Source organism: Chiloscyllium plagiosum, unplaced genomic scaffold (assembly GCF_037043375.1).
Source record: "Chiloscyllium plagiosum isolate Xiang-an unplaced genomic scaffold, Cpla_swu_hap1 HiC_scaffold_9, whole genome shotgun sequence".
In the NCBI taxonomy this organism is placed as follows: Eukaryota; Metazoa; Chordata; class Chondrichthyes; order Orectolobiformes; family Hemiscylliidae; genus Chiloscyllium; species Chiloscyllium plagiosum.
In genome coordinates, this window is record NW_028270147.1 from 81,255,039 (window position 1) to 81,376,934 (window position 121,896).

Genomic DNA, 121,896 nt, shown 5'->3' on the forward strand with positions numbered 1-121,896 from the left:
GAAACTTAACAAAGCTCAATTGTTGCAGCCAAGTTCAAACAAGAGTTAAGGCTAGATAGAACATGATAATCAAATCTTGAGTTTAGCATCCAACTTTATCTACAATATTTTCCACATAACATTAAAAAAAGGTCATTTCTCATCTTTGACTCAGTTAGTACAACACTTACCACTGAGTCTGAAGGGATGCACTCCAAGGATTCAATATAAAGTAGTCTGGAATTATCAATACTTTAATAATTAAAAGTACACAGGTAAAGGCCATGTTCATTAATGTACCTGAAGTATTTTTATGGGCTTTCCAGAACATTAGAGAGATGGACCCGAGGAGATGAAGTTTATTCCCCAAAACCAAATATTAATCTAAATGTTGTGAGTTTCTATTCCCACTGTGTCCCATAAAGGGGTGAGGTTTGTCACATTTTTATGTATGTGAATTCATTTAATTGATTTAATCAAAATAGTATAAAGATAAACTAATCTGGGTTAATTTATTCATAATGTTTAACTTACCTAAATTGATTACTTTCAAATAGTACAACAAGTGCATAGTTGCCTTTGAGACTGTCACTTTTTAATGTCGTATCTGCCGCAGAGCTGTGCCATTATATGTTTGAGCAGGTTATTTAAAAGTACTTCAACAAAGAGAGGCAGATGCCCTTTTCTTGAGAGGGTGTGTGTGGGGATATTATCTCCCATTGAGTTCAATGTAGACCGAAGCACCGTGATCCTCTGCAGTTTAACCAGTGAGGGCCTGTCAAGGTATGCCTCTTCAGCTACTTTCAGACACGTCTCAAGCAAACTTTGCTGCTCACCCATCTGCTGCTTCTTACCGGCTGAATAGGAAATAACGACATCCCTCACATAGGCTTTAGCTGTTTCCCAGAGAATGAATGGCCAAAACTGAATTAATATCTAAAAAAGCCCTGAACTCAATAGAAAAGAATTCGATAAACTTGCTATCCTTGAGGATGAAGGGGTCCAGTCACCAGTGCCTCGAGCCTACCACAGTATCATTACTCTTAACCATTAAATACACTGGGGCATGATCAGAAATAGTGATATTGCCAATTGTACATGACGCCACCAAACCCAGATGTGCTATGGGGGTCTGAAAAAGATTAATCCTGGTATAGCATTTATGTGTGTTCGAAAACAATGTGAAGTCCTTACCAGTAGGGTAAAGGTGCCTCCAAACATCTACCAAGCCCAATTCAGCACATAAATCCCCTTAATTTTGACGAAGATATCGGAGGGCCTTTGGGCAATCTGTCCACAGTAGGGACTATTAGACAATTGAAATCCCCTCCTATGATAATATGCTAAGATGCAAGGTTAACCAGTCTAGAAAGTGCTGTCAAGAACCTAAGGGGGTGCGCCGGGGGTTAGTAAACATTTAAGATCCCGTATTCTTCCCCAAATATCAAAGCTTTAAGGATTACAAATCTTGCGTGTGTCTTTAATACACTCTAACAACTTAAATGGGAAATTCTTTCTAACTAAAATGGCCACCCCTCTACTCCTCGTATTGAAAGATGAAAAATAAACCCGGTCATACCCATTCTGTTGCAGTTTCAAATGCTCTGCATCAACCAGACGTGTTTCTTTTAATAAGGCAACATCCACCCTCTCCCTTTTAAGACTGGCAAGTTCCTTCTTCTGCTTGATCGGTGAATGACTCCCCTTAATATTCCAGGTGCATGACTTAAACACATCCTTAGCCATAACTTTCTATAGCACCATTTAGACTCCAGAGAGGAAGAACACAAACTATAGATCACTGAGCTTTAACGCAAAAGAATCCATAAAATCCAAAAACTACACAGACTAAAATAACTACAGCCAACAAATTTACAAAACTTAAAAAAGCTATAAACATCAAAAACAGAAAAACAAAAAATCACTAAAGGCACTGATTAGAGGAATTTACCCCCTATTCAAAGGGGGTAGCTACACATCCCACAACCCTAACTAACCATCTCAACCACCCTCTCAACTCCTGCCAGCTAGGTTCGTGCCACGTACACCGACCACCTGGTAGAGAAAAAAAAACCCACCAAGGGCAAGATTAGTACTGTATACAAGTAAGCTAAAAATAAATATGTCACCCATCCCTTAACATAACTTAGAGATAAAAGATAAATACTGGACATCATTTAACCAACTTATTACTAGAAAGGAGACTCCACCAAGTCCTTTAAAAGAAGAACAAACCCGAACAGTTCTGTCCTCTACGCCTATTCGGCCAGTCAACTTAAGTCAATGTGTTCACAAAGTTCTTCACTTTCTCTGGCAAGTCGAACAAATGTATGGATCCATTATGATTGATCCAAAGCACTGCTGGATATCTTAGAGAATACTGGATCTCAAGCTCTCTCAATCTCCTCTTGACTCCATTGTGGAGCTTCCTTTTCTGGACCACTGCCACTGAGAAGTCTTGAAAGAACATGACCCTGCAGCTGCCACATACTAACACCCTTGAATCCCTCCCCCGGGGTCTAGAGGCTTCCATGACACTCTGCTTGTCTTTATGATGATAGAACCTTACCATGACAGGGTGTGGGCATTGCTCCACACCTGGCTTTCATTCCATGATCTGGTCGACTCTCTCAACTCTTAGCCATCCCTTCTCAGCCTCAAAATTAAGGAACTCCGGAAGCACTTCTTGAAGAACTCCACTGGCTGTTCACCTTCTGTGCCCTCTGGTATGCCAACAACGTGTAAGTTCTTTCTTCTGCCCCTGTTTTTGAGATCATCTACCAGATCCAACAGACCATGGACCTGTGTTTCCAGGGCTTCAATCTGTTTCTTGGAGGAATCAGTCTCTGCTTCTACCCCTGCAGCCCGGTGCTTGGGTTCATTGGTCCTTTTTCCCAGGTCTTGCAACATAGCAGATATAGAAGCCAGCTTCTCTTTGATTTTTTCCTCAAACTGCATCCCCAGGACCCCACGAAATTTGGCCAAATCCTCAACCAGGGTCTGGTGAATAAACAAGCCTGCTGCTTCAGTGAGATGGGCATTGGCCCTGGGCCCAGATGAGCTTCGTTCTTTTTTTTGGCATTCTCCAGCTGCAAGAACAAAGGTTAAGTTGTTTTTTCTCGGGTTTCTAGCTCCTTTACTGTGTTTTTAATCACAGTAAAGTGAATGGGACGTGTTCAACCTCTGTTGGGTTGGTGTTGTGGCATGGAGCCCAGCAAATGTGATGCTAATAGGACCCCACCATCTTGGATTCCCAGATAGACATATTTTTAATCGGTTAAGGAGTTACAGATTATGGGGAAAAGGTAGGAAAAAGGAATTGACGATTATCAGATCAGCTCTGATCTCATGGGGTGAATGGCCTACATCTACTCTTAGGTAGTATGGTCGTCAGGAGCTGTCATTTTGTTAATTTGTTTTAATTTGGCCTATTAGTTTCAAAAGAGTATAAAGAGATTATTGTCCCTTTACAGCTTAGTTCTTATGTTAATTTGATGTTTATCAGCATTTCAAAAGAGCATAAATAGAGGATATGCTCTTCTATTCATACCTGAGATAGACATACTTTTAATCGGTAAGGGAATGGAGGGTCAGAGGAAAAGGCAGGAATGCAAATATAAGGACAATCAGATCAACCATGGTCTCAATGAATGGCAGAGCAGATTCATGGGATGAATAGTCTACTTCCTTTCCTATGTCTATGGCCAATTGTTACATTGATGTGATTTGGCTTAATTTGACTGATGGATTTCTAATAGAGTGAATGTGGAGAAGATGTTTCCACTAGTAGGGGAGACTGGGACCCGAGGACACAACTTCAAAATGAAGGGATGGCCTTTTAATGGAGATGAGAAGGAATTTCTTCAGCTAGAGGGTCTTGAATCTGTGGAAGTCTCTGCCGCAGAAGGCTATGGAGGCCATGTCATTAAATGTATTTTAGACAGAGATAGACAGGTTCTTGACTAGTAAGGGGTTCAAGAGTTATAGGGAGAAGGCAGGAGAATGTGGTTGAGAAACATATCAGCCATGATCGAATGGTGGAGCAGACTCAATGGGCCGAATGGTCTAATTCAACTTCAAGATCTTATAATCTAGATAGAAACTGAGGTTTTCTGTGGGCAATGGCCAATGTGAAAGCTGGGGGTGCATCATTGCCACCCAAATTGATAATTTATTTTATAGAAGTTTCCTTTTAATAGTTTGATTTTTAGAGCGTTCTATGGTGACTGAACTGTTCTACAAGGAGTCATAGAACATAGAACATAGAAGAATACAGCGCAGTACAGGCCCTTGGGCCCTCGATGTTGCGCCGATCCAAGCCCACCTAAACTACACTAACCCACTATCCTCCATATACCTATCCAATGCCCTCTTAAATGCCCATAAAGAGGGAGAGTCCACCACTGTTACTGGCAGGGCATTCCATGAACTAACGACTCGCTGAGTGAAGAACCTACCCCTAACATCAGTCCTATATCTACCCCCCCTTAATTTAAAGCTATGCCCCCTTGTAATACCCGACTCAATACGCGGGAAAAGGTTCATACTGTCGACCCTATCTAACCCCCTAATCATCTTGTACACCTCAATCAAGTCACCCCTAAACCTTCTTTTCTCTAGTGAAAACAGCCCCAAGTGCCTCAGTCTTTCCTCATACGATTTTCCTTTCATACCAGGCAACATCCTGGTAAACCTCCTCTGCACCCGTTCCAATGCCTCCACATCCTTCCTATAGTATGGCGACCAAAACTGCACACAATATTCCAGATGCGGCCGTACCAGAGTCTTATACAACTGCATCATGACCTCAGGACTCCGGAACTCAATTCCTCTACCAATAAAAGCCAGTACGCCATATGCCTTCCTCACCGCACTATTTACCTGGGTGGCAACTTTCAGAGATCTGTGTACATGGACACCAAGATCCCTCTGCTCATCCACACTACCAAGTATCCGACCATTAGCCCAGTACCCCATCTTTTTGTTATTCTTCCCAAAGTGAATCACCTCGCACTTAGCTACATTGAATTCCATCTGCCACCTTTCTGCCCAGCTCTGCAGCTTCTCTATATCCTGCTGTAACCTGCCACATGCTTCCTCACTGTCAACAACTCCTCCGACTTTCGTGTCATCCGCAAACTTGCTCACCCAACCTTCTAACCCCTCTTCCAGGTCATTTATAAAAATGACAAACAGCAATGGTCCCAAAACAGATCCTTGCGGAACACCGCTAGTGACGGCACTCCATGAAGAAACTTTGCCATCAACTACTACCCTCTGTCTTCTTCCATCCAGCCAATTCCTAATCCAAACCTCCAACTCACCCTCAATGCCATATCTCCGTATTTTCTGCAGTAGCCTACCATGGGGAACCTTATCGAACGCCTTACTAAAATCCATATATACCACATCTACCGCTTTCCCCTCATCAACCTCCTTCGTCACCTTTTCAAAGAATTCAATAAGGTTTGTGAGGCACGACTTGCCCTTCACAAAACCATGCTGACTATCCTTGATCACATTATTCCTATCTAGATGTGCATAAATCCTATCCCTTACAATTCTCTCTAAGACTTTGCCCACAACAGAAGTGAGACTCACCGGCCTATAGTTACTAGGGCTATCCCTACTCCCCTTTTTGAACAAGGGAACCACATTTGCTATCCTCCAGTCTTCTGGGACTACTCCTGTAGACAAAGAGGACATAAAAATCAAGGCCAATGGCTCTGCAATCTCCTCCCTTGCTTCCCAGAGAATCCTAGGATAAATGCCATCAGGCCCAGGGGACTTATCTATTTTCACCTTTTCCAGGATTTCCAACACCTCTTCTCTACATACCTCAAAGCCATCCATTCTACTTATTTGTGCCTCAGTATTCTCATCGACAACAATGCCCTGTTCCTGAGTGAATACTGAAGAAAAGTATTCATTCAGTGTCTCCCCAATCTCTTCCGCCTCCACACGCAACTTCCCCCTACTATCCTTGACTGGACCTATTCCTACCCTAGTCATTCTTTTATTCCTAACATACCTATAGAAAGCCTTAGGGTTTTCCCTAATCCTATCTACTAAGGACCTTTCGTGTCCCCTCCTTGCTGCTTTTAGCTCTCTCTTCAGGTCCTTCCTGGCTACCCTATAACTCTCAATCGCCCCAATTGAACCTTCACGTCTCATCTTGAGATAGGCCGCCCTCTTCCATTTAACAAGGGATTCCAATTCCTTATTAAACCACGGCTCCCTCGCACGACCCTTTCCTACCTGCCTGACAGGTACATAATTATCAAGGACACTCAATAGTTGCCCCTTGAACAAGTTCCACATATCATTTACACTCTTGCCTTGGAGTCTACTTTTCCAAGCCACACATCCTAAGTCATGCCTCACCGCATCATAATTTCCCTTACCCCAGCTATAATTCTTGCCCTGTAGTACACACTTATCCCTCTCCATCACGAGTGTAAAAATCACCGAATTATGGTCACTATCCCCAAAGTGCTCACCTACCTCTAATTCTAACACCTGGCCTGGTTCGTTACCCAGAACCAAATCCAGTATGGCCTCACCTCTTGTTGGCCTGTCTACATATTGTGTCAGGAAACTCTCCTGCACACATTGAACAAACACTGACCCATCTAACGAACTTGAGCTATAGCTTTCCCAATCAATATCAGGAAAGTTAAAGTCCCCCATAACAACCACCCTATTACTGTCACTCATCTCCTGAATCACCTTCCCAATCCTTTCTTCAATGATTCTAGGACTATTAGGAGGCCTGTAAAAGACTCCTAACAGGGTGACCTCACCTTTCCTATTCCTAACCTCAGCCCAAACTACCTCAGATGGCAAGTCCTCATCCATCGTCCTTTCCACCGCTGTAATACTATCTTTGACAAGCAATGCCACACCTCCCCCTCTTTTACCCCCACCTCTAAACCTACTAAAACATTTAAATCCCGGAACCTGCAACAGCCAATCCTGTCCCTGTTCTAGCCATGTCTCCGTAATAGCCACAACATCGAAGTCCCAGGTACCAACCCACGCTGCAAGTTCACCTACCTTATTTCGTATACTTCTTGCATTGAAGAGTCCTTCCCTTATCTATCAAGAATGTGACATGGAGGGTTTTCCATGCGGCAGTCCTATTCAGGTGGTTTGTGAACTTCACTTGTTTTTTTTCTGTAGTCTGCACTCTATGCTTGCAAGAGGCTAGAGTCCCTTTTTCATTATCAGAGGGTGTCACTCTTAAAATTTAGTTTGTATTTCTCCCCCAGGCTGCTGACCTTTGAGCAATTGGAGTGGGGAAGGGCAAGCAAAGCTGAGGACCTCCTTGCAAGTCTGCTCCAGTGCTTGGCTAAGATGGCCATAATAGCCCTGTAGTGGCCCATTATACCCAAGTGACTTCCTTTCTTCTGTGGTTATGTTCACATCTGGGTGTCCTCGGCAAAGGAGCATACAATGTCCTCTGGTACACTGCAGACATTGCACAAATGGTGGGCACTGCAGAGGTTGGATGTATAATCAAACCCCAAATGTTCAGGTGGCTGGTTTGAAAAGCAGAGTGACACCAACAGTATGGATTCAATTCCTGCATCAGCTGAGCTTATCATGAAGTTTTCTTCTTCTCAACCAACCCTTTCACCTGAGGTGTGGTGACCCTCAGATTAAACCACCACCAGTCATCACACATTTCATTTTTGATTCCTCAAGTTCTTGCTTGCACTTCTGCCCTTTATGGTAACTTGTGCAAAAGAGCTCAGACAGACTGGAAGACCTCCTCATTGGTCTGATCCTAGGACTGGCCAAAATGTCCATTAACTGGTCTAAGAAGCAAGTTGTGGATGGCATCATTGCACCCGATTGGCTCTTACATGGTTACATCCATTCCCAGGTGAACCTGGAGAGGGAGCATGTGGTGTTCATTTGACGCCTCCTGCAACTAGGGGTTATGAAAGGACTGAAGTAAATTCTCACCCCTGGAAATGCTTCTTTATATTAAAAAAAACAAGTTTTTAAATTTACATTTTGTAAGTTTCTTTTGAAGATTAGATTTTTGTCCTCATGTCCCTTGAAGAGACCATCTCTTGTCTAGTTAATTTGAGCAGCTGATTTTCAGGAGAGTGGAAATAGACTAAGGTGTTGTATGTTAGAATGCTCCCAATTTCTATCCAGAACTGCCTTGGACAGCATTGTATACCAAAGTCAAATGTGACAAGATTAGCATAGTTTATGATTATGATGGCTGGAGTGGAAGCAGCTGGCAACCCCTTGATCGCCCTCCCCAGAGACCTCAGTAGGTTGCCTCTTTTCAGCGCAAAATCCTTTTCCATCCTTGACACCTGTGCTACAGCTGTTCTTGCCTAGCAACTTGGCTCCTTTTGGCGCCCTGTTGGATTTTATTCTACTAAGCTTGACCCTGTTGCTCAGGATATGCCTTCCTGCACCCAGATTCTCCCTGCCATCCATACTATGATAGTGGCTGCCTCTAATATAACTTTACATCAAAATATAGAAGTCTGTACCTCCCATTCTGCAGTGTCCTTACTTACCTCTAAACATAATCAGCACCTCACTATGGCACATCTCAGTTGCTATGAGATTTCATTACTTCTGAATCCGTTTCTCTCCTTTAAATACTGCTCCAACATTAACCCCGCCACATTCCTGCAGGAGGAACTTCTTGAATTGCCTGATCCGCCCCATGATTGGGTTCTCAGAAATGACCTTATTACTAAACTAAAAGTCACACAACACCAGATTATAGTCCAACAGATTTATTTGGAAGCACAAACTTTCAGAGCGCTGCTCCTTCATCAGGTGATTGTGGGGAATAAGATTGTAAGACACAGAATTTATAGCAAAAGTTTACAGTGTGATGTAACTGAAATTATATATTGAAAAAGACCCGGATCGTTTGTTAAGTCTCTCATGTTGACCATGTTGGTTTCAGTTCTTTCGTATGTAAATCGCAAAACCTTTTTAAAAGTTACATTCTCAAGTGTACTTTAACAATTGATGTCATATCGGCCCAGATAAGGTATTGAAGGTTTTAACTCCCTGTGAGGCTGTCTGTGCCACAATAATCAGACTGATGCTAATCTAAAAAACAGATTTACAGAATCTTACATGGATTCATACAGTTTTTGAGCAAAGTAAAATGTAATTCTGCAATTATAAATTCATCCCACAAGCTTACATGTGTATGTGTCCGTGTGTGTATGGTGGGGGGCTTATGAGTGTCTGTGAGAGGGTGTTTGAGTGTAAAGAGGTTTAAGTCTATGAGTGTGTGTGTGTGTGTGTGTGTGTGTGTGTGTGTGTGTGTGTGTGTGTGTGTGTGTGTGTGTGTGTGTGTGTGTGTGTGTGTGTGTGTGTGTGTGTGTGTGATGCAATGGGGTCACCTGTAGTGCAACAGAACCCAAGATCCTGGTACCGAACTTGGCTATCAGCCTCTGCTCGGCCACATTTCGTTGTTGCCTGTACTGAAGTCCGCCTTGGAGGATGGTCACCTGAAGGTCCGAGGTTGAATGTCCTGGACTGCTCAAGTGTTCTTCAACTGGGAGGGAACACACCTGTCTGTTGATCTGAGGTGTCCATTCATCCATTGCTGTAGCCTCTGTATGGTCTCGCCAAAGTACCATGCCTCAGGGCATCCTTGCCTGCAGCGTATGAGATAGACTATCAATGGTTCATCTTGTATCTCTCCAGAGGGCAAACGCATGTCAGGATATGCGATTGTCACTTTGTCACATACATTAGAAGCTTATTCTGTCGACCCACCCTGTTCCACCCAGCAAGCTGCTCACCCATGCCTGCATACTTGCTGAAGGAATTCAGCTAATATCTATACTGATTCCTGCTACTCTTTTGGATGTGCCCATGATTTTGGTCAGCGCGGCTTCCTTACCTCATCAATGCTGCCTATGTTGCTAATCTCCTCAGTGCTATTCAACTTCCCTCTCAATTGGCAATTATCAAATATTCTGTTTACTCCTCTGATGCTTCCAATGTCACTAAAGGCAACAACGACTCTATGATAGAATCATAGTGTCATAGAGATGTACAGCACGGAAACAAACTCTTCGGTCCAACATGTCCATGCCCACCATAGAGTCGTACAGATGTATAGCACGGAAACAGACCCTTTGGTCCAACTCATTCATGCCAACCAGATATCCCAACCTAATCTATCCCCACCTGCTAGCACCTGGCCCATATCCCTCCAAACCCTTCCTATTCAAATACCCATCCAGATGCCTTTTAAAATGTTGCAATTGTACTAGCCTCCACCACTTCCTCTGGCAGCTCCTTCCATACACGTACCACCCATCTCTACTCTTTCATCCTTTGTGGGCTGCTTTTCACCTGGAATGGCAAAGAGGCGGTATAATGGGAAATGAAAGCTGTTACTGTTGGTGCAGGTGGGCAGGTGTCCTGGGTAAGTGAATAGCAGCACAGAGGGCATACATGGTTAGTGGTGTCAGGGGAATTAGTGAATGAGAGAACATGTGCAAGCAGTAGTGAGATTGGGAGACTATGAAAAGATTGCCTCTTAGATTTCTTTTATATTTTCCCCTCTCATCCTAAACCTAGGCCCTCTAGTTCTGAACTCACCCACCCCAGACTTTGTCTATTGATCCCATCCATGCCCTCATGATTTTATAAACCTTTATAAGGTCACTCCTCAGCCTCCGATGCCCCAGGAAAAACAGCCCCAGCCTATTCAACCTCTCCCTATAGCTCAAATCCTCCAACCCTGGCAACATCCTTGTAAATCTTTTCTGAACTCTTTCATGTTTCACAACATCTTTCCGAAAGGAAGGAGACCAGAATTGCATGCAATATTCTAACAATGGCCTAATCAATGTCCTGTACAGCTGCAACATGACCTCCCAACTCCTTTACTCAATACTCTGACCAATAAGGAAAGCATACCAAATGCCTTCTTCACTATCCTATTTCCCTGTGATTCTATTTTCTAGGAGCTATGAACCTGCACTGCAAGGTTTCTTTGTTCAGCAACACTCCCTAGAACCTTACCATTAAGTGTATAAGTCCTGCTAAGATTTGCTTTCCAAAAAATGCAGTACCTCACATTTATCTAAATTAACCTCCATCGACCACTCATCAGCCCGTTGGCCCGTCTGATCAAGATTCCATTGTAATCTGAGGTGACCTTCTTTGCAGTCCACTACACCTCCAATTTTGGTGTCATCAGCAAACTTACTAACTATACCTCTTATGCTCACATCCAAATCATTTATATAAATGATGAAAAATAGTGGACCTAGCATTGATCCTTGTGGCACTCCACTGGTCACAGGTCTCCAGTCTGAAAAAACAATCTTCCACCACCCTCTGTCTTCTACTTTTGAGCCAGTTCTGTATCCAAATGGCTAGTTCTCCCTGTATTACATGAGATCTAGCCTTGCTAACCAGTCTCCCATGGGGAACCTTGTCGAATGCCTCACTGAAGTCCATATTGGTCACATCTACCACTCTATTCTTATCAATCCTCTTTGTTACTTTTTCAAAAAACTCAATCAAGTTTGTGAGACATGATTTCTCATGCACAAAGCCATGTTGGCTATCCCTCCCTGTGCCTGATACCAGCCTGACCATATTTTAACAGTCTGACTAAGCTCAACTGCAACAATAACCTAGCATGGCTTGGTCACTCTACCCAGAGAGCAATAGTCTGCCCTAGGCATCATTTCAAAGTCATTTGCAGCATGAAAACAGACCCTTCAGTCTAACTCCCATATCCCTCTAAATTCTTCCTATTCAAATACCATTCAGTTGCCTTTTAAATGTGGTAACTTTACCCACCTCTACCACCTTCTCTGGCAACTCATTCCATACAAGCACCAATCTCTGCGTGAAAAAGATGCCCCGAAGGTCTCTTTTATATCTTTCCCCTTTCACCCTAAACCTATGCTGTCTAGTTCTGGACTCTCCGATCCCAGAGAAAAGACTTTGCCTATTTACTCTATCCATGGCCCTCATAATTTTGTAAACCTCTATAAAGTCACCCCTCAGCCTCTGACGTTCCAGGGAAAACAGTCCCAGTCTGTTCAGCCTCTCCTATAGCTCAAATCCTCCAACCCTGGCAACATCCTTGTAAATCTTTTCTGAACCCTTTCAAGTTTCACAACATCTTTCCGATAGAAAGGAGACCAGAATTGCATGCAATATTCCAACAATGGCCTACCCAATGTCCAGTACAGCCACAATTTGACGTCCCAACTCCTGTACTCAATACTCTGACTAATAAAGGAAAGCATACCAAACGCCTTCTTCACTATTCTATCTACCTGTGACTCTACTTCCAAGGAGCTATGAACCTGCACTCCAAGATATCTTTGTTCAGCAACACTCCCTAGGACCTTACCATGAAGTGTATAAGTCTTGCTAAGATTTGCTTTCCCAAAATGCAGCACCTCGCATTCATCTGAGTTCAACTCCATCTGCCACTTCTCAGCCCATTGGCCAATCTGGTCCAGATCCTGTTTAATTTGAGGCAACCTTCTTCGCTGTCCACTACACTTCCAATTTTGGTATCATCTGCAAACTTCATTGAGGCCACAATATAAAATAGCCATCACTGTGAATGTTATAGTCTTCACAATATAGAACCAGTTTAATTTGATCCTGCACCATGTCAGCCTCTGCCAAACCTCTTCATCTAATCCCATCTATTTATCAGTAACATCATTACAATAGATATCCCAACCCAATCTTGTCCCACCTGCCAGCACCCAGCCCATATCCCTCCAAACCCTTCCTATTCATATACACATCCAGATGCCTTTCAAACGTTGCAATAGTACTAGCCTCCACCACTTCCTCTGGCAGCTTATTCCATACATGTACCACCCTCTGCGTGAAAACGTTGTCCCTTAGGTCTCTTTTATATCTTTTGCCTCTCATCTAAACCTATGCCCTCTAGTTCTGGACTCACCTACCCCCAGGGAAGAGACTTTGACATGATTTTATAAACCTCTATAAGGTCACCCCTCCTACTCTGACACTCCAGGGAAAACAGCTCCAGCCTATTCAATTTCTCCCTACAGTTCAAATCATCCAACCCTGGCAACATCCTTGTAAATGTTTTCTGAACCCTTTCAAATTTCACAACATCTTTCCGATAGGAAGGGGACCAGAACTGCAAATAATATTCCAAAAGTGGCCTAATCAGTGTTCTCATTTGTGATGGAAAAACCCATTCGGTAGAAGAAGTGCGTCGCTATATGAAATGCACTAACAAACCTAAAGGATTCAACACCAACGTTGTTCGGTTGTTAGAATGGTGCATTGAAAGACTTTGCGGTACCCACGAAATGGGGTAAGTGAAACAAAAACTGTGTAAAAATATTATCAAAGACACTGTTCGTACTCCTACTCCCCATCCGTTAATACACTTGGACAACCAAACGTTCGAAAGCACCCACTGTTTACAAGATTCAGTACTGGCTCTGAGTGAACTCGTCATTCACTCACAGAAGTGCACCCTTGGATCTCCTTTTAGCCTTCATTTCCATGCGAAAACAAAGCCGACCCATATTTACCCAATGACTGGTACGGACGTTGTGCCCTAGTATACACCTTACCATTTTTTACCCTCCACCATGAAGTACCTGAAGTAGATGATGAATAGAATGCCCACCAACATGTGAATCAGTACGGAACATAAAGTAGAGGAAAAACAAAAGCAGCTTCTTCCATCAACAAACCTGGTGGTGCAGATTGCTGGGAGATCTTATTCCTTACTGGGATGTTGAGATGGCCCTGGTTCAGACAAGTGACCTCATAGAGTCATAGAGATGTACAGCATGGAAACAGACCCTCCGGTCCAACCCGTCCATGCCGACCAGATATCCCAGCCCAATCTAGTCGCACCTGCCAGCACCTGGCCCATATCCCTCCAAACCCTCCCTATTCAGAAACACATCCAAATGCCTCTTAAATGTTGCAATTGTATCAGCCTCACCACATCCTCTGGCAGCTCATTCCATACACATACCACCCTCTGCGTGAAAAGGTTGCCCCTTAGGTCTCTTTTATATCTTTCCCCTCTCACCCTAAACCTATGCCCTCTAGTTCTGGACTCCCCGATCCCAGGGAAAAGACTTTGTCTATTTATCCTATCCATGCCCCTCATAATTTTGTAAACCTCTATAAGGTCACCCCTCAGCCTCAGACGCTCCAGGGAAAACAACCCCAGCCTGTTCAGCCTCTCCATGTAGCTCAGATTCTCCAACCAAGTTTCACAACTTGTGTATGACATCGAAAAACTTACCAACTCACTGCCCACCCTCTGAAGCTGGTGAACAAAGAGTTATAGGAGACCTGGATGATGACGCTTCAAAATCGGCTCGTGATGGATTTCCTCCTTGTGGAAGAAGGAGGCACTTGTTCAGTCATTGGCCTGGAATGTTGCACCTACATCGATGATTTCTCAAAGGATATTTCAGACGACACAGATGTTGTCAACAAGAAGCAGGGAAGATACCTGCCCCACTGTCATCCGATTCATGTGGATGGAGTATTACTTGCTGGCTGTAGTCACTATACAGATGGATCATGTCGGATGTACTGATAGTCCTTGGTCTCATCCTAGGAATATACATTGTCATCTACTTATACATTAAATAGACCGTACATTGCTTTTCACCTAAGACAAAGAGGAATCTGGTTAATCAACCTTTATCTACTCCTGTACCTCCATGCCCGAACTCCCATGCTGAAATCCAGTATCTTTCAGACTCTGCTCCTCTAGATGATGACTCACCAGAGGAGGCACTTGACTTATTAAGAATACAAATCGACTAAATGGACTTAGCTATGTAGTTGTCAATGAAATGACAAAAGGAGGGAATGAGAAAGTTTATCCCCTTAAGTGTTGTCCTTAAACATTTAGACTAAAATGTAATTTTGAATTAAAGAACACATTTCCTGCATACTAGAAAATGGTATGCAGGGAAGATAAGATAATTAAGAACATTTGCCTTAACATCAGCGAATCTGTATAAACAAGACACTGAGTGATAACATCATGGCTGTGCCTTTGTGAAATTAATTAAAAAAATGTTTAATTCTGACCTCGGAACAAAACTCCTTATCAAATTAACTTCTCTCCTGAATTATTGTCCTTCACTATTATCTGTCTAGTTCAGAACACGTAGTGCTTTCGTTAATTTTTGTGTTTGTGACAGTAAAGCCTTTGTAAACCTGTGTATAAAAATAGTCTGTTTTTGATAGTACGACGGAGTAGCTGGCCAGGGCTCTTGAAAGACGAGCAATTTCTACTCGCCTGGATTAATAGAATCCAGTTAGCTTGACTTATTGGTATCAGTGTTATGTTGTAACAGGGATGCTATTAGTAAATGAAGGGGATGATTAAAATTAAACTAAACTGTCTTTAAGAGTTTTTTTAATTCCAGACCACCAAAGAGTACGATCTCCGGGATGAACCATGAGAGAGGCTTACAGGTTGAGTTCTCTGGGCTGTCTCAAATTTGTACTTTAACATTTGCCAAGGCCGCTTATGCTTTTCGTGCCTTTTGTCTGATTTTTAAAGTTTCTTCATGAAATGAGGGCATCACTGGCTAGACCCAACATTTATTGCCCATTCCTAATTGCCCAAAGGGCAATTAAGAGTCAGCCACATTGCTGTGGGTATCATGTGTCATATGTCAGATCAGGTAAGAATGACAGATTTCTTTCCCTAAAGGGCATTAGTGAATAAGATGGATTTTTCTGGCAACTGACAATGGATTCATCATCATCACTCGACTCTTAATTTCATATTTTTATTGAATTCAAATTCCACCATTTGCTGTAATGGGATTTGAACCCAGGTTCCCAGAACGTTACGTGGTTCTCTGGATTAACAATCCAGTGATAATACTCGTCTTCCCTCGTCCCATATGTATATAGCATGAGCTTCCTATAGCTTATTCCACTATTTGAAGAGATTGATTCTTCAATTTTGGTTGTGCTTTCAGCCCCATCCTCCTGATCTTTATTTGCCTGGTAGAAGAGGTGGGCAGATTGAAGGACCTTTTCAATAACCTATTGCTTGGTCTGGCCAAACTGGTCATCAACAGGTCCAGGCAATGGGAGGTTGATATATCATTTATCACTGATAATGTGTATTATCTGCCCAGGAAACATTTCTTTAATTTGGTTTTCTCAGATTAGAGTCCTCCTTTAAGGGTCTAATTGATTTTGATTATACTTGGTATATCAATAGACACTGACTGCTGAGGTACTGGGGATGAGAGACAAAAAAAACTGCAGGTGCTGGAATCCAAACCAGACAGGCAAGAGGCTTGATGCTTTTTGTTTTGCCAGAAACAAAATTATCAATCCCACTACATCAGACAATATGTAAAATAGCATCAATGGCACAGACGACACAAGAAAATTTGCAATTCAGATTTTAAATTAGCTGAACCAGCCCTGCACCCAATTCCGATCATGATAGATTTTCTATTAAACTATACTGGCCAGCCAAGCTGAAAACAATGGAAGAAAATATGTTGCTTTGCGTCACTGCAATAAATCCAAGAAAGTTTGCAATTCAGTGGAGCAATACTATTATAAACATTAGTCAAATATGATTACTTTACTCCCTGAAATTTCCTTTTTTACTGTCAAAGTAAGAAGAAAAAACTTTAGTAGTCAGGTCTTTGAATTGAGATTAAAGACCCTGATAGATATTGTGTTTGCTTAGATTCCTGCAATCCATATGTAGTAATCATATAGAACAATGATCAATTAGTACAATAACTCTGAAATACATGCAAAAAGCTCATGTGGAATTGTTATGCGAAAATAATTGCAATTCTGGTTCCATAACTTTGAATTTGCAGTATCAAATTGAATTTTATGGTTAGGAATTACATTGTAGGACTACAATCTGAGTTCATGAATTTTGAATTATTAATATGCTTCCTAACCCACTTCCACTACCTAGCTGCTGAGATAGTAACAAAAATCAATTAAGTTATATTTAATCTCTATACAATGAATTCTTTACATTAAATATGCTAAAAGTTTGTATTTAATGTAACTCTGTCATTTTAGACTAATTACGGCCAAGGAATTCGTGTGGCAGTAAGGAGCCCTAGCAAAACAAAAACATCTTCAAGATTCAAAACAAGATTGAAGAACAGCTTCTTCCCTGCTGTTATTAGACTTCTGAATGGACTTCTCAAAGTTTAAATTTAATGTTGATTTTGCTTTTTGTGCATCTTCTCTGCAGCCATTAACATAGTATTCCTTGCTCTGTTCTATTACCCTAATGCACTTTGTGTGGTATGATCTACCCGCACTGCATGCAAAACAAAACTTTTCACTGTACCTCAGTACATGTGATAATAATAAATCAAATCAAACTGGATTCAATGGGAATCAGGGGAAAGCTCTCCACTGATTGAAGTCACACCTTGCAGAAAGGAAGATGGTGTTAGTTGTTAGAAGTCAGACATTTCAGCTCCAGGACATCTCTGCAGGAATTTCTCAGGGTGATGTTTTCTAATCAACCTGTTTGGAGATGTCATATATACCTCTGGAGTTGGTAGGAATTGAACTCAGGCATCCTGACCGAGATGTAGGGACATAACCACAGCACCACAAGAATCCTGTTACGCAGGGTAGTTACCTTGGCACAACCATCTTCAGCTGCTTCAACAAGCTGATGATCATTGATGTTTGAACAATGTTCGGTACCATTCATGACTCCTCAGATATTAAAGCAGTCAGGCTGACAAGTGGCAAGTAACATTCATGCCACACAAATGCCAGGCGATAACTATCCACAATAACAAACAATCTACCCATCGTTCTTTGACTTTCAATGAAATTATCATCAATAAATCCCCTACTATCAATATCCCTGGGGCAGCGTACACTTGAATTTTCTTACTGGCTGCACAGGCCTCCGAGACCCGTGCACTCCAATGATTTCCAGAACTGGAAGCCAATGTCGCAACTGGTGTGTTGATGTTGGAATATTAGAGCAGCTGCAGATACAGCCACGCAGCTTGGAAAATGCAGCTCTAAAAATACTCATGAAACTTAATACCATCCAGGTCAAAGCAGCTTGCTTGATTGGCACCACATCCACAAAACATCCGCTCCTTCCACCCCCGACGGTCAGTAGCAGCAGTGTGTACTATCTATAAGATGCACTGCAGAAATTCATTAAAGATTCTTACACAGCACCTTCCAAATTCATTATCACTGTCATTTACAAGGACAAAGGAATAGATACATAGGAACACCACTGCATGCAAATTCCCCTCCAGCATCCTGACGAGGAATATATTGCCGCTCCTTCACTGTCACTGGGTCAAAATCCTAAAATTCTCTCTGTAATGGCATTGTGAGTCTACCCACAGCACATGGACTGCAGAGGTATCAAGAAGGCAGCTTGCCACCACCTTCTCAGGGGCAGCTAGAGATGGACAATAAATGATGGCCCAGTTAGTGACACCCATGCCCCACAAGTGGAAAAATGTGGTGTTCCTACCTCATGCAGTGTCCCTATTTCTGAGCCAGGAGGCGCAGATTTAAGTTCCACTTGATTCAAATGTGTGTCATGAAATCTCTGAAGCGGTTGATTTTTTAAAAACTAGTTGAGTCTTAACAATAACAATACTGCCATCAAGTGGTGAGTTTTGTATTTTGATTTCACATCAATATGTAAATTTAATTGCACAATATTAAGACACATCTTTAATTACCTTTCCTGCAATTAATGGAATCGAAAAGAAATTACAGCTCATTACTCCAACTAAAATGATTTGATATTTTTGCTACACCTTACAAAAGAAGCTTCAAAAATTGCATAGTGTGAAAAAATATTCAAGACTATTTAGAGAGCACTCTTTCAAAAAATGTATGACTTTCTTAGTGTACAAAAGTTTTTGTTATACATAGGATAAAAAGGATATGTTATCCTCAGTATGAGGAGGATTGCAGTTGGGATCCAGTAAACTTGAGCATGGAAGCCATATGGGTTGGAGAAGTGGCAGTAGTTACTCTTCTTATTACATGAATTGTTATTTTTGTGCTGTGCATTTCTTCTTTAGTGTATTATAGTCATGCATTGTTGATTAAAATATTGATTCTTAAATAAGTGACATAATGATATTAGCAGATATGTTTGCTGCCTCACAAACTCCCAACCATACAGGCTTTCATAACACTCTGAAAACATAGAGAATCTGTCAAGGCAGCAACTGCAATAATAGCATCAGTGATAACAACACCTGCTGTTGCAGACTCATATTATCATTACTAGTGCTAGGACCACTATCACTGGTGTGATGGCAAGTGTTACTGCTGCCAATACCAAATACTATAGTTGACAGGTCTTGTATTGCTCCAGTGTTCTGTCAGGGTAGAATGTCCATGGCACAATTTCTGATATTTCTAATGACTCTTCTCATTAATATTTTGTGTTAACTAGGTATCACAATTTTTGACCTCTTTCTAAAACCCAAATGACTCTTTTTTTACATACTGCAAATTCACTGGATGATGCAGAGATTTAAATTGTTCAGTTCAAAATTCAAATTAATCAATTTGGTCTTGTTCACAAACTTCTCATTTTTCTCATGTTTCTTGGGTCATTGTATTCCCCCAACAATGGATATCATTGGACTGAATGTACTGCTTGCTGATTATACAAAGTCATTTAAACCTTAAATTATCATTCAGAAACAATATTAGCAAATGTTGAGTTTGAAGACAGTGATGATACTGGATGAATTAAAATTACATGAACATTATATTGAATGTATGGTGTTAAACTGTTGGCAAGTTTATTCAGAAAAGCTTTGTTTTGGAATTTGGGAGTCATTTATTACTTGGGATGAATAAATATGTTTGTTACATACTGTTGGGGTATTACAACAAAGTGAATCATTTACTAGTCACCATCACATAATAACAAAATAAATAAGATTCATTCAGCACCACCTCTCACCCCAACACCACAATTTACAGCCAGAGGAAGAACTGTCAGAACAGCAACATCTGTAGAGATTACAGTATAATGAGGACATTCTGACAAATTCACCTCGCATGTTCAGTCAGATCTACAAACAAACTCCACCACAAACATAATCATCCTAGATTCAATGCTGTGGAATCATTTATTGACTTCCACAGAGAATTAATAATATAGACTAACAAGCTATCCATAGAATTATCAAAAAAGGAAATACTTTACTTGATAAAATACACTTAATTATCAATAAAGAGCTTTAGACTTCTGCATTATGATAAGAATTGTGTAAATGGAATTTCTCAATTCTTCTTTCCTTCTGACTAATGTTGGCTCAGATCTTCTGTTAGGAAGATGGTTGTTGCTGAAGCGTGACTAAAGTAGTTATTGAGACCATGTGGTATTTCTGATGAAACTGACTTAGAAGGAGTTGACCAGGATGTTGTAACCTCCACGGTGATTGGAATCCTCCATAAACTTCTCCAACTCTAAGTTCAATGTGGACACTTCAGGAGGTTCCAACATTCTTACTTGCGTCGTCCAGGAAATGTTAGAAGAATCAAAACATGCTCTCTCTCCTTCCAAACTATTAAACTGAAATCTACAACTAACACCCCTCCTGACTCCATGCAAACACCTGAAACCTCTCGACATTACCATCACCCCTATATCAGCCCGATTGTCACCTCTCCATTGATGTCTTCAACAGACACCTAGCCCCCAACCCACCAGCACCCTGGACATGCCATGGGTACCAGATGCCTTGCCCGAATCTGACCAGCTCTACAACACTTCCCTCCTAACTCCCACGCCTAGTGCACCTTCCACCCCACTCACCCCACACACAAATCCGCCAACAGATCCATCACAACAATGACGCCAACATACTAGACTTCCAAACCTGATTTCAATAACCCATCTAACACTGCCACCAAACCAACACCCACTGATCCCTGACCTCCAATCAACTTGAACCATCCACCTCACATCGAACTTCTTCGCTGTCACAGTATGTGATCAGATCCAACCTGACTCTCTGCAAACCCCAAAATCTGTCCAACCTGCCATCAATCTACTCCAAACTATTGCAAACTGAACTTCCACTCTACCCACTGATCACTCAGTCACTAAACCATCTGACACCCTACTACCTCATCCACCAGGCACCCTGTCAACTGGCACTCTAACCCATCACTCATGCTATCATATCTCCCAACCCAACATGTATTTGGAAAGGCAAGGACTGATTAGTGATTGTCAACATGGCATTGTGCGTGGGAAATCGTGTCTTACGAACTTGATTGAGTTTTTTGAAGAAGTAACAAAGAGGATTGATGAGGGCAGAGCAGTGGATATAATCTATATGGACTTCAGTAAGGCGATCAACAAGGTTCCTCATGGTACACTGGTTAGCAAGTTTAAATCACACGGAATAGAGGGACACCTAGCCACTAGAACGGAGAACTAGCTCAAAGGTAGAAAGGTAGTGGAGAGTTGTTTTTCAGACTGGAGGCCTGTGACCAGTGGAGTGCCACAATGATCAGTGCCGGATCCATTCCTTTTCATCATTTACAATAAGTTTGCAGATGACACCAAAATTAGAGGTATAGTGGACAGTGAAGAAGGTGACCTCAGAGTACAATGAGATCTTGATCAGATGGGCCAATGGGCCGAGGAGTAGCAGATGGAGTTTAATTTAGATAAATATGAGGTGCTGCATTTTGGAAAGGCAAATGAGGGCAGGACCTGGGGAGTGTAGGTTCATAATTCCTTAAAAGTAGTATCACAGGTAGACAGGATAGTGAAGAAGACGTTTGCTGTGCTTGCGTTTATTGGTCAGTGCATTGAGTATAGGAGTTGGGAAGTCATGTTGCAGCCGTACAGGACATTGGTTAGGCCATTATTGGAATATTGCATGCAATTCTGGTCACCCTGCTAAAGGAAGGACATTATGACACTTGAAAGGGTTCAGAAAAGACTTACAAGAATGCTACCAGAGTTGGGGGGTTTGAGCTATAAGATGAGAGGGGAAAGATTTAAAACGGACTTTGGGGCAGTCTTTTCACGCAGAGGGTGGTACATGTATGGAATGAGCTGCTAGGGAAAGGGGTGGAGGCTGGTACAATTACAACATTTAAAACGCTTATGGTTGGGTATATGAATAGGAGGGGTTTAGATGGATATGGACCAAATGCTGGTAAATGGGACTAGATTTATTTAGGATAGCTGGTCAGCCTGGACAAGTTGGACTGAAGTGTCTGTATATCTCTATGACTTTATGACTCTATAACTGCTAGCCCATCACTCCATTCATCTGGCACCTGTATCGTTTACCTTACCCACACACCAATCTGGTGTACACCTTCTACCATGACTTGGCACCCTGCTCCTCACACACAAACTGCCCTGTTCCACTCTATCCACCTGACACTTTACTACCTGACTTAGCTTACATACTTACTTTATCTCAGTTTAAAGTAGCTCTTAGATCTTTAAACAATAGAATATGGCAGCTGCTGCCATGAAAGGTTTCAATACTTACCCACTCCGGTGAAATATCTATGAAAGTGAGGCTCAAGGTAGTCCCACATGATCAAAATTATCTTTTGGTACCTAGAGCTTGTGATGTATCTGTGCTATTCCAGGACCCCAGCTGAGTCCCAATATAATGGTATGCAGGCAATCACCAGAATAATTACTGGCACACCATTTAGATATTTGGATTAATCATCAGATGCATTGTAAAATAGCTGACTGAAACTCTCAAGGAGTTTTGTATGCTGCATGCTGTTTAATTTCAACCTATAACAAGGAATCATCAAGGAAACCCAGCAGAAGTAAGCCCAATTTCCCAACAGTTTCTCATTCAAGAACATGAGTATCAAGGTGACTTCACGAAAAACTGGTCAGATCTGCCCTTTGCACCTATAGTTTCTAATGGGAGCAAGAGTAAGCTATTACACCCATTGAACCGGCACTTCCACTCCTCTAGGCCATGGCTGATCATCCATGTCATCACCACCTTCCCTTATTCCATTATCTTTAATGTCTAGAATTTTATCAATTTCTGACTTGAATATACTAGATGGCTGAGCTTCCACAGACTTCTACATGAAGAAATCCATACATTCACCACTAATTGAGTGAAAAACTTTCTCGGCCTCCCAACATTAAATAGCTCACCTCTTTCGATGCGACTGTGTACTCCGGTTATCACATTTATTGGATCCATTGGCTCCTCCTCTTTTTTAATTCATTCAAAGGATAAGAATGTTGCTGGCTGGGCCAACATTTATTACCTATCCCTAATTGCCTAGAGGGCAGTTAAGAATCAATCACATTTCTGTGGGTCTGGATTCATATGTAAGTCAGACCAGGTAAGAAGGCAGTTTCCTTCCTAAAGGACATTAATGAACTAAATGTGTTTTTTCAACAAGTGACAATAGTCTTCATTTTCCTTCGTGAATTCAAATTCGTTACCTATTTTTATATCCTGCAAAAGTTCTATAGGGTTTATTAAATGTGAATAGAATTAGAATCAGTACAGTTTGGAAACAGGCCCTTCGGCCCAACAAGTCCACATGAACCCTCCCTACCCTATATTTACCACTAACTAAGGCACCTAACCTACACATCCCTGAATAATGTGGATAATTTAGCATGGCCAATTCACCTAACCTGCATACCTTTGGACTGTGGGATGAAACCAAAGCACCCGGAGAAAACCCGCACAGACACGGGGAGAATGTGAAAACTCCACACAGTCACCCGAGGCTGGAATCGGACCTAGGTCCCTGGTGCTGTAAGGTAGTAGTGCTAACCACTGAGCCACCATGCTGCCTGTGATGCTTCTTTCATCCATCTGTCTTCACTCTGCCCAACCCTGCCATAGTTTTCTAAATGTCCAGTTATCAATTTCTTTATATTACATTCTAGCTTTAACTCTAAAACAAGATTAACAGATCTGTAGCACTCCTTTTCTCTCTCTCCTTTCCTTAAATGGTAGTTATATTTGCAGTAGTGGGGTTAAGTTTTTAACTAGGGAATTCACCGCTTTCAAGGGCTTATGCAGAGACAAGCCAGAATGCAGTACTGTACCTCACACGATGTGAATGAGACAGTGGACCCTCCCATAAGACAACATCTCTATTGGCTAGGTCCAAAATAGCTCGCCCATTTTTGAGAAGCGATTAACCACATGTCAGAGCACCAGATGACAGAACCTAGCATAAATAGCTTGAACTTACCAGTTGTGCCTGAGCTTGAGCCACACAGCTCCACAATGCAGGTCCTGCTCACGTTCGGGAGGAAGCAGCAGAAAGTGAGACAGGCAGTACAAAACTTGCATGCCACTGAGGGTAGGTAACTTCTAATGCTTCAGTCAGTATATGGCATCCATGTAAAATGCTTTGAGTCCATCTGATAGGTAACAAGTTGGCAGCTATCCTGAAGCACCTGCTTTACACCCTTTTATCATTGGCTAGCCACAACATTTCCAAATTTAAGTAGATTGCTACATTGCCCTAAAATACTTGAGTGTCCAATGTGTAATATTAAAGGGCTTTTGTTTTGTGCAGCTTCACTCATCAAGTCAGTGAGCTATGAGGAAATGTTTGATAATATCATCTTCATACTGCACTCCTCCCAATCTTAAATGCCAAAGCACTTCCTTGAAAAGCTGAAAGCTGAAATCTTGCAAAAATATGTTAAATCATTACAGATTTTGTTCTTATTCAGTGTGGGTGTGATTGCTGATGATCATTGCAGGCATGGTCCTACCACAATCCCTACATTTTGTTATTAGCTTCATGTTTACCACACTGAAGTGCAATATTTTGGTTGCAGTCCTTAAAATCATGGCTTTCTTCTGAGTGACAGAGAAATGGAATGTTTCTTCTTCAGCTACCTGCAGAGATATGTCAGTACACGCTCAACGGGTTGTGCGTCTGAATCTGATTTGAGAAACCATGGAGGTTGAAGTCTCTAAGTTGGCGGAAGGGGCAGGTGAAAGCCTTGAGAGCTTGGGTGCCTCCTCTGAGGATTGACTGGCTTCTGTTTCAAGTATACAACATTGCAATGTGTTCAACATGAGATATTTATTAAAGTGAATCGAAGATGTCTGCCAACAGTGAGTGTCTGCCACAGTGGAATTCACATTACCATAGCAGACATGGGAGGACATTTGTACATGATTGCATTTCAAAATCTATCTTATCAGAGGTCAAGATGGACGTGAAGCTGAGGGTCAGCAGTGCAGGCCTTGCTGTGGTTCACTGGATTCCAGTAGACCCTGCATAAGTGGATATAGGGAATTATTTATGTAAAAGGGCTCAAGATAGACATCATAGAGATGAGTACATAATTATTGAGATGAAGAACAGAAGGTTGCATGAGAAATGTTGACGTCAGCCATTGTGAATGACTTGTAATGAATCTTAATGGAAAAAGCACAGAGCCAAAAATGGGAAAATTCTGCTTAATGAAGAGTTCAAATTACTTTATCATATCATAGGAAACTGGTCAAATAAGGAGGTAATGTTTGTTAATCAACCAAGTGCTGATGGGACTGTGACAAACTAAGCCAAATATGTAGAATAGACCAGAGATTAGCAGTGGATATCCATTTCATTGTATACCTCACTAAACTGTGCAGAGGGGAATCATCCAATGTCTTCTACAGGTGATAGTAATGTAAAATTGTCAAAGAGCTTTTTCTCCCCACAAATCTAGATGCCAACAGTATTTTGTGGCAGATACCACTTGATCAAGCATCAAAACCATTAACCACATTTATCACACCTATTAATAAGTGTTGTTTTAATTGACTTCATTTTGGCATTCCCTCAGAAATTTTCTAATGCACAAAGTCTAACATCCCCAAGGGCAGAGAAGAAATAATTTGCCACATGAATGATGTGGTTATTCATTTTACTACTAAAGAAGAAAATGACCAATGGGTCCTTGACATTTTTAAGAAACTCGAACAAATAGGGCTTACTCTGAAAGAGAAACATATATTTGGCTTGACAATTATAAATTTTTTGGCATATTAGTCAACAACAATGTATAACAATTGACACCCCAAAAATCCATGGCAATTCAAGAATTCTCACAAGTCAAAAATATTGGGTTCATACAAAGACTCCTTGGTGTGGTCAACCAAGTGGGGAATTGCCAAATTTATCATTGGCCAGTGGGATTTGTTAAATAGGGGCCAACATTGGTATCGGGGCATGGAACGGGAAAAGATATTCAAAAAAATTAAAAAGATCCTAATTTTCTCAAATCTACTAGCATGCAATGGTTTAAAACTTCCAAATATCGAACAGCAGAAACATTTTCTTTGGGTCTAAAAGCCAAATTTGACAAATTCAAGAAGATGGCCATGAAAAGTCAATTTATTTTGCCTCTAGATCTTTGACAAAGACAGCATCAACCTATACAACAAGTAAGGAGAAAATTTTACTTTTAATTTGGATCTGTGAACAAAATGTTGATTACCTTATCGGCTTAACATGTAAGATCTAGCAGACTACATGCCTTTGGTCAAAATGCTGCAATGAATGCAATGTTTTTGGTTAGGGCTTGTTTTTGATTAGGGCTACTGCACCTTGATTCAAAAACAGTATGTTCCAGGAAGTACTTTAATAATTGCAAACATTCTGTAAAGTGCTACAGCCAACCAAACTACAAAGCAAGATGGGCTGCTAATAGAATCACTGCTTTTCATATATAAATGACTTAGGCTTGGGTGAACAAGGCACAATTTCAACATCTACAGATGACACAAATGGAGAAAAGTGATAGGTGTCAAGAAGATACAATGATGGTAGTTGTGCTTAGTGCTAGGAGCTGAAGTAGAGATGGAGTGAGGGGTATACATGGGCTCAAAGATAGTGTCATCGTGGCTGCACTGCCTCAGATTAACTGAAGTGTGGCTGATTCAGTCTGTCATAGGCTCCCCGGCAGTTAATTGTGTGGCTATAGATAATATGGACAATAATGTGTCAAATGAAGTTAAACACAGAGAAATGTGAAATCATATGTTTTTGTAGGAAAAGCAAGAGATACAACACAAACTAAAGCGTACAATTCCAAAGGGAATTCAGCAACAGATAAATCTGGGGGTATGACACGTTTGAAAAAACATTGGTTTGGCCTCACCTGGAATGTTGTAACTGTTTCTTGTGACTTCACTTTAGGGAGGATGTAAACATTGTACAGACGATGCAGTAAATACATACAAAAACTAAAACCCTTAGTTATATGAATAGATTGGAGAAGCTCTTAGAGAAGACAAAAAAAACCTGATGAAAGAGCAGCACTTCAAAAGTTAGTGCTTCCAAATAAACCTGTTGGACAATAACCTGGTGCTGTGTGATTTTTAACTTTGTATACCCCAGTCCAACACCGGCATCCCCAAATCACACAAAAAAAATTGACATTGGTAAGAGGTTCTTGATTAACAGGGGTGTTTTCAGAATACATAAAAAGAAATTGTTTTCACTACTAGAAGAATCAAGAACCAGCAAACAAAAGTGGATAGCAAAAGAATCTAAGGGGACTTGAAAAAACACATTTTACACAGTGTGTGGATAGATTCTTAAATACAAAGAACAAAGAACAAAGAAAATTTACAGCCCAGGAACAGGCCCTTCGGCCGTCCCAGCCTGAGCCGATCCAAATGTATTGTCTAAACCTGTCGGTCAATTACTAAGCATCTGTATCCCCCTGCTCCTCACGTACTCATGCATCTGACCAGACGCATCTTAAATTAATCTACCATGCCTGCCTCTACCACCTCTGCTGGCAACGCCTTCCAAACACCCACCACCCTCTGTGTGAAGTACTTGCCTCATATATCCCCCTTAAACTTTCCACCTCTCACCTTAAAAACATGACCTCTCGTTGTTGAATCCTTCACCCTGGGAAAAAGGTTGTCTCTATCGACCTTGTCTATACCCTTCATGATTGTGTAAACCTCAATCAGGTCCCCCCTCAGTCTCCTTTTTTCAAATGAAAATAAACCGAATCTACTCAACCTCTCTCATACCTTCCATACCTTGCAACATCATTGTAAACCTTCTCAGCACCCTCTCCAAAGCGTCCACATCCTTTTGGTAATGTGGCGACCAGAATTGTACACAGTATTCTAAATGCGGCCAAACCAATGTCTTGTACAATTTTAACATGATTTGCCCCGTCCAATGAAGGCAAGCATACTATATGCCTTCTTGACCACTCTATCCACCTGTGCAGCAAACTTCAGAGTACAATGGACCTGCACTCCCAGATCTCTCTGCCCATCAACTTTTCCCAAGGCTCTTCCGTTCATTGTATATTTCGCTCTAGAATTAGTCTTGCCGAAATGCATCATCTCACATTTAGAGTCATAGAGTCATAGAGATGTACAGCATGGAAACAGACACCCTTCGGTCCAACCCGTCCATGCCGACCAGATATCCTAACCCAATCTAGTCTCAACTGCCAGCACCCGGCCCATATTCCTCCAAACCCTTCCTATTCATATACCCATCCAAATGCCTCGTAAATGTTGTAATTGTACCAGCTTCCACCACTTCCTCTGGCAGCTCATTCCATACACTTACTACCCTCTGCGTGAAAAAGTTGCCCCTTGGGTCTCTTTTATATCTTTCCCCTCTCACCCTAAACCTATGCCCTCTAGTTCTGGACTCTCCGATCCCAAGGAAAAGACTTTGTCTATTTATGCTATCCATGCCCCTCATAATTTTGTAAACCTCTATAAAGTCACCCCTCAGCCTCCGACACTCCAGGGAAAACAGCCCCAGCCTGTTCAGCCTCTCCATGTAGCTCAGATCCTCCAACCCAGGCAACATCCTTGTAAATCTTTTCTGAACCCTTTCAAGTTTCACAACAACTTTCCGATAGGAAGGAGACCAGAATTGCACGCAATCTTCCAACAGTGGCCTAACCAATGTCCTGTACAGCCGCAATATGACCTCCCAACTCCTGTACTCAATACTCTGATCAATAAAGGAAAGCATACCAAACGCCTTCTTCACTATCCTATCTACCTGCGACTCCACTTTCAAGGAGCAATGAACCTGCACTCCAAGGTCTCTTTGTTCAGCAACACTCCCTAGGACCTTACCATGAAGTGTATAAGTCCTGCTAAGATTTGCTTTCCCAAAATGCAGCAACTCGCATTTATCTGAATTAAACTCCATCTGCCACTTCTCAGCCCATTGGCCCATCTGGTCCAGATCCTGTTGTAATCTGAGGTACCCCTCTTCGCTGTCCACTACACCTCCAATTTTGGTGTCATCTGCAAACTTACTAACTGTACCTCTTACGCTCGCATCCAAATCATTTATGTAAATGACAAAAAGTAGAGGGCCCAGCACTGATCCTTGTGGCACTCCACTGGTCACAGGCCTCCAGTCTGAAAAACAACCCTCTACTACCACCTTCTGTCTTCTACCTTTGAGCCAGTTCTGTATCCAAGTGACTAGTTCTCCCTGTATTCCATGAGATCTAACCTTGCTAATCAGTCTCCCATGGGGAACCTTGTCGAACGCTTTACTGAAGTCCATATAGATCACATCTACTACTCTGCCCTCATCAATCTTCTTTGTTACTTCTTCAAAAAACTCAATCATGTGAGACATGATTTCCCTGTTTGGAAATGTGCTGCTTAAGACTGCAGTGGAACCAGATTCAATTGTGGCTTTCCCAAAACAGAATATAGTAAACAGTAGAAGAAATAAAGGGAAAAGGATTGGAGAACTGAAACTAATTAAATTGGTCTCAAGGAGACTCATCAAAGACTTGATGAGCTGAATGGTCTTACATAGAACATAGAACATTATAACGCAGTACAGGCCCTTCAGCCCTTGATGTTGTGCTGACTTGTGAAAATAATCTGATGCACATCTAACCTATACCATTCCATTATTATCCATATATATGTTCAATGCCCATTTAAATGCCCTTATTGTTGGCAAGTCTACTACTGTTGCACGCAGGCCATTCCATGACCCTACTACACTCTGAGTGAAGAAACTAACCCTAATATCTGCCCTAAATCTATCACTCCTCAATTTAAAGCTATGTCTCCTCAATAAGACCTTCCTTCCATCCAGGCAACATCCTAGTAAATCTCCTCTGGGCCCTTTCCAAAGCTTCCGCATCCTTCCTATAATGCAGTGACCAGAACTGCATGCAATACTCCAGGCGCAGACTTACCAGTGTCTTGTATAGCTGAAGCATGACCTCGTGGCTCTTAAACTCAATCTCCCTACCAATAAATGCCAACACACCATATACCTTCTTAACAACCCTATCAACCTGGGTGGTAACTTTCAGGGATTTATGCACCCGGACATTGAGATCTCTCTGTTCATCTACACTGCCAAGAATTTAACCATTAACCCAGTACTCTACATTTTTGTTATTTCTTCCAAAGTGAACTACTTCACACTTTTCTACATTAAACTCCATTTGCCACTTCTCAGCCTAGCTCTGCATCTTACCTATGTACCTCTGTAACCCACAACATCCTTCAGCACTATCCACAACTCTGCCTACCTTAAGTGTCATCCACAAATTTACTAACCCATCCTTCTACACCCATATCCAGATCACTTATAAAAATGACAAACAGCAGTGGCCCCAAAACAGATCCTTGTGGCACACCACTTTTAAATGAGGTCCAGGGTGATGTACATTTCCCATCAACCAACACCCTCTGGAAGATATGGACAGGAATGCCAGGGTACTAAGGAGGGATTCACAATTATGGTGAAGTTATAAACCATGACAGCAAGACGACAAAAAAGTTGATGAAGAGAGCTCCTGCTTGTCTACTGAAGAGAGACACCTTGGAAGGCAAAAGATCTTCTTTCCCCCCATTCCGTCCAAGGGCAGGTCATTTCTTTCCACCATGAGCTCCAGTGCTGTCTCTAAGAATCTGTGGATCCTCTTAATCAGTCCCTGATCCATTCTGCAATGTGCCACCCTATGTCAGCCAGCCTAATTTACAATTTTAGAGGACATGGCTGAATGGTCCCAATTAATGCCGCTGCATGAAAATTGCATCAAATCAGTTCTTGATTACTAAATCCACAACAGGCTCTGTGTTATTACTTCCAGGTAAATACAAATTATGGGATCCTTGTGGTGCAGTGGTATGTCCTTGTCTCTGAGCAGGAGGCCCAGGTTCTAGTCCCACCTGCTCCAAACTATGCAATAGCATTATTGGTCAGGTTGATTAGAAAATAAAGGGCTGAGTTCTTCTATACTTGAGTGTAATATTTGACTATTAATCTTCAATCAAATTGAGCACTCAAGAGTTCTTGTTGTACAGTGGTAGAGACCCTACCTCTGGATTGGGAGGCCTGGCTTTAAGTCCTACCTCTCAAGAAGTTTGTAATAACATCTCTGAACAGATTGATTGGGAAATAAGTTAAATAAAAAGTTCACTCAAATTAAGCACTTAAGGGCTCTTGTGGCAGAGTGGTGGTGTCTATAGTTCCGGACCAGGAGGTATGGGTTCAAGTCCTTCCTGCTCCAAGGTGTATAATAACATCTCTGAACAGGTTGATTTGAAAATATCAATCAAAGTAAGTGTGCTTTTGGTTGGACTTCACTTTATGCTGCTGATTTTTGTGCATCTGGTGCTGAGAGGTGTGAGTAAGTCAGAGAACCACCTCATGGGTCTGCTCCTGGGCCTGGTTAAGTTGATTATTAACAGGCGCAGGCAGTGGGCTGTGGAGACAGACACAGCTGCTGACTGTATATCCCTCTTCTATGGTTATGATCGTGGCCAGGTGTCCTTAAACAGGGAGCACACTGTGGCCATCAATACTCTTGATGCCTTTAGAGAAAAGTGGGCACTGTGAGGAGTACAATGCTTTATGTCCTCCTCCAACTTTTTTTTGATTTAGTACCCACCCTCTCTCTCTATCCTCCTCTCAATTTTGTTTTCATTTTTTGATGGAACATTTGCTTGTTAATATACAAATGGCCAGATGGGTGTTTTCCTGATGGTGGAAAAAAATATATCATAAAGTCTATTCACACAGATGTCTTTTTTCTGTCTCACAATATATATAAAACCACAGCTGATTTGGGGTAGAAAAATATAATGGGCTTTATTTGGTCTTCAAAAGAAAGCTGATGGGAATCTGCCCCTGGACCTAGATGCTCAAAAATAAGAAAAACAATTAAATGTGTATAAAAGAGGACCCGCTTTTGATGAAAAAGTTTTTTTAACAGCCCTCTCTCTTTGAAAAACAAAGTGCATGCTAAATCCAACTTTCAAGGCCCATTGTAGTGCAGTGGTAATGTCCCTACCTCTAAGCTAGAAAGCGTGGGTTCAAGTTCTATCTGTTCCAAAGGTGTCTCATAACACATCTGAACAGACTTACTTAAAAAAAAATTCAAACAGGAATGTCATACTTGCATAGTACCTGTTTCTATCCTTTAAACAAAAAAACGCGAGCATAACCCAACAAGGCAGAAGAGGATAAATAGGGTGGTCAGTAGGACTTTAAACTTCTGAGTTGGGGGGAAGGGAAAGTGAAAGCGACAGGGAGTATGGAGTTAAATGGAAAGATATGTGGCAGGATAGCATATGTGCAGGCAGATTTAAACTTGAGACAGACTGGGAATGCAGCAAAAAGGAAGGATAACTTAGGACATCTTAGGACTTCCAATATCTCTAATGATAAGAAAGTTAGCATTAAGGCACTTTACCTGAATGCTTGTAGCATTCATAACAAAGCAGACAAACTAATGGCACAGATCATCGTGAATGATTATGATGTGGTAGGCATCACAGAGACGTGGTTACAGGGGGGTCAGGACTGGCAGTTAAACATCCAAGGGTTTTCAACTTATCGAAAAGACAGGGAGGTAGGCAGAGGGGGCAGGGTTGCCTTGTTAGTTAAGAACAAAATTAAATCTATGGTACTGAATGACATAGCGTCGGATGATGTGGAGTCTGTGTGGATGGAATTGAGGAACCACAAAGGCAAAAAAACCATAGTGGGAGTTATGTACAGACCTCCTAACAGTGGTCAGGACCAGGGGCACAACATGTACCGGGAAATAGAGAAGGCATGTCAGAAAGGCAAGGTCACGGTGATCATGGGAGACTTCAATATGCAGGTGGACTGGGTAAATAATGTTGCCAGTGGATCCAAAGATAGGGAATTCTTGGAATGCTTACAGGATGGCTTTTTGGAACAGCTTGTCATGGAGCCCACAAGGGAGCAGGCTATTCTGGACCTAGTGCTATGTAATAAACCAGACTTTATAAAAAATCTTAAAGTAAGGGAACACTTAGGAAGCAGCGATCATAATATGGTAGAGTTCAGTCTGCAGTTTGAAAGAGAGAAGGCAAAATTGGATGTAATGGTGTTACAGTTAAATAAAGGAAATTATGAGGGCATGAGAGAGGAACTGACGAATATAGACTGGAAGCAGAGCCTAGCAGAGAAGACAGTAGAGCAAAAATGGCAGGAGTTTGTGGGTAAAATTGAGGACACTGTACAGAGGTTCATCCCCAAGAAGAGAAAGATTATCCGGGGAGTGATTAGACAGCCATGGCTGACAAAGGAAGTCAGGAAATCTATCAAAGAAAAAGAGAGAGCCTATAAAGTGGCCAAGAGCACTGGGAAATCAGAAGATTGGGAAGGCTACAAAAACAAACAGAGGATAACAAAGAGAGAAATAAGGAAGGAGAGGATCAAATATGAAGGTAGGCTAGCCAGTAATATTAGAAATGATAGTAAAAGTTTCTTTCAATACATAAGGAACAAATGACAGGCAAGAGTAGACATTGGGCCACTTCAAACTGATGCTGGAAGGCTAATGATGCGAGATAAGGAAATAGCAGGAGAACTTAATAAGTACTTTGCGTCAGTCTTCACAGTGGAAGACATGAGTAATATCCCAACAATTAAAGGGAGTCAGGGGGCTGAGTTGAGTATGGTTGCCATTACAAAAGAGAAAGTGCTAGAAAAGCTAAAAGGTCTTAAAATTGATAAATCTCCTGGCTCTGATGGGTTACATCCTAGAGTTCTGAGGGAGGTGGCTAAGGAAATAGCGGAGGCGTTGGTTGAGATCTTTCAAAAGTCACTGGAGTCAGGGAAATTCCCGGATGATTGGAAGATCGCTGTTGTAACCCCCTTGTTCAAGAAAGGATCAAGGCAAAAGATGGAAAATTATAGGCCAATTAGCCTAACCTCGGTTGTTGGTAAAATTCTAGAATCCATCATTAAAGATGAGGTTTCTAAATTCTTGGAAGATAAGGGTCGGATTAGAACAAGTCAACATGGATTTAGTAAGGGGAGGTCGTGCCTGACAAACCTGTTGGAGTTCTTTGAAGAGGTGACAAGTAGGTTAGACCGTGGAAACCCAGTGGATGTGGTCTACCTAGACTTCCAAAAGGCCTTTGATAAGGTGCCACACAGGAGGCTGCTGAGCAAGGTGAGGGCCCATGGTGTTCGAGGTGAGCTACTGGTATGGATTGAGGATTGGTTGTCTGACAGAAGGCAGAGAGTTGGGATAAAAGGTTCTTTTTCGGAATGGCAGCCGGTGACAAGAGGTGTCCCGCAGGGTTCAGTATTGGGGCCGCAGCTGTTCACATTATATATTAATGATCTGGATGAAGGGACTGGGGGCATTCTAGCGAAGTTTGCAGATGATACAAAGTTAGGTGGACAGGCAGGTAGTACTGAGAAAGTGGGGAGGCTGCAGAAGGTTCTAGACAGTTTGGAAGAGTGGTCCAGGAAATGGTTGATGGAATTCAATGTGAGCAAATGCGAGGTCTTGCACTTTGGGAAAAAGAATAGAAGCATGGATTACTTTCTAAACGGTGAGAAAATTCGTAAAGCCAAAGTACAGAGGGATCTGGGAGTGCTAGTTGAGGATTCTCAAAAGGTAAACATGCAGGTTGAGTCTGTGATTAAAAAAGCGAATGCAATGTTGTCAATTATCTCAAGAGGGTTGGAATATAAAAGCACTGTTGTGCTACTGAGACTTTATAAAGCTCTGGTTAGGCCCCATTTGGAGTACTGTGTCCAGTTTTGGTCCCCACACCTCAGGAAGGACATACTGGCACTGGAGGGTGTCCAGCGGAGATTCACACGGATGATCCCTGGAATGGTAGGTCTAACATATGAGGAACGGCTGAGGATCCTGGGATTGTATTCATTGGAGTTTAGAAGATTAAGGGGAGATCTAATAGAAACTTACAAGATAATACATGGCTTGGAGAGGGTGGACGCTAGGAAATTGTTTCCGTTAGGCGAGGAGACTAGGACCCGTGGACACAGCCTTAGAATTAGAGGGGGTAAATTCAGAACAGAAATGCGGAGACATTTCTTCAGCCAGAGAGTGATGGGCCTGTGGAATTCATTGCCACAGAGTGCAGTGGAGGCTGGGACGTTAAATGTCTTCAAGGCAGAAATTGATAAATTCTTGATGTCACAAGGAATTAAGGGCTACGGGGAGAATGCGGGCAAGTGGAGTTGAAATGCCCATCAGCCATGATTGAATGGCGGAGTGGACTCGATGGGCCGAATGGCCTTACTTCCGCTCCCATGTCTTATGGTCTTATGGTCTTATCATATTGGGGATCTGGATTAAGTAGTTTCCCCATTGTTTGGAGATTTCTAATTATACTTAAATATTCACCTGGAGCTTCATTTTAAATTACATTGGTGTTTGAGTACATTAAATAAACTTCGCGATATTTTAAATAATTTTTTTCACTTTTTTTAATTTGCTCATGGGATGTGGGTTTGGATTAGTGGTGCTGGAAGAGCACAGCAGTTCAGGCAGCATCTGAGGAGCAGTAAAATCGACGTTTTGGGCAAAAGCCCTTCATCAGGAATACTGTATTCTTCCAGCACCACTAATCCGGAATCTGGTTTCCAGCATCTGCAGTCATTGTTTTTACCTCATGGGATGTGGGTATCATTGCTCTTTAGAATTTGATTGTGAACTGGTTTCCTAAACGAATTCAACCCTTGGAGAGTAAGTGTGCCCACAACGCTGTTCGGAATGGAATTCCAGGATTTTGCCTCTGCTACTGAATGTCATTGTCAAATTACCCTTAGTGATCTTGATTACTTTATGGGTATAGCAATGTAAAAGCCATAATCAGAGGCAATCCTAAAAAGTGTGATCACATTGTTTAATGGTTCATGTATTGTTAAACAATATTATGCAGATTTCTTATTTCCAAGAAGAGATGGTGGGTTCTGATGGTATATTGTTTCTTAGGAATTACAAATATTTTAATGTAACTTCCCACCCATCAACATCAAGAACTTCCATTCTTTTAAATATTTTATCTTCAACGCTTTGACCTCCGGGCAGTTTATGTTGGAATTTATGATGAGGCTGTACACATTTGGCTGACAGTGTATGTTAGCTGTATAATTATTAAGTAGAAAGCATAGTTACTTTACTTGGTTTAACAGATATAGGACAAGTGGCCTTATGATTACGTTGAACTGTGAAAGAATTATGTTGTGTGAATGTAGTTAGCCAAGGGCTCTCAATCTTTTTGCTGCTGAGGCACCACTCACATGTTATAAAAAGTCCCCATAAAGTATATTTTGCTGTATCAGGATTAATTATACAATCAAACACATATATTTACTTTCTTTGTTTTATTTAAATCAAAACCTGCTGCAAGTGCTAAGCAACATTTTTGAGAAATTCAGATGTTTATACTGTGGTCAATTCATATATTGTTTTCAACATGCCCTTGTTAAACATTAATCTCTGAACACATTGGATGTACGAAACAGGGTCAATACTTTGAGTTCTGCAGAAAAAGAAATCCTCTGTTCAGTTACACCATTACAAACATGATTCTGCTTTGTGTGATGTCTGGACAAAAGCACTTTCCAGAATGAGTGAGAAGGTGTAAAACACCAGTGGAATTTCTGGCTGATTTTATTTTACCCTACCAACATATTAGAAGCAGTCTTATTGTCATTCAGCTCAGAACAAGTAGCAGCATGTTTCAGGATCAAACTGGGACAAACCTGTGCTAATATCTTATTAGGTTAGTACATTTAGCCAGAAAGAGGTTATATACTCATTATATATGTAATGTGTTTAGCCCCAAAAGCATATTTTAAATGTAGTTGAACGTGTTAAATAAACAAGCTTCAGTACAAATACAGAGAGAAAGTGAGGACTGCAGATGCTGGAGTACCAGAGTTGAAAAATATGGTGCTGGAAAAACACAGCAGGCCAGGCAGCATCCGAGGAGCAGGAGAATCGACGTTTCGGGCATAAGCCCTTCTTCAGGAATGAGGCTGGTGTGCCAAGCGGGCTGAGATAAAAGGTAGGGGGGAGGGAATTTGGAGGAGGGGGCGCTGGGAATACGATGGGTGGAAGGAGGTGAGGGTGAGGGTGATAGGCCGGAGAGGGGGTGGGGGCGGAGAGGTCAGGAAGAAGATTGCAGGTCAAGAGGGCAGTGCTGAATCTGAGGGTTGGGACTGAGATAAGGTGGGGGGAGGGGAAATGAGGAAGCTGGAGAAATCTACATTCATCCCGTGTGGTTGGAGGGTTCCTAGGCGGAAGATGAGGCACTCTTCCTCCAGGCGTTGTGTGGCCAGGGTCTGGCGATGGAGGAGGCCAAGGACCTGCATATCATTGGCAGAGTGGGAGGGGGAGTTAAAGTGTTCAGCCACGGGGTGGGTGGGTTGGTTGGTGCGGGTGTCCCAGAGGTGTTCCCTGAAACGTTCTGCAAGTAGGCGGCCTGTCTCTCCAAAGTAGAGGAGACCACATCGGGTGCAGCGGACACAGTAAATGATGTGTGTGGAGGTGCAGGTGGATTTGCGATGGATATGGAAGGATCCAGTGAGCCTTGGAGGGAGGTGAGGGGGGAGGTGTGGGCACAAATTTGCACTTCTTGCGGTTGCAAGGGAAGGTGCCGGGAGTGGAGGTTGGGTTGGTGGGGGGTGTGGACCTGACGAGGAAGTCGAGGAGGGAGTGGTCTCTCCTGAATGCTGATAGGGGTGGAGAGGGAAATATATCACTGGTGGTGGGGTCTGTCTGGAGGTGGCGGAAATGACGGAGGATGATATGATGTATCCGGAGATTGGTGGGGTGGAAGGTAAGGACTAGTGGGGTTTTGTCCTGGTGGCGATTGGAGGGGTAGGGTTCAAAGGTGGAGGTGTGGGAAGTAGAGGAGATGCGGTGGAGAGCATCGTCGACCACGTCGGAGGGGAAATTGCGGTCTTTGAAGAAGGAGGCCATTTGAGTTGTTCGGTAGTGGAATTGATCCTCCTGGGAGCAGATGTGGCGGAGGAATTGGGAATATGAGATGGCGGTTTTACAGGGGGCAGGGTGGGAGGAGGTGTAATCTAGGTAGCTGTGGGAGTCGGTCGGTTTGTAGTAAACGTCTGTGTTGAGTCGGTCGCTCGAGATAGAAATGGAGAGGTCTAGGAAGGGGAGGGAGGAGTCTGAGACGAGGTTGGGGTGGAAGGTGTTAGTAAAGTGGATGAACTGTTCAACCTCTTTGTGGGAGCACGAGGTAGCGCCAATACAATCATCGATGTAGTGGAGGAAAAGGTGGTGGGTGGTGCCAGCGTAGCTGCGGAAGATGGACTGTCCCACATATCCGACGAAGAGGCAGGCATAACTGGTGCCCATGCGGGTGCCCATGGCTACTCCTTTTGTTTGGAGGAAGTGGGAGGATTGGAAGGAGAAGTTGTTAAGAGTGAGGACCAGTTCAGTCAGTCGAAGGAGGGTGTCAGTGGAAGGGTACTGGTTGGGTCGGCGGGAGAGGAAGAAGCGGAGGGCTTGGAGGCCTTCGTGATGGGGGATGGAAGTGTATAGGGACTGGATGTCCATCGTGAAGCCCCGGTCCTCAACACCTCATCTTCACTTTTGGCATGCTACCTTTTGGCATGCTGGCTTTCATTGATCAGTGCATTGAGTATTAGAGTTGGGACATCTTACTGTAGCTGTATAAGGGCTTGGTGAAGCCACATTTGAAGTACTGTGGCCTACTATAGAAAGGATATTATTAAACTAGAAAGAATGCAGGAAAAAATTTACTAGGATGCTACCTGGTCTAGCAGTTTTGAGTTAAGTTGGATAGGCTGGGACCTCTTTCCCTAGAGCATAGGGGACTGAGGGATGACCTCATAGAGGTATACAAAATCATGAGAGGCAAAAAAGGTAGGTAACTGACAGCTTTTCCCCATTGTAGGGGAATCTAAAACTAGGGAGCATGTGTTTAATATGAGAGGAGTCCAGAGGGACAATTATTTTCATACAGAAGATGGTGGAAGCCAATACAATTTTGTTATTTAAGAAACATCTTGGAAAGGTAAATGGATGGGATAAGTACGGAGGGATATGGACCAAATGCAGGCACATGAGACTAGTTTAAATTGTGAAAACTGGGCAGCATGGGCAAGTTGGGCCTGTTTCCATTCTTTAGACATCTATGATTATATAAGTTTATGTCAGGATATAATAATGCAAAAACTGACACTACACCAATGAAGTAGATAGTGGAGTAAATGCTACACCAAAGAAGAAGAAAAGAGAGGGTAATTGAAAAGCTCAAAGAGGGTATTTCAGAATTTATGCAACGGGCATCTAAAGATAAGAACACCAATAGTAGAACAGTTAAACCACCAATGCTCTAGAGAATAGAATCAGAGAACTGTAGATATTCTGAAGAGTTGTAGGCATGAAGACATGGTTTATTCATTGCTTTATCTGTACAATCTATTTTAGCAGTCTACTTTTGCAAACTCTGACTTGAGAATTTAGTAATTTCCTTTATTTAAGTCAGATTCTATCTGGTCTCTCATGCCCCAAATGTGCAGAGTTCTAAGATGGTCTCTTATCTATATCCTCAGTGGATGTTTTCAATTCCCCATTTTGTCAGCATCCAGGACATCATACCTTTGTCAGCTCCAGTAATTGATGTGGCTTTTTGCTTGCTGCTTCTTCTTCGAGGGATTGAGCAACTGATGGGGCTTGTTGCTCTGTCTGACCTTGCTCACAGATTTGTAATTTATGTATTTTGAGATACTATTGTCTCATATTTAGTGAAACCACAAGAAACATCCAGATGCAACCTCTAACTCAGATGTGTGAGCCAAGATTCTGTCAGGAATTAAACAGCATATCATTAACAGTACTCCTTGTCCCCTACATAAACTGCATGACATAACATGTTATACCCTGAAACAGTCTGGCAAGGAAGCTTTGCAGGGACCCAATATGATGCCTGAGTAAGGAACTCTGATGAACATTGCTGACCAAAAATGCTAATTCACACTGGAAAAAGACAATGTTGTCAAGGAGAATACTGAGATACAGGCTACAGGATGAGACAGGATTGAGGTTCACAAGGAGGAGGTGTAAGCAATTCTGGAAAGTGTGAAAATAGGTAAATCCTGTGGGCCGACTGGGATTTATCCTAAGATTCTCTGGGAGGCATGGGATGAGATTGCAGAGCCTTTGGCTTTGATCTTTATGTCATTATTGTCTACATAAATGGTGCCAGAAGACTGGAGGATAGCAAATGTTGTCCCTTTGTTCAATAAGGGGAGTAGAGACAATCCTAGATTGTGGATCAGTGAGCCTTTCTTCCTAAAATGCTGCTAAAGGTTGTAAGAGATAGGATTTATAATCATCTAGAAAGGAAAAGGTTGATTAGAGATAGTCAACGTGGCTTTGTGAAGGGTAGGTCGTGCCTCACAAATCTTATTGAGTTCTTTGAGAAGGTGACCAAACAAGTGAATGAGGGTAAAGTGGTTGATGTCGGGTACTCCATGGTAAGATATTGCACAAAATACGGAGGTATGGGATTGAGGGTGATTTAGCAATTTGGATCAGAAATTGGCTAGCTGAAAGAAGACAGAGGGTGGTGGTTAATGGGAAATGTTCATCCTGGAGTTCAGTTACTAGTGGTGTGCTGCAAGGATCTGTTTTGGGGCCACTGCTGTTTGTCATTTTTATAAATGACCTGGATGAGGGCATAGAAGGATGGGTTAGTAAATTTGTGGATGACACTAAAGTCAGTGAAGTTGTCAAAAGTGCTGAAGGATGTTGCAGGTTATAGAGGGACATAGATAAGCTGTAGAGCTAGGCTGGAGGTGGTAAATGGGTGATTCACTTTGGAAGGAGCAACAGGAATAAAGAGCACTGGGCTAATGATAAGATTCTTGGTTGTGTAAATGAGCATAGAGATCTCGGTGTCCATGTACATAGATCTCTGAAAGTTGCCACCCAGGTTGACAGAGTTGTTAAGAAAGCTGTGTTAGCTTTTATTGGTAGAGGGATCGAGTATTGGAGTCATGAGGTCATGTTGCAGCTGTACAAAACTCTGGTGCAGCCGCACTTGGAGTATTGCATTCAGTTCTGATCACTGCATTATAGGAAGGATGTGGAAGCATTGGAAAGGTTTCAGAGGAGATTTACTAGGATGTTGCCTGGTATGGAGGGAAGATCTTATGAGGAAAGGCTGAGAGACTTGAGGCTGTTTTCGTTAGGGAGAAGAAGAGGTGACTTAATTGAGTCAACTAAGATAATCAGAGGGTTAGGTCGGGTGGACAGTGAGAGCCTTTTTCCTCGGATGATTGCCAGCATTAAGGGACATAGCTTTAAATTGAGGGGTGATAGATATAGGATGTCAGAGGTAGTTTCTTTACTCAGAGGGTAGTAGGGGCGTTGAATGCTCTGCTTGCAATAGTAGTAGACTCGTCAACTTTAAGGGCATTTAAATGGTCATTGGATAAACAAATGGATGAAAATGGAATAGTGTAGGTTAGATGGACTTCAGATTGGTTCCACAGGTTGGCACAACATCAAGGGCTGAAGGGCCTGTACTGTGCACTAATGTTCTATACTCTATGTTCACAAAAAAGACAATTCCAACCCCGCTAATTACCAGTCCAACCTCAAATACCAATAGAATAATTGGGGGGAGGGGGGGACCAACTTCCTGCTACCTTGAGTGTGCGAATAACAGCAAGAAAGTTGGGAAAATATGATGATAATGGAAAAATCAGATTCCCAATATTGCTATAACAATTTCCCCTGAAGGTTTAAATGGGGAATTTTTAATCTAGCTAATGTGCAACAACTACCTTATTTCCATGTATTTGCATCTCATTATTAACTCATTCTGCCTTATTTCTGTGCAGCTTCCAATCCTCTGTTTCTTTCTAGAGAAACTGGGTGGTGCTAATTCTCAACATAAGCAGATACCTGGCAGCAGCAGTTTGCCACTTGCTTCTCTGGACCTTCATCCAACAATTTTTCTGCATCCCCCATGGACATCTCTTCCATCCTCCAACCTCATCATATCATTATGGCCGCTTGTGGGTTAATTTTCACATCACTTCAGCCCTTCAGTACCTCATTTTGAATTTTGGGCATACTTATTCCTTGCATGCTACTGTTAGATCACTTTGTGTGCAGGGATATACACACATCCCATGCATCTACAGACAGTGGCTCTTATTTCTTATGGCTCTTATCATGCTTTCTTAGTATTCACTCACTTTCTGCTTACTTGAAGGCTACAAGCCTCTTTGTGGCTTGCACTACTTTTCAGCACATAGGTTCTCCAGACCTAACTTACAGGCTGTCAACCTCTTCTCAACAGGCTTGCAATGCATTTTAGTACATTTGGAGAGACAGGAAGCTCGTCACAGGTCAAAGTGCTGAACAGTCAAGGAGCCGAACATGTTGCTATCTTTTTTCTATTCAGTACGCTACATCAACATCACACTTTCAACATGTACCAGCAGTTTTCGCAGCAAACACAATGCATGAGCTTCAGTCAATTGGCCATATCTGAAAGTCAAAAGGGACCAATTCTTCGTGTAATGAAGAGGACAGCAAGGTCAGTCAAGGGATGCAACCACAATCAGTTGGATGCTTGGTCCGATTAGAGTTTGGGATCAAGGTCCTTACAGCTTGAGGATTGAGCCACAGTCCTGGAGGTTTAGTGTAACAGGTCCGAATATTGCAGTTCAATCGGAGTACTGTGGACATACCAGTTTGCAGGTATCTCACAAGCAAAAGAAAACAAGTGGGGGCTGAAAGATTGCTGGGGATGCAGAAATGGTTTCTTCCTGCACATTCCTATCCTATAACCTGTTCTTTGTAACTACATTATTTGTATGATCACATTAGTAGTCATAGGATGAGGAGGTTGGTTAGCTCAGTTAGCTAAGAGGGCAGATTTGTTCAATGCTCACACTAGCTGAAGTCATCATGAAGATTCTGACTTCCCAACCTCACCTGAAGCGTGGTAAACCTTAGATTAAGCTCATTACTAGTCCTGTCTCCCTCTGAGGGCTTATGCCTAAAACGTCATGCAAGTTCCCCTTTAAGCCATGCACTATTCTGATTTGGAACTGTATTGCTCTTCTTTCATTGTTGAATGAAACTGATGCAGAATTGGATAACCCAGTTGAGTCTTATATAATTCCCCATTGACTCTCTTGCTCCTTGGATGCTGCCTGACCTGCTGTGCTTTTCCAGTGCAACACCTTTCGACTCTGACCTCCAGCATTTGCAGTCCTCACTTTTTCAACCTCCTACTCTTCAATGAAAAAAGTCCCAGCATATCCAGCCTCTCCATATAACTCAAACCCTCCATTCCTAGCAAATTGTGGTAAATCTCTTCTGAACCCTCTCCAGCTCAATAACATCCTTCCTATTACGAAGGCCTGAGATGTTTCCTAGCTTCCTGTCACTACTCAAGGGTTTAGAGAAGGGTGTTAATGGGAGGAGGCCTGCAACTCAAGGGTAAGGTAGCTGAATACCCACCCATGGATGATACACCCCCGCAGTGCTTGTGGTAATGAAGGTGTGGGATGTGGGAGAAATAATGTTACTTCTGCAATTCCATTTTACAAAGTAAATGAACTCACACCAGTGTGTAATTGTTTTAGCCAAAAGCTGAGTCAACAAGAATGGAAACGATGTGGAGGAAATATATAATTGTTTTTGTATTAGCTAAAATTGTATGCCAGAATGAAACGTGACAGCAAAAAATGGTAGATATTACGGGCAAATAGATAAGATGTTGTGAGGGGATGAAGTTAAGCTAGATACGCCTGTACAAACAGTAGGTATAAACATCTGTTTCCCACTTTTACAGAGACACAGGAACAAACCCCAATTAAAAGGGTCATAGGGATCAGAACGGCCTCGGGAAAGGCACAGATGGAGGGGGTAGATAATGAGGAAGAAAGAATATGCCTAAGAATGACCTACAACGGGATAAGGTCAAACGGCCTTGTGAGGCCAGAAATAAGCATTTTGTCATAGACAAGGCCGGATAAGGCAAGAGATAAACAGGAGTAATGGGTACCAGTCTTAGGGAAGTGGAGGATGTAAACAGGGGGGGAAATAATGAAATCGCCAGTTCCAACGTGCCACAGCATCATGCCGCAGCCCCAAGGATATGGAGAGAGAGATAGACCCTATTGTATGGGCTAGGGAAGGGAATCGTGGAAAACTACAGATCCCTCCCCTTCTAATAAATTTTAAAAGGAAAGGGGACGTTGTCTGTGAGCGACAATATCCCATTTCCATTGAAGGTACACGAGGACTGCAGCCAGTAATTGAGGAACTGATTAGAGATTAAGTAAGATCCCCCATGACTACAAATGGTTTAGTGTGATAGATTTAAAGGATGCCTTTTGGGCTTGTCCCTTGGTGGAGGAAAGATTTAGTACTATCCCCCTATGAAATCTTATTTGGATTACCTTACTTGGGAACGAATGGAGAATTGCCAATTCCCGAAACTAAAGATTTGTTTTTAAAGAAGTATATACTGGGCTTGTCCTCCTCTTTGTCTTTCCTCAGGAAACAGGGTTTATTGGCACAGACTCCACCCCTTGAATTCACTGTTCATCCCATCCAGCCGGAGATTGGGTCTTAGTAAAATCATGGATAGAGACTAAATTGCAGCCGCACTGGGAAGGGCTGTACCAGGCTCTTTTGACTACCGAAACGGCAATAAGGACGGTGGAGAAAGGCTGGACTCACTACACTCGGATCAAAGGGCCAGTGGACCCTCCAGTGGAGGAAGAAGTCTGGACAGCCGAATCAACGCAAGACCCGCTGGAACTCAGACTAAAGAGACTTTGAGTAACTGATTATACAGTGGTGACGTGAGTGCAGGATTATTTCTGTAAGATTGTATATTAAGTCTTTTTGTGCTTCAGCATGATGTTTAGAATACTGGGAATGCTTAGAGTTATGATGCTAGCCCTCTTAGTATTGGAATTTTGTCAAATATCATTTTCATATGTATTATTAACAGTTCCTGAGTCTGATAATCCACAAGTAATAGATGCTGATGCATGCAGCTTAGTAAATTGTGGGGATGTAGATAATCAGAGACAGTACCGCAGCTCAGAGATACATCTTAAGTCCTATGGGGATGGCCTTGGGGATGGTATTTGGTATAATGGTCTCGTCACAGTACACCGGGCCCCCTACCGACCAGCTCGCGATTGTCCCGATAAAAAGTGTAACCCAATATACCTAACAATAAGGAAAACCACATGGCACGAAGCAATTCTTGGTGGGGGGGGCACCTATGAGATACAATTAAATAAAACATTTGGGATAAAAATGAAAGCAAATGGGAAGGATTTCTTGGGCTGTTGTATTCGAATTAGTGTAGCACAGGGAAAACGGGTAGAACTACTGGGATAAAGGGATATAATCTTTCACTCCTCCCGATGATCCTAAAGTAGTAAAAATTATAGAGGTAAAGGACTTGAAACAGACTATCGAAATAGAAACTGGGTACGGGGATGCAAATGCCTGGGTTGAATGGGTAAAGTATACTGTAAAAAGTCTGAACAAGAGCAATTGCTATGCATGTGCCTCCGGTAGGCCAGTGGCCCAGGTGGTTCCCTTTCCGCTCGGGTGGAAGCGAGACAGGAAGGGCATGAAATGTATGATAGCCCTGTATCAGGATGAGACTGCATGGAATGATAGGAATTGTACCTCCCTATCTCTGATGTTCCCTCCCTTGGAGAAGAAAGATGCAAAAGTCCCCCCCCCACATTTTCCGCCACAATTGGAAATCACACGTCGTGTGTGCGTAGACAAGGTACAAGTCAGTCTAGAGATTTGGGGGAGCTGAAATTATGTACAGAGATTAAAAATGTTACCGAAACAGAGAAGGGAGGGAATTACTCAGCACTAGAGGTTCCCCGAGCGGATCTGTGGTGGTACTGTGGAGGCAAAATATTGAGACCCACGCTACCTCTGTATTGGAGAGGGATATGTGCAATTGTACAATTGGCAATTCCATTTACCCTGGCATTTGAGAAGGAAAAGATAGTAGGGAAAAAGGGAAAAGGTAAGAGATTACTGTTAGACACTTCTTTCGATGACAGGATTTATCTCGATTCGGTAGGAGTCCCTAGGGGAGTACTGATGAATTCAAGGCTCGTAACCAGATTGCAGCAGGCTTTGAGACAGCTCTCTTTTGGTGGGTAACAATTAATAAAAATGTAGATTGGATAAATTACATTTTCTATAATCAACAGCGATTTATAAATTATACAAGAGATGCGGTTAAAGCAATATCAGAACAGCTTGATGAGACAAGTAGGATGGCATGGGAAAGCAGAATATCCCTTGATATGATTTTAGCAGAAAAAGGGTGTGTGTGTGTGTGTGTGATTTTAGGAGGAAGCTGTTGTACCTTTATTCCTAATAACACTGCACCTGATGGTTCAATTACTCTGGCCTTAAGGGGATTGACTACCTTAGCAGAGGAACTGGCTGAGAATTCAGGAGTAGACACATCTCTCACGGGATGGTTTGAATCATGGTTTGGAAGATGGAAGGGGGTGGTGGTTTCTATCCTTACTTCCCTGATAGTAGTAGTCGGGGTACTGGTGGCCATTGGCTGTTGTATTATACCCTGTATACGAGGGCTCACCCAAAGACTGATTGAAACAGCCTTGTTGAAACAGGTGCCCCTAAAAGGGAATCAGGCAGAGGAACTTTATCGACTAAATAATGAGGAGATGAGTGAGACCAAGATGGATGAAATCTCCGGAATGATGCTTGCGAATTTTGGGGCGATGCTTAAAAGAAAAATTGCAGAAGGTAACAAATGGTAATTAAAGAAAAAGGGGAAATTGTGGGATGTGGGAGAAATAATGTTACTTCTGCAATTCCATTTTACAAAGTAAATGAACTCACCAGTGTGTAATTGTTTTAGCCAAAAGCTGAGTCAACAAGAATGGAAACGATGTGGAGGAAATATATAATTGTTTTTGTATTAGCTAAAATTGTATGCCAGAATGAAATGTGACAGCAAAAAAATGGTAGATATTACGGGCAAATAGATAAGATGTTGTGAGGGGATGAAGTTAAGCTAGATACGCCTGTACAAACAGTAGGTATAAACATCCGTTTCCACTTTTACAGAGACACAGGAACAAACCCCAATTAAAAGGGTCATAGGGATCAGAACGGCTCGGGAAAAGCACAGATGGAGGGGGTAGATAATGATGAAGAAAGAATATGCCTAAGAATGACCTACAGCGGGATGAGGTCAAACGGCCTTGTGAGGCCAGAAATAAGCATTTTGTCACAGACAAGGCCAGATAAGGCAAGAGATAAACAGGAGTAATGGGTACCAGTCTTAGGGAAGTGGAGGACGTAACAGGGGGGGAAGCAATGAAATAAGAAAAAAAATGTAGGAACCAAATTATATAAATATCGAGTATTTGTTGAATTCAGTGTGTTTTGTCCCTGCCTTGTGGAGATCACACCCACTTGCAAGTGTAAAATAAATGGCACTACTGCTTCAGATCTTGTCTCGGACTGAAATTATTGAAGTGAGTGAGCTTTGTTTCTCACAAAGGGCTATGAGAAAAGGGCATGGAAGGTGAAACATATGGGATCGGTCCATTGAATGGCGGAGCAGGGCACCCCTCCCGCTTATCAATAAACTGTGCCATGGAGTTATACAACAGGAAAACAGACCCTTTAGTCGAACTGGTCCATGCCGATCATGTATCATAAACTGTTCTAGTCTCATCTGCCAGATTTTGGCCCAAATCTTTCTAAACCCTTCCTATTCCTGCATCTATTCAGATGCTTTTTAAATGTTGCAATTGTATCCACATCTGCTACTTCCTCTGGTAGTTCATTCCATGCATGCACCACCCTCTGCCTAAAAAACGTTGTCCCTCAGGTCCCTTTTAAATCTTTCCACTCTCACCTTAAACCTATGCCCTCTAATTTTGACTCCCCTACTCGTGGATAAAAGACCTTGGCTAGTTACCCTATCCATGCCCTTCATAATTTTACAAACCTCTTTCAGGTCACTCCTCAACGTCCGACACTCCAGAGAAAAAAGCCCCAGCCTATTTAGCCTCTCCCTATAGCTCAAATCCTTCAATTCTGACAACATCCTTTTCTGCACCTTCTCAAGTTAACCAACATCTTTCCTGAAGCAGGGAGACCAGAATTAAATGAGTATTGTATCCTTTGTTATGAGGGCATCCTTCAAAATCTTTAGGTATCCGTTGCGTTCCTCCTCATCTGAGCAGATTCTGGGTATGTGCAGGGCTTGTCTGTAGGGGATGGCTTATTTAATATGTTTAGGTGGAAGCTAGAGAGTTGCAGCATTTTGAGGTTATCTGCAGGCTGGCAGTAAAGTGAGGTGCTGAGGTGTCTGTCCTTGATGGAGATGCATGTGTCCAAAAATGAGACTGATTCTGAAGAATTGTCCACGGTAAGTCTGATGGTTGTGCATGAAAATGTTAGCATTTGGGGTGTAAAACTTCTTCATGGTTGTTCCATGTGTTGGGACAAAGAACTGGCTGTCGAAGGTGATGACGTGATCGAGGATGAAGCGGAGCTGTAGAATGGCATCTGGAAGTTGGTAGTTGTTGGTACTGAGTACTGAGGCTGTTGCAGATATGTCATCTTAATGGTATAGAATGCCAAAATTTCCATTGTGACAAGGAATGTTCCTGGTTTGACTGGTCCTTGGGTACTGAGTTTCTGTAAAAAATCTGTAGTGTCGCAACAGAAGCTGGGGATTCCTTGTACAATGTGGTTCAAGTTGCCCTCGACATAGACAGAGAGGTTTTCATACAGGGTCCCATTGTCTGATATGATAGGTCATCCAGGTGTATAGGCTTTGTGTATCTTCGGAAGGCAGTAGAAATCTCCTATGTGAGAAGTACGCATAGGATACTCTGAATATATGCATCAATCTGACGGGTGTGTTCTTTAGTCAGATTGGCAGGTAGTTGTCTGTAGTCCTCCTGGTTGTTCAGTTGTCAGTATGCTTTTTCGCAGTAGCCCGTTGTATTCTATATGGCGATGACTCCTCCTTTGTCTGCTGGTTTGATGGCAACGTTGTGATTGGTCGTTAGAGCATGGATGGTGTTGAGTTATGCTTGGGTGACCAACAAATCAGAACAGTTGACTGAGAGATCCGTGGTGCAGCAACCAAATGAGAAAGAGTCATTTGGACCCCTCCTGAAGGCTGCTGCCCTTAGCTTGATTTGTATTCTCAAGCCATCAGGAGATGCATTAATGCCAGATTCATCAGCTATTTTCACAAGATAGCACAGAACGTCACTGTAAGCCCTCCGCACACTCAGAATCTGCTCAGATGAGGAGGAATGTGACAGACGTCTCAAGATTTTGAAGGACACCCTCATTAGAACAGGAAACTATGCTCAACTCAATCGCCAGTTCCAACGTGCCACAGCATCATGCCGCAGCCCCAAGGCATGGTAAATTGGTGAGACAATGCAGACACTATGATAATGGTTGAATGGACACCATACAACAATCGCCCGACAGGAGTGTTCCCTCCCAGTCGGAGAACACTTCAGCGGTCAAGGACCTTCAGCCGCCAATCTTCGGGTAAGCGTTCTCCAGGGTGGGCTTCAAGATACACAACAACACAGAATCGCCGAGCAGAAACTGATAGCTAGTTCCGTACCCATGAAGACAACCTCAATCTTGATCTTGGGTTCATGTTGTGCTATGTGTCACCCCACCACATTGTTCTACATCTGTAAAATCTTCCTTACTGTCCAGTTTTGATAAATTTTGATCTCTCTACCTTAATTCATTTGTACGGTTTTGTTTTACTTATTACTTTGGTTAGACCCTCGACATGCGAGTCTTATACCTATCATGTTACTCCAGTCATTTAGTTTGTCTCCAGCACCACCTTAATTATTTTTTGTAATTATCTCTTTGTGTCATTTAATCGGATTATAGCTCATTCCTTTGCTTGTTATTCAGCTGTCACCACTTTATTCACACCAACTAACATTTGGTCACCTGCAGAGACTTATTATTCGAGACTCCATTCTCACCAGTTGTATGATTTTTTTTCATCTCTCTGCCCTTGATCTCTCTACTTATAAATTCTGTGTCCATGTGCTCTTCACTTTTACTTCACCTGACGAAGAGGCTGCCTTCCGAAAGCTTGTAATTTCAAATAAACCTGTTGGACTATAACCTAGTGTCATGTGACTTCTGACTTTGTCCAACACTGGCACCTCCAAATCATTTATAAAATGGTGAATAGTTGAGAGGTTGAAAGAAAACCTTGCAGAATACCATTAATCACACCCTTGCCGATGACTGTATCTGGCTAGAATTTCTACTTCCTTGTAGTGAAAGTCTTAATGTTAAATATGTAAAAATTCTACATCATCAGTAATGTTGGTTCACATGATAACACCGATGTGTGAAACCTTATCTTACAAACAATTAAAACACAATGTTTAATAACAGAAAATGTTTATAAATAATCTAGCCTCAAAAACCAAATAACTATTTTGAAAATATGGATTTAAACAGATTTCTGTGTGCTGCCATTCAGCCAATTTCTTAGCCAGATCAACAACTTGTTTTCAATGCCATGACTTTGCCTTCTGTTAACAGTATCTTAGAGGGACTTTATCAAATGATTTCCGAAATATGAATAATAACCATTGGTTTTCACTCTCCATGACTTTAGTGACCTCTTCAAAGCACTGAATCAGGAAGAGGACCAAAAGGAAGAGGCTGGGGAATGAAAGAAGAAACCGCCAGAGCCCATGTCTGGATGAGTTGCCTATGACTGGCTCATCTAATTAAGGTACTTGTGAATGTGCTGCCAGTTTTCTATTATTGGCAATAACCATCTTAATTCCCCCTACTGACCAACAGAGCAGCCTATTGACTCAAAACAACAAAAACCACAACAAACCAAACGTTTCAAACAAATCAAACTATGTAACAATTTTTACATAGTCACACATATGCATTCCTTTAGTGCATAAATTGGGGTGCCCATGGTTGTCTGATGGAAGTCTGCTAACTCACTGGGGATGGCTCCAGATGACCTTACTAGATAACTTCCAACTATCTGGCCTAAGAAGTCCAGTTTCACCTTGGGATGCATGATGGGAGTCTTCGCTGGCTCACTCTAGGCGTTAGCAAGGACACTTGTGAAGTAGCAGAAGTAGGAAGCTGAATGCTGTCATCTTGATAAAGAGAGCAGCAGGCTCATGCTCCACAGAGCCACTGTACTCCAACATGGTGACAGCCTAACAATCTAGCATGGAACTAGAGGACTGATTGCTAAACTGCACTGCTATCCACAGCTATAATGGTAACATTCCACAGCCACAGCAGAAATTCAAGGGCTTTTAGTTGTGCTGCAATGCAACTATGATATCTGCCATTATAGATTGCTCTGCAAGTATTCAATTACTATAATGTAGATTTATATAACACTTTTAACATGTTGTTATTTCTCAAGACACTTCAGAACAGCATTGTCAAACAAAAATGACACCAATACACATAAGGAGATAATAGCTTCAATGGGCAAAAGTTTGATGAAAGAGTAGGGTTTTAATGAATTTCTTAATGGAAGAAATATCGGTACAGAGCTGGAGATGTAGTCATGTGTAGAGAGTGTATTTAAGCTTAGAGCTTAGATAGCAGAAAGCATAGACATTAGAAGTGCAGCAACTAAAACTGGTAGTGCATAGGAGATCAGAATGAAAGGGGTGCAGAAATCTCCTTATGGAGCTAGATGGGGATCACAGAAATAGAGAGGGATAAGACCATGGAGGGATTTGAAAACAAGAATGAGACATTTTAAATCTTGACATTGCTTGACCATGAGCCAAAATGTTGGTCAACAAACGGGAAGGGGACCTGAATGGAGAGGAGCTTGGTGCTAGTTAAAACAATTGTTTCTGTGAAAGTGAACCACCACCTTCAACAACTATACAGCTTGTGATCTTGACACACCTTGCTATAGGAAGGATGTTATTAAACTGGAAAGAGTGCAGAAGAAATTTACGAGGATGTTGCCAGGACTCAGGGATCTAAGTTATAGGGAGAGTTTGGACAACCTAGAACTTTTTTCTTTAGAGCGTAGGAGACTGAGGGGGGACCTTATAAAAGCGTATAAGATCATGAGAGGTATGGATGGGGTGAATGCACTTAAGCCTTTTTCTCAGGGTTGGGGAATCAAGGACTAGTGGGCATCAGTTTAAGGTTAGAGGGGACAGAATAAAAGGGATCCTGAGGAGCAATGTTTTTACACAAAGTGTGGTTGAATATGGAATAAGCAGCCAGTGGAAATGGTTGAGGCTGATACATTAGCAATATTTAAAAGGCACTTGAACAAATTAGGAAAGGTTAAGAAAAATATGGGCCAAGTGCAGGGAAATGGGATTAGCTTGAATGGACATTTTGGTTGGCTTGGACAAGTTTGGGCTGAAGAGTCTGGCTCCCTGCTGGAGGACTCTATGAAGCAGTCTTTTGGATGACTTCAAGCTTAAACACAGTAGAATGATTGAATCCCTAATGTGGAGGCAGGCCATTTGGCCCATCAGGTCCGCCCAAAACCTCCAAAGAGCATCCAACCTGGACCAACACCCTATCACCCTGCATTTCTAAGCCACCGCGCCTGCATATCCCTGGACATCATGGGCAATTTAGCACAGCCAATCCACCTAACCAGCACATGTTTGGACTGTGTAGGAAACTGGAGCACCCTGAGAAAACCCATGCAGACAACATGCAAATGCCACACAGACAGTGTTTCAAGGGTGGATTTAAACGCAGGTCCCTGGTGCTGTGAGGTAGCAATATTAACCATCACTTTTAGGCCTTCTCAAATTTCATAGACCAGATTTCCTGATCTGGTTTAAGAAGGCAAGGGAAGATTAGACTTGTTGGAGATGCTCATTGCGTGGAATGAATGCCACTTGTCCAGGTCCATCACCGAATGTCAAGGTTAGTTTTCAGCTGAGTTTCCAAGGAGTGGATGGGAATGTCTTGACCAGAACTTTAAAAAAATCACACAACACCAGTTTATAGTTCAACAGGTTTATTTGGAAGTACAAGCTTTCGGAGCACTGCTCCTTCGTCAAGTAGTTAGTAGGGCAGGATCGTAGGACACAGAGAAGAATATCAAAGTGTCATGCATCTGATGCGATGTATTGAACAAAACCTAGCTTGCCTTGCTGTTAATTCTTCAATCACTTAGAATGGGTTGCAGGTTTCCATTCATAAATATGTAGATCCCAGAACTTCTTTCAAGTCACAGTCCTGAGATAACTTAAGGTTTTACAAAAAAAAGTGACATCTCAGATCAATGCATTTAAGGTGTGGTTAGACTCTAACCTGCATACGTTCCAATACCTACCCGCAGTTGCCCGAAATTGTGGATAGTAGGGAACCCTATCATTTATAAGGGAAATTTACCTCCCCAGCAGCTCCCTTGCAATTATTTCTGGAATGTTCCATGTAATATTTTCGGGCTGTGGTAAACCACAGATAACTGAAACCGAATCCGCGGATATCGGGGTTCTACTGTACTTCCAAATAAACCTGTTGGACTATAGCCTGGTGTTGTGTGATTTTTTTTTAAACTTTGTCCACCCCAGTCCAACACCGGCACCTCCACATCTCGACCAGGAATCTACGCAGAGCAGCAAGGTGTACTACAGCGGTTAAGTCGATGCCGTGGGCGGTTGCTGGGCGGCGACAGCGCCGAGTTGTTGGTATGGGAGGCGGGTCCTGGCCTGACGGGGCCTGTCGTACCGCCACGTCAGTGAGACTGTTGGCCGGGGGGGGTGGTATCGGTGGTATCAAGGCAGGCCAGGTTCGGCCAGGCCCGGCCCCCATTCTCCTTGTCCACCAACTCCATGTGGCTGCCGGCACCTTTGATGATGCGACTTTAAGTATGAGTGTGTGGCACCTGGACGGGGAAGGGCGCGGATATTCATCAGCGGCGTTAAGAGATTCCCCCCAGAATCCTGAAAATCGATAAATATTCTTTTTTAAAAAAAAAACGGGCCTACTCACCGTTTTGGCGGTCCGAAACGAAACGGTTAGAAAGGCTGGAAAACGAACATTACAATTCTGTTTGGCGTTCAGAAAAATCTCAAAGAGAGGGGGGAGAAAGCAAATATTTATTTGTTGCAAACAAATAGGTCGGTCGTCGAACGGAAGGTGTTCCGCTGGGCTCGAGCTCGTTTTGAATAGAATCGAACGCGGGGCGGTTGACGCCGGGCGGCTCCGGCGGCGGGGGATGGATCGGGACCAGGAGCTGGCCCTGGCCTTGGCCGCCCAACGGGAGCAGCTGGAGCGGGCGGGCCAGGCTCACTTGCTGCGCTTCTGGGACGAGCTGAACCAGGCCGAGCGGGCGGAGCTGCTCGGCGACCTGAGCGGCTGTCACTTCCCCGAGATCATGAGCTTTTTCGACCGGGCCGTGTCGGTGCCGGTGCCGATCCAGCAGCAGCAGGTGGACGAGCAGATGGAGCCGGTGCCCAAGGAAGTGCAGGGCAGCGTGTCCAGAGACTGGGAGCGACTGCCCGAATGGAAGGCTGAAGGTAAGAGCTCAGCGAACTCGGTGACATCTTAAGATGCCCGCTTTGGGATTTAATATTTAAGGGTGAAGGAGATTGGAGCAATTCCTCTGCACGAAAGCGCTGCCATAGACCTAAGAGTGATACCACCACTGGCGAATAGCCACCTCCCTGCCTGGGTCCTCTCGGACAACGCTCTGGCCGAGATGGGTGGCAGTAGTTTTGACACCATCAAAAGTGCGAAACGAAAACGGCTTTGAGTGCATATGGTTTTCTCTCCTAATTATCCAAGAAGCCACAGTAAACTTGAATTGCGTTTGCTGTTTATTGGGCTTATGAACCCTGTGTTTTGTGTTTAAACAAACCCAGTACTGAGGTTTATAATTGCTGCGTGCTCTGCCCTACTGCCTGTGGTAAAACAAGAGTCAACAAACATATCTTTTTAGCATTTATCCAAGGTTTGATTGGTCAATTTAAGGGGTGTGTTGCTTTACAAGTTGCTCTTGGCACATGCAGGGGGCATGCAAGCGACCAGAACGCATGAAGTGCATACAAGTGCCAATGATTATTAGAAATGGTGGATACCTTTTTTTCCCTCCACATTTGTAAAGGGAACTGAATAACCTGGCTGGCAAGATTCATTCTGTGAGGAATAAGAGTGAGAGAAGGAATGGGATGGGAATGCCATGAGAGAAATACTTTTGGATGGAAATGATACATGAAAGATGGATGCGGTGATACAATTAGTTGACTAACAAACTGGCACGGTCATTTTAACTTTTTATTCAAAAGGTATTCTCTGTGCTAAAAGTGAGAATTCAGTAGGTTTGAATGAAAGCATTAGAGGCTGTCTTGTTTAAAAGACTACATCAGTACTGGTTCTATAGATGAAGACCACAGCAGTCTGTATCCTCCACAGTATTCATACAATCTGATTCCAGTGGGCATAGGGGGTTGCATGATGGTTCAGTGGCTAGCAACTCACAGTGCCAGGGACTCAGGTTCAATTCCAGCCTCAGTGATTGACTATGTGGAGTTTGCACATTCTCCCGGTGTCTGCATGGGTTTCCTCCCACAATCTAAAGAAGTCCAGGTCATGTGGCTAGGCTATGCTATATGGATTAGCATCGGGCAATATAAGGTAGAGGGGTGAGTCTGAGTGGGATGCTTTTCAGATGGTCAGTGTGGACACGATGGACTGAATGGCGTGCTTCCACACTAAGGATTCAACAAACATCTCTCAAACTGTTAAAGCAATACTGTTGCAATAAAGGTACTGCAATGGCCACATGTTTGGTGGGTCTGTGCTGGTCTTTCGTAATACAATATCAGGGTTATTTAGGGACAAGATGATTTAATGATGTCTAATTTAAATTAGAATGATCACTGTTTCAGTTAATACTTAATTTGACTTTCAAATTTTTTTTATAGTCCTAACGAATACCATTTTGATGTGGAAGTTTCTCTTGATAGAGCCATTGTGTGGGCTGGACAGCAAAGAATATGAAGTTTTAATACAGAGAATATCATGGATACTTAGAATTAATTATATAACAGAAAGCAAATCCTTCAGAATGTAACTTAACTTGGAAGTAATTAATAATTCCAAACTAAGCAATCAGGTCATGGCTGATATCATGGGGCGCATGAATGATCAAGAAAAAGTTTTGCACTTTCTAAAAGATTGCTTGTGTTGCATTAAAACTTCTGCAGAATAATTTACAATTATATCGATAAAACAGATTAAATTCAACCTTGATAGTGAGCAAATTTCCAATTTTCTTTTCATTAATACAATGAATGAGATTAAATTGGCAGGCAATAGGCAGTGACTTTCAAATGATGGTTAACGCCTCATTTTCATACTGAGGACAAAGTGATTGCATCAAAACAGAAAATAGAACAGAAATCTCAAAGATAAACAAATTATTAAATGTACAACAGAAACAATTAAGTGTCAGTTTCATCAGTTCTGGAGCTAGGAAATTAACTGGTCAGGCAAGATTTGAACCACTGTGCTCGTTATGGTTCATAAAACATCTGTGAGCTTTGGAAGTAACATGCAACACACCACATAGGATAGAGGAGAGCAATAGGCAGCACAGTGCCATAGGTAAGCACTGTGGCCTCACAGTGCCAGGGACTTAGGTTTGAATCCAGCCTAGGGTGACTGTCTGTGTGGCGATTGCAAGTTCTCCCCATGTCTGCATACCAAGTCGTCTGGTATCCTCCACAGTCCAAAGATATGCAGGTTAGGTAGACTGGCCATGCTAAATTGCTCTATCGTGTCCAGGAATGTGCAGGCTAAGTGGATTAACCCTGGTAAATGCAGGGTTATTTGAATAGGGTGGAATGCTCTTTGGAATATTGGCGCAGACTCAGTGGGCCAAATGGCCTCTATCTGAAGGGATTCTATGATTCATTATAGTAGATGTTGGAATAAAACAAAAGCAAAAAATGCTGTTAACAGATATGGGTTAGTCAGGGATTTAAAGCAAGAGTGTATTGAGTTAATGTTTTGGTTGTAGATTTTTCAACTCTGTTGAGCAATAAGAAATATTAGTACACCCAAGGACACCAAGGTTGTGTAAGTAATCCAGAAAGTATGTTTGGGGAAATTAAGCAGTTGGCAAACTTGATTAAGTCAGTTGGAAAATGGTGTAACTAAACCTGGATTTATTGACATCTGTGCTCTGACCAGAGCTGCAAAATGCCGAGAAGAAAACGAAATGTTGGTCTTGAAACTTGTTTTGGAAGAAATTCTTCACAGCGCAGAGATCAGAGGGTAGGGTATTAAACTAGCAATCCATAGAATCCACTTGAAAGCAAAGTAGCAACCTGACTTGTATTGTTCTGTCCAGTTTATAGAGGGAGACTGCATGTTGGTAGCATATAGTGGATCCTTGATTAGTGGTAATGTATGCAAGTTACATTTTTCTGGGAGTTTTGATTTTTGCCCTGAAAAGTGAATGGGCTGGTGATGCAGTTCATAATGAAATATGGGATTAATTGGCAATGGGCAGCTAGAATGTGGGAGGATGAAAATGTGAATCTATGGTATCACAAAGGGAGCAGTCCATTTTGGAAAATGGAAAAGTGAGAAAAAGAACAAATGTTCTGACTGTCAAATTATGTTGTGGTTGGTGGAAGAACCAAGTTCTAAGTGAAGTTGAATTATGAAAAACAGTTCAAAACTGTAAGTTGTAAGTTAAAAATAAGTGGTTGAGGAAATGTTATTTAGAATGCTGTGAAGAAAGTATGAGCAAAGGACAAGCTTAAAAGAGAAATCATTTTTCTGCTTCCACCTCCGTTATGATTTATTATAGCCCCTGTTATGATCATTTGGAGTTTAGAAAGTATAAGAATATTATTTGGCTTTAAGTTATGAGTACAGAACAGATTTACTAACACACCCTTCAGCAACTGAAGAAACTGCAAACTTACAGAAGTATATGGAAAATCCTAAATATAGATATATAGTAATAGATATCCCTTTATTTAAAGTAGGACCCTATGATAAAAACTGTGTAGGGCTCATGAACTTTCTTCAATCGTTTTCCTAATAGCTTCAAAGAAAATCTGATCAACAGCACATAAAATCTCTAATTAATATCTGTACCTTTCCAAAGTCGTTCAGAAATGAAAGAAATCAGTCCATGTATCTTTTCATAAGTGCGTCAGATTGTATCACGTTCACAAGATGTCAAATACAAGAGCTCTGCTTCCAAAAATTTTTTCAATTGGACAGATGAAAATTACTTTTTTTTTAAAAAAAGTAAATATTGGAAATCTCAAAACAGAAAAGTGGCAAATTCTGCAAAAAGAAAAAGCAAGTTTGAATCCGTAATCAGATCAATGTAAATATTGTGCCGTATACAGATTCAAAAACTCAAAATTGACTGCAACTCACTGATCAGTAGCAAGATTCATTAATTTACTTACTAAAATGTCTTTTCAACTTAAATTAATAGAATAAAGCTATCAGATCTAGTTGTTTGCAAGTAAATATTAACTTGTCAACATCTTCCTGCCCTAAACAATGGTCTGGACTGTCAGAAATACTTGCCAAAATTTTATGACTAGCGGAAATAACTCTACAACCTCTGTTGCTGTGTTATTGTGTCATTGATTGTAAATCGAAATAGACTAAAATTTAATTTTAAAACTTTAGGCACAACCAGGAAACATTACAGAGTAGGTTCCTGTATTATTTGTTTTAAAGCCTGGTTTAATCAAAATTTGTCAGTGACCCTGAATAAGGTCACAAAACAGCACTGCACAAATATAAACTGTTTAAATGTTCAAGTTGAAAGTACGGTAGTTTTGAGGAAAATTGATGTAAAATGAGCATGGCTCAAAATTTGCTTCAAATCAAGTCCATTTCAAAACCCATTAAACAGTAAAGAAAACAATATAGGAAAATAATATACATTTAAAGGAAAGTAAGCTTATTTCAAAAATCAATAACTTCGCTAACCTAAGCAGCTAAACCAACTACAGTAAAACAACTGCAATTGCAAAACTTGCCTGAATAAATTAACTGAGTATGAATACTCGTTCACTATGAGACTAGTTCTTCTTTTTGCATTAAATCAGCTTGGATTTTTGCATTTATTTAGCTGTTGACAACTGTAAATTTAGTCGAAATGGACAGGTTGGACCGAAGGGTCTGTTTCCATGCTGTACATCTCTATAAACACAGGAAGTGCTGGAACCTTTTGGCAACATATGTGGAAAGAACAGCAAATATAATATTTCAGGTATCCTGAAATAAAATTTCCTTAAGTAAATTTGAGATAATTGTTCTAACTACAAATTGAAGTGATGACCTGATTATCACAAATCAAGTTGATTAGTTAGGTTGGCTATATATTCTAAAAATCATTTTAAAGAAGTCAAATCCTGAATTACTTCCTGAAAATGGGATTCAGTCAACATCTTGCATAATGACATCAACCAATGGTTTCAAATCTCTTGCTCGTACTCTGGACGAGGATTTCATTCATTAGCCTGGATCTCAATCAATATCACTTAATCAGATTATCCAGTCATTATGTCTCATTATCTTTTATGGGAGGGTGCTGTGCTTTCTACATTAGAACAGTGACTGCTGTAATACGCTCAAGTTCGTGAACAACAAATATATAAACACAAGTTATTCTTATTAGGTTTGATTGGTTGATAAATAGTGTTAGTCCTTCTCAGTAGTCCATTTTTGTGCAGTCAAGGATATATTGCAATTCAAATTACAGTGAAATACATAATTTATCTGACCAATAGTAATAACAGTCCAGGCTTAATGACTTTGTGTAAAGGAAATTTGGTTTGTGCAGCAAAACACTACTTCCCTTTTGTTATTACCTGTCTTAAAATGATTTTACTTTTAGAATCAAGTAATAAGAGTCATAGAGTGATAGAGATGTACAGCACGGAAGCAGGCCCTTCAGTCAAACTCATTCATGCCAACCAGATATCCTAACCAAATCTAGTCCCATTTGCTAACATTTGGCCCATATCCCCCTAAACCCTTCCTATTCATATACCTATCCAGATGCCTTTTAAATGTTGTAATTGAATTGAATTTATTGTCACGTGTACTGAGGCACAGTGAAAAGCTTTGTCTTGCGAGCAATACAGGCAGATCACATAGTTAAATAGCATAGATAGTAAATAATATCCAGTGTGGGTGGCACGGTGGTTGGCACTGCTGCCTCACAGCGCCTGAGACCCGGTTCAATTCCCGCCTCAGGCGATTGACTGTGTGGAGTTTGCACGTTCTCCCCGTGTCTGCGTGGGTTTCCTCCGGGTGCTCCGGTTTCCTCCCACAGTCCAAAGATGTGCAGGTCAGGTGAATTGGCCATGCTAAATTGCCCGTAGTGTTAGGTAAGGGGTACATGTAGGGGTATGGGTGGGTTGCGCTTCGGCGGGTCGGTGTGGACTTGTTGGGCCGAAGGGCCTGTTTCCACACTGTTTTGTAAACTAAACTAAACTAATAGATAAACAGCGGCAAAAACAAAACTACAGGTACAGGTGAATGCTAAGTGTTTGTGAGTCTATTCAGTATTCTAACAACAATAGGGTAGAAACTGTTTCGAAACAGGCTGGTGCATGTGTTCAGGCTTGTGTACCTTCTACCCGATGGTAGAGGTTGTAGAAAAACATTCTTAAAGATCCCAGGGTGGGATGGATCTTTAAGAATGCTGGCGGTCTTTCCTTGACAACTGAGCTCACCACTCTCTGTAACCGTCTCCGATGTTGAATTGTACAGTAGCCATACCAGAGAGTGATACATCCAGACAGAATGCTCAGATGGCTCACCTATAAAAGTTGGCAAGGGTATTCACCATCATGCCAAATTTCCTCAGCTGCCTGAGGAAGAAGAAACGTTGTTGGGCCTTTGTACCCAGTGCGACCACTTGAAGAGTCCAAGAAAGCTTGTTGTGGATGACCACTCCCAGGAGCTTGACACACTCCACTCGTTCCACCTCTGTGCTGTTAATGTGTAGGGGGGCATGAGTAACATTCTGCCGAAAGTCAATAATGAGTTCCTTGGTTTTGCTGGCATTGAGAGCTAGGTTGTTCTCAGTGCGCCATTTTTCCAGGTCTTCCACCTCCCGTTTGTAGTCTGTTTCATCGCCATCTGAGATTCGACTGACTGTGGTGGTGTCATCAGCGAACTTGTAAATACCATGCTCTGTGTGAAAAAGTTGCCCCTTGGGTCGCTTTTAAATTTTTCCCCTCTCACCCTAAACCTATCCCCTCTAGTTCAGGACTCCAACACCCCAGAAAAAATACCCTCTCTATTTACCCTATCCATGCCCCTCATGATTTTATACACCACTCAGCCTCCAACATTCCAGGGAAAATAGCACCAGCCTATTCAGCCTCTCCCTGTAGCTCAAATCCTCCAATCCTGGCAACATCCTTGTAAATCTTTTCTGAACCCTTTCAAGTTTCACAACATCCTTCTGACAGGAGGGAGTCCAGGACTGCACACAATATTCCAAAAGTGGTCAAATCAATTTCCTGTACAGCTGTAACATGACTTCCTAACTCTTATACTCAATGCTCTGACCAATAAAAGAAAGCATACTAAACATCTCCTTCACTATCCTATCTAACTGAGACTCCACTTTCAAGGAACTGTGAACCTGCACTCTTTATTTAGCAACACTGCCCAGGACCTTACTATTAACTGTTAAATTCTGCTTTTGTCTTTCCAAAATGTAGCACCTCACATTTATCTAAATTAAACTCCATCTGCCACTCCTCAGCCCATTGACCCATCTGATCAAGATCCTGTTGTACTCTGAGGTAACCTGTCCACTGCACCTCTAATTTTAGTGTCATCTGCAAATTTACTAACTTTAGTTCCTGTGTTCACATCCAAATCATTTATATAAATGAAGAAAAGCTGTGGTTTGATGAATTATTGATGTATGCTAGTCGGTAGGCTGAAAGTATTGTCTGTTAAGAGTCAATATCCATGTAGCATCCGTATCCAAGCTAATGCAGTATGTCATTGTGCTGCAAATATTGTTGTAGTATACATCGTTACCTCAATTCTATATGCAATTAAAATTGCTGTAGTAAGTTTCTGTTTCTCCATCCTCAAGTCTTAGCTTTTAAAGTTAAGTTGCTCCAACAGTTTATTCCAGTTTGTCTGGAACCCATTTGTTTTTTAAATTGTAGGAGCTATTGTGCACTTGCAGCAATAAGTTGAATTTTAACTAAAACTAAATGTTGCATTACTTAATTTAAAAATACAAGAACTTCATGCACACTGTAGGACACATGCTGACACAATCTCTTTCTCTCTCCCCCTTACGCGCACGCGCACAATTCTATGAGCGAGTTTGCATTTGCAGATACATTTTGTATTGTTCAAAAAGCACATTATCTATAGACAGGCAATCCATGTGACATTTTATAAATTTCCACTTTGGAAATAGAGCCGGTCTGATTCAAAGTTGAAATACAGACAGACTCTGACTTCACACCTTTAATGCATTGTCTGAGCTGAGATGTCACCTTTTTGTTTTATAAAATATTGTTATCTTGGGAACGTGACTTGAAAGAAGTTCTGGGATTTACATATTAATGAATCGAAACCTGCAACCCATTCTGAGTGATTAAAGACTTAACAGCAAACTAGGTTTGTTTGATACATCGCATAAGTTGTATGGCACTTTGATATCTTTTACTACAAATTCTGTCCTATGATCCTGCCTCACTAGCTACCTGACCAAGGAACAGCGCTCCGAAAGCTTGTACTTCCAAATAAACCTGTTGGACTATAAAGTGGTGTTGTGTGATTTTTAACATTGTAGGAGAACTGTAGTTTTGAGTATAGTCAAGCAGGTGAGGCTGAAGCTAATAGAAATGGAAGAATGGAAAACTGGCAAAGCAGCATAGACTCCAATGGTTAAGGATCTAGAGCAAAGAGGAATTAAAGCTAATAATAAAGGTCCTGTTAGAGAAGATGGGTGTTTTTTCTAGTTATTCACTTTATAAATTCATCCTCCTATTTAACCAGAGGTTTTTTTTAAATGGAGAAAGGGATTTGATAGGGTAGGTATATTGTTTCCTCTCCTTGGAGTGGTGTTGTAATCCAGAACAAGAGGACATAATATTTTTGTTTTAGAGCAAAGTGCTTACTATGTGCATCAGGAAACCTTTTCATATAAACTAAATATGGAATATTCTTCCTCAAAACCTGTGGATATTAGGTCAGTTGACGTTTTTGAGAGGAACCTAATAAAAAATTACAAGTCAGTTTTAGAGTCAAAGTTAGAGATGTACAGCACAGAAACAGACCCTTTGGTCCAACTCGTCGATGCCGACCAAATATTCTAAATTAATGTAGTCCCATTTGTCAGCCCTTGGCCCATATTCCCCCAAACCCTTCCTATTCATATACCCATCCAGATGCCTTTTACATGTTGTAATTGTACGAGTCTCCTCCTCTTCCTCTGGCATCTCATTCCATGCACACACCCCATCTGTGAAAAAGCTGCCCCCCCTTAGGTTCCTTTTTAAATCTTTCCCCCCTCATCCTAAACCTATGCCCTCTAGTTCCGGATTCACCCACCCCAGGGAAAATACCTTGTCTATTTACCCTCTCCATGCCCCTCATGATTTTATAGACATCAAAAGGTCACCCCTCAGCCTCCGACATTCCAAGGAAGACAGCCCCAGCCTATTCAGCCTTTCCCTATTACTCAAACACTCCAACCCTAGCAACATTCTTGTCATCTTTTCTGATATCTTTCAAGTTTCACAACATCCTTCCTATAGGACAGAGACCAGAATTACACATAATATTCCTAAAGTGGCATAATTAATGACTTGTACAGACTGGGGAATGGGCAAAATGGAGCTAATATCTTTGAATGGCAAAACAGACCAGTTGAATGACCCCCCCCCCCCCCCCCCCCCAACTATTATGTTTGTAATACAATAACAAGAAGGCTGCTTTTTTGTCACATGCTTGGCTGCCTTTAATTCAATCATTTATTGATCTATATTAAAGAATATTGAATAAAGCTTATCACAAACCATAAATTTTAAGGGAGAGGCAGATAGAAACTATTATCGAATATAATCTTGTAAGCGTCCTAACAAATAGGTGATATTAAATTTACTCCAAGTAGCTGATAAAAAGAGCTGAAGTATATGAGTTATTCCTCAAGTAGCTTTAGCCATTTTAAGCTGCTTTGCTTAGGAGGTACCTGAGCAGTGACCAGAAAGGAATGTGACATGGCATGTTAGTAGATTAATATTCTAACTGCTATAGAAATTAAATATCCCAAGACCTGCATAAAATGTTAGGCAACATTATATCATTTGTGTCTCAATTGAGAACATGGTTGATTTGCAAGCTTCCAAATGAGAGACGTGTATAATCTTTGAAATGATTGTCAAACGTGAGTTGGCAATACACAATTAACTAGCCTTTGTTTTCAACAACATCTGTAACCACCTTCACAACATCTTTTCTAAATTAATTACAAATAATTAATTATTCAAATTTGCCACTTATTTTAAAGTTAACATTCCCCTGAAAGGGTAGGTATTTGTAAAGTAAATTGGAGACTGGCCATGAACTGATGAGTCATTCATTCATGAAGCAAGTTCTTGGTCAAGATCCAAGCCAGGCACCATTGCAAAACTCTCCTTTCCCTGTCAAAGTAGTTTTTCAGTAAATGTTCATAACCAGTGTGTACATGGTTTTGGGACAAAGTTGTCATTCGTTTCAACACATTCATTATTTTAATGTGCACATAATAGAAAACGTTTTTTATTAACTTCAAGAAGCTTCCAACAGGCATGTCTTCATGTACTAAGAGGACGTAGTGATATTTCATGAGTTCCTTTGATTTTCATGCTGTAACTTAGGCTGAAATCTTAGAATAAAATTCTCATTGGAACATTTCCATGCTGGCTTGTGTAGATGGTTATGCTTCATTTGGCCTGCCTTTGCCAGAAGTCTACTATATTTGAGAAGTGAATGGATGTCATTATTAAAACTTTGTGTGGTGATGGTAAGGGATATCTCTGGGGGATAAAGGAACTCTTAAGTCATTCAGTCTGGCAAGATTTTCAACTGATTTATTGTTAATTTTTTCCTGTCAAGGAACACTTAGTGTAAACTAACACTTTTATAATGGACCATAATTTGGTACTACTTGTTTCACCCTCCCACCTTCAATTTCTTCCTCTAAAAGTTGCTGGAAGTACATTATGTCCCAGTGAAGACTACAAAACATTTAGGATCTTGGTACATAAGGGAAGCAGCTTAATCAAGAGAGAAACAGGAACAACAGAGAAGGAAAATGTGTGAAATAGAGTTTGATTCAACACAGAAGTAGTAGTAGTCAGGGAAAATATTGGGCTAATGGGGAAAAAATGGAAAATGTTTTTAAGATTTAGCAATTGTTAGAGGCCCAACAGTTTACAAGAACTTAAGTTCCTCATTTTAAAAAATCACTTTCAATGCTAAAATTAATATTAACTTTCTTCAAGTTCTAATTAGCAATTGATGGGTAAATAAGTTAATTTATTGAAATCCCAAAGGTGAACTGTAGTTTGTGTGAAGTTCATATCGATTGACATTAATAGCCCATAAATTTGTAATTACCCCTTAAATTGCTGGCTGATTTACACAATAATAAGAAATCAATTATTTTCATAGCAAATTTGAACCATTATATGTAGCTAATCCTTCCACCCATTCACCAATTTGTAATTCTAAAAACCTGTAACATTATGCTGGGATAGCATTGCTGTAAGTTTTTGACTTAACTTGGCTGTTAGGTTTTAATTATTTATTTATTATGGTTGAAATTAAAGCTTTAGCCAGAAAGTCTGATTGAGACCAAAGTTCTGTTTAAAAAGTGCGTGATACATTTTAACCACCACAATTTAATGTGAGGGCACAATCTTTGCAACAGCTGCTGAAACATCTGTATGGGTGGACAACAACTTGGAGTGCCTGTAAATTTTGACAACTTGCCGACTTAAGGTCTGTTGTTTATAAGTGTGGAATATTATGCAATGAAAACTTTCAGGAAAAGAAATTATTTGGTGTGGCTTGTTTTCATTCACAGTTATTTTAAGTCTCCAGATATATAAAGCAGTAAAATTACTAACAGTTCCAAAGTTATACATTGATCAAGCTCAATAATGACATGGGTTTTGTTTAGTAGTAATGAAATTTTTTGCATGTGAATGATAATTTGAAAAATATAGGTATAACACAAGCTATTACTATTTTCCTCCCTGAACTTGGAATGCTGCTGCTATTTATGTTGGGTTTTTTTATGGGATGTGGGAATCACTATTAAGGCCCACGTGCGTGATCCATCTCTGATTTTCTTTGCCACACCATTTTAGAAGGCACTTAGGAATTAACCACACCTACTATGGGTTCAAAAGAGCCAGATAAATATGGCAGATTTCCTTTCCTGAAGAACATTAGCAAGCCAGATGGGTTTTACAACAATCGGTGAGTTTCAAGGTGACCATTACCAAGACCAGTTTTCAAGTCCAGAGTTATTTTTTTGAATTCACATTCCACCTTGTTGTGAGATTTGAACCTGTGTCCCTGTTAATCTGAGTCTCCAGATTACTCAGCCAGTGACATGACCACTACATCACTGCCTACCAATAAATAATCCCTAATGAAAAAAAAATTCATAGCAGTTGTCCTGAGAAAAAGAATGGTTCCTGGAAGAAATTCACTGGAAAACCAACCAATACTGTAAGAAAAATTATTTCCTGCAAATCTTGTTGCAAATATGGCTGAAGTTGCCAGGAATATTAAATGTAATTTTGTTCAAATACTAATGAATTACAGTGAAGGTTTTCTTTAAGTACTAAGTTCAAGTTGAAAAATGCTAAATATCTACAACATTACATTTTCATAATTTTTGTAAAATGTTTTATTTGCTGGTAAACATACTATGTATTTGCTGCTGTTGGAGTCACTTGTGTTTCTTGATTTGATCAACTATATACTTTTAGTCTCTGACTGTGTTTAGGTCTTGTCAAAATTGGTAAATTTTCTGGTGGGTACAGAGGAAGCATTAAATGTATCAGTACGAAGTATAAGGAAATGTTTTTACACTAGTAATCCCAAACATAATAGAAGAAGTCATGAACACAGATTCTGACTCTACAATAAAATGGGCTTTTTACTAAATTACACTTACATACAGAAACCAACACTAAAAATATAGTACTTGAAATACCCATCAGATACGGCAGCGTTTGTAGCGATAATGATTTAATGTCTTCAGTCAAATTCTTAATTAACGGCAGCCACTGGTACAGAGAAAGGCTAACATTTTAATGAAGCACATTTACATTAAAACTGATTGATCTGCTTCTTCAAATGTGTGCTGCACTCCCAAGTTTGTTACTTTTTGTAAAGGCTGTTATGATCCCAGCTGATATCACTGCATGAGTCAAAGTAATATCTGAAATCTGGATTGATAGATCATGTTTTGTTTTAGTTTTAACGAGACTGAAACATAAAAACAAACTTGCAACACTGTGTTTAACAGTAAAACAGAAATTTAGGGCTTTTGTGGTGCAGTGGGAGTGTCCCTACCTCTGGATCTGAATACCTGAATTCAGAAATGACACAACACATTTGAACAGTTGGTTGAAATATCTAAAACAGAAATTTATTTAAAAATCATTCTTTTGCCAGCTTCATCTATCTTTTTTTGTTAAGTATCAGTATTTATTTCTGTAGAATTTGTTTTAAACAATATTCAGTATATGTCAACAGTGAAACGAAGAAATAGTCATTATATTTGTTTTCTAATCTCTATTTTTCCTCAGGCCTTTTTCAAATCTCTGAGAACAAAGTAGCAGTTTTGCTTTTAGCCGGTGGGCAAGGAACACGTCTTGGAGTAACCTATCCTAAAGGAATGTACAATGTCGGTTTACTATCAAGAAAAACACTTTTTCAAATTCAAGCCGAACGAATTCTGAAACTTCAGCAGTTGGCATCGGAGCAATTTGGGCACAAATGCACTATTCCATGGTCAGTGTGGTAATCCACTTTAGATTTTGAACTCCAGTATGTTAATTTAACTGTGGATGTAAAATTTTGAAGTAATGGTGTATTCCTTGCAGCTGCAGATTTAAAATGATCACTTACAAAGAGGATGTAGATTGAATTCAGTTTGTCATGGTTTAAATTGACAAATCAGTGTTTTGCTTGTTACAATGTTGATTTTAGCAGTACCTCTCTTGTGTGCTGAATATAGAAACAGCAATTGTATGTCAAAGGTTAGGGAGGAGCAAAAAAGGAACATGTGGAACCCTTGCAGAGCTTTTAGAAGGCTTACGTAAAAATAAGTCTCACCCTCTTGTTTATTTGATATGGGATTAATTCAGAATTAAATTAACTTTTAATTCAGGATTAATTATAATTACTATGGATTATGGGGCAACAAAGTGTATGTTAATGTGAGAATGATTTTGAATGAGAAAAAAAACTAACTCCCATTTTGGAGATTTTTATTTGCTTCAGTTCTCTCTCCACTCTAGATATCTTTTGGTATCTGTTTTTGAGATTGCACAGAGCTTATTCCCTGTGTTTGAGAAGGTAAATTAATTTTCACTGTAAGTAGCTTACTCCAAGATCAAACAGTGATCTAACTTCAGTTTTATCATATGGTGTCATCAAAGGTGTGCGCAGCTGACCATCACCACCATCCATCCACCTAACTGAAGTGTGTGTTTGGTGGTGTATCCACCACCAAACAGCCTTTCAACCTTCAAATGATTAGAAGTACAGCCCATCCTGTCTCCCAATCATACTGTGGTGTGGACAGTGTAATGCTCAGATCAATTAGCCTGTCAATGCCTGTTAATTATCTTTTTTGATATTCCTATTGGTATGAGAAACTAGATGAATGAGGTGGTGGTGAGCTAGCATGTCTAACAGGTGGTATTAAAATTAATGATGGAGTCTTTGATGGAAGTTTCTTTTGAAGAAGGCTTGGCAAGTTGCCGAAAGTGAATTACTTTTATTCTGAAGCTAACAATATTTTCTAGAATCTTCTACAGAGATTTTTCTATTTACAGAAAGTATAGGAAAGTGTGAGGTTATACACTTTGGTGGGAAGAATAGAGGTTTAGAATATATTCCCAATGGGGAAAGGCTTCAGAAATCTGAAGTACAAAGGGATTCGGGAGTCTTAGTTCAGGATTCTCTTAAGGTTAACCTGCAGTTCCATATGGCAATTAGGAAGTCAAATGCAATGATTGTATTCATTTCAAGAGGGCTAGAATTTAAGAGCGGGGATGTACAGCTGAGGCTTGGTAAGGCTATGCTTAGATTGCACTTGGAATATTGTGAGCAATTTTGGGCCCTAATCTAAAGAATGAGATGCTGGCCTTGGATGGGGTTCAGAGGAGATTTACAAGAATGATTCCAGGGATAAAAGGCTTTTCATGAAGAGGACTTTTGATCTGTACTTGATGGAGTTTAGAAGGGTGGGGGGATCTGATTGAAACTTATAGAATACTGAGAATGGACATAAACAAGATGTTTTCATATGTGAAAGAGGCTAGGACCTGAAGGTGTGATATCAGTGAAGGATGATCTTTTATAACTGAGATAAGGAGGAATTTCTTCAGCTAGAGAATGAATTCCATAAATTCGCCATTGTCACAGATGGCTGTGGAGGCCAAGTCATTGAGTGTATTTAAGATAGGTTCTTGATTGGCGGGGGGGAGGGGAGGGGGGGGGAGAGAGAGTATCAACGTTTATGGGTAGAAGGCCAAAGAATAGGGTTGAGAAATATAGTCATGATTGAATGACAATGGGGCAAATGGCTTAATTCTGATCTTATATCTTATGGTTTAAGACTTTCTTTTGTTTTTTACCAAATTTTAAAACAAAATGTTGTTGTGAAAAACACCTCAATGTACCACTTACTTCCTCTCAGCTTGATACAACATACTTAATGGCATAACTTCATGATTCTATATGGGCATTTTGTGTTTGAATCATCAAATATCTTTTTCTGATGCCTGTTATTTTCAAATAAGTATTATAGTATGCTGCTGCCTTGGGTCATATTTTTATATAATTTTAATGTTGCTAAAAATGTTTTTTAACCACACCAAGATCAGATGTGGAATTTTTAAAAGTATTATATGCCTTTCTTTCAATCACAGGTATATCATGACCAGTAGTCCGACAATGGAATCTACAAAGGAATTTTTCGCTCTGAATGGCTACTTTGGTTTACAGGAAGGAAATGTCATCTTTTTCCAACAGGGAATGTTACCAGCTATGACTTGTGATGGGAAAGCTATCCTTGAAGGCAAAAGCAAAATTTCACTGGCACCAGGTTGGTGAAAACTTTGGGCAAACTGTGGAAATGTCAGTTTGATATTACAACAAGCAGATTGGGTTAAATCATAAATAAATACCTGGTTATAGCCGTGTTCTCTCCTTGTCCAACATGAATTCAGATGTTTCCTTGCTAATGTCGTTTTACGCAATATCATAATTAGATGTTGACCAACATTATGAAGACTCAAAGATATTCCTAATGGCAGATTTTAGTTTGTTTTCTAATAGAAAAACTAACAGAATTGAACATTCATTTTACCATTGAACATTCTTCCAAAATTGTTCAGAAAAGTAAGTAGGAAGACAAAAAAATCATTCAGTTAGATCATAGATAACCTATTTCTCCGACGCATTTGCCTTCGCTCCATAAACCTTGAAAATCTTACCTAATTCAGGTGTTCAAGTTTAAAAGTGCGATGGATTTATCATCCACAGAGTTTTAGAAGTGCGAACTTCAAACTTCAATTTTAATTTTGGGGGAGTTTGTTGGGTGTGGTGGGGTTGGTGATGGTGAAAATGTACTTCTCCTTTTGAAATAAAGGAACATACTGAAAACATTCTGCAGGCTTGCAAAGAGACACAGAATTGACATTTCAGTCTACGACTTCACATCAGAATTTTCAAGTATTGGAAATGTAATGGATTTTTTTTAGCCAGAGAGCCTTGGAAAAACAAAGAGGGGATTGTTATAAGATGGACGTCCCTGATTTTGTTTAGTTTTAGCTTAAATTTTAATTTGCAATCATGTCCACAAGTTCTGGATTTCATAACCTTAAAAAATAGTTCTTGTTCATTTTGGCTACTGAATCCCATTGTCATTTCAAACCTCAAGTTAGGCTTAAAATTGATCATTCAGTATCATGTTAAACTCAAAGGAATATAAATCAGGTTTTAGTGAGCTTTCCTCAGATTAACACTTGTTAACCAAGTTAATCTATGCTGTTGAAACTTTATTGCTGGAACAGCACAGCAGGTCAGGCAGCATCCAGGGAACAGGAGATTCGACGTTTCGGGCACAGGCCCTTCTTCAGGAATGAGCAGAGAGTGTTCAGCAGGAGAAGATAAAAGGTAGGGAGGAGGGGCGTTGGAAATGTGATAGGTGGAAAGAGGTCAAGGTGAGGGTGATAGGTCGGAGTAGGATGGAGGCGGAGAGGTCAAGAAGAAGACTGCAGGTCAGGAAGGCGGTGCCGGGCTGGAGGGATTCGGCTGAGACAAGGTGGGGGGAGGGGGGATGAAGAAACTGGTGAAGTCCAAGTTCATCCCCTGTGGTTGGAGGGTTCCCAGTCGGAAGATAAGACGCTCCTCCTCCGACCGTCGCGTTGTTGTGGGACGCTCCTCCTCCGACCGTCGCGTTGTTGTGGTCCAATGACCTGCATATCCTCGGTGGAGTGGGAGGGGGAGTTGAAATGCTGTGCTACAGGGTGGTTGGGTTGGTTCGTCCGGGTGGCCCAGAGGTGCTCTCTGAATCGCTCCGCAAGTAGGCGGCCTGTCTCCCCAATATAGAGGAGGCCACACCGGCTGCAGCGGATGCAGTAGATGATGTGGGTGGAGGTGCAGGTGAATCTGTGGCGGATATGGAAGTTTCCTTTGGGGCCTTGGAGAGAAGTGAGGGGGGACTTCTGTAGCACAGCATTTCAACTCCCCTCCCACTCCACCGAGGATATGCAGGTCATTGGACTCATCCACCGCCAAACCACAACAACCCGACAGTCGGAGGAGGAGCGTCTTATCTTCCGACTGGGAACCCTCCAACCACAGGGGATGAACTTGGACTTCACCAGTTTCTTCATTCCCCCCTCCCCCACCTTGTCTCAGCCGAATCCCTCCAGCCCGGCACCGCCTTCCTGACCTGCAGTCGTCTTCTTGACCTCTCCGCCTCCATCCTACTCCGACCTATCACCCTCACCTTGACCTCTTTCCACCTATCACATTTCCAACGCCCCTCCTCCAAGTCCCTCCTCCCTACCTTTTATCTTCTCCTGCTGAACACTCTCTGCTCATTCCTGAAGAAGGGCCTGTGCCCGAAACGTCGAATCTCCTGTTCCCTGGATGCTGCCTGACCTGCTGTGCTGTTCCAGCAATAAAGTTTCAACTTTGATCTCCAGCATCTGCAGACCTCACTTTCTAATCTATGCTGTTACCTTCCAAGGCCAATAAACCCTTCCTTAACTTTAGTTTCCTTGTTAAGTACGTGAAATTTAACCCAGCCTTCACACAACTGAAACATTCTCTTTCTTTGGTATCCTTTTGATTGTTTTGTACTGTTATAGTCATAGAGATGTATAGCATGGAAACAGACCCTTCAGTCCAACTCGTAACACCCTCTGCATGAAAAAGCTGGCCCGCCAGGGCGTGAGGTTGCAGATTGTGCTGGAGTACAATTCTACTGTTGTTGAACATCCCACAGCACCTCATGGATGTTCAGTCTTGAGTTGCTTGATCTATTCAAAGTGTACCCCATTTAGCACGAGCTTTTAATGACTTGTATACATGGACAACTAAATCCCTTACTGTTTAAGAAATTATTTCAGTTTGGTTGTCTTTCTTCTGAAGAAAATGACCTCTCATCCTCAAAGTAAAATCTTCTGCTTTAGTTCTGTTTACTTGCAACTCTACAAGACAAGTAATGGAAATGCCTTTTAAAAATACTGGATCATTTGTTTGAATTCTCAAGTTTTTTCAAGATAGAAATATTGAGTATTACTCCACAGCTAATCCCATTATGATAATGTTATCTATAGTATAGATTTGTAAACTTAAATGTGTTTGATTTGTTTGTTGTAACATTTTGAGCAAAAGAACCATACTTTCGCAATCATATGAGATGTTGAGAACTTTGTTTCAATTGATATTATTATAATGTTTAAGGCAGTAATTGGCAAATGAGTTTGCTATCAGTCTATGCTTGACCAAGAGCAAAAATTATGGAAGGAGTCATCAATAGTCTCATTGATGCTTAATTTGAATTAGATTAGATTCCCTACAGTGTGGAGACAGGCCCTTTAGCCCAACAAGTCCACACCGACCCTCTGAAGAGTAACCCACCCAGACCCTCTGACTAATGCACCTAACACTACGGGCAATTTAGCATAGCCAATTCACCTGACCTGCACATCTTTGGATTGTGAGAGGAAACTGGAGCACCCGGAGGAAACCCACACAGTCACGGGGAGAATGTGCAAACTCCACACAGACAGGTACCTGAGGCCGGAATTGAACCTGGGACCCTGGTGATGTGAGGCAGTAGTGCTAACCACTGAGCCACCGTGCTGCCCTTTCCTGCCAGGCCAATTCAGCATCTGACCTCATTTAACCATGTTTGGAGCAAGGCTTAAAAGCTGAACTCCAAATGTGAGGTCAGAGTTACTGCCCTTGACATCAGGGCAGCATTTCACTGAGTGTCATTAAGGAGCTCTAGCAAAAAAGAATTTGATGGGAATCTGGGATAAATGCCTCCACTAATTGGACTTAGGCTAAAGAAGGTGATTATGATTGTCGGACATCAAATCATCTCAACCCTGGGACATCACTTCAGGAGTTCCTTAGAGAGGTATTCTAGCCCCAAGTATCTATTGCTACTAAATCAATGACCCTCCTTCCAATATTTGGTCAGAAGTGAGGATGTTTGCTGATTGCACAATGGTAACTATTTGTGTATCCAAGGACTTGTTCAGCTCTCAGGAAAGGTTCCCTAATTTATTATAGTTTCAGGCAGAATACTCCAAATCACTCAATTGGCACCCCATCTCATATATTCACTCTCTGCCGCAAGTGCACAGTGGCACCAGCTTGTACCATCTACAAGGTACACTGCAACATCTCACCAAGGCCCCTTACGCAGCAGCTTCAAAATCTACAAGTTCTCCTCCAAGCCCCAGACCATCATATATTACCATTCCTGGAAATTCCTTCCTGACATAATTTACCTGTCACCTTCCAAGCTACACCCCCAATCCCAGCCCCAACCCCTCCCATTTATCTCTCAGCCCCCTTAGGCCACCCCCTCATTCCTGATGAAGAGCTTATTCCCGAAACATCGATTCTCCTGCCCCTCAGATGCTGCCTGACCTGCTGTGCTTTTCCAGCACCACACTCCTGACTCTGATCTTCGGCATCTACGATCCTCACTTTCTCCTAGCACGTTGGGTGAACCTACACATGGACTGCAGCAGTTCAAGAAAGTGGCACTCCATCACTTTGTAAGGGCAGTTGAGGAATGACAAAAACCTACTGATGAATGAGTATATAAAAATACTTGTGGTCATCTTGAAACACTACCTTCAACTCAACTTTTATAATTGTATGTTCTTGCAACACCACCAGCAGTCATTAAGTGGCGCTTTAGTCTTGCTTGCCAGCCATTCTGCAACAACTTTGTACCGTTGTTGATTTGTAGAGTTGCTGTTGTCTTTCCTCATTTTTGGAAATTTTGCCAAGTTTCAAATTCACAATGTACAGAATTTAAAGCTTGCATTGTACTATGTACATTGCAGGAATCGATGTATATAAAGTATTCTGTTTTTTAGATGGGAATGGAGGCCTTTATCGAGCACTTCGAAATCAGAAGATTGTGGAGGATATGGAAAAACGAGGCATTGGTTTTATTCATGTATACTGTGTGGACAATATTCTTGTTAAAGTTGCTGATCCAGCTTTCATTGGTTTCTGTATTAAGCAGCAAGCTGACTGTGGAGCTAAGGTACGTGTATTCTCCTGGCAATGAATGATATAATCCAGTTTATAACTTGCTGAGATGTGATCATCTGCTCTTTTGGTCGACATAAAAGATCTCAGCAATGAGAGCTGGAGAGTTCGAGAGAATGCAGAGGAGATTTATCAGAATAGTATCAAGAATGGAGAGTTTAATTTATGATGGAAGATTAGAGAACTGGCATGGTTCTCCTTATCTAAAAGAACACTTACTTTGAAAACTGAAAGATGTCAGATACAAATTTCTCCAAATTGACTCCATTAGGACTTTCTGGTTTGATTTACTGACTGGTCTCCTTAAAACAGAGGAGTTTGAGGACAAAATATTTCTACTGACAGAAGGGTCTGTATCTAGAGTGTTTAACTTAAGAACTGGAACTGAGAAGCGTTCTTAATGAAAATGTAATAATCTGGGATAACAGCATAATGTTGTTGGATGCAGTTTCAATAGTAACTTTCTAACTAAGGAATTGGAATTATACAGAGGAAGTAAAAGTTGCAGATTTTTGAGGAAAAGAGCAGAATATTGGGACTAATTTGGTTGCTCTTTCAAAGAACTATATAGAATTGATTGGCTGAATGATGTCTTTTTGTGTTGTTTGATTCTAATGTCTGTCTTAACTACTAGGAAAAAAATGTCAACACCATTTTTATGCAACATCACCATAACACTTGATATCTTTAATATCTGGAATTATATTGATCTCTGTCTTGTCGATACTTAATAACTGAGCCACCACTGGCCGAGCACTCACTTGTGGATGCCAGTATTTTGATATTTAAAACAAAAATTTCAGAAGTGTTCTGAAGAAAGGTCGCTGAAATTCTGGTAACGCCAGAATGTTAACCCTGTCTTCTTTCCACAATGCTTTCAGGCCTGCTGAGTTTTTCTAGCAATTTTAGTTTTTGTTTTTCATTTCCAGCATTTGCAGTTTTTTTTTGTTTTGATAGATAAACATTGTCCTCTTGCTTGTTCACCAGATTTTTAAAATGTTTCCTGATGTGACTTATGATACGAGTTCTTGCTAGTTTACGAGATTAGATCATTTGTAAACTAGATTTTATTTTCTCATCAAAAGGTAATTGTTCTTTTTGCTGTATTGGCATTGAATAACTGGTCTGATTTTGATGCAGGATATATCTTTAAAAATCAAATATTATTAGCTGTGCAGTTTTTATTCTGTTAAAAGGCTGGTTTTAACGGCATGATGAATGGGTGGAGCATGCCTGTTCATTCATGACTCTGAATTCTTGAGTCATTGGGGTGGAGGGGGAAGGTTCTGGTGCTAATTTTCATTGAACTAATGAGCTGTAAGTAGCCTGCTACAGCTAAATGGATCGGGGGTGGAGATTGAATTTCTTGTTGAACCAGCCAACAAGTGGTGGGTACATGAAGTTTGGGAGACCATTATATGTAATGGTAGAAAACTGGCAATGGCGGAGACAGTTTTGTGTACAGGCTGTAGCAATTTCTTTTAAGTTGCTGAAAGCACTGCTCACCAACATGTTCTGCCTGTTATTATTGCAAAATTGTACTTGTGATCTTGTGGGCACCATTGAGTCCATACTTACAGAATTAATGAGCATTCTTTAAGAGGAAAAAACAGCAGCATAATGGATGAGGTGGGCACAGAACAGTATAATAAGTGCAACCCTCAGTTTAGGCCTTGCAGTGCTCCAATTTCACTGAGTGAGGCACTTCTTTGTATGCATAGAGATTGAGAGAACATTCACTGAAATTATTATTGGTGTCATTAAGCCTAGAAAATGGAAGAACTCAACATTTTGATCATTTTTTCTGCTGTGATCGTACGGATGGATATTTTAATTCGAGCAAAATACTTGTGTTAGATCCCATTCATTTTGTATTTTTCATCCAACATTTTTAATGTTTTCTTGGTGTTACCAAAAGAAATGCCAACTTTAAAATAAGCTTGGAAGCTTTACATAAAATAGAATAAATTGAAAGTAATGTGGATTTTTAAAACAGAATGCTCAATTTTTGCAGTTGTGCAGCTTTGGCTAAAATTTATTAATCTGTTTTCTTGTAACTATGAAATACTATAATTGCCTGATGTTGTGAATAAGTGAAGCTGCATTGAATAATGGATTCTTGTGAAATTGTGTTTAATTTCCAGGTTGTAGAAAAGACAAATCCAACTGAGGCTGTTGGTGTTGTATGTAAAGTAAATGGCTTGTATCAAGTTGTGGAATACAGTGAAATCACCCTAGTTACTGCACAGAGAAGGAATGCTGATGGACGTCTAACATTCAATGCAGGGAACATATGCAATCATTTCTTTACGCTGCAGTTCTTAAAGAACATTGTTAAGTATGTTAATGCATTTGGAACTATTCTGTAAAATTATAGCTGTGTTCAGAATGGATCGTGTAAATATTCAACTCAGTGTGATTGAATGAGTTGGTTTACTTTTTCTCTGTCAGAGACTATGAACCTAAATTGCGATACCATGTTGCCCAAAAGAAAATTCCTTATATTGATGAAAATAGTCAGCAAATCAAACCAGACAGTCCTAATGGAATCAAGTTGGAGAAGTTTGTATTTGACATCTTTCAGTTTTCAAAGTAAGTGTTTTTTTTATAAAATTGTTTCAATACATTTTTCTTTTCTTCCTGAAATCAGGGTCTTGAGCTTTGTTATGGTTCATACAATATCTTAGCCAGGTTGTTATGCTTTATTTGCAAATTTGGGAAATAAATATTGTCAGTTATTGGATTATATGGAGTTGTAGACAACAGAGTCTTGCTCAGTCCTGGTAATTCCCCTGATATGAACGGTCACTTAGACTCAACGTAAATGGAAGGGCCGGCTATTCATTTGCATGCATGAAATGTGATTTGTAAGACTGCTATGGATAGGAAAACAATATTAACATTATTCAAAGACAGTCATTGCTGAGTTTCTCTTTTAGGAACTTTGGCCAATTTTGTCTTGTTTCTACTGGGTTAAGCCCTTATTTTTTTCTTTGAGCTGAATGGTGAATTGTTTTGAACTGAATGTTTCAACAGACACAACATTTTTACCAACTTTGATTAAAAAATTGTTCAAACTTTGTTTATTTCAAGTTTTTTGTTAGCTTTTTAATCAGATATTTTAATAGTTTTGCACCATTCAGCTTGTTCATTTTCTTAACAAACCTTTTTTAAACAATTAGTTGCATTGCCAGCTGCAAAGGATCTGTGAGGTGCCATTCCATTAGATACCTTTTAATGTCAAGAAGCTACGGGAACCAGTACACTCTCTCTTTAGCAGAATTAAAATAATATAAAAGTAAGTTTATGTTTAAGAGTTTTGTTATATGCAGTATGAAGACTGGAAACTTCTAACTGGATGTGTTCTTGGTCTCAGCATCCTTAGTCAGCTCACTAAACTTCTGAAATACAGTATTGTTTTTAGTACTCCTGAGAAGCTAAAACCATTCATAGTCCTACAGAATGGAAACAGACCCTTTGGTCCAATCAGTCCATGCTGATCATAACTAAACTAGTACCACCTGTCTTTTAAACGTTGTAATTGTACCAGCATCCACACTTTCTCAGGAAGTTTATTCCACATGCGAACCAGCCTCTCTTTAAAAAAAAATGACGTCTTATGTCTTTTTAAAATCTCTCTCCTCTCACCTTAAAAATGTGTCCCCTGTCTTGAAATCCCCCATCCTAGGGACAAGTCAGCTATCATTAACTGTATCTATACTTCTCATTTATTTTATAAACTTCTATTAGGTGGCCTCTCAGTCTCCTATGCTTCAGTGAAAAAAATCCAACCTTTCTTTATAATTCAAACCTTCCATACCTGGCAACATCCTGGTAAATCTCTGCAGAACCCCCCTCACACTTGATAAATTCTTCCTATAACTGGGTGACCAGAACTGGACACAGTATTCCAGAAGAGACCTCATCAATATCCTGTACAACCTCAACATGACTTCCCAACTCCTATATTCAAAGGACTGAACAATGAAGGCAAGTGTGCCAAATGCCTCTTTAACTACCCTGTCTATATGTGATGCACACTTCAAAGAATAATGTACCTACACCCCTAGGTCCCTCTGTTCTACAGCACTACCCAAGGCCCTACCATTAATTGTATAAGGCCTACCCTTGATTATTGTACCAAAATGCAATACCTCACATTTATCCAGATTGAACTCCATCTGGCATTTTTCAGCCTCCAGTCCATAAAGCGACACTCCACCATTACTCTGCCTCCTGACGTTAAGCCAATTATGTATCCAGTTGGCAAGTTCACCCTGAATCCCATGTGTTCTAACTTTGGTAATTTGTCTACTGTGCAGAATTACTTTAAATTGTTGCATTAAATAAGGAGACTTTTGACACAGACTAATTTTTTATGTCAATAAAGATGTCGTCATTTTTATATCCAAAGGGTAGAAATCATAGAGGACTTAGACTTTGAGTGGGAAAGAATAGCATTCACTTTCTGGATTCCACTCTTTTCTTTGACAGTTTCGAGCACTAGGTTAAATAAGTTTCACTTTGGGGGCCTGTATTGCTTTCCCCACTTCAAAGTTTGGTGATGCCTGTACTTCTGGTGATCGTACCTGTTGTTGTTTGGGACACATTGCCATCAGAGGATGGAAATGATTTTTCGATCATCCCTTGGTTAAACTTAATTCTAGTTGTCATGATGACTTCTACTCTGACCACCAGAATTCTCTTTATCCAAAATAGACAGTTTGCAAAACAAACTTATCCAATGCATATATGTTTGAGCAACCTTGTTTTTTAAATGATTCTAATTTCCCAGTTGATCTTGATCTCGGACGCAAAAATTTCACTTGATATTCATCTGAGATTTTCTTTAAAGAAATACACTTCACTACAAATGTACCAAACAACTCACTTCAATTGCTCACTGCACCTTCTGTTATTTGTAAGTACACAGTGTTTCTCATTCAGCCAATTTGTTTATTGGATGTTTAAGTATTCCCAGTTGTTGAATACCAGTCTCTTACAGATAACGAGGGAAGTACTAAATCAAGTAGTTTCAAATTTTAGCAAGAGAAGGGAACATGGTTTTCTTTTACTATTCTTAGGGACCATTGTCACTGTACATTTCTTAGCTATTTTTATGAGACATCAGCTGTGTTTTCTTTTCAGTACTTGAGTATATTTAAAATCACTTTTATAGTATCACTGTGTATGAAAGGATAATTTTTATGTGTTTAAATCAGGAATATAATCAAAGTATATTTTCATAGGAAATTTGTAGTGTTTGAAGTCTTGCGAGAAGATGAATTTTCTCCACTGAAGAATGCGGATAGTCAGAATGGGAAAGACACACCTACAACCGCACGCCATGCTCTGATGTCCCTGCATCATCGATGGGTACTAAATGCAGGTGGACACTTTGTTGATGAAAATGGAACAAGGATTCCAGCAATTCCCAGGTATATAATTTGTGCAAACGTTCTATGATGAAGCACACAAGTCAGTATTTACTTGAACATCTCATCATTCTGCCTTCAATACAGGACCAAATTCCTGGAACACACTTTCTCATAATGGGAGTACCTTCAACACCCTCAGTGTTGCGATTCAAAACCAAATTCAAGATCATTTTCTCAAGAGAGTTAATAGATGAGCAATAAATGATGCCTACATACTGTGACTGTGTGCAAAAGTTTGGGTAGAAAGAAACATTCCTATCCAGATAAACCCACAATATTTCCCAAGTCTTAAATTCCAATATATGTTCTGTTGTCTTTTTTGGTTTTACACCACTATGCATCTGATTATAAATTAAAAGAAATCATCAAAAATCTTGGGGTAAGTCTGGCTGCTGTAACTGTTCACCAGAAACATCGTTTACTGTGCACCTTTTTCAGAAGCTGTTTATCATCATCATCATCATCATCATCATCATCATCATCATCATCATCTACCCTGCATTAGTTGTCCTTGAATCTTGCCAAGGTTTACAAGATTGCTACAGCACCACATACCTTACTGTGCAAGTATCAGCATCCGGAATAAAAACTTCTGTACAACATAAGGAGAAACAGAGATTTCAAATACATCTGCACCTAGATTTCTTATATGTGAGGTAGTTCAGAGAATGTTTACTGGATTGATTCCAGCGATGATTGAGCAATTTAAGTCTATTCTCCCTGGAATTTAGAAAGAGAGGAGATCTAATTGAGGTATACAGGATGCTAAAGATGATTAACAGAATGTTACATCATGGGATAATTTTGAATGAGAGGTCACAGTTTTAGGATGAGGTAGCAGATTTAAAACCGATGAAGATAAATTTTCTTCCAAAGGGTCATAAATCTGTGGAATCCTTACCCAAGAGTGCAGTGGATGCTGGAACATTGAGTAGTTTAAAGAGGAGATAGACAGATCTTTAATTAGTGATGAGTTGAACGGTCATACAGAACGTGCAGGAAAGTGCAGATAAGGTTGAGATGAGATCAGCAAAATGATATCAAATGGAGGAGTAGGCTTAAGGGGCTGAATTGTGTACGCTTGCTCCTAGTTCTTATGCTGTTCTATCGTGTAATTTGTGATCTTACATTCACATGAAAGTAAGATAATGTAGCCAGAAACAGTTACAATTTAGCTTTAAAATTTGATATAGCTTCCTAATTAAGCTGACAGTTACAGCTGTGTATATGTAAAATGTTGCCCAAACCCACTGAGACTTATTTCCTACACCAGTTCAGCAATCGCTATACATGCAATGTGGTATCAGCCCATGGTAGACTTTCACAGTTCTTCTGAATTTTCCTGATTTCTTAAAGTCCATCCTGCACAATTGTTGGTATCCATTTTTATTTTGAAGTTGCCTTTTCCATGCTGTAAAAAAATTTGAATGCCACTTTCCCATGTAAGTAAAGTAACCTTAACAGATAAAAATAATGAATATTAGAGTTTATTCTCCTCAAAAGATATAGATCTATATTAAAAGTGTTTATGATTGCTGATAAAGCTATAAAGTATATTCCAGAAAAGATCATTCACAAAAGATTTTAATGCACATTAAATGCTTACTTATCAGTTTTGTGTTGTCTGCATTCAAGTTGAGATGCTTCCTGTATTTTCTAAGTAATAATTTGAACAGCAGATTAACCCCAGTGTAGTTTGAGTCCTTTTAACACCATTTTGGGGTATACTGGGGAGAAATTTGGAGATCAGCGTCTGTGATTTATTCCCTTTTATGGTCTTTGAAGTTATTAAAATCCACTTCCATATAATTTTATAGAAATTTTTTTATTAATTCAGTTTTATTTTAGTCCCATACTTATTTGTTATATTTTCATTTTGTTGCATTTTATTTTCCCATTAACTCACTCTTTCTTCCCATGTGGCAGTTCGACAACTGGAATGTCAGAAGCGATCAATAACAAGTAAATATTTTGGGTTTGGTTTAATGCATGGTGATGGGTCGTGGCTGCTTTGCTGAAGTAAAGGAAACACTGTAGAGGAAGACTTGCCTTTTTGTACTGCCAGTGTTTAAATGCTTGTAAAGCAAAACAAGATTCTATCAATATGTTTGTATAATTAATCGTGGCCCTTACTATGAACAGTAATATTATCCACTGCAAATCTTTTTAGTATAGTGTTAAAGGACATAAATAAATCTTATATGATCCAATTTGTTATGTGAGTCCAAGTTGATTATCTCTGTACTAGAGATACAGGAAAAGCCTTAATTTATGAAGACCATGTGCTGGTTTGTAGCTATACATTAAATGTGTCAGTACTTGGCAGTATTTGAGGGGTAGTCACTCACACATCTGATCAAGTTCTATTATTTTTACAAGAACTCTATATTCTTTGCAGGTCATCACTTTCTTTTATGAACAAAAGTAATACAAAGCTGCCTCACTCTAACCCAGACTGACTTTCAAATTATCAAAAAATCCAAAAAGAATTTTTTTTTTTGTTTGTTCTTCATTTGACCACCCTTTCCCCTTCTATTTTTGTTTTGCTTGGTGACTCACTGTTTCGCTATCATTTCATTTAGGGGTGCACCCACTTTAAGCCACGGAAATATTGGATTTAAAGCATTATTGTGGAATGCTATATTCATTGTATATCAAAATCCAATTTTTAAAATAAATATATTAATAGAGTTTAGATAATACCATTAAAAAGAATAATCCATGGCTGTTTTTCCATAATGTAGTTCTTTATGCATCGACTGGGTTTAGACATTGGCAGTTGCAGGTAAATACTGACCTTATTTAATAAGCAGTGAAAACACACATACTAACACCAAACAAGGTTTGCATGCCTGAACACTACTTAGCATGTTAATTTGTGTAATGGTGATTGGTTTGGACTTTTAATTCAGCAGTACTAACTCTTCTAAAGAATCTATCCACCAATACATCAGTCAAAGTTCCCTTTAAAAATTATAAGGCTTTAATTTGACTTCTTTAGTGTTGATGATTACTAAAGAGAAAAAGGTGATTGGAGGGTATTCATGCTCCAGAAAGCCAAATTGCACCGAAATTCACTTTGGTTTTCACTTTTTTGTTTGCAAAGATTCTTGCAAAACCAACCTTTTATGTCCAGATACTGAAATAAAATTAAAGATTCCATTGATCTACTAACATTATCAATTTCAATCAATTGAATGTTTAAGAACAAAGAAACGGTTCTGTTATTAAACAAATTTTAGAATCATAGAATCTCTACAGTGTACAAATAGGCAATGTGGCCCATTGAGTCCACACGGACTCACCAACAGAGGTGAGTCTGTTTATTTTGTTTGCCATTATTTTAACTTAGAACCTGATTTTGCATTTAAACATGTTCAGTGCAACATGTTTCTTTCATTTACAATTCTGACCTTTTAATCCAACTAATGAAGAGTCCTGGTTAAGACTGGATATTTGATGGTGGTTTTAGAATGATTGTGATCCATAGTAAATGAAAACTGCTTGATTCTCACTTCAGGAGACCAGAAGCCACATTAAGGTGATGTAAAGGAACTTAATAAATACCCAGTTAGTTCCAGCTACTTCCAAATGAGGGCATTGTTGTTTACAATTCTAATCCAGTTGTCACCTTTAATAAACCTTGAAAGTCTAATGTTAAAATTGACTGAGGCTTTATGTTTAAAAAAAGTGACTATTTAAGAATTGTTGTGATAGATTCTAAGAGGACTTGGTATTTGCTGAGTGAGTTTTAATAAGTTGCTGACAATCATATTTTACTTTTCAGTCTGCAGGAGTTGGCAGATGTTCCAATCAAATGTGAAATTTCTCCACTTGTATCTTATTCTGGAGAGGTCAGTGTTTATTTAACATGGATAAGATGTGACTGCTTTAGAAGTAAAAGTTGTAATTATGAAGAATTATTGTCTTAAGTTACTCAAAACAGTATAAACTCTAACGCTACATGTGTACCGGTTTAACAAGTTTTCTATAAAGCTGATCTATTAATTTGTGAATCTAACAAATTTAGCCAGAAAACAGACCATGATGAATTCTCATATGTTAAACCTTTTTAGGAGCTGCTGTCTCAAGCTGCTGCATTAGTAAAATTGATGTATGGTATAAGGTATACTTGTGGACCTTCAGGCTTGCTGTCAAGAGACATTCAGGAGGCACCAGCTCTGTAAAGTTGTCCAGAAAGACATGTTACTTGTGTTTCTTGGAAGATTTATACATAATTCCTTCTGGTTGAATGTTGTATTGCAGAACCCTGGAACGTGCTGTGGAATATAAGTCTCTTTCTGAGACTTATTTCTCTATGATCTGACCAACAAAAGCATTGATCCTTTTTGTGGCTTCCACCCTTCCTTATTACCTCCCACTGCTATGCAACTAATCGAACATTCTATAGTGTAATTTCTTGTTAAAAAGGATGAGCGTTATAACATTAATAAAGAATGCAATTTGTTAAAATAACTTAATGGGTCTAGGAAGAGAGAGATATACTTCATGTAGGGAAGGGAAGTATGTCAATGGAAGCATCTATGGGACAATCTAAGACAAGGCTGTCAGACCTTTACAAGAGAGTTTGAGGTTTTTGGTTGCACACATGAAGTTAATGATTTATTTTCCAACCTTTAGTATTGACAGTACTTTTTTGTATTTGCATCTACACAATGAGGTTATTTTTCACCAGACCAAACTGAAGTTAGTGGAGTATTGGCAGCTTTTGATTCTATGCTAAAGCCCAGACAGCCATTCCATTTTTTAAACATTCTTTTGGTAGTGAAAAGTTTTTGACAATTTGGTCAAGACAACTTGTAAGCTTACCAATTCATGGGGAAAGTCAGCACTTTTTTTAATATCCAGAAGTACTGTCATATACAAATGAACAGCTTTTCCCACCATGAAATCACATATGGCAACTTTCACCTATTAACCTGTATCAGTTATTCTGCATTTCCAGTTGCTCAATTTACATGCAGATGCCATTAAGGACAATGCAATAGCATCAAAAGTGAGGGAGAGGTTAAATAAAAATGGAGTTGGAAATGAGCCATTTTTACTACATGAGAGGACAGAGTGCTGATTACTTGGACTTTGGTTGAGCATTGTCATTGAGAATACAGTTAATGATTGAAATGCCAGGCTTGATTTAAATTTTAAATTGAGCACATTGACTGGTTAAGGTGGTAGCCTGAGAAATGAATCGGTGAATAGCTGTGACCTATTTTGTTATTATTGAACAAGGAACAGTGTACGTATATGCTCTTTCTGTCTGCAAAGATCAGAACAGTACTGCATATTACTATATGTAGATTCCATACGTACAAGTGCATCTGTGATGAAAGAATATTACAAAGATTGCATATGGAAAGGTGAGTCGCAAATCCATTTCAGTCTAAATTTAAATACTTTGTCCAAGTTAACTAAAAATGAATTATACTTGCAACTTCAACTGTAATTTTATTTTAAATCTAGAATTCATTGTCCCAATTTTAATGACAGAAGTTAATGTTGTGAATTGAAAAGATATTCAATTCAAACAGTGGAGGATTATGAAATCTGGCAATATGTGCAAGTGAGGAAATTAGAAGTTTGAAGAATATTTCTCTTCCTGTTTGAGACATGTGGGATGTCTCAGCTAGACCGACATTTATTGCCAAACCTAGTTCTCCTTAAGAGCTGCATTCTTGAACCACTGCAATCCTTGTTGATTAGATAGAGAGGGAAGCTTGCAAGTGGTGGCAGTCCCATTCATCTGTCATTCTCCTTTCTAGATTCGGGGTAATCCAAGATGGATGTGAGAAAACGTTGTGGCTGTAAGAGTGCTCCATTTTTTTGAGGTATTTTAGGTGTTGGAGCTGATTTCCTCAAATTGCAGGAGCAGTATTTACTGTTTTATGAGCTGTTGCATTGTTTTGGAACTTTTTGGAGGGGGTTGGAGAAAAGATCAAAACAGTGGTACTTTTAAAAGGAGGAAGAGAGACAAAGGCAGAAACCACATGGTCAGTGAGAAAGAGAGAGAGAAAGAAACCTACACTGCTGTATGATACAGCAATTAATCTGTGTAGCTACTGCCTTTGTTGGTTGAGTTCTAGACATTGTTAATTTTTCTTAGACGCATTCCAAACAGCGAAATTCCCAGCTGGCCTTGGAGGAACCTGTGTGAGAGAGCTAACAGTACAGGAGCAGATAAATGCATGGTTTAAGTGTAACTTTGCTATCTTGCTTTACTAGTGAATAGAGTGGGTTCTTTTTGGTTGTATGATTTGTTGAGATGTCGCTTGATTAAAAATTAGAAATATATAATGTAGGTACTAAGTTAGCCTGGAGCAGAGTTCTTTTTAGAGCAGTAAGACTGCTATTTTCTGAGTCTCTAGATTAAGGTGCAAAGATGGCCTTTATTAGAGTGATGTACTCTTCCTGTCGGATGTGGGAGATTAGGGAGAACTTCCGTGTTACTGATGATTATATCTGCAGTAAATGTGGTTGTGAATCCTATCAGATTGCATGGATCAGTTGGAGCAGTAGTTAGAGGCATGAGGAATTTACAGGAACCGGGGGTGTTATGCATGGCAGTTGCAGGAAGATAAACTGCAGATACAGTCATGTAGATGGGTTACCGGCAGGAAAGTAGGAAAGGGAGGCAGGTAGTACAGGAGTCTCCTGTGGCTGTCCCCATCTCAAACAAGTATGCTGTTTTGGAAAATGTACAGGGTGATGGACTTTCAGGGGAATGTAGCACGCATAGCCAAGTTTCTAGTACTGAGACTGACTCTAATGTAACGAGGGGTACATCGGGTTCTAAGTGATCGATTTATGATGGGGAACCTTCTAGTCAGAGGCGCAGACAGATGTTTGTGCAGCCAACAGTGAGAAATCAGAATGGTGTGTTACCTCCCTGGTACCAGGATCAAGGATATCTAGGAGAGAGTGCAAAATATTCTCAAAGGGGAGTGGGACCAGCAGGAGGTCATTGTACACATTGGAACTAACAACAAAGAAAGGAAAAAGGATGAGAATCAGGGAGAATATAGGATATTAGGCAGGGATTTAAAAAGGAGGCCCTTGAGGGTAATAATATCTGGATTACTTGTGGTGCTATGAGATAGTGAGGGTAGGAAGAGGAGAATACATCAGATGAATGTGTGGCTGAGGAGCTGGTGCAGGGGAGAAGGGTTCACTTTTTTTGGATCATTGGAATCTCACGTCCAGAAGTGACCTGTATAATAAGGAAGGCAGATGAACTCAGGGCATGGTTAGGAACATGGGACTGGGATATCATAACAATCACAGAGACATGGCTCAGCTTAATGTCCCAGGATACAAATGCTATAGGAACGATAGAAAGGGGGGCAAGAGAGGAGGGGGAGTGGCATTTTTGATAAGGGATAACATTATGGTTGTACTTGGGGAGAATATTTCTGAGAGTACGACCAGGGAAATTATTTGGATGGAACTGAAAATTAAAAAGGGATGATCACCTTATTGGGATCGTATTACAGACCCCCTGATAGTCAGCGGGAAATTGAGAAACAAATTTGTAAGGAGATCTCAGCAATCTGTAAGAATAATAGGGTGGTTATGGTAGGGGGTTTTAACTTTCCAAACATAGACTCGGACTGCCATAGTGTTAAGGGTTTAGATGGAGAGGAGTTTATCAAGCGTGTACAAGAAAATTTTCTGATTCAGTATGTGCAGAAGGTACAAAACTTGACCTATTGTTGGGAAATAAGGCAGGGCGGATGACTGAGGTGTCAGTGGGGAAGCACTTTGAGGCCAACAACCATAATTCTATTAGTTTTAAAATAGTGATGGAAAAGGATATACAGGATCCAAATGTTAAAGTTCTGAATTGGAGGAAGTCCAATTTTGATCGTATTAGGCAAAAACTTTCAAAAGTTGATTGGTGGGTGGGGTTGCAGATGTTCACAGGTAAAGTGGCTGGAAAATGGGAAGTCTTCAAAAATTAGACGAGAGTCCAGAGGCAGTATGTTCCTTATAGGGTGAACGGCAAGGTTGGTAGGTGTAGGGAATGCTGGTTGACTAGAGAAATTGAGGTTTTGGTTAAGAAAAAGAAGCATGTCAGGTATAGGCAGCAGAGATAGAGTGAATCTTTAGAGTGTAAAGGCAGTAGGAGTATACTTAAGAGGGAAATCAGGAGGTCAAAGGGTTGACATGAAATAACTTTGACAAATAGTGTTAAGGAGAACCCAAAGGGATTTTAATAAATCCATTAAGGACACATGGGTAACTAGGAGAGAATAGGACTCCTCAAAGATCAAGGCAAACTATGTTTGGAACTGCAGGAGATGGGTGGATTCTAAACGAGTATTTTGCATCAGTATTTACTGTGGAGAAAGAATGGGAGATATAGAATGTGGGAAAGTAGATGGTGACATCTTGAAAGATGTCCATATTACAGAGGAGGTGGTGCTGGCTCTCTTAAAACGCATAAAGATGGATAAATCCCCAGGATCTGATCAAGTGTACCCTAGATCTCTGGGAACCAGGGAAGTGATTGTTGGGCCTCTTGCCGAGATATTTGGATCTTCGATAGTCACAGGTGAGGTTGGCTAACATGGTGCCACTACTTAAGGAGGTAAGGAAAAGCCAGGGTATGACAGACCAGTGAGTCTGACATCGGTGGTGGGCAAGTTGTTGGAGGGAGTCCTGAGGGACAGGATTTATATGTATTTAGATAGGCAAAAGACTGATTAGTGGTAGTCAACATGGCTTTGTGTATGCGCAATCAAGTCTCACTAGCTTGATAGAGTTTTTTGAAGTAGTAACAAGAAGGATTGAGGGAGGCCAGAGCTGTGGACGTGATCTATATAAACTTCAGTAAAGCGTTTGACGAGGTTCCTCATGATAGACTGGTTAGCAAGATTAGATCATGTGGAATACAGGGAGAACTAGCCATTTGGATACAGAATTGGCTCAAAGGTAGAAGACAAAGGATGGAGGGTAGCCTTTCAGACTGGAGGCCTGTGACCTGTGGTGTGCCACAAGGATCAGTGGATGTAGGTTTGTTCACTGAGCTGAGGTTCATTTTCAGATGTTTTGTCACCATACTTGGTAACATCTTCAGTGAGCCTTCAAATGAAGCACTGCTGATGATTCCTGTTTTCTATTTATATGTTTGAATTTCTTTGGGTTAGTAATGTCATTTCCTGTTTTTTTTTCTCTGTGGTTGGTCAATCGGGTCCAAGTTGATGTGTTTGTTGATAGAGTTCTGGTTGGAATGCCATGTTTCTAGGAATTCTCGTGCCTGTCTCTGTTTGACTTGTCCTAGGATGGATGTGTTGTCCTAGTCGAAGTGATGTCTTTCCTCATCTGTATGTAAGGATACTAGTGAGAGAGGGTCATGTCATTTTGTGGCTAGTTAACGTTCATGTATCCTGGTGGCTAGTTTTCTGCCTGTTTGTGCAATGTAGTGTTTGTTACAGTCTTTGCACGGTATTTTGCAAATTATATTAGTTTTGCTTGTTGTCTGTGTAAAGTCTTTCAAGTTCATTAGCTGCTGTTTTAAGTGTGTTGGTGGGTTTGTGGGCTACCATGATGCCAAGGGGTCTGAGTAGTTTGGCAGTCACTTTCGAGATGTCTTTGATGTAGGGGAGAGTGGCTAGGGTTTCTGGACACATTTTGTCTACTTATTTGGGTTTGTTGCTGAGAAATCAGCGGACTGTGTTGAATACCCGTTCTTTTTGAATACACTGTATAGGTGATTTTCCTCTGCTCTGTGTAGTTCCTTTGTGCTGCAGTGTGTGGTCGCTCATTGGAATAATAGTCTAATGCAGCCTCATTTGTGGATGTTGGGGTGATTGCTTCTGTAATTCAATATTTGCGGTGGCTCAATGGTCTCACAGCACCAGGGTCCCAGGTTCAATTCTAACCTCGGACGACTGTCCGTGTGGAGTTTGCACGTTCTCCCCGTGTCTGCGTGGGTTTCCTCCGGGTGCTCCGGTTTCCACCCACAGTCCAAAGATGTGCAGGTCAGGTGAATTGGCTATGCTAAATTGCCCATAGTGTTAGGGGCATTAGTCAGAGGGAAATGGGTCTAGGTGAGTTGCTCTTCGGAGGATCAGTGTGGACTGGTTGGGCCGAAGGGCCTGTTTCCACACTGTAGGTAATCTAATCTAATTTGGTCCGTATGTGGTGTTTTCCTGTAGACGCTGGTTTGAAGTTCCCCATTGGCTGTTCGCTCTACTGTGACATCTAGCAATGGTAGTTTGTTGTTGTTTTTCCTCTTCTTTTCAGTGAATTTTATGCCAGTAAGGGTATTATTGATGTCTTGAAGGTTTCCTTTAGTTTGTTTCGTTTAGTGATGACAAAGATGTCATCCACGTAGCGGACCCAAAGTTTGCATTGGATGGTTGGCAGAGCTATTTGTTCGAGTTTCTGCATTACTGTCTCTGCTAAGCACCCTGATATTGGATATCCCATGAGTGTTCCGTTGATCTGTCTGTAGATTTTGTTGTTGAAGTTGAAGTGGGTGGTAAGGCATAGGTTGACGATACTGTCCTTGCTGATGAAGTTGGTGGTGTTTGGTGTAGGAGAAAGTGAGGACTGCAGATGCTGGAGATCAGAGCTGAAAATGTGTTGCTGGAAAAGCGCAGCAAGTCAGGCAGCATCCAAGGAGCAGGAGAATCGACGTTTCGTTCCTGAAGAAGGGCTCATGCCCGAAACGTCGATTCTCCTGCTCCTTGGGTGTTTGGTGTATGTGTCTTTGGGTCTTCTAATAGTGTAGTCAGTGTTTCCTTGGCCAGGTTGATGTTGATTGATGTGAACTGGGCTGTTACATCAAAGGAGACCATTATTTCATCCTCTTCTATCTTAGAGTCTTTGGTCTTCAAGAATTCTTGGGTGGAATGGTGTATGTTTTAGCCTTGAGTGTAGCTCCATGCCAATCTGTAAGTTGGTGATCCAGGTAGTGAGACTATGGGTCTGAAAGGAGCTCCTGCTTTGTGAATTTTGAGTTATCTGTATAAGCATGGATCCATCTGGTTTCATTTATTTGGAATTATTTACTTCTCCAGATTTCTGATGTTTTTTGAGTAGGGCTGTGATTCGGTTCTCTAATTGTGCGGTCGGGTCTGTCGCCACTTGTTGGTAAGTGTTGGTATCTGCACGTAGTGTGTTTTGCTTTTTCAATGTAGTCATCTTTGATTTAAGATGACTGTCAAAGGTCCTTTGTTTCAGGGAGGTAATAATGTTTTTATTATTTTTAGTCTTTCTAGTGCTTTCCTTTATTGTATATTGAGTGTGTTTCCTTCCTTTTTTCTGCTTAATGTTGGTGCGACTACCTGTATGATAGTTTGCTGGGCTTCTTCTGTGAGTTAGTTGTCTTTCAGTGTTGTTTCTAATGCTGCTAATATTACCACTCCCGAGAAAAAGAACAGGAAATGACATCACCAACCCAAAGAAACCCAAACATATAAATAGAAAGCAGGAATCATCAGCAGTACTTCATCCGGATGCTCACTGAAGATGTTACTTAGTATGGTGCCGAAACATCTGAAAATGAACTTTCCAGCTCTGCGAGCAAACCTACATCCAGAACCACAACCTGAGCTACAAATCTTCTCAAAACTCGCAACTAGGATCGGTGCCGGGTTCACTGCTTTTTGTCATTTATGTAAATGATTTTGATGTGAACATAGGAGGTATAGTTAGTAAGTTTGCAGATGACACCAAAATTGGAGGTATAGCAGACAGTGAAGAAGGTTGCCTCAGAGTACAGGATCTTTACCAGGTGGGTCAGTAGGCTGAGGAATGGCAGAAGGAGTTTAATTTGGATAAATGTGAGCTGCTACATTTTGAAAATGCAAATTAGGCAGGACTTATACATTAATGGTAAGGTCCTGGGAGTGCTGTTGAACAAAGAGACCTTGGAGGGCAGGTTCATAGTTTATTGAAAGTAGTCTCAGGATAGATAGGATAGTGAAGAAAGTGTTTAGTATGCTTTACTTTATTGCTCAGAGCATTGAGTATAGGAGTTAGGACATTTTGCATCTGTACAGGACTTCATTTAGGCTACATTTGGAATAGTGTGTGCAATTCTGGCCTCCCTCCTATAAGAAGGATGTTGTGAACCTTGAAAGGGTTCAGAAAATATGTACAAGGATATTGCCAGAGTTGGAGGGTTTGAGCTCGAGGAAGAGGCTGGGGCTGTTTTCCCTGGAGTGTCAGAGGCTGAGGGGTGACCTTATAGAGGTTTATAAAATCAAGAATGGCATGGAGAGAGTAAATAGGGTATTTTCCCTGGGGTGAGTGAGTCCGGAACTAGAGGGCATAGGTTTAGGATGGGAGGAGAAGAATTTCTTAGGGACCTGGGGGACAGTTTTTCAGTCAGAGGGTGGTGCATGTATGGAATGAGCTGCCAGAGGATTTGGTGGAGGCTGGTACCAATACAACATTTGGAAGGGTTTGGAGGGATATGGGCCTAGATTAATTTTGGATATCTAGTTGGCATGGACAAGTTGGACCAATGGGATTGTAAGGGATAGGATTTATGAACATCTGGAATGGGTCTGTTTCCGTGCTGTACATCTACTCCATAGTCATTTGGAGGATACTGTCAAAGAAGACTTAATGAATTTCTGCAATGCATCTTGTAGCTAGTTCACACTATTTCATACTGAACATCAGTGATGGAGGGACCGAATGTTGTGGATATCATGCCAATGAAATGTGCTGCTTTATCCTGCTTGGTGTTGAGCTTCTTGAGTGCTTTGAAGCTACATTAATCTAGACAAGTAGCTGGATAAGCTTTGGGGAATAAGGAAGTAAGTAAAAATCAGAAGGAGAAAATAAGTTTTGAGTGTAAACTTGCAATTAATTCAAACTGGACTGCAAGAGCTTCATTAAATATATTAAAACGAAAAGGGAAGCCAAAGTGAAGATCTCCTTAGAAAATTGGGCTAGGGAAATAATGGGGAACCTGGAAACTGCAGAGATGTTGAATAAATATCTTGCATCCAGTCTTCAATAGAAGACACTAACTTAGTATTATTGTAATATTGATTAATCAAGGGACAAAAGGGAGGAAGGGGACTAAATACGACAATCATCAGGAGAGAAGTGATTGAGAAACTATTAGGATTACGGAGACATGGGTAGAACAGGGACAGGATTGGCTGTTGCAGGTTCCAGGGTTTAAATGTTTTAGTAGGGTCAGAGGTGGGGGTAAAAAAGGGGGAGGTGTGACATTGCTTGTCAAAGATAGTATTACAGCGGTGGAAAGGACGATGGATGAAGACTCGCCATCTGAGGTAGTTTGGGCTGAGGTTAGGAATAGGAAAGGTGAGGTTACCCTGTTAGGAGTTTTTTACAGGCCTCCTAATAGTCCTAGAAACATAGAAGAGAGGATTGCGAGGATGATTCAGGAGAAGAGTGAGAGTAATAGGGTGGTTGTTATGGGGGACTTTAAGTTTCCTGATATTGACTGGGAAAGCTATAGCTCGAGTTCGTTAGATGGGTCGGTGTTTGTCCAATGTGTGCAGGGGGGTTTTCTGACACAATATGTAGACAGGCCAACAAGAGGTGAGGCCATACTGGATTTGGTTCTGGGTAACGAACCAGGCCAGGTGTTAGAATTGGAGGTAGGTGAGCACTTTGGGGACAGTGACCACAATTCGGTGACTTTTACTCTAGTGATGGAGAGGGATAAGTGTGCACTGCAGGGCAAGAGTAATAGCTGGGGGCAGGGAAATTATGATGCGATGAGGCACGACTTAGGATGTGTGGCTTGGAAAAGTAGGCTTCAAGGCAAGGGCGCAATTGATATGTGGAGCTTGTTCAAGGAGCAACTATTGAGTGTCCTTGATAAGTATATACCTGTCAGGCAGGGAGGAAAGGGTAGTGTGAGGGAGCCGTGGTTTAATAAAGAATTGGAATCCCTTGTTAAAGGGAAGAGGGCGGCCTATGTGAAGGTTCATTTGGGGCGATTGAGAGTTATAAGGTAGCCAGGAAGGAACTGAAGAGAGAGCTAAGAGCAGCAAGGAGGGGACATGAAAAGTCCTTAGTTGGTAGGATTAGGGAAAACCCTAAGGCTTTCTATAGGTATGTCAGGAATAAAAGAATGACTAGGGTAGGAATAGGTCCAGTCAAGGATAATAGTGGGAAGTTGCGTGTGGAAGCTGAAGAGATTGGGGAGACACTGAATGAATACTTTTCATCAGTATTCACTCAGGAACAGGACATTGTTGCCAATGTGAATACTGAGTCACAATTAATTAGAATGGACAGCTTTGAGGTATGTATGGAAGAGGTGTTGGAAATTCTGGAAAGGGTGAAAATAGGTAAGTCCCCTGGGCCTGATGGCATTTATCCTAGGATTCTCTGGGAAGCAAGGGAGGAGATTGCAGAGCCATTGGCCTTGATTTTTATGTCCTCGTTGTCTACAGGAGTAGTGCCAGAAGACTCGAAGATAGCGAATGTGGTTCCCTAGTTCAAGAAGGGGAGTAGGGATAACCCTAGTAACTATAGGCCGGTGAGTCTCACTTCTGTTGTGGGCAAAGTCTTAGAGAGAATTGTAAGGGATAGGATTTATGAACATCTGGATAGGAATAATGTGATCAAGGATAGTCAGCATGGTTTTGTGAAGGGCAGGTCATGCCTCACAAACCTTATTGAATTCTTTGCGAAGGTGACTAAGGAAGTGGACGAGGGTAAAGCGGTAGATGTGGTGTATATGGATTTTAGTAAGGCGTTTGATAAGGTTCCGCATGGTAGGCTACTGCAAAAAATACGGAGGTGTGGCATTGAGGGTGAGTTGGAGGTTTGGAGTAGGAATTAGCTGGCTGGAAGAAGACAGAGGGTAGTAGTTGATGGTAAAGGTTCATCTTGGAGTGCAGTTACTTGTTCCGCAAGGATCTGTTTTGGGACCATTGCTGTTTGTCATTTTTATAAATGACCTGGAGGAGGGGCTAGAAGGTTGGGTGAGCAAGTTTGCGGATGATACGAAAGTCGGTGGAGTTGTTGACAGTGAGGAAAGATGTGTCAGGTTACAGCGGGATATAGATAAGCTGCAGAGCTGGGCAGAAAGGTGGCAAATGGAGTTCAATGTAGGTAAGTGTGAGGTGATTCACTTTGGTAAGAGTAACAAAAAGATGGGGTACTGGGCTAATGGTCGGATACTTGGTAGTGTGGATGAGCAGAGGGATCTTGGTGTCCATGTACACAGATCTCTGAAAGTTGCCACCCAGGTAAATAGTGCGGTGAAGAAGGCATATGGCGTACTGGCTTTTATTGGTAGAGGAATTGAGTTCCGGAGTCCTGAGGTCATGTTGCAGTTGTATAAGACTCTGGTGCGGCCGCATCTGGAGTATTGTGTGCAGTTTTGGTCGCCATACTATCGGAAGGATGTGGAGGCACTGGAACGGGTGCAGAGGAGGTTTACCAGGATGTTGCCTGGTATGGTAGGAAGATCGTATGAGGAAAGGCTGAGGCACTTGGGGCTGTTTTCATTGGAGAAAAGAAGGTTTAGGGGTGACTTGATAGAGGTGTACAAGATGATTAGGGGTTTAGATAGGGGTGACCATGAGAACCTTTTTCCACGTATGGAGTCAGCTATTACAAGGGGGCATAGCTTTAAATTAAGGGGTGGTAGGTATAGGACAGATGTTAGGGGTAGATTCTTTACTCAGCGAGTCGTGAGTTCATGGAATGCCCTGCCAGTAGCAGTGGTGGACTCTCCCTCTTTATGGGCATTTAAACGGGCATTGGATAGGCATATGGAGGATAGTGGGCTAGTGTAGGTTAGGTGGGCTTGTATCGGCGCAACATCGAGGGCCAAAGGGCCTGTACTGCGCTGTATTTTTCTTTGTTCTATGATTAAAGACCAAACTGTTCCTTGGATCAGAAGGGATGCATCCTAGAATATTTGAAGGAAGTGGCTACAGATATAGAGGATGCACTGGTAATAATCGTCCAAGGATCTGTAAGTTCTGAAAAGGCACCAGAAGATGGGAAAACTGTCACTGTAAGACCTTTTTTTAAAAAAAAGCAAGGAGAACCACAACCGGTAACTATAGGCCAGATAGCTTAATGTTTGTGATTGGGAAATCTGTTAAGAGACTGTAAAGGATATAATAGCAGAGCATTTAGAAATACATAATATGATCAAGCAGAGTCAACGTGGTTTCAAACTTACTAGAATTAATTAATATACAGACTAGATAAATGAGAATAAGTGAATGTTATATTTGGATTTTTAGATGGCATTTGATAAGGTACCACACATTAGGCTACTTAATAGGATAAATGTCCATATTGTTGGACATTTATCCTATTATAAGCATGAATAGAGGATAGCCTATCAAATATACAGTTGGAATAAGGTGGGGGCGGTACATTTTCAGGATGGCATCCTGCAACTAGTAGAGTGCCACAAATTATTTACAATGAGGAAAGTGAATGTAATACAACCAAGTTTGCAACTGACACAGACATGGGAAGAGGCAAGTGGTGAGGATGTCAGAATTTGTGGAATGATACCAACCGTATAAGCAAGTGGGAAAAGCATGGCAGATTAAATGTTGGAAAATGCGAGGCTATGCATTTTGACAGAAATAGAGAAGTTGAATGCTTTTTAAACAGAAAGATTGTAGAAAGCTACAGAACAGGGGAATTTAGGAGTCTTCCTTTATGAATCACGAAAAGCTTGTAGTCAAAGTTCAGTGAGTAATAGGGAAGGCAAATGGAATGTTAGATTTTATTGTAAAGAGGATAGAGTATAAAAGTAGAAAAGTTTTGTTAATACTTTACAAGGCATTAGTCAGACAACAGCTGGAATATCATGAACAGTTCCGTTATCCTTATCTAAGAAATGATATACTGGCACTGGAGGCAATTCAGCGATGGTTCGTAGGCTGATTCCAGGTATGGGTGGACTGTCTTGTGGGGAGAGGTTTAGTAGATTGTGTCTTTACTCATTGGAATTGAGAGAGTTGACTTTTTGGCAACTTGACAGGATAGATGAAAAGAGATTGGTCCTAGTCAATAGCACAATGGGAAACAGGGCAGCATCTCAGAATAAAAGAGTTTGCACATTTAAGACAGAGAAGAGGAAGACGTTCTTCTGAGACTAGTGAATCTGAGGAATTCTTTACCACAGAGTGCTGTTGAGGCTGGGTCATTAAGTGTATTGAAGGCTAAGATAGATTTTAAATCAGGAAGGGAAAAGGCAAGAAAGTGGAGTTGAAGATTATCAGATCAACCATAATCTCATTGGATGGTGGAGCAGATACATTGGGCTGAATGACCTACTTCTCCTCCTGTCTTACATTATCTTCCTTGCTGTAGGGTTCCGAACCTCTGATCTGCTGTTGTAGGCACAGTATGTATATGGTGAGTCTAGTTCATTTTCTGGTTCATGGTAGCCTCTAGGATGTAGATAGTACAAGATTCAGTAAAATTAACACCTTTGAGTGTCAATTTGCAGTAGTTAGATTCTTTCCTGTTGGAGATGCTCATTGCCCTGTATTTGCATGGCATTAATGTTACTTGTCACTTGCCCAAATCTGGTTAAGATTATTGTTCTTGTGGCATCTGATCACATGATAACTTCAAATGTGATTGTATTGTTGTAGGAAGACTAGATCCTAGTTTTAGCAGCAGTTATACAGTAAGCTACAAGAAAACTAGACCCATTTTCAACAGGGGCAGCCAAAGGTATCTGAGGTATTAGATGAGACAAATTTTGATTCCACCAAAAACGTAACAGCTCACCTAAATTGTAACATTAGTTGATAGTCAATTCATAGCCAACTACATTAAACTAATTGATCATTAATCTCTCTCACTAGTATACAACACGGAAACAGACCCTTTGCTCTAACTCATCTATGCCGACCAATTTTCCTAAACTAAACTTGGCCCATGTGCCTCTAAACGTTTCCTATTCATGTACCTATCTAAATGTGTTTAAATGTTGTAACTATACCTGCATCTACCACTTCCTCCCCAGTTCATTCCTCAATAGAAGCAATAAAACTTCATCCATTAACTACAGATTTATTACCCTCCCTATCAACTATCTGAAATCGGACAGTTCACTACTTTGGTGTCAACTGACACCATGAATTTCCCACAACATAGTTATGCAATAACTAAGGCCACTTTTCTCCATAAAATCACTGACCAATCCTGCTTCAACACATCTCTTTTAACTCATTCATGCCTTTCGTTACTTTATGGATTTGAAACTCCCAATGCACTCTGGCTAGTCATCAATATCCTACTCTCTGCAATCATGAGGTCATTAAATCTCTGTCGCATTAGTTCTAACTCACCAAATCCTTACGTCCTTGTGGTTCATGACCGAAATTGGCTCCTGGTCAAGCGACACCTTAATTTTAATTTCTTGTTTTCAGATCCTTCCTCACAATCTTACCCCTCCTTATTTCAAAATAACCCTTCAAAGTATTGGCATTTAGCTAATTCTGACCTCTTGAGTATCTCTGCTGTTCAATTGTTTTGCCATTAGAGGCCACGTTTTCAGTTTTCTAAATTCTAATCTGTGGAATTCCCTCACTACACTCCTCTTCCATGCTTGTCCTTTTTAAGACACCTAAAACCTACCTCTTTGTTCAAGGATATTGTCATCTAATGTCTCATTGTGACTCGATGTCCTATTTTGTTTTACACTGAGTCATAGAGGAATAGAGGTGTACAGCACGGAAGCAGACTCTTCAGTCCAACTCGTCCATGCCGACCAGATATCCCAACTAATCTCATCCCACTTGCCAGTACCTGGCCCATATCCCTCCAAACCCTTCCTATTCATATACCCGTCCAGAAGCCTCTTAAATGTTGCAATTGTACCAGCCTCCACTACTTCGTCTGGTAGCTAATTCCATATATCCACCACCCTCTGCATGACAAAAATGCCCCTTAGATTTTTTCAAGTTTCACTACATCTTTCTGATAAAAATTGCATGCAATATTCCAAAAGTAGCCTAACCAACATCCTGTACAGCCGCAACATGACCTCCCACCTGCAATACTCAATACTCTGACCAATAAAGGAAAGATATCAAACACTGCCTTCACTATCCTATCTACCTGCAACTCTACTTCCAAGGAGCTATGAACATGCACTCCAAGGTCTCTTTGTTCAGCAACACTTCCTAGGACCTTACCATTAAGTGTATAAATCCTGTTAAGATTTGCTTTCCCAAAATACAACACCTTGCATTTATTTGAATTAAACACTACCTGCCATTCCTCAGCCCATTGGCCATCTGACTGCTCTGTGAAGTTCCTTGGAATGCTTTGTTATGCTAACTATAATTACGCTGTTGGTCATAATGCCTCTATTCTACCTGCAAATAGTGATAATCTTCTTTCAAATTTTATGGAATCTGAGCCACTGAGCAGTCCTTGTGAAGACAAAGTCCCACCTTCACATTGAGAATAGCACAAAGTTGTGTGGCACTATCCCCATGCTAAATGGGATGAAACTCAAGGCTGGGCAGCCATGAGGCACCAGGAAACATCAGCAGTAGCACAAATCATTCTCCATAACATTCTGCAATCTTATGCCCTGACATATCCCCCACTGTCCCATTACAATCAAGCTAGGGAATCAACACTGCTCAATGAAAAGTACAGGAGGGCAAGCCAGGAGTAGCACTAGGCATGCCTAAGGATGAGATGTTTCACCAGGATTACTTGCATGCCAAATATCATAGGCAGCTAGTGATAGAGCTGAGTGATCCCACAACCAACGGATCTGATATAGGCTCTACATATCCAGTCATAAAGGGTGATGGACAAGCAAGCAACACACTGGAGAATCAGACTCCAGAAATATCCCCATCCTTAATGATGGAGGAGTCCAGCACATCTGAAGGAAGAAAGGTAATGCCCTTCTATCCTCCACCAGTCTGTGTCTCTGTCTCTATCTGTCTGTCTCTCTCTCTCACTTTTCACACACACTACCTCTGCAACTGTACCCACCTTCCACTGACTATTGTTTGCCTCGTCTCCCCTATTTGCACTAACCCACCCAACTCTGCACACCCCTTGCACAGCCTAGTCATTTGCTTGGGACACTTGCCCACCTGAACCAAAAATAATAGCCTGCACTGATCTCAGAGGCTGCCTTCAACATGATGTTCTGGGACCACCTGAGCAATGAGTTGACTGAAACCTGCAGACAATTATGACTAGCTTCCTGACTGGCTGCATTAAGCGGCAAGGCAACAAAGCAGCAATGAGCCTGGTATCTCTGGCTATGGAAAAAAAAATGCAAGACAGGGATGCTGTGAGCATCCAGGTAGATTCAGTGAGTTAGTTTATTACAGTAATATAAGAATCCAGAAATGGAACTTAGTCGAATCCATTAACTGGGTAAATGTGCCTGAACAGTGTGTCCTGGCTGCAGTATTACAAAGATAGTTGGCATTGCAGCCTTCAATGTAGCAGCGATCTGTAGGTAAATGAAGTCATGAGATTTCAATTTGATGTCTGTGTCTGTGTACAGTGAAGCATATTTGACGGATGCCTTGATATTGGTGCCTGGTTTCCAATATGGAGGATATTAAGAGCAAACAACAAGCTGAATCCACCAGGTACGCACTGTGGTTTCATTGTTGGATTTTCCCAAATTTAACTATTGGGAAGCTTGGCACGTTGATAATGTGGATATTAATGAGATCAACTGTGGTATTAAGAAGGCGTTTAACAAGCAGTAATGCATGTCATTTGGTATCTCACCGTAGTGTGGCAGATTCTCACTAGACAATTTTTAAAAAATGAAGTGTGATGACCTTAATATTGAGAAGGGCCTCACTGCTTCTGCCACTTGACTCTGCCACACATCTCACCGTAAGCCACATTGCTCAGACCCCTATAAGATTCCGTCCTAAAAGTTAAAAGAATCTCTCAAGATATATTAGGTAAAAGAACACTGCAGAATTTCCTACCTTGCATAATAATTCAACAGATTTGAAAATTCAACCAAGATGGACACCAAGTGCTGAGTAGAGGACATTGTTGAGGAACAAGACATAGTGTTGAATCTTTACATCTTGCATTCATTAGGACAGGTGCAAGAAAATGAAAATTTCAGAAGGATGCAGCATTTTATACTGTTCTATGATGCATGATAAAAAATTTCAACTGCATGTCTTTTTGTCTGTAGTCCTCAAGTATGTATTAGTGAATGTAGAACATTTATAAAATATTTTACATTAAATTTCAGTGCTTCCTAATGAAAACTTTTTAGCTTGCCTGTATCTGTGATAGCATTCCAAAAGCACATACAATACTTAGAGCCATGTAGAAAAAAAAATTCCCTCTGCTTTATTTTAACCTCCTGCATCTAAAAAGTGCAATGACTTTAACATGCAGCAAAATTATCAAAAGTATTGTATTTAAACCATTTCTATTAAACATATTAATCCATTATGTGCTTTATTAAGTTGAAACATGCTTTTTCACAACTGAACATGGAGTTCCAAAGAAGTCTTTGAACTTGAAATGTTAACTCTGTTTCTGTCTCCATAAATGCTGCCACTCCTGGTGATGTACCTTTTAATCATCCAGTACAATTGTTTACAGCCCAGCTTCCCACTTTGACCTAATTGAATGAGATTCTAAACTATAACAGTGCTGTAGTTCACCTCTGTTACAGACTTAAGTCCAGTATTATTCATTACATATGGAATTCTTCAAAATGGCAGATGGAGGGGAGGACTTCAACCTAAAGATGGCAGACAATTCTAACCCACAACACCACCCTGAAAATAATTTTAATTTTATGAATGGCACTATTCTCTTACTGTTCCTGAAATTACATAGCTCCATTGCTGGAATTGGTATTGAAATTATAATTTGTGTTGCAGGATCTGGACAAATATGTTGCAGGACGCGAGTTCCGGCCTCCACTGATTATAGATGAGAAGGGGGTCCAAGAATTGACCGCAAATGGGCTGTAAAATGAAGAATGCAGCAGAGAAAGGATCTTTTTAGAAGTTGTCTTTTAACAACAATTAAAATGTGCAACAACATGCATTTAGGACCATTTGTACATTGTTCCAACAACAGTTAAAGCCAAACATGTCTTAAATTATAATTTAAAATATTTTCTTTTGAAAGAAATTTTTAAACTGTTTTACAATTTTAGTATTTATATCATTATTTACATTATTATAGAAGCTGGTTTATTTTTTCAGTGGAATAGGTCTTGTTCACTGGCTATGATTGAATTTTTGTAGGTCTAAATGCTAATATATCACATTGAAATAACTGAACCATCATTTTAAGTGATAATAGAGTGACAATAATTGACTTGAATTTTTTTGAAACTTAGCCCAATTAAAATATCATGTTCAGTGATGGGTCAAATTAACTGCTGCTTTAATTTGTGAAGACCTTCATAACTTGCAGTAACAGAAGTTATGGATCTTATACTTGTAATTAATAATTATTATATATGAAAGTGCAGTAACATATTCTTTATATATATGGCCTCTGTTCTATATGAAGGGTTTGAATTAGTACTAGGGTATTTATATTTGAAACTGAGCCTTTAAAAAATAATTTCTGTCTACTGCACCTATGGTAGCCTCACAGGCTGAATTTGCATTGTAGCTTGCAGCATAATTTTATTAATGCCCATTCCACATTAAGCATACTATCTTTCAGTTACATCTGGGACCAAAAGTTTGGTTTGTAACAGATTAAACTTCTCTACTGCAGTAGAGAAATCATTAATAATTCCCTTTAGGGGGGAGAAAAACAGATACTTTGAAATTTGGCTTAGCCCAATGTAAAGGTTTTAGAAACATCACTTGAACTGCTTAGCCTGGTGTAGGATTCTAAAGGAATGCCCTAAGAATGTCTCAATTCCTGTATTGCTTTGATTATGAAAATTCTTTTTTTTCCTGTATTGGTATTGATGGTACTTTTATACTATGAAATTGCATCTAATGAATGTTCAATAATGGGAAAGGAAGTAATGCCAAAGAACGTCAGAATGTGGCTTTTGCACATCAGCAAATTGAGCCACATGACTGATTCTTTGTCAACCACTTTTTATAGTGAATGATTATTTTGACAGCCAAATAAAATCCAATCTAATTTTGTTTGCTGCTTAATTTTATTTATAGATGTTAAGTCAACGACTCCCTTACCTTCTATATGGTTTTTTTTTAAAAACTACTTTTTTAAAGCAAATTGCAAGTAATAATTCCTCTCTCGAATATAACTCCTGTAAAAGAATAGTGAGATAAGTGATACTTTCAAAATTCTACATAGAGTCTATATAGGACTATGCTCTACCTTTGTTCTGATCAGACTTCGTGGTTTCCCCAATTTGTTATGGTTCCACTCAGAATCATAGAATGCGTGATCATAGAACGCAGGTAGATAGGATAGTGAAGAAGGTGTTTGGTATGCTTTCCTTTATTGGTCAGAGTATTGAGTGCAGGAGTTGGGAGGTCATGTTGTGGCTGTACCACTGTTAGACCACAGTTGGAATATTGCATGCAATTCTGGTCTCCTTCCTATTGGAAAGATGTTATGAAACTTGAAAGGTTTCAGAAAAGATTTACAAGGATGTTGCCAGGGTTGGAGGATTTGAGCTATAGGGAGAGGTTGAACAGGCTGGCCCTGGAGTGTCGGAGGCTGAGGGGTGACCTTGTAGAGGTTTACAAAATTGAGGTGTATGGATAGGATAAATAGACAAAGTCTTTTCCCTGGGATCGGGGAGTCCAGAACTAGAGGGCATAGGTTTAGGGTGAGAGGGGAAAGATATAAAAGAGACCTCAGGGGCAACTTTTTCACACAGAGGGTGGTACGTGTATGGAATGAGCTGCCAGAGGATTTGGTGGAGGCTGGTACAATTGCAACATTTAAGAGGCATTTGGATGGGTATATGAATAGGAAGGGTTTGGAGGGATATGGGCCGGGTGCTGACAGGTGGGACTAGATTGGGTTGGGATATCTGGTCGGTATGGACGAGTTGGACCGAAGGGTCTGTTTCCATGCTCTACATCTCTATGACTCTAATTCCTTACTCCATCCTTTTGGGGTGTAGATTAGATTAGATTACTTACAGTGTGGAAACAGGCCCTTCGACCCAACAAGTACACGCCGAAGCGCAACCCACCCAGACCCATTCCCCTACATTCACCCCTGCCCCTAACACTACAGGCAATTTAGCATGGCCAATTCACCTAACCTGCACATTTTTGGACTGTGGGAGGAAACCCACGCATTCACGGGGAGAATGTGCAAACTCCACACAGTCAGTCGCCTGAGGTGGGAATTGAACCCAGGTCTCTGGCGCTGTGAGGCAGCAGCACTAACCACTGTGCCACCGTGGTCAGTAAAACTGTTCACTAATGTGGACTTGGACTTTGCATATAACACCATGTCCAGCCTGTGGAATTTCATTATCTAGTCACAATAATTCTATGGTATCTTCATAACATCACTGCCCACTCTTCCCCCATCAGTATCTTTTTTTTATATCGCAGCATTCAGATTGTGTTGGTGTTTTTAAGTGGATCAGCTTGTTGGGCTGCTATCAAGGAAGTTTTTTTAAAATATTTACTTGGTCTCCTCTACTCCTGGATAAGATGTGGATGTTCTGACTGGAGAGTCTTCTGTTTGCAGTGTCACTTCAGCCTACACTGGCTGAGCTTGTCTCGCCATAGACTGCCTGACCACACAGGAAAAATGCCAGGCACTTCCTCCTGCAGCTGTTCTCCCACACAGACTTCAATAAGCTTCTCAAAGACCTCTGGAGATGCTAGTATCTTTAATCCCGCAAAGTCTTTGATGAGAAGAAGGTCAACCCTATCCAGTTTGGGATGGCTCCCATGGTCACTAGTCTCAACATAATCCCAGCACAAGGTCACACCCCAGTTGTACCCAATAAAAGGGGAAATGGGCATATGGTCTCCTTCAATTCTTTTTTCAGTCCTTGTCCCTTACTGCACTCTCTCTGGGAAAGCCATGCCTTTATCCAGAGGTAAAGTTTGATAGTGAAACTGAGGGATATCAGGATCAAAGTGCCTGCTTGCCTCACCCCAAGAATTATGGTCAGCCTTCATTTGGAGATATTCTTAATTTTCATTCATTTAATACCATCAGCACCCCAAGGCCTGCCAGAGTTTGGTTAAATATTGAAGCACAATACACCAACATTCAATACTCTTTGAACAATTTTGGATAATGATTCCAGATATCATAAAGGCTGTAGTCATTATTACAATCCCCTCAGACCCATTGTCCTGCCTGCAGCATCCAAGATTTCCAAAAACTATAACAGTTCATTGTAAGATGAGATGTCGTCTTTTTGTTATGCCACATTATAGTATTATCTACATAACCTAATGCTCATGTTTACATAAAATAAGATTTTGTTATCCACATAGTATTTTGACTAATTCTAGTTGTGTTAATATTCACATTCCTTAAAATAGGTTATAATTTTTTTAAGTTGATCCCCAATATTTTTTTGGGCAAAGTATGTCACAAGCAGTACATTTTGACTAATTTTCATTATACTTAAAGTGGCTAAAATTAGGCTATAGCCTAAGGGTAGATTTATAGAGCAATTTTGTGGTGCTTTGCTATCTCTCGTCAGTGAATTATGCTGATTTATATTTCTAAATCGTCTGTAAGCAGCAAACTATGTACTAATGATGAATTAGCACAAATTGGGCTTCTCAAAGTAGTTTGGCATATATTTATATATTCGATAGAGTTAATGGATATATTTGTTAAAGTATGCTAACCAGAAAAGATGTTAATTAAAGGAACAGCAAAGATGTAACTACAATGAAGATCTTCCAAAATCTTTGGCAGAAAGTTCTGCGAGGGTAGACATCTCAACTCTTGAAAGAAAACAGGAAGTGGTGGATGCTAGTATAATTACAACATTTAAAAGGCATCTGGATGGGTATGAAGGGATATGGGCTGTGGTGGCAGTTGGGACTAGATTGGGATATCTGGTCGTCATGGATGAGTTGGACTGAAGGGTCTGTTTCCGTGCTGTACATCAAGGTCAGCCTTGATGACAATTTGTTGCAGTTGAGTGGACTACATTTATGAGTACTGGCACCTGTAGCCCTCACTGAGATAAAGATCTCACTCTCTGGAGCTGCTGGCTAGTCTGAGTGGAGACTATCAGCACTATAGGTGGGCCTAGGAATAAGGGCCGATAGGCAGTGAAGTTGAGTCGATAAAGTATGACACTGGACAAAGCACAGCAGGTCAGGCAGCATTAAAGGAGCAGGAGAGTTGACATTTTGGGCAGGACCCTTCATTAAGACTGGGGAGGGGTAATGGGGCTGAGAAATAGGGGGGGGGGAGGGAGGTGACACTGGGGGGAAAGTTAGGTGGATTGGTGATTGTGAAAGGTTGGGAAGTGTGGAGCAGATAGGTGGGAAGGAAGATGGACAGATAAGTCAGGTCAAGAGGGCAGTGCTGAGTCAGAGGCTTGGATCTGGGAAGGTGTGGGAAGATTTGGAAACTGGTGAATTCAATGTTGAGGCCATATGGTTGTAGCCTCCCGAGGTGTTCCTTCTCCAGTTTGTGGGTGGTCTTGTTTAAGCGGTGGTGGAGGCCCAGAATGGACATGTCATCAGGTGAGTTGAAATGGATGGCCACCGGAAGGTGGGGTTGGTTGGTGTGTACGGACCAGAGATGTTCCCTGAACTTTTTCATAAGTTTGCGCTCAGTCTCACCAACAGAGAGGACATCACATCAGGAGCAACGCTGCAGTAAGTGAGTTGATGGCTATGCAAGTAAATCTCTGCAAGATGTGGAATGATCCTTTGTGGGGGTGGGGGGGGGGGGGGGGGGAGGTGTGGACGCAGGTTTTGCACCTCTTGTGACGGCAGGGAAAGGTGCCAGATATAGAGGGGTATTTATGGGGAGTGTTGACCGAACAAGGGAGTCGCAGAGGAAACAATCAAGGGAGCTCTTTGGGGGAGTTTTTTGGCCCCTCATGGAGGGTGCAAAGGTTGTAGGGGTGTAGGTTTTGAATGGGAGAGTAGGAAGGAAAGGGTGTACTATTTTCTAGTGAGGTGTCTGGTGAGCAAAAGGACCCTTCCCCAAAGATAGTACACTCTTCTTTGCTGCTGTTTTAAAACTTTCAGTTAAAACAATGCCCACTCCTGCCCATGCCAGCCATTTTATGGAGTGGGCAGTATAATATTGACACTAACAGACCTTTTAAAAAGCTTAATTATTTGCCTATGGTGGGTGAGCTGCCAATTTTGGCACTCACTCACCCTTTTATGGCAGTGACCCTGGAGGTGGGTAGGAAAATGTGGACTAACATCCCAACCTATTTTACATGCTTCTCCTGCCAAAAACAAATCTTGTGAGGGTATGTAATATCCAGTCCGATGTCAGCTCTAACTAAAACATTTTCCATACAAATTACTTTATAAATTCACTTTCTTAAAAGGAGTAAGAAAACAAAGGTGAATCCTTTATTGAGAAAGAAAAGTGTACAAGCATTGATTACATACCTTACCCAATATCGACAGGAGCAATAACTTCATCTTTTAGCCATATACGTTGATCTACAGGAAGGAATGCACTTTTAATCACTCATTCTGAACACACAAAAATTGTACAGACCCAAAGCCCTAAATCAAAATTGGAATAACAGAACCAAGGACTGATTACAATTACATTGTATTCCCCTATGTACAATGAAGTCCCTAATGCAGAAGTAATAAGGTTCCTGAAAAATATGTTACAAATCAAGTTCCCAAAGTGCTCACTGTAAACTCTTTCACAGACCTGGTGTTTTGCCAGACAAACCATAGCCAAAATTTACTTAGGTTGTCTAATCTAAAACGTTAGACTTTCAAAGCCAAGTAAATGAATCATTGAATTCTTCCTCCAAGGTAGAATTGTATAAAGCTGCAAAACAGTACTTGGTTTGAAAAGGGTAAAGCTGAGTGCTGAGAATGCTAGCTGAAGAAGCATGTTTATTTTGTGAAAATTACATTCTAGTTATAAAAATATCTGGCTAGCTAAAATCTTCGAAAATTCAATTATGAAATGAAGAGTCCCACTTAAATAAACCATGAGTTCCTTTGATGGACCAATCCAGTCAATAACTACCGCTTGATGGCTCTAAAATCCATCAATATGAAGTGCTTCAAGAGGTTTGTAATGGCACTTTTTGACTCCAGCCTCCCAGATTGCCTTGATCCACTACAATTTGCCAATCATTACAATAGGTCCACGGCAGACGACATCACCTTGGCCCTACACTCATCCCTAGAACATCTGGATAACAAGGACACCTACATCAGATTCTTATCTATTGAGTGTAACTGCTCCCACCACAATTCCACCCTCATAACTGGATCCTTGACTTCCTGATCCACCGATAGCAATAAGTAAGGATAGGCAACCACACCTCCTTCACAATAATCCTCAACACCAGTGCCCTGCAAGCCTGCGTACTCAGCCCCTTACTATACTCCTTAAACATACTTACAACTGTGACCAAATTCTGCTCTGTCTCCATTTACAAATTTGCTAATGACACCATCCTAGTGGGTTGGATCTCAAAAAACGACGAGACAGAATACGGGGAATAGAGAGCGCTTAATGGCATGATGTAAAGACAACAGTCTCTCCTTCAATGTCAGTAAAATGAAGGAACTGGTCATTGACTTCAGGAAGCGGAGTGGAGGACATGCCCCAGTCTGTGTCAGTGATGCTGAGGCGAAGATGGTTGAGATCTTCACGTTCCTAGGAATAAATATCACCAAACAATTTATCCTGGTCCATCCATGTTGACATTACAGTCAAGAAAGCACACCAATGCCTCAAAGTCCTCAGAAGGCTAACTTCGCACGTCCACAATGATTTTTACCAATTTTTATAGACCTACTGTTGAAAGCATCCTATCCTGATGTATTGGTATGGTGATTGCACTGCCCAAGACCACAGGAAATAACTGTAGCAGTGCAGGCTGGAACTTTCTATTTGCATCAAAACATGAGTAACCAAACAATAACTCAATCACACAACTTTAATGATTGCAGACATTTGGGGCATAAGAGGATTGTCTTTATTTACTGTACCTATATTTTTAATCAACCTGTTTAAAGATGTTATTACATACCTCTGGAGCAGGTGGGACTTCAACGTCTCCTGGCTCAAAGATGGAGACACAGCCACTGTATCACATGAGCCCTAACTATATTCTTTCTTCAAAAACTTGCCGTTTTTGTGATATTTACTGATCAACTTGTTCAAAGATGTTATGACATACCTTTGAAGCAGGTGGGACTTGAATCAGGTCTTTTGGTTCAGCAGTAAGGACACTACCGCTGTGCCAGAACATCACCTAAACTCTATATTTTGGGTTACTTTCTAATCAACCTATTCAGAGATGTTATTAGGTACCTCTGGAGTATGTGGGGCCTGAAGCCAAGTCTCATGGCTCAGAGATAGGGACACTACCTCTCTACTACAACAGCACATAAGCTCTAAATATAATATATTATCTTGATCTTTCTCCAACCGTCTTTCAATCACTTAGCCAAACTGGACATATCTCCAATCCACAAGAACTGGCTCCATGTCCAACTAACTGAGCCATGCAGACAAATTTCCTACAATTTAATTTGCTCAGAGAAGCTCTGCTAATAATGACTAAACTTTCAGCAGCAGCAGGAAATTGTCCTTTTTCAGCTACATTATTGCAAGTTTTTAAATGAACATTTAAAAAGTTATCTTCCATGAGACATGCTCTGCACTTTGTATTTCTTTTAGTGTGCTTTATGGCACCTCTGAGTAATGGTAAGAACTCAAAAGTTCCCCTGAATTTCAGTTCACAAAAAGATTTTATCCCTGCATGAAAGATAGTTCATATTTAAAGCAGCAAAATACATGAGATGCTATTCCTGCTTTACTTGTGCTCGAACTGCTTACAGTGATTTACACCCAATTTATATTCAGGCAATAAGATTGCCTTGAAACTTGAGCATAATTGGTGTGGGAAAGTGTTAGGTTTGACTCCTGAGTCATGCTTGTAGTGAAATTCCAGGCCACAAAACAAAGGAAGACATGAGAATATGCCTATAGGAATGTAAAATATAGGAAGGCCATTCAGATTCCTGAACCAGTCATCAATGAGAATGTGGCTGATCTGTATCTTAACCTCATTCACCTGAAATGGCTCCATTATAATTTAAACTCATCTAGCAAAAATCTTACCAATGCCAGTTTTATATTTATTAATTGCACAGCATATATTACTTTTTGTGAGGGGGGTTCCACACATCTACTACTTTTACATGCAGAAGTATTCCCTGAGTTTGTCCTGAATGGCTGGACTTTGATTTTAAGGCCATTTTCTTTTGCCATCAGAGGTAAAACAATACGCTTTTCCTTTCCTATAATTACTTGAAAGTTAAAAGCCTTATCTAAAATATATAGAAAATAGTGCCAAGAAAACCACAGAATCCCTGGCTATCATGCAATTCAACTAGCAGAACAGCAACTTTGGCATGACAGTTGTTGCTACAGGCTCACATTGTGTGAACTCGTTCTCTAAGAAGCTCTCATTGCACTGGAGTGTATTCTGGAGATAAAAGTCATCAAGATAAAACAAAGCATCCTTCATTAGTTGTGCCAAAGTGTATGAGCTTGTAATTCATTAGAAATCTCACAACTGTAATTGAGGAACAATAATTCATGCAGCCTACAAAGATTCAATTCCTACATTTTGCTAAGTTTGATCTCAGTGATGATGGCATTAGGGAAAATATAAACCTGGAAACCCATTCCCAAGCCTGTGGCAGAGAGCAAGAAACCAGTCGCTTGGACTGTGGGGCAGAAGTTAGTTTCATCTGAATTCTGTTCCATTTCTTCACATTTATCATTTTAATAAACAGGCATGATGACAAACAGTCACTTTATATTGACCATCTTAATCTTCTCAAGACACCCATAACTCCCAGCAATTCCTGAATGCTCCCTTTGTTTAAATGGAAAGAGGCATAAGCCACTTTGGCCCTGTATGCTATAATGAATATCTAACCTGAACTCTCAAAACAGCTCTTCTTTATTTGCCATTCAGTCATGCCTAGCGCTGTGGCTAGGGTTAATGCATGATGGTGGGTGTAATAGGATCAAATTTTACACACTGATCTCCTTTCATCCTCCTCCCTGTAAAGCTGCGATAGAGGAACAACCCTTGTAATTCAAAGGATAAAAAGACAATGGGAGTTTTAAATGATGTTGAAACTTTATTGCTGGAACAGCACAGCAGGTCAGGCAGCATCCAGGGAACAGGAGATTCGACGTTTCGGGCACAGGCCCTTCTTCAGGAATGAGCAGAGAGTGTTCAGCAGGAGAAGATAAAAGGTAGGGAGGAGGGACTTGGAGGAGGGGCGTTGGAAATGTGATGGGTGGAAAGAGGTCAAGGTGAGGGTGATAGGTCGGAGTAGGATGGAGGCGGAGAGGTCAAGAAGAAGACTGCAGGTCAGGAAGGCGGTGCCGGGCTGGAGGGATTCGGCTGAGACAAGGTGGGGGGAGGGGGGATGAAGAAACTGGTGAAGTCCAAGTTCATCCCCTGTGGTTGGAGGGTTCCCAGTCGGAAGATAAGACGCTCCTCCTCCGACCGTCGCGTTGTTGTGGTTGGGCGGTGGATGAGTCCAATCTAGCCCTCCAGCCCGGCACCGCCTTCCTGACCTGCAGTCTTCTTCTTGACCTCTCCGCCTCCATCCTACTCCGACCTATCACCCTCACCTTGACCTCTTTCCACCCATCACATTTCCAACGCCCCTCCTCCAAGTCCCTCCTCCCTATCTTTTATCTTCTCCTGCTGAACACTCTCTGCTCATTCCTGAAGAAGGGCCTGTGCCCGAAACGTCGAATCTCCTGTTCCCTGGATGCTGTCTGACCTGCTGTGCTGTTCCAGCAATAAAGTTTCAACTTTGATCTCCAGCATCTGCAGACCTCACTTTCTCCTCGAGTTTTAAATGATTCCTTCCATAAAGGTAGCACCTGCGCTGTTGTTCAACATCTATTTTAAATGGAGAAGCTTACTTCTGGTAGGAAAAGGGTTAGAGGAGGAAGGTAGATAACTACACATCACGGTTTTGCTAGGACTTCCCAGTTTTGTATCAAATGTCCTAACAGATTCCTAGAAATGGTTCAAATGTCCCAGTTTTCACATTTGACCAAAAAGGGAAAATGTAAGGTGGGACAGGATAGGGAGAAAATTTCAGAAATTTCATTCACGTTGAATTGCATTGTACGCAATAGACCTTCATAACTCTCCCCACCGCCCCCTTGACATCTCCAAAGAAGTTACCATATCTTCTTGATGTCAACAGCTCCAATGCTGATGATGAATTTTAAGTGATCAATGGAATAAGGTTGCCAACACTGGCTGGACAGATTACAAGAAATGCCATTTGAAGCTAGGTTCACCTTCTCCTAGACTCTTGCCATTGGTCTTCCGTCACATTGATCATCACAGAGTCCCACCTTCTCAATGCCTTTCAGGGAGTCCGTCCTTAGCCATTTGAAAACCTAGTCATCCCAAGAACAAAAGAGTTGTAGGTCACCAAAATGATACTTCAATTTGGATTAAATCATAAACAAACACAGAAATTGCTGGAAAATCTCAGCAGAGCTGACAGCCTCTGTGGAGAGAAAGCAGAATTAATGTTTCAAGTCCAGAGACCCTTCTTCGAAACTCTGAAGGGTCACTGCTATTTAAGAGCTGAGTAGGGAATTGTGCACATACAGACGGAGAGCTGCTAAGTCACATTATTTGAGTTACTCTGAGCCCCATTCTCCCCCTTTCCTATTAGCAAAAGTCATTTTTGCCAGAAAAAGCTGTCTACAGAAGTTGCAAAGCAGACAATTGCTGTTAGAGTCTCGGACTGCTTAGAAAGATGAATGGCAGTAGACAAAATAAAAGAGGGAAAAAGGTATAACACAGTGTACATTTACCATAAAATTGTCAAAAAGCTGGCAAGATATAAAGAATTGTTTTCCCTTTTTAAAAAAAGAACTACAATATCACTGAACATAATGAAACCTCAAGTCCCAGTGAACACCTACTCCACAGGATTATAATTTTATTTCAATTACCACATGCACTATTCTTAAAATCAAAATAATCAACCCTATTTCCAAGAGTAGTAATTCTAAGTAATTAGATGAGAAGCTGAGCATTTCTTACTCCTCAGATTGTATTTACATAATAGCAAAGGCAAAAAAGTCATAAAGCAATACAATGACATAATTGCCTCATTTTAATTTTGCTAAGGAAAATTTATTTGCCATTTTCTGCATGGTAAAAAGTGTATATTAGCCTATCTCATCCCATAGCCTCAGTCAATTTGACATTTGAAATAAACAGTCATTCAAATGGAAGTATTATCTTTGACATGAGGGATAGTGATATTAAGTTGTGTATACATAGAATCATTGAATCATATAGCACTGAAGAATACCATTCATCCCTGCACCACCTCTTTGAAAGAGTGGGCTACCCAGTTGGTGTCTTGCCCCTGTTTTGGTCCCATGGTCCTGAAATGTTTACCCTTTCAATTAAAAAGCCAACTGAAGTTTGAAAGATGTTAATGATTCTGCTTCCAACACTTTTCTCAATGCATTCAAGATGTATTGATGCTATTACAGCTGCCACTGATTTCTGCATACGTAGAATAATAGTTCAGAGAACAATAGTACACTACAGAAGTGGCCTTTCAAGTCTGTACCACCAAAGATATACTACTAAACTAGTTCCACTTTCCCACTCTCGGCTTGTAGCCTTGAATGTTATAATACTTCAAGTGCTCATTCAAGATCTTTTTAAAAGGTTGTGAGGTTTCCTGCCTTAACTACCTTTCCAGGCAGTGTACTTTAGACTCCCACCATCCTCTGGGTGAAACATTTTTCCTCAAATCTCCTCTAAATCTCCTGCTTTTTGCTTTAAAATTATGCTGCCTTGTTATTGACCTTTCACCTAAGGGAACAACTGCTTTCTAATACCCTGTCCTATTAACTACCCTATTAACCTGTCCTGCTACCTTCATAGATCTGTGGACAAGACCGCTTGGTTCCTCTGAGCTTCTTCATGTGTTGCCATTCATTGAGTACTCCTTTGTCCTATTCCTCTTCCAATGCGCATTACCTGACACCTCTGCCACTGATCTGCCCAATCTATTAATATCCTCCTGTAGCTTAATGCATTCTGCCTCACTGTCAACCACCCAGTCAATCTTTCTATCATCTGCAAACTTACTTATCCTTGCCATCCCCACTGCCTCCTCCCCATTCCCACTGTCCCCTGCCACACACCTACATCATTTATGAATATCACAAATAGCTACCCAGCACTGATCCCTACACTGCACACCAGCCTCCAGTTACACCACCAGCCTTCTCCCATCACCCTCTGTCAATTTTGGATCCAACTTGCCAAGTCAACCTGGATCCCATGAGCCTCCAGACAGCCTCACAGACAGCTTCCTTCTTTCAGTTTCGTATTTGGGAGCTTGACAAAGCCCTTGCTGTAACCCATATATACCACATTAACTGTCCTATCCTAACCAAATACTTTGTCATCTCCTCAAAAAATCCCACCATATTTGTTAGGCATGATCTTCCTCTGACAAATCTATGCTGATTATCCCTGATTACACCTTGCTCTCAAACTGGACATGAATTTTATCCTTTTCTATTTTTTCCTGTAGTTGCCCTACCTCTGATGTTAGACTCACGGGTCTGTAGTTCCCTGATTTATTCTTTACCACTCTTCTTGTGAAGTGGAGTTACGTTAGCTGTCCACCAGTACTCTGGCACCTCTCATGGCTAGTCAATTTAAAAATTTGGGTCAGGGCCCCTTTAATTTCCTCCCTTGTCTCCCAGAGCAGACAGGAATAATTCATTCACACCTGGGATTTGTCCACTTTTAAATCCACCAAAAGCTCCAATACCACCTCACTACTTTCATCCATCTGCCCAAAACCTTCACAGTCATAGTCATAGAGTTATAGAGATGTACAGCACGGAAACAGACCCTTCAGTCCAACTCATCCATGCCAACCAGATATTCTAACCTAATCTAGTCCCATGTGCCAGCACTTGGCCCATATCCCCCAAACCCTTCCTATTCATATTCCCATCCAGATGCCTTTTAAATGTTGCAATTGTACCAGCCTACACCACTTCCTCTGGCAAATCATTCCACAAAAGTATCACCATCTGCGTGAAAAAAATGTCCCTTCGGTCTCTTTTATATCTTTCCACTCTCACCCTAAACTTATGCCTTTAGTTCTGAACTCACCCATCGCAGAGAAAAGACCTTGTCTATTTACCCTATCAATGCCCCTCATGATTTTATAAACCTCCATAAGGTCACCCCTCAGCCTCCGACTATCCAGGGAAAACACCCCCAGCCTATTCAGCTTCTCCCTATAGCTCAAATTCTTGTAAATCTTTTCTGAACCCTTTCAAGTTTCACAACATCCGATAGGAAGGAGACCAGAATTGCATGCAATATTCCAAACGTGGCCTAACCAACGTCCTGTACAGCTGCAATATGATCTCCCAACTCCTATACTCAACACTCTGACCAATAAAGGAAAGCATACCAAACACCTTCTTCACTATCCTATCTACCTGCGACTCTACTTTCAAGAAGCTATGAACACAGTCCACCTTCTGAAATCCTGTACTTGTATCCTCCTTCTCCCCAATAAAGACAAGGGTGAAGTATTCATCTAACACCCTACCAATGTCCACCTCTTCACGCAGAGATTACCCCCTTGGTCGCTCATTGGCTCCAGTCTTTCCAGAGTTATTCTCCTCCCCCTGAAATACTTGGAATTCTCCCTAATCTTGTCTGCTAATGTCTTCTCATGTCCCTTCTTTACCTTTAATTGCTTTCTTGAGTACACCCTGCAATTCCTATATTCCTCTAAAGCTTCTGTTGTTTTGCTCCTTTGCACCTGTTGCACTTCTCTCTTTTCCTTTCTATCCAGTCCTGAATATTCCTAGATATCCATGATTCTCTGGGTTTATTGTTCCTGCATTTCACCCTAAGAGGGAACATGTTGGGTCCGTTCGTCCTGGCAGCCTTTTTGAATGTCGCCCACATATAGATTTACCCTCAAGTAGCTGTCCCATGCTATTTTGGCTTGATCCTGCCTTATTTTAATAAAATCTGTCTCAGATCAATCCAAAACGCTTTGTTTGCAGACCTTCTCCTTTTCTGTAAGGAACTTAAAACAGATGGTGTCATTACTGTCATTAAAATGTCCCCCACCTCCCACTGTCATCTTGGACACTTGTCCAGTTTCATTCCCCAAAATTAAGTCCAGTGCTGCATTTTCTCTTGTAGGACAATCTATATGTTGACATAAAAAGCTCTTCTGTATATATTTCAAGAAATCTTCCCTCTTCAAACCCTTTATAGTATAACTATCCTCAATTAATATTGGTGTAGTTGAAACCTCCCCAATATAAGTACTTTTTTTTAGCAAACAACTCACCTTAGTGAATTGGCTACATATCTGCTCAATTTGGATGCCTATAACAGTGTGACTGCCTCCATATTATTCTTAAGATCTACCCATAATGGCTCATTTGATTACCCTTCAAGGTCCCGCTTTAATACAGTAACTGACTCCCTAATTAATAATGCAATACCACTTTTGCAAGCTCCTGTGCCCTACCTTAAGATCCTATACCCTCAATTGTTGTTACCAGTTTTGTCCCTTCCTTAACCATGTCTTTGTGATGGTAACAGTTCCCATGTATCAATCCACATCCTTAACTCACCCTCTTATACATCTGGCATTAGAGGCCGTCCAGCCTGACCTTACTCCCTTGAAATGTCACATGGCTGAACTCGCTTTACTTTGGTTCCTTTTCTAAGTTATCCTGTGTTGCTCAACGTCAGCTTTTAAAGTACCATAAAAAGAATTGTAGACTCAAGAACTGCACTGTAATTTGCTGAACGTCAATGGAGATTGACCTCCCACTCTGCATTTGTCATGACATTTTGTAAACTTCATTCTATTGAGATAAATATGTATGCCTTCTGGCTGTACAACTCAGAACTAATGAGTGACTTTCTTCTCAGCCTTTGGGAAGAAGAAGGTTTTCCTCATTCTCATCCATTCACCCAGACTGTTCATGCTTTATAAGTCACAAAAATGTTACAGCCTCAATATTATTATATAATTGACCTTGGGTGAAAGTAGCTGAGCTATTGCCTGGAAGCAAAGATACAAATGGCACAGGCATTGAGTTGCAGGTGATTGAAGCAGTAGAGAACAGGGCAGATGAGCTGCATTTAACATTATCGTATTCTACTTCATCATTCTGTACTACTATGCTACTAGATTTACAGGGGAATAAAAAAAGAGCCCAGATTCTAGCCTTTGCCTTTTTGACAATGAACAGATAGAAAATGGTGTGGAAAATCTTTTTATTTTGGTGACAATAGGACAAGAGAAGCAGGTTAAAAAATAAGACCTCAAAAGATAACAATCTCAGGAATCCTATAAGTGTCACGTGCTAGTCAGAATAAAAATATTAGGATATATTGGCTGAACTCAGGGTTGTAGAGATGGTGTACGGCAAAGGATTTCAATTTCTGAGATGTTGAGACTGGCTTTTGGGGAGGTGGGGCCAAAGCAAGCTGAATAGGTTGTATCTGGTGTTTTGATCTGATTTTATTGTAACGTGTACTCAAGTATAAACGTGCAGATGTGCAGTGAAAAGTGTATAATGTCACCACACAAGACGTCATCTTAGATACAAACAACTAGGATCAAAATCTTAAGAACAAGGTAGAAAGAAAGAACAAAGTTATAAGTTAAACATTGCAATAATTATAGTTCCTTAACACCTTAGTTTTAAGTAGAAAAAAGGGAATAAAGCCAAAAGTTCAAATATTACAGTCTTTGGGGGCTTAGCCACAGTGGGACCACACTTCGAGGAATGACCTTGAGACCAGAAGTCCATGCTGACTCCGAGGCTGGGAGAAAAAAAAAAGAGGGTGGGAAAGAGAAAGGAAACAGAAAGAGCAGACAAGCTCAGTCAACTCCTCCAACATCTGGGCGGACCCAGAGCTGATGTCCTCAGGGAAGTATTAGCTAGTGTGGTTGGGGATAGTTTAAACTAAAATAGCAGGGGGCTGCAAACCTTAAACAGAAAGACAAAACAATCAGAAAAAATATAATGGGAAATAAGAAGCGATAGGCAAAAAATTCAAAGGCAGGAGTCAAAAAGGCCACAGCAAAAGTATTGCTAACAAAGATTAAGAATGTTAAAACAACAAGCCTTAAGGACTCTTAATGCATGGAGCAATTACAATAAGTGGTTGAATTGATCAAGCATTTATACACAAGTGGATATGCTGTAGTTGGGATTTTGAAGGCTTGGCAGCGGGGTGACCAGGGATGAGATCTAAATATCCAGGGAATTCCAGAAATACCAAAAGAAACAGTACCATTACAATTTGGATCATTTACTGTCAGGGAAGGCATTAAAGAGGAAATCAGATATGCAAGCAATAAAGCTGCAGCTGTAATTATGGACAATTTTAATCTGCATTTAGATTGGGCAAATGAAATCAATAACAATGACATGGAGGAGAAATTCCTTTAGTGTGAAAGATGGTTTTCTGTTGAGAAAACCACTAGAGAACAGGCCAGCCAAGATTGGGTATTACGTAGTCAGAAAGGAATAATTGGTAATCTCGCTATGAGAGCCCCTTGAGGAAGACTGACCATAACACAATAGAATTCTTCATTAAGATGGAGAGTGATGGAATTAATTGAGACTAGGGTCTTGAGTATAAATAAAGTAAACTACAATGGTTTAAGATTTGGAGATGCCGGTGTTGGACTGGGGTGGACAAAGTTAAAAATCTCACAGCACCAGGTTATAGTCCAACAGGTTTAATTGGAAGCACATAATTGGTGTGCTTCCAATTAAACCTGTTGGACTATAACCTAGTGTTGTGTGATTTTTAACAATGGTTTAAGACTGTGATAATTTGGGGAAAGCCAAAAGAGTTGATAGTGGTAGGTTACAGCAAACATGGAGGAACTGCAACAATTGTTCATTCCTGTCTGGCACAGAAATAAACAGGAAAGACAGCTCAACCACGAGTAACACAGAAAATTAGAGATAATATTAGATCCAAGGAAGGGGCATCCAAATTGGCCAAAAGGAAAAAAGACCAGAGGATTGGGAGCTGTTGACAAATTAGCAAAGGAGGACAAAGGAATTGATTAAGAAGAAAAAAAAGTGTAAACTTTTGGGGAACATACAAACTGATTGTTAAAGCTTCAATAGGTATAAGAAGAGAAAAAGATTAGTGAAGACGAATGTTGGTGCCTCACAGTCAGGAATGTAGGAATTCATACTGGGGAAACAAAGATTGCAGACTGATTAAATATACATTTTTGTTCTGTCTTCACAAAGAAGAAGACACAACATTCCAAAATGTTGGGGAACATAGGGTCTAGTGAGAGGAGAGACTGTAGGAAATCAGCACCAGGAGGGAAAGGGTGTTGGGAAATTGTTGAGATTAAAGGCTAATAAATCCAAAGGCTTGATAATCCACAGAGTACTTAAGAAACTGGCTCTAAAAATAGTGGGTGCATTGATGGTCACCTGTCAAAACTCTATATTCTGAATTGGAGGGTAGATAATGTAACCCCAATTCTTTTTTAAAATGAGAGGTAGAGAGAAAACAGGTAATCATAGACCAGTTAGCATGACAGCTGTCAAGGGAAAATAGTTAGTACCCAATATAATAGATTTATTAACAGAGCACTTGGCAAACAGCAACAGGGTCAGACAGAGTAAGCATTGATTTATGAAAGTGAATATTCAAATAAGCATAACTCTTCAGGGCTCTGTGTGCAAATCACTTTCATAGGCTGTACAGCAGCACACAGCTAACTACATGAAAATTATGGGCCTGAGTTTAAAATGCATGTGAATAGTAACAACAACAGCTTGCTTTTATTGTAGTAAAGCATCTTAAGGTGTTTGACAAAAGCAAAATCTGACACCAAGCCACACAATATATTAGGGCAAAAGATTAGATATTAGGGCGGGTAACCTAAAGCTTTATAAAGAGGTGAGAAGGTTTAGAAAAGAAGTTTCGGTGTTGGTCACTAAAGGCAAGGTCACCAATGTTAGAATAATTACCATTGGAGATGCTCAAGAAGACAGAGCTTTCTGAAGAGACAATTCTATAATGACACTAAGGAAGCTATAATTCGAGGAAAATTACATATATATTTGCCTAAACAAAAGATCACTGTCAAGCAGATGTCTTTGGCATTTGGAGTGAAGCTTAAATGCTCCCTCTGCAAATAATGCTGCCAAAGGAGCTGAATGTGTGTTTGTGGCAGTCAGCTGAAATCAACACATCATCTCAGTTAACTTTCAACCTTCATTTTGAAGGGGTTGGGAAGGATCAGCAAAGCTTATTAGCATATTAAATTCTGCTATTTTTATCTTCAAAAAGATAAGCCTCTAAGGGGACTGGGTGGTACCAATTACATACTCTGCTTTGATCTCTGGAACTTGGGTATGAATCTAGTCTAATCTGACAGGGATAAAACCTCATTTATGTCCTGGCTGTAAGGTCTCTGGTGTAACACTACTCCAGCTGAGTTGTTGAGTTCCCAGTGCAAAACTGACCATAATTGGATCCTAATTGTTAGCTTTATTTCGAGAAGCCGCAAAGTTTCTTGGTGTGGGAACTAGAAATGTTGCATTGATACAATGGGGAAAAGGGATAACATTCTGATGGTGGATGTTAAAACAGATTTCAGAATCTGCCACTTCAAGCATTTTCTCTCTATGGGAGAATTAATGTAAAGCCTATGAGACACATGTACAAGACTGTATAGTACTACTATTACTCCAATCTCTCAGAACCTGAAGAAGATAGGAGAAAGCTGAAAGAGAACTTTTTTAAAAAAAAAC

The 121,896-nt window shown here is 40.8% G+C and overlaps 1 protein-coding gene and 3 long non-coding RNA genes across 10 annotated transcripts; 1 reads left to right on the forward strand and 3 right to left on the reverse strand.

Moving 5' to 3' along the window:
* Positions 1 to 9,245: 9,245 nt before the first annotated feature.
* On the reverse strand, positions 9,246 to 14,400 carry LOC148149176 (uncharacterized). Its single transcript, XR_015758194.1, has 2 exons — positions 14,273 to 14,400; positions 9,246 to 9,632 (listed from the first exon to the last, which is right to left on the reverse strand). It is a non-coding gene; the product is annotated as an uncharacterized LOC148149176 (long non-coding RNA).
* A 38,982-nt stretch (positions 14,401 to 53,382) lies between these two features.
* LOC148149177 (uncharacterized) lies at positions 53,383 to 54,511 on the reverse strand. Its single transcript, XR_015758193.1, has 2 exons — positions 54,380 to 54,511; positions 53,383 to 54,272 (listed from the first exon to the last, which is right to left on the reverse strand). It is a non-coding gene; the product is annotated as an uncharacterized LOC148149177 (long non-coding RNA).
* uap1 (UDP-N-acetylglucosamine pyrophosphorylase 1) lies at positions 54,210 to 104,006 on the forward strand. Of its 7 annotated transcripts, none has more exons than XR_015758189.1 (11): positions 54,210 to 54,906; positions 68,233 to 68,437; positions 70,585 to 70,760; positions 75,292 to 75,464; positions 77,614 to 77,807; positions 77,921 to 78,061; positions 80,719 to 80,907; positions 82,834 to 82,869; positions 84,695 to 84,761; positions 101,402 to 101,489; positions 102,765 to 104,006. XR_015758189.1 is itself a non-coding variant. In XM_043699842.2 (10 exons), exons 1-10 carry the CDS (start codon positions 54,606 to 54,608, stop codon positions 102,855 to 102,857), a joined length of 1,575 nt encoding a protein of 524 aa, XP_043555777.1. In that variant the 5' UTR covers positions 54,211 to 54,605; the 3' UTR covers positions 102,858 to 104,006. The 7 variants fall into 7 exon arrangements, 3 of the variants coding, with proteins under 3 accessions (XP_043555777.1, XP_043555778.1, XP_043555779.1); XR_015758191.1 differs by lacking the exon at positions 82,834 to 82,869 and adding an exon at positions 83,652 to 83,692 and having other exon boundaries at positions 54,212 to 54,906; XM_043699842.2 differs by lacking the exon at positions 101,402 to 101,489 and having other exon boundaries at positions 54,211 to 54,906.
* A 4,404-nt stretch (positions 104,007 to 108,410) lies between these two features.
* LOC148149178 (uncharacterized) lies at positions 108,411 to 113,446 on the reverse strand. Its single transcript, XR_015758196.1, has 3 exons — positions 113,350 to 113,446; positions 109,397 to 109,653; positions 108,411 to 108,464 (listed from the first exon to the last, which is right to left on the reverse strand). It is a non-coding gene; the product is annotated as an uncharacterized LOC148149178 (long non-coding RNA).
* Positions 113,447 to 121,896: the final 8,450 nt, after the last annotated feature.

Coding starts and splice junctions, on each gene's coding strand:
- uap1 (XM_043699842.2), top strand. CDS start 54,606: ATGGATCGGGACCAGGAGCTGGCCCTGGCCTTGGCCGCCCAACGGGAG. Junction 54,907..68,232: donor GCCCGAATGGAAGGCTGAAG/GTAAGAGCTCAG, acceptor ATTTTTCCTCAG/GCCTTTTTCAAATCTCTGAG. Junction 68,438..70,584: donor CACAAATGCACTATTCCATG/GTCAGTGTGGTA, acceptor TTTCAATCACAG/GTATATCATGACCAGTAGTC.